General features: G+C 41.9%; 4 protein-coding genes across 6 annotated transcripts; 2 read left to right on the top strand and 2 right to left on the bottom strand.

The window, feature by feature from the left end:
• Window positions 1-62,299: 62,299 nt before the first annotated feature.
• On the top strand, window positions 62,300-98,016 carry cmss1 (cms1 ribosomal small subunit homolog). Of its 2 annotated transcripts, none has more exons than XM_076746562.1 (10): window positions 62,300-62,424; window positions 95,605-95,741; window positions 96,291-96,362; window positions 96,470-96,605; window positions 96,703-96,762; window positions 96,838-96,940; window positions 97,036-97,096; window positions 97,179-97,266; window positions 97,352-97,440; window positions 97,675-98,016. In XM_076746562.1, exons 1-10 carry the CDS (start codon window positions 62,376-62,378, stop codon window positions 97,756-97,758), a joined length of 879 nt encoding a protein of 292 aa, XP_076602677.1. In that variant the 5' UTR covers window positions 62,300-62,375; the 3' UTR covers window positions 97,759-98,016. The 2 variants fall into 2 exon arrangements, with proteins under 2 accessions (XP_076602677.1, XP_076602676.1); XM_076746561.1 differs by lacking the exon at window positions 62,300-62,424 and adding an exon at window positions 69,026-69,128 and having other exon boundaries at window positions 97,675-97,895.
• LOC143330213 (filamin A-interacting protein 1-like) lies at window positions 66,321-69,019 on the bottom strand. The gene has a single exon (XM_076746557.1). The coding sequence runs from the start codon at window positions 68,927-68,929 to the stop codon at window positions 66,698-66,700; it is 2,232 nt and encodes a 743-aa protein (XP_076602672.1). The 5' UTR covers window positions 68,930-69,019; the 3' UTR covers window positions 66,321-66,697.
• A 470-nt stretch (window positions 98,017-98,486) lies between the features above and the next one.
• Window positions 98,487-102,253, top strand: tmem30c (transmembrane protein 30C). Its single transcript, XM_076746560.1, has 7 exons — window positions 98,487-98,805; window positions 99,062-99,178; window positions 99,479-99,586; window positions 100,067-100,157; window positions 100,238-100,384; window positions 100,485-100,697; window positions 100,895-102,253. Exons 1-7 carry the CDS (start codon window positions 98,608-98,610, stop codon window positions 101,080-101,082), a joined length of 1,062 nt encoding a protein of 353 aa, XP_076602675.1. The 5' UTR covers window positions 98,487-98,607; the 3' UTR covers window positions 101,083-102,253.
• On the bottom strand, window positions 102,237-119,259 carry dcbld2 (discoidin, CUB and LCCL domain containing 2). Of its 2 annotated transcripts, none has more exons than XM_076746559.1 (15): window positions 118,920-119,259; window positions 116,685-116,909; window positions 115,207-115,344; window positions 109,798-109,849; window positions 109,615-109,687; window positions 107,038-107,171; window positions 106,870-106,910; window positions 106,348-106,563; window positions 106,007-106,131; window positions 105,303-105,450; window positions 105,043-105,204; window positions 104,855-104,948; window positions 104,715-104,764; window positions 104,490-104,624; window positions 102,237-104,270 (listed from the first exon to the last, which is right to left on the bottom strand). In XM_076746559.1, exons 1-15 carry the CDS (start codon window positions 119,020-119,022, stop codon window positions 103,852-103,854), a joined length of 2,115 nt encoding a protein of 704 aa, XP_076602674.1. In that variant the 5' UTR covers window positions 119,023-119,259; the 3' UTR covers window positions 102,237-103,851. The 2 variants fall into 2 exon arrangements, with proteins under 2 accessions (XP_076602674.1, XP_076602673.1); XM_076746558.1 differs by having other exon boundaries at window positions 105,043-105,182; window positions 105,293-105,450; window positions 118,920-119,256.
• Window positions 119,260-121,896: the final 2,637 nt, after the last annotated feature.

Below are 121,896 nucleotides of genomic sequence, written 5' to 3' on the forward strand. Positions count from 1 at the left end.
CTGAAATCTGCATGAAGCTATCTTTAACAAAGACACTGTCTCCCAAGTAAATTCACAGCAGTGAGCATATGAATGTATTACAGCCAACATGTTAGCAAATCTCAGCTTAATGAAACAGAATGCAATCATTTGCAAACAAACTGTGTTTACCGACAGCAGTTCTACAAACTGTTCCTGACTCCATGTAGCAATATCCTTTATTCAATCATGTGTTCACAAAGCGGTGAACCTCGCTCCATCATTGCTCGTGACCGACTGAGCCTTTCAAGGATGACCCTTTCATACCCAATCATGATCAAGTCCCTTCCATTATCAGGGGAGTTGGGAGCATCAACAAGGCTGACATCTTATCGTTACTTCCAGACACCCAGAAGCTGCTCACATCAGTGTGAAGGACAGTGAGGCCCTCTCAGGCCAACTAACCACGTCAATGCACAAATTAAACATTCTTTCATATCCATAAATTTCTCCCACAAAAATGGAAGTTTCCTGCAAAACTAGCTGTATCGGTCATTTTGAGCGATGTCATATAATTTCTAGATTGAACATTTTGACAGTGAAAGTTTTTATTGAGACAGAAACAATGCCAACAATCAATTTCAAAGATGGATCTTCAGTAGAAGAGGTAAATAACAGTTTTCATGATGTATGACCAAAACCAAAACACCCATGTGACTGAGTAATAGCATCCCCTCATGTTTCTGAAGATGATTTACTCAATTAATTGTGAAGGAATCCTGCATGTGGAGTAGTCACTGTCAAGCATCCAAAAGTGTTTAAAGTCACTTCACATCTCCTTGGAGGCTGTTGTTCATTAAAATAATAGCTCAAAACTCAAACAGCCTATTTATCAGAGACCGCGGTGGATGGCAGTATGGACAAATTGAGGTGTAATTATAGCGTTGGGTTGCAAGAGACTTTTCATCATCACAGAAAGCCCTTCTTGCAAATTATTCAGGGAGGAGAGGTGGAGAGAGGTTTCACTTGCTGATGCCAGGAAAACAAGCGCTGAGCTTTTTCGGCATCAAAACTCTGTGGAGTGGGAGCCATTTGTAAACAGGGTCCCGGGAGACGGTCATATTTGGAAAGAGAGGGAGAGCAAGAATCACGGGACGAGTGATGAACATGTAAGCATCAGATAAGCATCCTGAATGACCACACTGGAGACATCGTCCTTCGAGAAACCCTGCTGGCTTGTAATCATGCCTCACCTTCATAGTTTGTTTGCAAGGTTAATCTATGATATAGGACTTTTCAGGCTGTCTTGTCTCTTGTCTCACACTTGGCTGTTTAAAGCTGCACTAAGTGATATCTTAATGTTGTCAATGGATCAGATTAAAGCATGTACTGTTCAAGGGGGTCACTTGTCGAAACTCTGCAGCTCCTCTCAAATCTACAGAGCATTTTAGCATCTTTCAACTCTTTGTTTTAGCTTTGTGACCTGCAACTTTAATGTTTTGGTTCAGTCTCACCACTCTCCTCATTTCCAGCTTCAAGACGCAGTTCTTTGTTTTTTTTTTCAGTTCTAATAAACCCACTGTACACCTGTCCAGCACCAAATGGCAAACAGACAAGGTTAGCAACTAGCCGGTGAACACGGTGGAGCATTTAGCAGCTAAAGAGACAGATATTTCCATCAGAAGTGTTGTGCATGGCTGTGCTTAAACATGAACATACTCATGTTTTTGGTCAGCGGTTGCTACTCCTGAACGTGAGTGTGACAGTGCAAGACAGGCTCACACTGTGTTTTACAGAATCTGGCATGCATGAAGGATGATCACAAGAGATCACTGACAAAGGATAAAACTAAAAGCTGCAAAACAGCATTTTGTAAAGAACCACTTACTTGTGTTTAAGTAGACAGACTTGTACCTTTTTGAATACACTGTAGGAGATCTGCAGCCTATTTGAAAATACAATTGGAAGAAACTGACGTGAACTAGTTCATTTCAACCTGTGTGAACCAAACTTTGAGCTAGCTCTTGCAGGTGTGGACTTGCACAGCACCATTGGAGGAGACCAAAAATGGAGCTAAAAGAGCTTACATTATTCTGGCTTGCTAACATGTTTACTACAACATGTTTATACGATGATAATATGTCAGTGTTGTGTTTATATATTGTTCCCCAATTAAAAAGAAAAAAATCAATTAAGGCTGTTTTAATCCTGAAATACCAGGAAACACTAGTATCACGTAGTGATACCCAATGTCATACCTAATGCAGCAAATAATACCAAATAAATCCTACTTTTATGAAGTCCATCATATTGTGTTTGTTGACGCTGTGCAAGTATTGATTTAACTCTGCAGTAATAATTGGAGGAGGTAGTGTGTGTTTTTATTGCATTAGATTGCATTATATTGAATGGTGTTTACAGTTTTTGTTTTTGTTTATAATTATTACCTTGACCAGTAGTTTTAATTATTTTCTGCAAAGATGTGGTCTTGAATCCTGCATTTTTATGCATGAAGAAACCTTGGTTGTAGAACAGGAAATCAGCTCTATTTTTCACACTTAATGTATCCTCATTGCAATTTGGCTTTTCTGAAGCATAAAAAATAGGATACAGTAGAAACAGGGGCCTATATATTTTCTGAGATCTCCATATTTAGGCTGCAGCTATTCTCTAAAGGGAAGGGAGATGTAGGTGAGGGAGAACATCTTAAGAACAGGACAACAAACTAGGAGTTGGTTAAGTGTGAGTATTCATGCATGCCTGTGCATGTTGTACTCGCATGTTGTGTGGGTTTAGCTTTGTGTTCGCAGGCCTGTGTTGGGTGAAGGAATCTTGAGAACAAGAGCTTATGAAGTTTCACAAAAAGAGATGAATACAAATAGAAACACTGGGTGGAGGAGTGGAGACAGGGGTTGTTAGATAGAGAGAGAGAGCCTTTGTGTCCCTGAGGATTACAGAAGATACAGACCTGAATAACTCACAGAGACCCTATAGAGCTTTAATTATTGATTACCGATGAGCTTTCACTGCCAAAGCCAACATGTGCTCCATGAAGAATCAGCTGAGAGGATGTTATAAAGCAATGGATCTGAAGCACAGTACCAAGAAATTCAAAGACCAAACCTGTTCCTGAAAACTTTTCTACGGAACCAGATCTGAAGAGACGCAGAACACTGAACTCTTACAGCAAACCTCCATGTAATCCACAAAGGGAAGCTGTGAAAAAGAGGCTGTGGATAGTACAGTATCACTGCTCGGGTCGGTTTGGCTGCAATAAGCATTTTCCTCAGGGATGGATTACAGTTTGCTGCCACAGTAGAGTGGAGGGTGAACTGATATAGTGGTTGGATTCCAAAGCACTACTAGTTCTGGAGCAAAATATAGTAATACGGTGGACTGTATAAAACATGAAGCCTCAGCCATAAGTTTCTGAACAGTCATTGTGAAGCTTAGTGACAGTGGTTGTGGCTGTCGCCATCTTGGCGGTGCCTGACTGTGCTAAACTCCCAGCTAATCCAAAATAGACAAAGAGGTGGAGCATGGGTGGAGCTGAGGAAGGGCAAATGAAGCCTGGTTGCTGATTACTAGCTAGTTGTCACTCCGAGCAAACATGTCCATAATTATGCATAATTTTAAGCCTTAATTTAAACAAGTGAGTTACATCTCCTGTACTGTAATATGGGGGTCTATGGGAACTGACTCCCTTTTGAAGCCAAACTCAAGAGGCCATTTGAGGAACTGCAGCTTTTAGCACGTCGCCATTGGCTTCAAGGATTTTCTGATGCTGGTTTCTGTTGAGACACTGGTGACTGTCTCTCAGTCCTGCCTCTCATTAGTCTACTGGTTCTGTCACACTGCATCGTGGTGGATGATTACTAACACTTAATTTCATTTGTCTAACTGGAAGCTAATTCTCACGTGTTGCAGATGGAGGCTGAAAGGCATCGCAGTGACCCCAAGGTAACTCAACCTCTCCGTTTTATTCTGTGCTCAAGTTTAACTCAGCCCCACTGACTTCATTTCACACTTCATCTCCCTTCCAGCCACATCCACTCACACATGCGAACACATCACACACATGCACAGTCTCACACACACACACAAACATTCACATTGACATGGACTCATGCACACAGGCGAGTCCAGTTGCAGACATTTCCAGAGAATGTTTAAATCACAAACAATCAACCTACACAAATTAGGCTGCCACGCATGGGAGAGTAAAGCTTGATGTGTGCATTATTACATTAAACAGCTGTGAGTGTATTTTCCTTGCTGATGTTTTCGTCTTAGACAAGGATTGTTTTGCATTTTTCTTTTTCAATTGAAATGAAACAGTAACCGCTGGACAAGTGATATTTCATCTGCTTCAGTTCATGGTGTACAAGGGAAATTCATGACACAATGTCAAACGTAGATTCATTTGGCGTGGTGGTTTAAAATGAGTGAAATCTACAAATTGGGAAACCCATAATGCTCTGTAAATCCCATCCCATCTGCTAGAGAGCTCAGAGTAGCAGCCACTTGGACTCTGTCTCTGTGTCCTCATGATGCTGAGTGGCCTCACAACACAGTGCTCATGTTCAGCCTGACCTCAGCATGGCCAAATCAGACTAGATGGCACTTTACAGCATGGAGCCACTCAGAGCCTGGCCCGGGACATAAAAAACACTGAGTGGGAGTACAGGAACTGAGTGCACAGCTATAAGCAGGTTCCACAGTTATAATGGTCTGTATTAATGTGTGCTAATGTCTCTTCATTGACATGCCTGACAATGCCTCTTATGTTATATTACACGCGAGGCACTGAACATGAAAATGTCATTACTGTGAAAAAATCTAATAAGAGATTGATCAATAATTTATTAATTATAGTAAGTAGGGTCATTACATTTGTGTATCTTATTACATAACTCAACTTAAGACCATGCATATCTGAAGTTGAAACATAAATTAAAAACTAACATCTAAAAAGTTGGCTGGCCGTGTGGCCTTCAGGTACTTATTAACCCCTCTAAACTCACCCATTCTCAGCATATCAGTCATTCCAATCTTAAATTGTGTAGCAGTTTTTCCAAACATCTCCAAAGACACCACACACGTCAGACCGAATTTTGGAAAATTGTGTCTAAAATGATGGATCTTGAATGTTTCCATTGGAGACAGCGATGCAGCCATCAACCACATGGAGTCTCAAGTTTGAATCCTTCACTCAGTGTAAACATCACACAGCTTCATTGAAGATCTGGAACAAGAACGTACAGAACACACAGAGTATGTGACACTGTCAAACAATGTGAAGTGATTCTTTTCCTCCTTAAAGCCATTTAAATGTACTCTGACAGGTTTCTGACCACTAGTAGTGCTGTGGAGTAATATGTTTATGAGAGGGGCCTCATATTGTTTCTATCGTGTGACAAGTACGCCCATGCATGGCAAGCACAACTTAGATCCTGTTGTTGGTTTGATGGCAAAGACAGATTAACATTTGGTGGTGGTAATGGACTAACAATGTGCCAACAAGGTCTGTGAATAAGATTGTTTGCCCATAAACATGGATGTACACAATGCATAATTTAGAATATTTAAAAAAACAACTTTACAAATGTTTTTTAGAAAGGAAGTAGACCCCAAGGACACATACACACAATGTGTTTTTGTAATAAAAAAAGAAATAAAATTGTTTGTTAATAAGAAAATTCCACAGGGCACCTTTAAAATAATAGTTTGACATCTTGGGAGTTGCACTTATTTGCTTTCATTCTGGAGTGAGATGTGAAGACTGATACAACTCTCCCATCAGCACAACACTAAGAGCCAAAAGCTTGGAGCTTAAGACTCCAAACATGCGGGAAACAACTAGTATGGCTCTGCCAAAAGGTCAAAACTACACCTAAACACACACATCCAAAGCCCAACAATTAACATGATCTCTACATACAAAGAAAATTGATTTTAAGGGGCCTTATGTGCCGTAATTACATATATCTTGGTGAACAAGAGTCTTGTTATCGCACTGAGGTTGCCAGGCAACTGATATACTGGGCAATGAATGAACTGATGATCATCTAAAGCCACAAATTGTTGTTTTTACACCACAGTTTCTTCCTGTTTTGAACATTTGAACTCGTCTAATGCTCAGGAAGAAAAAGCAAATAAGCATATTTCCCAAATAAAACAAACTGCTCCTAGAAGGGGAAATAAAAAGCAGAAACTGTCTGTTGAGGAATTAAGTCGACTCTTAACTGCATGTTCTCAGTGTTATGACTCAGCAAATTTTCTGACAATGGAAAGGAAGGTCCTCCTGGTGATGACTAATCGCTGAAAGCACACTGAAGATTAGCCAGGTGAAGTGATTATGCATCACAGGTACAGAGTTCAGCACAAAGGCTCATACTGTCGACCTCTAAGTCTGCTCATGGTTTAAGGGTGGTGAGGCGAGCTTTAGAGGGAGTCATATGGTGCCTGCGGTGTGTGTCCTTCAGGCAGTTTGTGTGTGTTTGTGTGTGTGTGTGTGTGTGTGTGTGTATATATGTGTGTGTGACACCATCTGTGGCCTGGTCAACCGCCCAGAGTTCTTCTGCCAATGGCTCCCTTAGAGGAAGATAGTTTGGGGGCATGTTGAGACTCATTGTTGATCCCCCGCGCAACACACACACAAACACGCACACACACGCAGGCACACAGATCATATAAAGGTATTTTAATGCATTTTGGAGAGCCGCATTCATGCACACATCATCAGCGTGCATGCTTTTCAAATCAATGTGCGCAATGAGAGTCTGCGAGCCGCTTCTGTGACGCAAGCTTCTGAAGGCGGAGCTGTTTAAGAAGATCATGTTAACATCTCATTTTTCTATTTCACGTTTACCTTCCATTTTTCTTCCACTCCTCTGCCCTCTCTCTGTTACATGCCACCAAGTCCTAAAGCAAGACGGAAGTGTCGGAGTTTCGCCCAACTGTTCTCTGAGATCAAAAAGATGAATATGAGCTTTTAAAGGGGCTCAGTCCCTTCAATCCCATTTCAGTGATACAGTTTTCCTGACAGCTTTGAGGCTGAGGAAGTGTTCTGCTGAGGAACAGGCACTGAAATCGCTCTAATGCTGTGTCGGCTCGTAAATAGCAAAGAGCTATAAATGTATCTTTTTACTGTCGGGGGGGGGGGGGGGGGCATTTACAGTTTTTCATTATGGATGTTAGAGAGAGCACAGATATCATAGTGTTATGATGTGGCTGAGGTTTTGAAAATGAGAGAAGTCCCTGCCTTGTGTGGAGTCTGCTACAGTATGGTAATGGCCATCTGTTGGTAGTGCAGCAGTGCAGTAAACTACCTCTGATAGTCCGACAAGATGAGACACGCACACACTAATGCACACAAACCTAAAGCTTCACACACGCAAACCTAAATCTTCAAACACAGTCTACAAGGATGACCTCGCTGTGGTCGCAGCCGTGCGAGTGTGTGTTTGTGCGTGTTTCCATGGCTTGTCTATAACGCTCTGGGGTGAGTCAGACAGGGGACAGATGAGGATTGAGCTTCAGCGGGAGGATGAGGAGGCTTGTGAATTCACATTATTGACACTGTAAACACCAGGTACTGCAAGTCAGGCCTGCACAGGACACCCTGCCTCTTTGAAATGATGTCAATGCTTTTACCAATTTGCAACAACATGTATGTTTTGAATCAAACTTCATGCTGGTGCAGTTATGTCTTTAGTCACGCTCTACGGATGGAACTATCGGCGTCTCGGTCAATTTGTTGGTTGGTTGCTCCACCGCTTTGGTGCAGGCTGACATATCTGAGCAGCTATAAAATGCCTTGCCATTAAATTTTGTACGGAGGTGCGGTTCCAAAAAAGATCAAACCCACTGACTCTGGTGCTCTCCCGACTTTTTAAGGGAGCACCAAAGGGCTGCTAACTCTGAACAGATCATGTGACCGATGATAATGTGACTTTAAACAGCCAATGAAAACACAATCATTAAAAAAAAACAGGAATGTACCACATTTTACTTAATATATGTCAGTAAAATTATGGATTTTTCTCCTTTTTTAAAATTTTTTCTCAAATGCTGCATACAAACGTAACTTTACATGATGTTAAATCACGTTTACTTTATTTTGCGTCACCAATGTGTAGGGACCACTGCATTACAAACTGTTTCATCAGATGCCGCCTGTGATATTCATGGATGCAGTGTACAGTATGTACAGAGTACTACTCGTATATACAGTATGTGAGCATAAAAGCGAAAGGCAGGGATAAAAAGAAGGGCAAACTCCTGCGTCAGCTGATCCAAAACACTCGAGGTCAATTGGAAGCCTCTCACATCTCTATCTGTAGCCGCCGATGGGAGGGACGGGTGCTGGCTTTGTTCTGATTCTCTTCTTCAGCTTTTGTACCGTGAAGTCCGTATAGACAGATTCCTATTATTACCCCTTTGATGGAGCGTGGCACTTGCCAGAATGCTGTGAAAGGTTTTGCCTCACAGTGTGATGTGACACGCATGTCGTGGGATGAGATGACAGAAAAGAAAAAAAAAAGAAAACGCTGTGCATGCAGGTACAAACAGGCACACAACTTGTATCCAAGCAACAAGTACACATTCAGAGATACACACAAATATGTCACAGATGAAAAAATGTCAAGCTGGGTTCAAATAAGTTCTCAGTTAAGGTTAGGAATACTCATGGTAATACCCCATGTAAGGTAGAGGAGTAAAATACCATCATAGCTGCTGTTGAAGTTATGAAGTTAGGCTACTGTCTGTTTCCTGGTATGTATGTTGTCCTCTTATAATATATATATATAGATTAATATTAGCTACATTTTTTTCCTTTGGCAAATTAGGGTGTGAACACATCAGTGACGTATCTTCTCCTTTTGAGTTGATATGGCAAACGTGTTCGCAAAAAGTCGCTTATTTGCACGTGCAGCAGTAACAGAGCAACAATATCATTAGTTTGGAGTCGAGGTTCTGTCCAATATTCACTGTCTTCTAGTTCTGTTTTTGGTCTCTACCAACTCCTGAGAGAAATATCCAGTGTCACTGATGTGAAGAGCTGGAAAGCCCTCAAGGTTCCAGGCATAGTGATGATTCTCTGTAGGTTCATCACTATCAGCGCCCCCTTTCACATTATTACATTATCATTTGATACATTGGTATTCTAAAAATCTTGATTAATGTTTTGCCGGTGCAGAGGTGCAGCACGAGGATCGAGGCAGCTGTTTACACTGAAATCTGTATTTCTATTTGTATGGCTCTTTTTGACTCGCTGTGTCATTACAGACATTACCCGAGGAAAGCGTGTTGTAATTCTTACATACACAAACAGAGGCCGAGGGGTTAAAGTTGCATTTTATAGTTGATATTATCCAGTTGATATTACTAAGCATATCTGGAGCATTTTCAAACTTCACTTTCTGCACTTATGCAGTTTCTGAGGATGAGTGGCTCCTCTCATATTAAATGCCACCAGATGACTGCTTCCACAGGCTAAAAACCTCTCAGTGAACTTGTGTTGTTACACTCTGTTCCCCATACAATACTGTTTGCCTCATTCACAAAGTGTCTATAACAACAACACGCTCAGTCAACTCCTCATGGCTCAATTGCTTCTAAGCACATTAAAACTGAACAAGAGTGAGAGAAACAGGAAATGTGGGCAAAAAGTAAAAAGACAAGTCCACCAGGGCAGCAGAAGAAATGGAAACAAGTGTGAGTCTAATTTCCCATGGTGCACTACTTCACCGTGCTGAGCTGGTTGTGGTGTTGACTGATGAAGCCAGGCGCTGGATTACCTGTGATGGCTTTTTCACCAAGGTCCTGAACACACCTCTGAGTCACATACACACATGCATGCACACACACGTGCGCACACACACACATACAAACATACAGACAGACACACGAGACCTGTCAACCCTCCTGTTTTTCCCAGGGTTCTCTTGTATTTTTCCCTTCTCTCCTGCTGTCCCCCAGTTTAAATATTTTCCAGTAAATCTGCTGTATTTTCGTGGTCCCTTGTCTGAATGTAAAGAGAATGAAGACAGTGGAGAGGGTGGTGGGACAGCCGAGTGCAGGGCGGCAGAAAATTTCCTGTATTTTCAAATCCCATTGATGGCAGGTATGACACACAGACACACACGCAGGCAGGCAGGCAGGCGCACACACACACACACACCATCTTTTTCTATTATATGTCCACTACATCCCAGTTTCCTATTACCTATTACTGAGCTCCTCTTCTCCACTCAGCCTCCTGCTCTTATGCACAGACTTCCCTATTTAAAGCTGGAACTTTGTCACGTTTCTCTACCGAGAGCGTATCATGATGGTCCTATTGGTAAATTTACCCATTAAGCGACAAGAACATTAACGTCAAAGTCATCCATGTGCGTTTAGATCACCCTCTGAGTAATGTGAAAATGATTGTGGTTGTATGGTGTGTGCGTTACCGCTAAGCCACTGGACACAGAAATGTACAATTACCTGCAGATTCAAAACATTATAAAATGAACTCCACAGAACTGAATTAGTCACGTTTAGTGTTGATGGCCTGTGATTGTAGCTGCATAGAGTTTCTCATGAAATTTGATTATTTTTGTCATGTATGAAATGAAACTTTTCCAGTCTTCCAAAAAAAAAAAATCCCCCCACATATAATAACACAGTAAGGTCCAATTAGTAAATCTACCGAACATGATGCTGAAGGGACAGTTACAACCATCACTGCTGCCTGATAATTAATAATTCTAGGCCTTGATGATCAACTCTTAAGATTTAAATACACATTGTTACAAACAGTTAACAGGAACGCATGAATGATTTTAGGGTCTGTGTTCTCATCACTTTTGTAATCTGGCCAACACCCAATTTTCACTGTAGACATTTTGACTTATCAAAGCAGGAAAAGCACAGGTAGAATTAACAATGTTAGTCACCTACTATAACTACAGATTCTTTGAGTATAAACATAGTGCTCTAAGAACTGTTTCTGTTGGGTCTACTCATGCGTGCATGTACATTTGTGAAGATTTTCTTTGCCGCCACTGTACACTGTACTGTCCATTTCCACTATATAACACCATCAAGACCTCAGCTCTGCTACCAAAAGCCAGTATTTTCTTCTGCCAATGCAGTAGGAGCAGGGGGTCTAAGTCTTAGCGGGCTACGCCTGTACTCGTAGAGTTATGATATGTCTGTTTCGTATAGGTGTCTCCATCTGCTATGAGCTGTCAAGATTGGGTTAAGGGCAAAGCTGATGGAGTCAGTGGCCACTGCGACACCAAGGTCCACAAGCAGATAACATGAACCATTTCACAACCCTGTAAACGCGAAGGGTAATAAGGCAGGGAGGCACCGGCTGTGCCATCCTACACACCATGTTAGCCCTGTGCGGAAAAAAGGGGCCAAGTAATATTACACTCTGTTCACTCAGTACTGCAGCTGCAGAAGGGTGGGACGTTGATTACGTACCATAATAGTCCCCATGCAGCCCACTCATCTGAGATGATGAGATTAGAGGCGCACTGTTTGGCATGTGTGTAAAAGCGGCAGATCTGACAACACATCATTTGCCGTCTAGCACATTTAAAACTGAAATAAAGGACACACTGCACAGATAGAAACGGAGGATGAGGATAAGGCTCTTGTGGAGTGGGCCTGGACATGAAGTTGCTCCGCTCTTGTCCTCTCTGATATAGAGGCAGGGTGGTGAGACTGACAGTGCACATACTGAAGCTCACTCATTGTCTTAACTCATGTCAGGGCTGGGAGGAACCCTGTTTGTGAATAAAACTCCTCATTACGTCTCGAGGCAGGACACGGGAGACCGCCTTCTTCCCCAGAAGCTCATGACATGATCGTTTCTGAGACACGGAGAAATGTGGGGCGGGAGACTGGCAAACTGGAGCATGTACCCTCTTGAAATTAACCTTGACATCCATGTATTCATGGGTAGCAGGCTTTGCCACGCTGAGCAGTGGTCTGTAAGTGGGTCTGCACACACGTCTGTGGACTGTCTGCTGGCATCATTTGCAGCCGGCTCATAGCCTTCTTCGCCGTTTAGCCCCATGTGACATCCATATGATATCTAAGCACAGCCTTAATCACCACTAACTCACCCTGAAGAGTGGCAGGTGGGCTATAATTCTTAACTGAATACCCCTTGTCTCATTGCTCCCTTCCCAAGCATGTAGGAGAATCTACAGAGGCCCGTTTGTCCATCGTGGGCTACTGTAGAAACAGAAGATTCTCATTCTAAGGTAACAAAAACAAAATGATTCATATTTTCAGATGATTATACACTAATGAAAACATACATGAGTATTTTAATCTATTTCTGCCAATAGAGCTGCTAAAGCTCACACACTGGTCCTTTAAAGATTTTCCATTAATGTATCTTCTGGTGTCTGCTTCTTACAAAACAAGACAGATGGTCATTCATCTCAGCAAAAGAAAAACATGAACTAAGATGATATTAGAAGTGCACAGACAAACTGTATGAATCTGACAGCATATTTGGGGATAAGCAGACAAAGGAAGACCTGAAATAAATTGGAGGTGTCCTTTCAGCGAGCACAAGTCCTCTCATAGTAAATATTTCCGACTTCTCTCAGCTCTGACAAGTGCAATTATGCATACATAATGACTGGTGTTATGCAACTAAATGGGTTACTGGTACATTAATAATTTGTATTTGATACTCAGCCATCACCCTCTGAGTTTTCATTTTTGCCTTTGTTTCAGTCTCATCTCGCAACTTCTCGCAGACTGTTGTTTGTCACATTGTCATGGTATTGTGTCATGGCAGACAGATTGTGGCCAGTTAAAAAGGCTTTGAGCATCATTTATCAGGAACTGGTTCTGAGTTGGATGTTTTGATAAGGAGCTTTTTTCTTTTTTATTTGAATGATCAATCCCTTAAAAGAATACTTTGACATTTTGGGAAATGTGCTTACTTGCTTTCTTGCCAAGAGGTGGATGAGGAGATCAATACCACTTTCACTTTGTCACTGTTTTGCTTAACATAAACACTGCAAACAGCAACAAACTTCACCTTTAAAGCTCGCTAATTAAAATGTTATCCATCTTTTGTTTAAAGTGTAAAAATGACAAATTTTAAGGGCTTATGATGGGACTATTTACTGACCATGTGCACTGACTTCATGGAGTCTTAGCATTGAGACAAGACTCTCACTTGTCTTGTCATCAGGAGTTTGGAAATGACAAGGGTGTTTACTGAGAACCGTGATTGGGATAACATCCTCCCCTTATTACTACAGAGGAGCATGACAAGGACAGTGTGTGTGTGTGTGTGTGTCATACATGTTCCGATATGCAAGACATGAAAATGACTGACAACTGCTGAAAACTAGATTAAAATATCTAAAATTAACCTTAATCAATGCACAAAATGGGACTCAATGTGCATTTTTGTCAAAAGACTGAGACTGAAAATAGTGTCAAAATTAGCATCAGTCGAAGCACCAGAGTGGTATCAATCCTCTCATCCAAATCTCTGCATTAAAGCAAATCAGTTCATTTCCCAAAACGCTGAACTATTCCTTCAAAGAGAACTTCAGACCTGCTCCACTTGCTTGTACTTTGTGGGTTATGTACACATGTAGACGGTTATGCAGGTAGACACCAAATGTCTGCGTGCATTTGTGTGTGTGTTTGTCTCTCTATTTGGCCACTAATGAGATGTCCAACTGTGGCAGCCATCTTTAAAAGGTGCTTCCTTTATCATGTAGATGAGAGGGAGACTAAAAATACATGTGTCAGCGAGACAGTTGAGGAAACTGCACACACACACACGCACACACACACACACACACACACAGACACATCGCTTCAACTAGATTTTGATTGTGTGATGTGGGCAAACAGGAGCTGCCCCTCTCCCTTCGCAGTATGTAATTAGCAGTGCCATCTGTATGTATGAGACTCAGAGGTGAGGACAGCACAGGAGGAGCACGCCTTTCCATCCTCATTTACACTCAAATCATTACTACAGCCTATTCATCGCCTTTTTTCATGCTCTTTTCCCTGGAAAATGCTCTCCCAGATTAAGCCATCAACTCCAAACTGCTTTATTTCCTCTGCAGTGGCAGTGCCACCTCTCTGTCCTCTTTGTGTGGGATTCAACCTCTCAAACGTCAATTCACAGCTGCCGTTGCTTCACTGTGCCACATTCTTCGCTCCTCAGCCACTCAGCCCCATCCATCACATTTTCATGCGTCCGCTGATTTCACATCTTTCCCCGTCTGAGTCCTGTTGTCTGTCATTCTGTCTCTCTCTATCTGTCTTTTGGTGTCTCTGTTACTCTCCGTCTGTGCCTCCCTCTCTTTGGGCTCCAGGCAGAAGTGTTGGACTCTCAGAGGAGAAGTACAGGTTTAAATGACGGGCTTGTTAACGGGGTCACTGATAATTCCGCTAATTAGCTGCCATATCACCTTGAGCTGTGGTCCCAGCAGCTACATGAGAGAGAGAGACAGTGAATGAGCGAGAGCAAGAGGAAGAAGAACAGAAACAAACCCTCCGATTCTGGAAGCACCTAAAAATAAGCAAGCACCAGTCACCTCATCTAGCTTTTAAAAACAGGAGCAGACATCTCATAAAAGTCAGGAAAGACGAATAAAACATTCAGCACTGTAAGTCATTATATCATTAACCATAATTTCAAGTTTAGCAAAATGTTAATTGTGTCTGTAATGAGAAAATTGCCAGCGATGTTTCCTTTGAAAGTTGTCCCTGAGAATGTAATGAATCAATTTAATCACCTGTTAAAAATAGCCCAAAAAAGCGGATTGTAATTTGCTTAAAAAGTCAAATTAGTGTTACTTTCAAAAACGTTCCACCCATATTTCACTTTCTGTAATAGATTTTAATGCTGCACTGAATACCAACACCCAATCCCGCACCAGGCTGCTAATAATATTGATATAGTTATTTGTGTGTGAGCGCTGACAATTAGCATGGGTCGCTAAAAAAACCGATGGAGCTTGTCTTTTGCCGGAGGGCAAAATCATCACGTAATTAACCTGTTAAAAATCAATACACAGCAGACTGTATGCAAAATGAGAGGCCATGTCCCTTATTAGCAGCAGATTTCAAAGTGGATCCTTTTGTTGTGCTATTGGCTGCTCGGGGAGTCACCAGACCTCCTATTGGTCCCAGCTACTTGTTAATGAGCCTCAGATGTCCACTTCACTCAGTGGGATTATCGTGGTGTTTAATATTGATATCAGCTGTACTAATTACCACCTATTAATTATGGAATAAATAATTGAAAGCAAAAACTATACTCGAGTTAGTGTAATTAAAGAAGACTAATTAATGCATTAATTGATTTTATGTTAATTTAATTTTCCATGAAATGAAAAGAATCTTGGGAGGATGACACAGAGTGGAGCACAGGCCCTTGGACAAGGTCGATATGATTTGGCACGATCAGAAATATTCCGCGGAACGGCAGCACAGTGCAACTTTGCACTAACGACGCAGGGAAAAGTTACAGAGTGCGGTTTGATTAAAGAGTGATGAAGAAGTTCATGTCAGCCACGGCTGCTCTAAAGACACACTCATGTGGATACTCAACAAGCATACTAGTTTTTTAGTTTTGCCTTGTACTTCTTCCTAATTGGGGAGCATGCTAAAACCGGATGCAGGAACGAGTGGAATGGAGGCATATATCTGAGGGCTAGATGAGCCTTTGTTCTAGAGAGAGAGAGAGAGAGGAGATGAAAAACCATCTTCGTCTGGGATCTGGGTCAGAGCTCTGTGTTGCGGCGCTCAGTGTCTCTCTGTGCTGCTCACTGTACCGACTGTATCTTTCTCTGGGTAGGCTACGAGCCGAAATTACCTGGCAAAGCATCACATGGATCAAGTACCCACATACTCACAGTCTACTGTAACACACAAACAGCAATCAGTGTTAAAATACTCTCTCACACACTCACATGCGCACACGCTCAGCCCCGGTCATGAAATGTTGCGCTACGGAGCCGATGAGGCGAGAAGCCACATCAGGTTAGCAGGCCAGCTGAGGCAGACTGTTCCTGCTGTGAAAATCTAACCCCCCCCCCCACCCCCACCACCACCAACTTGCCTGATCTGTTTCCCCTAAAACACCACAAGAGGGATTGTCAGAGTCAGCAGCAACACTGATTTCTTCTCTCCCACAAGTTTCACCTCCCAACCAGACTCAGCCTCTCGAGGCATCAGAATGAATGAGCTCTATTAGATTAGCAGCACGGTGAGCTAGCCAAACCCCCCTCTCCAAACTGCGTTGTGGTTTCACATTAGGGTGAAGCGTGTCTTCGTACGACTTTGCCTTTGCAGGTCACTGCCCCCGTATTTGCGGGCGCGGGACTAAAACGCACACACGCTTAATTCACTGACATATGCTGGCACATAAACACATGCAAACACTCCAGACACATACACAAAAGCAGCCGCTGCGGTATAATAGAAGCAACAGAGGCGTTTGATTGGCATTAGCCTGGCGACTGTAGATCTAATTTTCTCGGCTTGCTGGAGAGGAACAGCAATGGAGAATGCAGCAAATCAGCCTGTCAGTCAAAGTGGCAACCTGCCCCTGCTCGGGCGCCGTTAGTGAGCGTTCTCCGCTGCAGAGCTACAGCGGGAAAAACAGCAGCACAACAGGTACATCAGACGTGTTGTTCAAGCAGAAAGGATTAATCCCCAAGTCGTTATCGCTAATATATTGTTATAATTGAGCCAATCACATGCAGCAATTATAATGACTTCAGGAAGACAGCAATATTTGGTGAATAGGAACAAACAAGCAGGCGTTTATTCTTTCCATTTCAACACGCAGGCATTCAGTTTGTCTGGGCTCCACTCCTCTGTGTAAAATGGAATAAATAAAGGACATTACCAGACGTGTTTGAAGATATGAAATTATACCATTTTGAATAAAAGTTTGTGTCTTTCATGTTTTTTTTTCCAGAGAAACAAAACAAAATATAATATTAAATACATGCTGAAATAAAATGACATCTTCTCCCTCACTGATGAACACACCAACGTGCTTCAGTTGAAGAGCTTGACTCAGACTGGAGCAGAGAAACTTTGCTCCTGCAGCAGATGAACGTGAAAACAGCCTTCCAGCGTCGAGCTCTGCACATGCATCGTTCTGCACAGCGAAGCTCAAGCATCCATGTTATTAACCTGACTGTTGCTGTAAATAGCAACAATGTGTTTTTCTGGTTTTCCCTGTGGCAGGAGGTTATCATAGGGCTTTAAGTTCGAATGGATTGTGGGTTAAGATTGCCAATTGAATCTTAATCTAACAGAACCTTCAGGGGGTTAAACAAGGTGTATCAGATCAATTTAGCTGCTTATAGAGGAGGACTTAGCAAGGAAGAGGTGACGCTGTTGGGCCTGAAGCAGTCAGAATAAGATCTCGGTGTTAGGCGTCTGCTATATCTGTACGTCGCTGGCGGGAAGGAGGTAGGTGTCATATACGCTGTTATCAGTCGGACTGCTCCTCGTATCTCTGATATCTTTGTTTTATCATGGGTATAAAAAAAATGGCCCGAGGGCAAGAATGGCCGTCTAACTGCCTTCTTCTTTTCCCCTCGTTCTCGTTTCCTTTCTCTCCTCCGGGTTGTCACAGTGAAGAGGCAAAAAAAAAAGAAAGCCACTCCACAGCGACAGCCCACACAGATTCTAATCTTTTCTCATTTTTCTGGTCCTGTTTAAAGAGCCTTTGTCACAGGTGACCACAGGTGAAGGACATCAGCTTCTCCGCTCTATCTCGCCTTGTTCTTTTTCTTCTTCTCTTTTATTAACCGATGAAAAGGTGAGGATGGGCTCTGCGGCGGTCTGGGTTGTAGAAGAAGACCCCGCGGTGGCTTTAAAAATCTCATTTAAAATCTAATTTTGTGTTGTCAGCTTTAGGAGGAGCCAAAATAACTCAAGACTTTATTCACAACAAAAGCAATACAAGGGCATCTCTTTAGGTCTGAATCGTGGGTGCTGAGCTGAGGCCCACAGGAAAGGCAACGCATGGGTGGAGGTGAGCAGGACCGATTGAAGGTGAATGAACATCTGGTGGGACTTGGACTGATGCAAATACTTTGCCTAAACAAACCTCTCTCTCTCCTTTGTGTTTTACTGTAGCTTGTGGCTGAAAGTAGCATTTCCCTTTGCACGTGCAGACATCTCTTTGACTTCTGCTTTCATTAACCTCTCAGTGTGCTCCACTGGAGAGAGGGGGAATGTGCTACAATAATATCCCGGTGACGACACGTGGGTCAGGACCCCTCTGATCCTGAGAGGGGAGAATATCTCATTAAGAGAGGAAGCCTCTGGGACACTAAAGCAATTTGGCTTGCCCTCTGTTCTCAGGAACCAATTAAAACATTAGCCTAAACTATCGCCGTGCTCACAGATGTTGATACGCAGCCATGACAGTTGTGTGCAAAACACTGAAAAGTTAGAGCTGCATCAGTGGCTCCCAAGGCTAAAATAGTAATCACAGAAGGTGACGAATAGGCTGCATAACGTGAATTAAAACAGAGAGGAAATGAGAAATGTGCTGTAGTTACACGACATATGTGACGTTTAAACGGCTTGCGTGTCCATGCGGTGCGTATATTCTTGTACCAGAGCCTCAGAGGTGGAATCTTTTCAGGGCTTTTTTATGAGCGTGAATCCGGCGAATAGACCTCGATTAAGACTCTAAAAGTTGCTCCCTCACCACTTTCTCCTACTCCATTTTCCATCCCACGATTTGATTCCAGTCTATTAAACTGTGCTTCCAGGCCAGCTGCAAAAGTCTCAACAGCTTCATTCTGTGCTAATGAAGCGCAGCCTGTCCATAACCAAATCTCAGCCTATGAAATTTGGGGATAACGCTGGTCTGTGTGGAGACAGGTCGTCAATCTTCCCCCTCAATCTCTAACTCAATTCAGCAATTACATGCAAATAATCCACAGATTCCAATCGCTCTGACACATTACTTGGGGAGAAAGAAGAAAGTTCAAATGGGGATCATCCACAGATTAAGATCTTCCAAATGATCAAAAAAATTAAAGTGGAACAGCCGAATTGATAAAAGCATATTTTATCTGTCAGCCATTTCTTTTTCATTTCTGCTTGAATTTTTCTGGATTCCAAATATTTACTTTGTCCTCTTCCATTTTTCTCATTCGTGACACTAAATTCTAATATTAACTGTGCTTCATGGCCAAGAATTAGAAAAAAAGTGTGAACAGAAAGTCTTTTGACATAATCTCTCCAGTCACGGCAAAGAAAGATCAGATGCTCATCATTACCAGATGTCTCTAAAAGCGTGATCACTCACGAATCGTCCTCTCGGGGTGATTATGCATCGCTGCTGTGCCTTTCACAAGCTATAATCAGAGGTGAATGTGCGTTTCCATTGAAAATGATGAGGGAATGCAGGGTCCTTGACTCAACTACTCAACCACATGAACGTTCTTTTCTTATGTCAAAACAATATTTACAACCGTTCAAAAAACTGCTGACAGAGTGAAAACATTTAAGCATCACCTCTGACCACGGGTTCCCTCCCAGTTGCTATGATTGACGGGAGATGAATGCAGATATGCTGAGTCCACAGGGCACGTCCCTGAACGATGTCACTGTGAGGTCATGTGATGACAGTCTAGAGTAGTGGGTCGTCACCCCGTGACCCCTGAGCTGAATAAACAGAGGAGATTCAGAACGAAGCCCTGCAACTCGCTGGACTGGATGACAGACAGAGGCTGGAGCCGCTGGGTTGTCCTTACACTCATGACTGGCCATGAGAGCAGCAAAATAAGCGCACTCCACTGTTACTGAACATTAAACACTTCATCAAACACACAACTGCAGCCAAAAGGCTACAGAGTTGAGCTACTTCTCAGTTTTTATCAGCGTAGTGCATTATTTGCAAATAGATGATGCCCCATTATCCATGCAGTTAAAGGCTGATCATCGCTCTGGAGGTCAGTGGTCCAATCACCCTCGACCTCATGGGAGAGTGTTAGTTGGACGCAGGCCAGTGCTTAGAGATGGGCTGGCATTTCACCCGTAGCACCTAACATCATTGCCAAAAGCATGCCGTAGTCCAAGGCCCTTAACAGCTACAGATCAGTGCTCCAGACACAGTGGTTTTTGGCTGACCCAGAGTCCTGTGACCCCGCGGAGGAAGATATGGAGCCAGTGCCTGCAAGTGTGTGTGTGTGTGTGTGTGTGTGTGTTGGATGTGTGCATTTGTCTGTCTTAGAGGGGCTAAGTGGTGGTAAAAACAAAATTTCTCACTCCAAAAGTAGGATCTGATTTTCCATCTAAATTCATTTTACATACAAAAATCAGTTGTTTTACCACAAAATGTAAGCATATACAATAACTATTCTTTCAGGGGAAAAAACAGTATTAAACAAGACTAAAACTCTACAGTCATGCTAGCAGCTAGCTAGCAGTGGTGCATTGAGCTAAATGCTAATATCAGCATGCTAACATGCTCACAATGAAAATGTTTGCATGCTGATGTATAGAAAGTATCATGTTTACCGTGTTAACCATCTCAGTTTAGCATGTTAGCATGCTAACATTTGCTAATTAGCTAACCATGAATACGTGTACCAAATGTCATCCAGTTCTTGTTTTATGGTTGTTAAAAAATTAAAAATGAACGCACATTTGCACACATTTAAAATGATCTTAGTTTGCTTTTTAGTAATTTTGATTGCTCAGTGACTTCCATGCAGAGAAAATGGCTCTCAACGTGAAAGACAACAGTAAAAACACGATTGATCTTAATCAGGATATCTGTTGTGTAACGGATACAGGCACACGTGACAACACACACATGCAGAGTGAAAAAAACCCCACACAAACATACATATTCACAGACCCTGAGACACTCACACACACACACACACACACACACACACACAAACACGCATGCACGCACACACACACACAATACGATCCCTCTTGGCAATCTATGACCCAAATCCTCCATGAACCCCTCCCTCTTGGCTCCTCCAATTCTGTTTTCTCTCAGTCTGTCTTTCTGGCAAGGGATTGGGACCTCATACATACACGTACGACTTTTTTTTTTTTCCCAGTCAGTTTCAATTTTACATGAACAGAGACACAAGCACACACGTCTCTCAACAAACAATGAACATTTTCTACACCTCTCCGAGGAGAAATCTCTATTGTTGCAACTGAGAGAGTGTCTGAGTTTCCGCATGTAAGAAAGATCTGTGCTTGAGCTGCGAAGAAAACACAGCACCGTCCTTCCTTAAGGCCCTGATTGATCCTAATAGTATTAGATAAAGACTGTTCTTACCTGACCTCCAGTCAGTCAGTAATGTGATTCCTCTGAGTCAACGGCTACGTCCCCATGCGAACAAAGAACAGGTGTCCAGGAGGGAGAGAGGCTGCTGGGGCTATAGAGGGTTAAATGCTGGCTCTGACCCCCACTGATCACCCTGCTGAGTCTATAATGCCACCCACAGACCGAGGGCACGGGGAGACACACATGGCTCGGGATTGAGAATATAAACTAGGCGAGACTTCTCTGGGTTGCAGGGAAAACGGAGGGAAAGGATTTCAAAGAGAGTCCTCTAAGAGTTGCCATATGCTCAATAAGCCCTTTAACGCCTGCACTCTTTACCATAAGCCGTCACTTGGATGATAGTCACAGAATGAACAGACACCTCTATCCGTCAATACCTTCCTCCTTTTGACCGCTTTGAGTGCCTGCACAGACTGTATATTTAATGCATCCTTAAGCATTTGAAAGCAAGATCCATTGCTTATTTTTTCTATTTGAAATGAAAATGCTTGCTCGCTCTGTTGAGTATGTACCCGTGGTAGAGGAAGCACTGTCAGTAAAACTACCATTAAAACAATGCAAAAATAATACAAGTAAAACTCCTACATTCAAAATCTCCCTCAAGTAAAAGCACAAAACTATTATAAGCGCACAGAAGCATCAAAGGCAAAAGAAGCGGATCTGCAGAAAAGTGACTCCTGTGACTATTATTTAGGACACTATTAGATTATTAACAGTGATACAGCTGCTGTCGCTGGTCGAGATGGAGCTTGTTTTATCTAGCTTGTATACAGTTAGCCTAGGGGTCAGGCCCCCTCCAAAGGATAAAGCAGTGGGGCGGTGAGATGATTAATGAGGGTAAAAAGAACAAAAATCAAAGTTCTGCTGCAGGAATTCATATTCATTTTTTGGACTTTTCTCTCATTTTTGCTGTTTTGTGGCACACTGGATAATTCAACCGGTTATTTGCATAAGACTTTCTGAGACGTTTAGAGGCCAAACTACATTTTGTTACGAGCCAAAAACCTTGGGAACTGGTTTCTTTTTTCACAATGCATTTCATCAACTCCTCAGATCTTTGTTGTAAAAGCTTAGTACTTTACATAAGCAGCAAATACAGCTGTCAAAACTGTAAATTCAGTGGTGTAAAAAAGCCGATATTTCCCTCTGAAATGCAACAGAGTAGAACTATAAAGTCACACAAAATAAGTAAAGTACAGTACATATGCGCCATCACTGGTATATGTACTGTACTATGTGTGCCTGCTCCAGACTCCACACAGCAAAAAGGTCACACAGGCATGTGACGGCCGGACCAGCCGCATGGCTCTAATCAGCTGCTCTGCCTCTCTGGAAATGACACCATTACATTGCAACTCTCTGATGAAGTAAGGAGTGCGGAGATAATACACTCTTGCACACTATTGCGGGGTTACTAATATCCACTCTGGACTGGCAGTGATGAATGAGATTCCTGGGATATGTGGAGGAGTATTGAGCGCGAGGTAAGAGAGTAAAGGATGCAGAGAATGGAAGAAGGCAGTTGGGTGATTAAGCAAAGGTTGCATGAATGGCCCCTCTGATAGTTGTTTCAAACGCGTATTGTTTCACTGGCGCTCTACAGTGTTTGAATGTGGGGTCTTATTATTCTCATGGCAGATATCCAGACACTCCAGGAGAGGGAGGGTATTCTTATGCAGACATTGTTTCAGCAGGCAATCTTTTCATGCTTTGCTCTACTATTAAGTTTTCTTTGTGGTTTAAACAAAGCTGTTTTTTTCTTTTTTCTTTTTTTTTTTTATCCACTCAGTGGCAATCAATATTTTATAACTCGTGTGATTTAAACTCATGAAACCCTGCACAGGCTAGACTACTGAGAGTGGAAACACCTTGGTTTTGTGTTATGATTAAGGCCGCAAAGTGATATGGTGCAACATAAACAGATCAATTATTTGCACGACAATCCAGTGGTGGAGAGTAACTAAGCTCATTTATTCTAATGTGGCATTCAAGTACAATATTGGACTTGATACTCCACTGCTTTTGTTTGACAGGTTACAGATATATAAGTTTTATACAGACATACGAGAAGCTTCTGCCCCACTGAAGAGACGAGAAATGGCAGCAAACGAAAACTTCAGGTCTGTGTAGAGACGGTGACGTTCCTCAAATTAATTCACAAAACAAAGAGTAGTGTTATATTTCCAACATGTTTTCCACTGACTGGCATCAAGACTTATATCATGTTGATGATCTGATGGTTTAAAGGGCCAAAACTGAAGAATTTCATCCACTAAAAATTGATATCAATTGTTTTTGTTGACATTTAGAAGGTTTATTTTTGATATTTGAAGTACTTCCACTTGTTCCACTTGTAATAGAATATGTTTACATTGCTGTTTTGGCACGTTTACTTCAGTAAAGGATCTGAGGACGTCTTGCACCACCGCCTCCAGCCTGGTTTAAGCAGTTTAAGGAACTCATCAGTGATGAAGGCAGACAAGGCAGAGCAGGAGGGAAGAGGAGCAGGAAGAAGTGAGCAGACACCTCACTCACTGTGCGTCCTCACTTAACATTACACCTTCATTACGTTGCAAGCATCACCTGCTATCCTCTACACAAAACACTCGCTATCACATACAAAGGGCTGCAACTGGTGATTCTCTACATTACTGACACAACTCTTTTTTCAATGAGTCATTCAGTCAATAACATGTCAAAATCAAAAGCTCCCAGTGACCATGGTGACTCTCCTGATTGCTTGTTTCCATTTACAGTCATAAAAAAATACTCAAAGCAGCACAATTCACATTTTGGAAGTTTCAATCAAGGATTGTTTAACATTTTTGCTTGATGAATGATTTCTTCCCTATCAAAACTGTTTTCCTTTCAGCTGCACAATAAAACACCTTATTGTTCATTTCAAACAGTACACAGCTGGTTTTCATTGAGGCTCTGCGAGAGATAAATCAAAGTACCTTCCGAATACCTTCAGCGAGTGAGTAATACACAGTACAGTAGGATGGTAAATTAAAGGAATTTGTCTTTCAAGGCCCAAATGTCAGTGCATTACAAAGACGACAGAACATGGCGTGTGAAGTGCTGCATATTTCAGACTTGTGCCTGGCACACTTCCGACTGTTTAAAGTAACGCTCTTCTCAATTTGACCTCATGGCTATTCTAAGGATGCGAGAGCACCTTCTCAGATCTATAAATGGGTGTCTCATAATGAGTATGATGACACCAAGCAGAAATACTCTTCCGTTTCATCAGGGAACTCACACAATCTGATATATTCTATTCTTCTGTGGCAGATCCACTATAGGAATGCCCTTTGTTCAAAAGGACTGTTAAATCACCTTTGGAAAAACTCCGAAATTGGCGTGGGAAAGTCAGCCTCTGAGCAGTCCGTGGCAGACAAATAGATTTCTAAAGCCACGTTACTCCGATATGTTACATCTTTCAGATTCGGAGGATGTTGCATCATCCTTGGTTTCACGGTTGAAGAGACAGGTCCTGTGTGTGTACCTGAATGCCACCTGGCAATGCTCTGTAGTTGAACATGACCTGTAACCTCACTGGAGGGAGAAAGGCCAAGACCCCTATGGGGGAAAGAAGCTGTATTTTGTTGTCTGATGCACGATGACAGTGGTGTGAGAAGTATTCAGATGATACAACAATGTAAAGGTCCTGCACTCAAAGTGCTGAGAAGTAAAAGTACAGAAAAGTGGCATTTTTGGTTTTCGATTAATCTGCTCATCATTCCCTTGATCAATCGGTGAATTCTTTGATGTGAAAAAGCCTCCTCTGTGATTTACAATGAATAACATTTAAAACAAATATATTTTAAAATGACTTAAAAAAGGCTCACCTACAGAGATTCAGCATTCACTGCAAAGCCCCCCAGGATCCTGTGCCAATTATGAAAAGAATAAGCAACAGTTATTGATGGACTTTGCTTTGGTGCATGAGCATCAGAGAGTGTTTTATTTTCAATACTTCAGCCTGTGCGTGGAGGGAGGTTACGATGATTAATATTGCCTCTGCATGAGCCTGAGTGATGGAGCTTGGGAAACAGAGAGACAAGGACAGGACATGAATGCTCCACTGCACGTCGGCCCTGGTTAACCCTGCAGCCACACAGGTTGTGACAGAGAGCGAATATAAATGGGCTAACCGGCCCTTCCAGTGCATTGTTGTGCAGGTTTTCCTCTTCTTCTGTCAGACACTGTATGTTGCACCAGAGCTGATATGCGCGTATATTGAAGGGGTTTTGATGGTTCATTTATAGAGTACACAAAGCAGCATCCACAGTTTTAAAGCACATAAAAAACTGAATGGCATTGAGAAAGTGAAGAGGAGGAGTTTTTTTTTTTTTTTTTTTTTAGGATAAACAATGACACTGCAGGATCTGCTTTGGCTTTCTCCTCTGTAGACACAGCATCACCTTATTGCTGCCACCCACAGTTACACCACCACTTCAATAAATCACTGCACTGGTAACACTAATAATGAAAACATAGCCACATGCAGTGGGAAAGTCACTGAATACATTTATTGAGGTATAAAGTTCAGTTTTACAGTATTTTTATGGATTCAGGTGAAAAAAACAACAAACAAATTCTGATTAAAATTAGCTTCACCTTTATCATCTGCAACATTAAAATGATCTTTACACACTTCATCAAGTATAATCTAGTAATTTAAGCACATTTTGATGCTAATATTCACGAATGACTACTGGCCACAGGCAGAAAATAGTGACATCTGATAAGGGATAGACAATATTTTCAATACAAATTTGAGTGTTTGACTGTCATGGAAATATCCCTACTTCTGTTTTTTTTCCCACTAAACCCCCCCCCCCCCCCCCCGCCTGCCACCAATCTAAACAAAAATATGTCCAGTAACCTTCTTCACTGAGCTTAAACTACTCCCATTGCAAGTGCAAATAAAGCACACCAAAGCATTCAGTCAGAAATCTGATGTTTTCATCAATAAATTACAAAACAAATGAACTGCAATTAATTATTTATTAATTATTAACTGTAGCTGCTGTTGGCACTCATTGCTACGCCATTCGACTATCTGCGAACAAAGTGTAAAACAAGCGCATGCTACATGAAAGCGAATCAAGGAGAATGTTAAACACTACCGACGAGCACCACATTTTTTGCGGTATTTCTGCATTATTGATTTTTTTTAATGACTACTATTTATATTTTCGACTGTCCTCAATGGAACAATGGGGAATGCAAAGAAAAAAAATGCTAATCCTACACATCGTGACTTGAGGGTTAATAAAGCTGAAGAGTGATTAACAAAGTTTTTGAAAATCAGGGTGTCATTGTTTTCATTATAAAGTAGTTTAATACTTATTATTCGGTGCTCTAACTGTGTTTGTGTACACGTTTATCACGTGCCTTACATGTATTTGTGGTACTGTGTATTTTGTTTCAAACTGGATTGTGCTTTCTACCTTTAAACCTGCAATAAGCTGATTTTTTGGCCACTTGGGGGCAGCAGAAACAAGTTGTGAACAGGGCACTGACATATCATCACCTTTTAAACTGATATAGCAACTCTCTTTCAGCACTGTTTTTGGTCTTCACCACCTCCTGAGGGATAATCTGACTCTTTAGCAGATAAAAGCTTCACTACATTCACCAGCTAGTCCCTAACTTTGTCTGTCTTTGGTGCTGGTCATGTACAGTCGGTTTTTAGAGCTTTTTATTTGAAAAAAGCTGCCTGCTGCAGCCAGAAATTACACTATGAGAGCAGTGAATGTGAACCAAAACAGTACAGTTGTGGGCAGGACAGCTAAACAATGAACTCTAAGAATAAGAGGCACAAAAGAGGTACTGCTTATTATAGTGTGAAAGAGGTATGAAGCTCTGTAAAGCTGAGGAGATCTGCAGATTTGGGTGATAAAACCCTGCAGGGTCATCTATGAGTGACCTTCTCTACATTGTCACATTGTCTTCACATTGTCAATTCATGTATTGTTCTCACAAAAATATCAACTATACCCACTTTAAGTTCCTAACAAAGACAGAATATCCAGAACTATTGATGTCAACAACATGAAAATAGACACAGGGAGACAGGACACAAGGTGGAATATCTTTCAGCAGACAATGAAGTGCATGCAGGTCTGCTCATATGTCACATGTCATCTGCTCCTGCACGCCTCCATCATCCAGCCTTCACGCATCTGTCTTTCTCTCAAACTCTTCTGCTTAATGCATTCTCCTCTTCGTTCGACATTCCTCCCTCAGTGTCTCTCCATCTCTCATGTTGCAGTCGTTTGTTTCTGGCTGTCTTTGATCATGAGCTGAGGAGGACAGTAATCTACTGGAAGCCAAGTGTTTATATCTAGGACAGCTGAGAATTGGGTCACACGTGATTTCTGCTGCCCTAGGCCCGCATGGGCGCTACTTCAAACTTTCCCGATAGTCTCTCTCTACTGTGCCCAAGTTTGTCAACAATGATTCGGCAGAATGGATGCAAGTGTGCAGCCAAGTGTCAAGGTGAGACCATGATAAAAGACAGATGTCCTGCATAATACTCTGTACTTTAATGCTATTTAAATCAATAGATTGGCGGCAGGCCAACTTCAAAGGAGATTACAGTGATTTACAGAGTAATTGCACCTTGAAATTATGCTAAAACCCTCTCTCTTAGTATATTCAAAAGATGCAACAGAAGAGTGAGGGAGCTACAAAGTGTGTGACACTGGGGGTCAAGGGACACTCGCTGAGTGATCGCTGCTCAGTGTGGCATGGATAGCAATGTGCATGACCATGGGGCTGGTAGTCACAGCTACCATGACTACCACTGAAAAGACAGGGAGCTTTGAAAACCACTTGAAGCACATTTATGGCCCTTTTAGTGAGTCACTGTGTGGGTACCTGTGATGTAGCTCTGTATCTCTCAGTACATAGCCATAGCCGCAATGCTTATCACAGCTAACATTAGTATTTGTCAGCCCTAATAATCTTGTTAAGCTTTGAACACAGCACAGTTATCAGTGTGCCCATGTGTTGTGTTTACTGCCACTGCAGAGGAATAAATCTCATTCATGTGAGATGTCATCTCTCCATTGGCACTTGTGAAGGCTTGCCAACAATAACAGCAGCTACGTATGACAGGCACAAACCGGGGCCACGATCGGCCATTGTTCTGTTATTTACACTCAGGCCTGCAGCTGCTACCACAGCCGAGGGTCATCGTACAATATGGACCCCGGAGTCTCGCCTCTCCATATCCAAGCACACACATATACTTATTTATGAGCAGCTTTTACTGACAATGTTGTTGGAATGCGCTGACTTTTCCCATGGTGCCACCATGAGATTGACATTTGTGCTTTTCAGTGAAATGTCTCAACAGCTTTTCGATGGACTACCGTGAAATTTGCTTCAGATATCCCCGTCTCCTCAGGGTGAATTGTAGTAACTTATGTTACCCCTTTATTTTTCATCTAGCAGCACCATCAATGCAAATTTACTTCTCCCCATACTTCAGTTTACCTGCAATACGAGAAGAAATTCCCATCAGCCTCAGCTGTACTTGCCATGTTATGTTAAATGTAAACTACGATGCTCGACATCTGCCTGTTAGCAATGTCACTGTGAGTCACGTGAGCATGCTGATGTTAGCATTTAGCTCAAAGTACTGCTGAACCTAAGTACGGCCTCACAAAGCTGCTTGCATGCTGTAGACTCTTAAACACACACTTCACAGTGTCAAACACCTTTCAAGTGGGCCAGTTTGATGCTGTATAGTTGCCTCGCTCACACTTGACAATTTGCCTTTTCAAAGTAACCAGAAAATACTCCAAAATATTCAAAAAAAAGAAACGTATTGCTGAGTCTCATCAAAGACCACACTGAAGAGTTGCCATTACCTTGTTTTGTCATATTTATGTAATAAAACAGTGCTTTGAAATTTGCCTGCAGACACAAAGCAGCAGGGTGCCAAGCTGGCGTCTTTGAAAAGGTAACACCGCTGCTGATCAGTAATGCGCACAGACACGGGGAGGCTCGGATGGAGTAAAATTTGGGACTTTTGTAAACCAAAGTTAAAATGTCATAATAAAATGTTTCCGTCTGTGCGGTTACACATTATACTGCTCTTTGCTCACTCCATCAGACAGACCACCGACGGAGAGCAGCGCGATGGCCGGGCCGACGGCACGGCGATGTCAGAGAGGACCGAGGCACGTGTGCTCCCGCAGATGTGCCGGTAATTATGGGGGAATGAATAGTGATGTTTTAAGAGGAGATCAGGGGCAATTACAGTGATTTAAAGCAATGGAGCCAGGCCCTGAACACACACCTTCTAATTACCAGGCAAGATCTCAGATCTCACAGCGGGCACGGCAGATTTGGCATGTTTGCATAATCAAACAAAGGCTTCTGTATGATGTTTATCTTTCAATATTTAAAGGTCTTGATTCTGCTCGTGCTTGATAGTGCATTTGCTCTGTGATGTGTTTGCTTCTGCTGCTGTTGTTGTCGCCGCTAATGACTTTGAAGGAGCTTGGTGATATATTTAGCTGCTAATCAGACAAAATTAATCTAAAGTCGTTTGGAAGTTTTGTTGCCTTCAAATAGCTCATGGGAATGCGTTAGATCGGAGTGTGTGTGAGTGGGTATCCACAAGAGGCCAAAACAGGGATATAATTTCATTTGATTGCCACACTCATCAAGCCCAAATGAAGATTAATGAACACATGATGGAGGATTGAAAATAATAATATTCCCGTTGTCTTTAGGCCTCTAATTTGTTTGAGAACATGCTGTCACGCTACAGAGAGCTTATTGGCATTTGCTAATGGACTGCTCATTGTAATGGAGATGAGGAGGGGGCCATCTGCATTCACTGGTAAGGCCACGAGCTATAAAGAGTAAGAATAGAAAGCGGTGTGGCAGTGTATGTGCTTTATATGTGATATCTGAGGCAACTGTGTTGAAGAGAAACTTAAACATAAGAGTGTGTGTGAGCAGGAATGAATTAGTGCATGAGGACGGGGGTGGCCAATTCCCTAAATAACTTGTTCATTGATCGCAGCAAGTAGATGCAGTATTGATAGTGTTGTTCGCCCAAAGGACCCAGATCCACTAATAATTAATTGCGATAGAATAAGGAGGCAGGGCATCTACACTGCATTGCAGCTCTACACAGCACGATGGAGATACAGTATATAATATGTTCAACCCTAAACTGTAAATACATGTTGAGAGAGTAATGCTGCCCGGTTTGATCAGCAGAATGAGGAGATGTTTTGAAGAGGTGTCTCGGCCATGTAGCAAAATGTTCTGACTGATTATGTCTGGAAAATGTTGTACAATATCTGCCAGGAGCATTTAAAGCATGATAAAGCTTTTCTATGACTGTATTCCCTGGAAGAAGAAAAAAAAAAAAACCACTCCCACTGTTGGCAACAGGCAGAAAACAGGCAAAGCAGGAGGCACACTGGTAGAATACAGTACAAAATGGACTTCACTGCATCAAAGCGGTGTGAGCTGTGTGCATTAGAGGGTGACACAGGAGTGGATTTTCACTCCTGTTCCATCCCAATCCCATGACAGAGTAAAAAGAAATTCCCATCCAATCCCAATCCTCCTCCGGTGCAGAGACTTTGATTTGATCTTCTCTCCATCACATAACACCACTGAGGCCTGGTGTCCAAACCAACAATAAAGTCCATTTTTATGGGCAGACTGTGCAGCCAGCGCACACCAGCGATTATCAATTATGAATACACAACAGCCTCACTCGAATTTACCAGAGAAGAGACAAAATTCAGACAATTCAACACAAATGACCACCAGTAAAAAAAAAAAAGAGGCTATGGACACCGCGGCGGGTGTAACAAGCAGCGTTAGGATGCAGAAATAAAATCATTTCAACAGCAGAATAAAACATCAGCCCAGCAGACCACACAGAGACGCAAGAACAATATGAAGTCCTCAGCAGCTGCAGCCACAGACACGCACATTAAAGCAAAGAGCTGCAGCTTTTACACGCGCGCGCGCGCGCGCGCGCGCACACACACACACACACACACACACACACACACACACACACACACTCCTGGTGTGGTGACCACTATGACCACTCACCTGTCCGAACGTCAGTGTCTGGGCCGCGTGCACCGCCGAGGCCTCAACAAGCTGCTCTTGGTTCAGCTTCTTTCCTTGACCATCCTCAGTTCATATCATACCCAGTGCTCTCAGTGTCTGTCCCACTGTAACCAGTCCCTTGAGCCTCTCTGTCCCACCAGTGGAGGATGCACGTGACTATTTTAGCATTTAGCCGAACCCAGCATTCACCTGCTAGACGTAACATCTTGGGTGCGTTTGATTTGTGTCACTTAGCGTGTTTGCGGGGTGGTGCATTAAATGTGATTTATTAAAAGTTACGGGCGACCTTTATTCACTTGCTATGATACAATAACGACTTGCGAGCATGGTGTTCAGTTTAAACGTTTTATGTTTATTCATATTAGAACTGGATATTTATACATAAAAAAACGACCTGGACTATTGTTATTATCGTTCCCATCCCGCCCGCTCCTGGTCACTTTTTGTTCTCCTGTTCCGTCTCAGTCACGTGATGTGTCTGAGCGTCAGGCGCGACATCACTTGATCATCATTTAAGACATTTTTCATGGAAAAAAAAAACATTTCATGTTTCCAGCTGGACCAATGTGACAATTTGTTGTTTTTCTTTTTAATAACTCTAATAATTGACATCTATTTTTAATACGTTTCTCATGTTGGTTAGAAAAAACAAACATTGTGCAGGAGTCACTTTGGGCTCTGAGTAATTGTGACGACATTTCTCACTATTTTCTGAATTTTAACAAACTTAACAATCAAATAACAAGAAAATATCAATGATATAATCCATGATGAAAATAATCATTACTTATGCAAAATAGTTAAAAATCAGCTCCACCTCAACCATCTCCAACAGTAAAATCCTGTTATTACATGAATGTCAAGACGGTACAAAAACAAGACACACAACTTTAACGGCTGAAAAACATCCTACTGTAAAGCTTCATCTTCATCTTCATCAGTCATATTCATAATATGAAGATTCGGCTTCCATAGTCTCAAGCCTCCGGACGTGTTCCACAGCAGCGTGTACAGCTTGCTTGTTCTGCACCCACACAGAGTGATAGGTGATCTATACTGTAGATAGAGAGCACGCTGGAACAGAATATCCACTTCAGCATGACATCCCTGATATTCACTTCTCTTTGCGTGCATGTGCGTGTGTGTTTGTGTGGAGACACAGCACATAACGACTGAGTATACTAATCAGTCAATGCTGCTGGAGCAAGTACCTCACTATGCTCTATCTACAATGCATGTGTATTCATTAGATGGAAATCTCCAGCGTTTACTAATGCTGTCCCTCCTTAGACAAATCACTGCCCTATTCAAGAGGGCTAATCTAGCACCCTGAAGTCAGCCACAGAGGTAAAGTTCTGTATGGCAGGCCACAATCATTGTCTCCCTCCTCTCATCTATTAAGAGCGAGTGACGTTCAGTGTTTGTAAGCGGCACAACTCAATATCCCCATGCTTGTGCATATGAGTTATTAATAACAGAGTGCTCTCGATGCTCGAGCTCTCCGCTCTCGCCGGCTGACACTGCAATGTCTTATTCCAAGCAGCGTTGTCCAAATTGAAAGCACGGAGATGCCTGAGGTTTATGAGTTCTGTCGCAGTCAGGGTTAGGAAATCACGTCCAACACGCAGCTCAGATGAAATGTGTGATTCGAAAGGAAGGAGACGACATCCCTGTTATTTCCTGAGTCATCAAGGATCCACTCTAATACCCTCTGTCTGTCCTTCATCTCATCTCTCCTTTCACTTCTTCTCTCCTTTCACTCCCACTGTGTGTTTAAAAATTTAAGCCTAACCCAATTGCTTTTTTATTAACTTTTCAGCATAAAGTAAGTTGGGAACGTAGCGTGCAGAGCCTACAGTATGTTGTGTGAGTGGAGCGCCGTACAGTACAGCGTCTAGCAGTTATTTTCATCCCATCCATGCCAAAGGTTCGCACAGGTGGGCTTACTCATACGCACATTCACATTTATGCACAAACAGCAAGAATTATGCTGCTACCTTACCCATCGCTGGGGGATAATGTGTGGGTGGAACCTCTGGGCAATTTCTGATCCCTCACACCACCCGAGACAGAGAGAGAAAGAAAAACAAGAGCGAGACAGTGAAAAGGGAGGTGTGTGTGTGTGTGTGTGTGTGGGTGCCTGTGTGTAAGAGAGAAGAAGGTTATGGGAAAAAAAATGTCAGCCACTCACATCTTGCATGACCTTTGGAAATGCAGCTCAGTTATAATGTAGACTCACTGCCTATAGAACAGAATAACATTAATTAAACCTTGTAGAAGTCTATTTTTGAGTTCAGGATTGTGGAGGAGATGGAGAGGAGGATCTTTGAGGAGACAGAGATCATGTCAGTGCAACAGGAGTAGCCATGGATTTACAACAGGAAAATTAGACGTGTGCGAAACAATGTTAGGACACAGAGCGGTGAGACAAAAGAGATATTGTTAGGAGGGTTTGACACGGTGTTTGGCATCACAATGGTGGTTTAAAGTCTAAGAATGAATCCTTTTCATCTCTATTTGACATTTGGATTGACGTGATCTCCAGTCTTATTTGCCAGGGTGCTGATTCCTCAAACACTGACATGGCGTAGCACAACAAAAGGAGAGCTCCTCATCTCAGTTGCTGCAGTTCAATCAGCCAACTCACATGAAACACATTTATTGTATGAATAAAAAGTGTGGGCCGGGCAGCACTCCGCAACAAAGCGCCGAACACTGCAGAGAATACACTGTCCATGCTGTGAATTCATGTTTTAAAAAAATTCACCTAATGTGCAGCAGCAAGATGATACGTGGTACATTTAACATACTGGAGCAGGCAATCAGTGCCAGCAGTGATGAGCTCCAGATGACAATCAGAACGTGGATTAGAGCTTAGATGTGCAATGCATGCAGCTAGAAATTGAAAAATAGAGTACAGTGAAGCAACTATCGTAAAAAAACTTATTGCTTGGTGTTGAAAAACATACTTTTCGAACGCTGTGCACAGTGTGATGAGAGGATTTGAAGGTGACTATCTATCCTCTGTGTGGCTGAAGTCTTGCTGATGTCCTCATGAGGCCAATATTGCAGGGAAATCATTATGTGTGCAAGACAACAGTCGTGTTTTCATTAATGAGGCCGTGAATTACTCTGCTAGTGAGCCAACTGAGAACCAGTGTTGTGCAACATACTTGAAAAACATTGTCAATTACTCATTACTTATTAGTTGTTGATTATTTCACAGCAGAAGTAATTAGTTAACCGTCACATTATTTTCCATAACTCAGCCAAGCACTGTCAAAGGTGACCTCCAAAGCTTCCACGCGCGCACATCTTCAGTATATTTAACATCTAAAGAAAGAGAAACAAAGACATTGTGGTGTAACAAGCAGTCTGCCTACAGTTTGGAGATATTTACGAACTGACTACAGCAAACTCCAGTGACAGCACACAGCACTCCTGAAGCCCTGTCTTCAGACTGAAGCTGCAGTGTTCACATGCCCTCCAACTCTGAACGAGAGTTTGTCTGCTCTCAAGCTTCACTGAGAAAGTCCATGTCATTTTAATTATGTAGCCTCTGGGTTTCTGCATGCATTCTGCATTGCTATATACCTCTATATCCTTCGTAATTGTGACATATGATTACATTCATCAACTGAGTTCTTCTCCCTATTGTCACATATTGCACCATTGTCTTAATCCCTGTGCAGTACTCCATGTGCATATCTTCACGTCTTAAACACCACCTCCCGTGGTTTGAGCCCAAAGAGGAAATCGCTGCATGCCCTGATTTATATTTCATCTTTCAGGAACAAAACTGAGTCACAGTTGAAAATGTGTGATGAGCCACCGTCAGTGAACCAACACACATTTCCTAACCATGAGCTACTGCTTCACACCATCACATTTAATGTTTCTGCAGACGTTCGCGCCTCAGCACTGGTGATGTGTGATCAACCTGAGGACAGAACAACAGCATACATCAAAGCTACTAGCTTTGTCAGTAACAAGATATTGATTTGGGCCTTTGCCCAATGGAATGATGATATGTCTCTGCTTAGTTTGGCCACCTGACAAGATTTTTTTTTTTTTTTTTTTGGTTTACTCCACTCTTGCACTCTCTCTTTAGTCCAATCCATGCTAGACATCCCGTCTGTCATCTCTCATCCATTTCAGAGTGACTCTTCCGGTGTGAAGGGGGACCCAAGAGAGTGGCAGGGGCATCTGAGACATGGCATGGAGATAAGGGTTATAATGTTCAACAGACAGCGTCTGTCTCCAAACCCCTCGGCCAGATGGCCACTGTCTGCCAGGGAGATGGCCAGTCCCCCAGATTCACACGAGCGAAATCACACACACGTGAACACACTTTGAAAAAATATGCCACAAAAATATAATGCTACTGTTTAAATGTGTTAACCATAAAGAGGTGTGCATAAAGTACAAATACTGTATTGTTTCAAAGTCTACAGATTGGAGTTGCCATGTCTGCCAAAGGTAATGAAAGGCCAATGCAATGTTAAGGCCATATGTGTTTTCTGTGGCACATATGTGGTTTTGTTGTCCATCTCACCGTTGGCAAACACTGGCTGTAACATGGCAGCCGTGGAGCACCAGGCCAGGAAACTGTGAAACTGAGTCGGTGTTTGATGATATTTGCCCAAGACCCCCTTCTTTTCCAGGGGGGAGATCTAACCTTCTTAAGCTCCCCAGATCCACACACAGATGGACTCATCTTTCCTCCACCTCCCTCTCTCTCACTATGCTCCCAGGCGGAGCCATTCATCCTGCCCCAGGGAACATATGTGCTGCTTCTAGGAGGAAGTGCAAAATCTCAAACAAGGGCCAACTTTGAGATCTAGCATATTTATTGTTTTGCTGGACCGTCTGGTTTGATGGACAGGCTTGGATGCAATGCCTACTGGTCACAGTCTGTTTCCCTGTTCCTCCTCTCCAGCCACATTTCTGTTTTCCTAGGCCCTTCAGTGTTATTCTCCACTTATCCACCAGATACCTTCAGACTTTCTCTCCTTTCATCACCTGACTGCCCCAGCCAACCACACACCTGTTCTCACTTTCCTCATCTGCCCTGCAGTTGCCTGGACTTCCCCATCCACCTCCTCATCTGCATCTCATTTCATCATCAGCCATTCACCATATACACTGATGTACTTCCTTCCAGATTGCTGCTACCTTGCACCCACCACCCATGACATCTATGTAACATTGGTCTTCTGTGGTGCCACACTTAAAGTATATGCACAATCTAGCACCTCAAACTAAAGAATTCAGCTGCTTTCTAGACAACTTAACAAGAGAATTTATGAGCTCCAACTAGAAAAAGTACAATGCAATGCCACTCAAGTTTGAGTTCCCACTTGTAAACTCATCCATCTACCCTGACCTCTGGAAGAAACAGTTGTCTGACATCACACAACAATGGCAGAAACCATGGAAAAGCACATTGTAAATAGTAAACACAGAGAAAAGACTATGAACGGCTATGGCACTGTCTGAAAGCAGATGAGACAACGCTGTTCAGCCTCGGTGAACATCGTGCAAGTTGTTGGCCATTTCAGTTTGCTGCTGGAAGCCAATTACCTCATGCAATATTCCTTTCACTTTTACAACAGCTGAGGATGATTGAATGCAATTTTCATCCAGGTAATGGGCTATTGAATGCACCCACCTCTGCCACTCTGTAACCAGCTTGTCTTTTAATTTTTCTAAAGAATAAAGAGTGGAATATGTAAGATTACTGTCAGGTATTTGCAAAGGTAATGCAGTGTCAGTGACATTGTGCCTTGTTCTTTCTCCAGAAAATTTCCTAATGCAGCTAAAATAGATGGTCTTATGTCAAGAATTTCATAACCCTCAATAAACTATGATGGGTTTTTTTCGTCTTCACTCCAGCAGCAGCAGTAATATTATATTCAATCTGCAGTTTGTAAACCAACAGAGTAAGTGCTGATCATATTACCACGTTAATTCTATGGCCAATAATTATATTCAGTTAGTAAGAAATACTGGCAGACAACCAAGGAAATCAATGGATAACAGGATGTCAGTCAGTCAGTGTCCATCAATTGAGAGGCAGAAAAATCAGACACTTCAGCATCACTGTTAAATGTCCCACATTTGTACATAAATACATTACATTTGTTCCATTAAAGTGAGTAGTTTCATTATAATCCAGTAAGGTAAGTGTAAATATCCAACAAGCTTTTACACAACCATTTCTTTAACCAACCATCTTAATTTTGATCATTCATGAGCAGGACAAGTTTTGGAATTCAAGGCAAATCTTGGACTTTCAGACCAGGTGACCCATCATGGTCATTCTGAACAGGGCAGTCTGGCTCCTGTTTCTGGGATTCATGACAGTCTGCAAATTTGTTTCACTAAAAGTGAAAATGTGAAAAGTGTGTCATTAACGAACTGCTGAGAGTTTTACAGCAATAAAGAGATTTTCAAAACTCTGCAGTTGCCTTCTGTGAAAATGAAGCGCAGCCCTCCCTTCCAACCAATCAGGGGAAAGAATATCCTGAAAAATGAGTCAGAACTAAAATTCTTGCTGAACCTTGATTTCACCGATTTCATCGAACTGTAACTACGTGCTTCTGAGCTATAGCCTCAAAGTGGCTTTTAAGAAGTTCTATTGTGGTATAGAAAAAGAATTGACTTGGCCAAGTCTTACATGGATAAATGTGAATTTCTGTTGCATTTTATTGCAACAGCTATTCACTTGGTAATCACAGTGGAATTCATGTTTCTATAGAGCTTACGCAACAGCAATTGTACTGATCTTCACAAATATGACATTGAAAGCATTTTCAAACTCTGAAAAGCCACAGAAATGATGACTCTTGACATTATTCTTTAAATCTCATAGGTAATGATGTTAATGCAAATTAACAAACAGAGTATTAACAGACTCCAACAGGTTTTCTTCTTTTCAGGATAATTGCAGGTGTTAGTGTGTGTGTGTGTGTGTGTGTGTGTGTGGGTGTGTGTGTGTGTGTCTGTGTGTGTGTGGGTATGGGTGTGTATGTGACAGCAGCAGGGAAGAAGGACCTGCGGTGTCTTTCCTTGGCGCTGCGCTGTCACTGAAGCAGCTGCCCAGTGCTGTCAGACTGTCCTGCATGGGGTGGGACATGTTCTCCATCAGGGATCATCAACCATCATCCCCCTTTTTCCCACCACCTCCACCGGGTCAAGGGTGCATCCCAGAACATTGCTAGCCTTCTTAACCAGTCCGTTAAGTCTCTTCCTGACAGCAGTCGAGATGCCACAGAAGATGGCAGCAACCGCCACAAAGTCACAAAAAAGGTCCTCAGTAGTGCCTGCTGCTCTCCAAAAGACCAGAGTCCTCTCAGCAGGTACAGTCTGCTCTGTCCTTTCTTTTATAGTGCATTTGCATTGTTAGTGCAGTCCAGTTTCCTTTATCAAGATAAAAGCAGACATCAGAATATACATAAACCTTAATGTCCATGTTGCTGATAAATATTGTTTATTATTCAGTGATAATCAGGTTCTTGTAGGATTCCATGATCTCAGTGTCCATTCCCTGGATGTTCACTGGTGTAGAAGAAGAGTGTTTGCACCTGTCAAGCTCTACATATATACACATCTATCTATCTATACACACACACACACACACACACACATATAAATGTATATATAACCTTGATGATATCTAGGTATAAGTTTATTGTAGGTATATGGTGGTTTCAGATATGTGACTAATGTTCTGAATCGTGAGATATCTGCAAATTTACAAAGAAGATGGGGGGGGGGGGGGCAAGTTTAAAAAAATAAAACTAAACTAGATGAAAATGTCTTTCAAATTAATGTAATGTAATGTAATAAGAACAGCCCAGCATCTGATTTCAGATCACTGCTGCCACAATAAAAAAAATACCAGAAACCAAAGGTAATTAATTTGCTTTCATTGTTCTGCAGTGTTGCTGTGTGTCAGAGATGCTTGAAGGAAAACTTCACATTGTGTTTAGGTATTAGGTGCAGGATTGGTAGATTAGTAACAAGACAAACACTGAGTCTGAACCAGGGGTGGGCCTGGGGTGAGCACAGATCATACAAGTCATCATGGTTCATGACTGAGTGTGATACTAAGAGGGAGCATGGAAAATTACCACACAGCAAATTAACTCGGTAGAGTGTGATTAAAAATAATTTTGTGAAACTAATTTGCACTTACTGTAGCATTAAATTAAGGTTGCGTTGGAACAGTTGGTTCAATTTTCAGAGGACCATCAGGACTTTTGAAAATTTAATGAGGATCTAAATTGCCTCTTTCTCTCCCGTCCACATCATGTATTTGTGACAACCCAGCGCTGTGTCTATCTGTTAAAGACCAAAAAGCTGTAGAGCAACACACACGAGCGCAGGTGGATCTGGTAGATAATTTAGGAAATACTTCATGTTCATAGCTGCTGGTTTTAGTGGCCCTAATTCTGTCTGAAACATCAGGTTTTCCTTCCAAATTTGGACCGCCAGTAGGACAGCGGACCAAAATATGTGGGGATCAAGATGAGTGCATCTGATGGAAATAACTGAATAAAAGTCAGTAAAAATGCTACAATGTCACTCTGCTCTTGTGATGTCAAGAGGCAGAGGTCACAGGACAGTGAAGGGTTAAACGGGTGACCTTTAAACTCTTGGCTCCGGTTACAACCACAGAGGGCAAGGATAATTTATATCCTAATGTCAGTTTGTTTAGAAATTAAATCACTGCATCGTCCATCCCACTCTGGAATTAAAGGGGACTAAAAATCAGATCAAATGTAATAGTCAGCATGGATATGCATGCAGGATGCCATGAAAAATGGCGCTTGGCAGTTTAGACTTTAGAGTGACTGAGACTGAATTCTCAGTCAAGTTTTTTGGGGGTGAAACACTGTAACTGACGTTCAGTTTTGGTGTTCAACCAGTGAGCCAGGCACTTATTGTGTATGCGTGCTACCTTTCCCACATGTGGCTGACACAGAGATTGGCCTACTTGAAAGGAGGAGAGCGGATCTTTATGAGTTCCTCATGATAAAGCAGGGAGACATTAGGGTGACGGGTGTTCTAACCCGTCCTCCTCATTGTCACTGTGTGGAAGAGAAATGTTTGAAGATGACAGCAGAGAGAGCAAGCAGAATATAATCATCCTTTACTGCTGCATGGCCTCCATCCAGCGGAGCGGCTCTCTTCTTGTCCTCTGTAGACATCCGTGGTCTGTCTGACATGACAGAATAAGAGGCCATGACTGACTTTGATTTGTTAGAGGTGACATAGGTGCCCGTCTGCTAGCCTGGGTACTGCCTCAGTCCATAAATACAGAAGTGCAAAGAATTCACCAGTCATTATACCCCCTGGTGGAGGCTTGATATAGCCTAGTTCAGACCTCTGAATCGTCACCCACGTCTCATTTTTGTGCAGCTATTCAAATAGGACTGTCTGTCTGTAGCCAATTGATGTCTGTTTTCATTGGTTGGAAAATGCTTGACCAAGCTCAGCAGGAAGCAAAGAAAGGGGACTTCATCCACCTATATAGTATGGAAAATTCAATATTGATGCAAAAATGGTGACAAACTTGGATGAGATTAACTCACATGTACAAGCTGTTGTGAGTCGATATTAACAAATTTTAAAGCGTCAAATATCTTTCGTCAATGTGAAATTTTTTTTTGGCAGTTTGGGGGCAGAAAAACAAAGGTGTGAACAATGTAATAGTACATTACCACCTTTAAAGTTGATACTGCACACATATTTGGCTCTATGTTACATACTCTACACTGAGTAACACTGGCATTCATTCATGCATTCATTGTGAGAGTGAACCCGAGACACTTTAAATTCTGTAGAGCAAAGGGGGATCAGATGATAATCTGTTGGTCCGTTACTACAGACTTCCATATAAAAGTTGTCATTTGATCTGATGTTAATACAAAAATATTGATTATAGCAGACTTTAACCACATCAACTGCTACCACCGACATACTTCTGGGTATTTGGTTCCTGTTTTACATTAAAATTTTACCTCATGTTTCACATTTTTCTGTACTTCCTGTATTTTCCCTCCCGTGTGATCGTCCAGTTGTTCACCTGTGCCTCATTAGTTTTCGATCCCCAGTGTATTTAGCTCTGTGTGTTCCCCTCAGTCTTGGCCAGCTCATCTTTGTACATTTTCTGTCATTGTGAATGTTTCCCCAGTGATGCTGTGATTTTGGACTTCGCTTTGTTTTCCCTGGACTTTGCTGTGTTTTACCATTGTTGGACCACTGCTCCCTTTGTTTGGATTCAGGGCATTAAGATCCAAAGCCTTCCACATGACAAAAGTTGATTAATTTTTTTAATGTGTTCCAGAATATGGAACCTAAACAGTAGCATTTTTAGGTGAAAGATGTCAAATAGTCCAAGGTGAGAGCAGAAAAATCCATGATTTACAAGACTGATCTCAGTTCAGTGCTTTGTCCTCTGTTAGTAATAGCTGAAAATCTTGCAGCAGGATCAGAAAGAGCTGATCCCAGTTCTGCGGTTGTGGGTAACCTTGTACCTACAGTGAGTGAGCCACAGGAGGGCATGTTTCTGCCTCAGGCTGGACACCTGTAGTTGAAAAGGCTGTCTTAAAGCGATGGATATGAAAGGCCTGAGCCTCGATGAAAAAGTGTATAAGTAACTGTGTCAGAGGGAGCAGACTGCAAGGAGGGAAGGTGAATTTTCAGCATTTTTTTGTGGAGTTTGCATAGTTCACCTGATACCAGACAGGCAGTTCATGCTATACCATATTTTGTGAATGTTCAAGGACAAACTTTCTTTCTTTGATATATCAGATTTTGAAAAATATACAACCTTGTCTTGACAGTCTGTGTTTATTGGTCAACATTTCTGCATATTATGTCACTGATGTTGCACAAATGTGAGTACCCTTGTTTTTGACCTGTTATGGTAACATTGTGATGTATTAAATGATGTTAAGTCTAATTTAGTTAGTGTAGTGAAAGGAACTGGTCACAATTAAAAATTAGGCAGAGCAAAATCCTCTCAGATATACAGTACTTTCCTCTAAGGCTGGGAATGCGAAGGCCATGTAAAAACTGCGTTCATGTCAAGGAGACTGAATGAGACTGCTTCGACAAAAATAGAATCTAGTCAATTTTTGCCACAATACAGTGCAACATAAATCATCCAGCAACACGAGTTGGCCAATTAAATGCGTGCTTCCACCTTGTAATCATCAAGAAGTTGTAGGCTACAGTATAAAATGATTGCTGCCAGTTGTAAAATCCTGATAAGCCTTATTATATTATAAAATTCTGACCAAATAATTCACTAACATCTTTTGTGTCCTTTATGAATCTTTGAAAGAACATTAGCTATTTATTGTAGAAATGAATGAACTTTTCATTCGAAAGCATTTTAATGTCACCCCATAAGGAAAAGTAGCACAAATTATTTTGCAGTATATAGTGCTTATAGCCAAAGTACTTTACAGTTTGCCTCTTATTCACCCATTCACACACCAATGGCAGCGAGCTACCATACAAGGTATGGGCCTAACCATCAGGAACAACTCTGGATTTGCAAATTTCAACATTTGGACAGGAGGAACTGGGCATTAAGCCGCTAACACTGCAATTAGTGGGTGATCCACTCTACCTGCTGAGCCCTATACGATAAGGAAAACACAAAACAGTGTTCTGTTGTTCTTTTTTCATCAGTTTGGTTTTGAAAGCTACCACCTTTTGTTTACTGCATCCAGGGTCATCATGGCCACAGGAAGTCCTGTGAGACAAACTGTGGTCACTCCCCAGGCCTCAGAGCTACAGGCCAGGCTGATCTCAGCTTGTACTCCTTCTCTCCTCTGTGACTAAGTCTCTTCCACCCAAAGTTAATTTTTAATGACACACTTTGTTATGTGGGTCCATAGGGGGCCCTTAGTGGCTGTGCTTTAATAAAGAGAGTCTCACTGCTTACTCCCTTCTGAGAAGACTTCATTAAAACTGGTGACAGAAAAAAAAAAAAAAAGGTCTTTGAAGTCCCAGATTTGAGCCTATCTAAACTTTATATTTCTCTGTCCATCTGTCTGTCTGGTGTTTTATGAGTTTATTTTCATTTTTACGTCAATGGTCGCAATAAACAAATAAGATATATTGAAGGACAGATGATGTGACCCTCCAAGGGCCACTTCATAACTGTAGTGGAGTGAGTGTGTGTGTTATGTGGGTCCATGGAGGGTTGGGATATAGAGACACGGTACACATACACCATCATTCTTCATCAATAATCCTTCATCGACATTTTATGATATCCACTTCATCAGACCCACCATCTATGTGTCTCAGTGATCAAATCAGTACAAGCTGATCTGTGTAGAAAAGGTTTGCTATACTATGATAAAAATTCACCAATAGACCTCTGATGGATTGCTGAAAAGAATAGAAATTTGAGATATCACCACTTTTTTCACTTGTCAAAATACTTAGATGCTTTATTAAGTCAATTCTTTATATATTTACCAATATATAATCCCTATTTTTAGGCAAAGGGTTTTTGATACTACCAATAATGCTGCAGCTCTCAGCCACATTCAGCTCATTGTCATTTATGGGTTTCACAAAGATCTGTAGTCTGGTTTTAGTTTGAGGCCAGTCTTAGTTTGATCCAGCTAATTTTACATTTGTATAAAAATAGACTGATTAATTTGGTTACCAAGCCCCTCAGTGCCATTTGAGAATGTGTTTCCATGGTGACAATTAATAACACCTGACAAAGAAGAAAACATGGAGTTTTGAAGTGAGCACTGATGAAGGGTAAGAGCTGCTCTGCACTCCAGTAAACTAGAGTCTGCAAATGTTGGCAATCACCTCTTTTCAGCATATGAAAGCATGTGTGAATTTGGAAGATGTTCGATCTCTGAATTGGTTATGGCTCGGGCTATAATAAAACCACAGTACTAACATATCACCATTAGTTTGCAGCCATCAAGTGTGGTTTTGGATAATTTGCATGTGAAAAGACAACTAGCCATCTATTCAGATGGACTGGACTGAAAATCGGATACTACAAAATATACTGGACATATTTCCTGGCAGAAATTACCAAATTGTAAAATCCTTTTTGAATATTACGGTGTTATTGCTCAGGTTTACAACTGAAGTGCTTCTCTACACTATAACCCATCTTAAGCTGCCAATAAAATCCATCAGAACTGTTTACCGAACGGTTGAATGCCTTCAGGAAGCCCCTCTACACCCACACCTTTCTGACATCAGGTAAGATGGGCTGCGTCTGACCATTTCTTTCTGAATGATCCGACATTCACATCCACTTCACACTGTGATTGACTTGATGTGTGGAGGTGGTAAGACAACATGTTGTTCAACCTTTAGCCTATATGGAAGTCTTCTTAATGCTATACAGGTTTCCATTGTGTTGGTTGGCACCTAAATGACGCAAACTCCAGGTTTACTACTTTTTATATTTAGATGTGAGATCTTTTAATTCCACCTTAGTGTGTATGATGACTGTCTCTAGAGAAGCTAACCACTCTATGACTATAGTTGAGACTGTCAATAGCACATTACGTGAACACTGAATGATTTCAGACGCAGGCTGAGTGAACCCTCTAGGACCTGTAGAAAGTCCATTGTGTGCTGCTATGGAAACAAGTGGCCTTCAGTTTCGGTGAGGATTGGACAGAGGGGGTGAGGCGTCATCACTGTTTTAAATGAAGTGGATGGGCAAAGTGCCAAATGAAAGACAAACTGGCCTCAGCATCACAGCCACCGCCGACCAGTCTGACTGTGTTTATCCGCCGGCACAAAACCCTGTCTGACACCTTTTTCCTCCGAGTCAGTGTAATCTACTGTTAAACTACCGGTGCTGAATGTAGTTGGATCATATAAACTGTAGATAAAATAAGATTCATCTCCAGCTCGGTAGCTCACAATATTAGATACAGGTTGCAGTACCTGTTCTAATGATGTAGAGAGAACTTTGAAGTTGAGTGGAGCTGCTGGTAATTGTTCTCTATTGCTGTGAAGACTTGTACTTCTGTTCCCTGCCAAAATGAACACCTGGCTCTTGGCTTGTTGCCATAATAACCAAAAGGGGGGGAAAAAAAAGACTGCAGCTGTGCTATAGTTGTATTTAGCCCGTAAATTAATAAATATCTTCTGAAGGCTACAACTGCCTTTAATTGCTCAAATTGATTAGACAGTTTATCGGATATGTCTCCTTCCTCTTCTCCCATCTGTGAAAAGATATAATTTTCTTTTCCCACACTTCTCCATCGAGAAAATGATTACAGAACCGAGTGATGAGAAAACTAAATGAATGCTATCAGTAAGCTGAGGGAGAAACTGCCATTATTTCAGGATCGGACAACCGAGTGGTCTGAGTGAACGACAGTACATGAGACTAGTTAATGTTGGTAAGAAGGTTGCACGTTGGAGCATTCCTCATTATACCCTTGCCTTTGGTAGACTCTTTATAATCTCATGTAAATCTCGTGCATGGCTAACAAGGGAGGCACAGTGTAATTACAACAGTGTAAAAACAACAGAGGTTATTTTAGGTGGTGATTAGAGAACCATGCCATATTTCTACAATGGTTGGAGACACGGTGCATACCATTTGTGTGTTGTGCATATACACATCTGTGTCTGCAGAGACTTACAAAAAAATCATGCTTTTGGTAGAGAGATCACAGACAGACGGGCAGAGAGAATTTTACTGGTGGAGTCTGTGAAGCTGCTGTACTTCAGCGGGAAAATATCAAACACGGAAATTCCAGCCAATGCAGGGAATGACAGATTCTTCTGTAGTATCTTCTACGCTCCACAGCGGGAATTCTACACGATGTTTTCGTGGTGTACATCTTTCTGCCCGCTGGACGCACATGCCTAAGAACAATTTCCAGTCCACTTTTGAGCCTCATTTTAAGAAAAAAATATTTAAGTAATTTCACAATGATTTTCCAGTTAGGAGCTCCTCAAAGGATGAAGTCTCACTTTCTAAGAACCTTTTAACAAAGGCAAAAACATGGATGCATTTATGCAGTCATGCTAAATAATTTATTTCATAGATATCATGCATAAGGCTTTTTGATTTTTAATTATTGATCTGATAGAAGGTCGCCCTGCTGGTGCAGCTCATTGATTAATATGTGAGTATTTTGTAGCAGATAGGATCAGTAGTGGGTAATGACTTAACAGGGGGACATCTGACTGATACGTGCAGTGGCAGTGTTCTCTGTGCTCTCCGTTTGTTTCATGTGATTTTGCACTCCCTCCCCGCAGGAGGGGAAGAGCTGATTGCAGTGTTCTCCCTGTCTTTTTCAATAAGCCCAGCACTGTCGACTCCTCTTCGACTCAAACTCACGTGTGGAGTGACTGTCAAACCGCCAAGGCCCATTCACTCCAGCACACACCACATCAAAACTCCCCGTGCTCTGTCTGCACCACAGCTCCTCCCCAGCTCACTCTCGGCTCACAGTCACGTTCTGCAGCTTTGAACTTGAATTCAGCTCACCTCCAGTCTCTACCCCACAGTCCCTTTCCACTCCCCTATCCCCACTCTCCTCCCAAGCTTATAACCTGCCCCCCTCCCCCTCCCTCCCTACAGCTCCACTCGGGGCTACATGATAACACACTTTGGAGGGAACCGCTTTCCCCCAGAGCAGCCCGAACTGTGAGCATATTCGCTCCATCATAACAGCACTGTAGCAAAACTGCTGTCACGCTGAGTTTGCCATGCTAATGTGGCTCTAGGCGCCACAACCCTTTCCTTAAACTGGTACTGTGATGGAGGTGTTTGGAGTGTTTCATGGGTGCTGGAGGGAAGGGGGGTTGTTTGGAGAGGTTAAATAGCACAATGCATGGCTTCCGGGGCACGACTGTGAATGTATGGAGGACTGGGTGGAGAGAAGCTATGAAGATAGTTCACATCAAGGGAGCAGTTGCTCTTATAGCTGAGAGCAGTTTAATTCCCAGCAAGATAAACACTGCTGGATGAATGGCAAAATGTAAGAACACTTGAGCTAACTCCTCCTACTCTGCCCCATCTACTTCATGAGAGGGGTGTGAGAAGAGGCTTCAAAGGGCTCAATTGACACCTAGCAATGCTTTGAACTGTGCCCTTGGACTGTCATACGGAAAGACAGACGATCCCTTTAATCACCCACTTACAAACATCATGTATAAAGACAGATGTACTCAGATAGTACCAATATGTACACACGTACACACGCACACACACATATGGCCACACGCACACACACACACACACACACACACACACACACACACATAAGGCTTTCATCACTTCTGGGGACATTACATAGACTTATATTCATTTCCTGGAGACTTACCCTAACCATAGCCACTACTTGCCTAACCCTTACCCTAACCTTAACCCAAGACGTACATACACACACACATACACACGTCCTCTGCTGCTGCTACAGTGAGGGACTGATGGGATTAACAAGGATCTTACCTTCCTCCAAATGAGCAATAACTTCCTACTGGCAACATGTTGCACTCGTCGGCAAAATCATTGCAACACCAAGGAGGGCTATCAGCCAATTACCATTACCACATTTTCCAGGTTACAGGCTCCCATTTATTGAAAGGCACATGTGGGACACATGAAACTGATTCCTCATGTGTCTATTTGCTTCACCTTTGATGTTTCATAAAATTCAGAGATGGCCCTGTATGTGTCTAATGGACGGTAGCAGCTGTGTTCAGAGAAGGTAACAAAATCTGCTTGCCAGCATCTCTCAAGCTTACTCATAAACATGTTATATCTCATTTGTTTAACTATGCCTATTTCTTGCAGTAACTTCCCGGAGGTTCCGCTGGTTGCCTTGCTACCTTGCGATGATGACAAGACCCCAGGAATTCATGTACCCATTTCTAAGAAATGCATATAATATTTAATATAATCAACTGAAAAACCACACATTTTTGCACTTTCTGTTTGTTCATTTTGTTTCCTGGAGTGTCAGCCACCACTCTTAGAACCCCTTACACAAATCCCATAATTTCATAAAATAATTGCCCATCTTGTCCTAATCATTTCTCATTCCTCTCTTTCTATGGCTGCTCACAAACCTTTTTACCCTACCACTGCATTTCTCTGGTGTTATCTCAATACATTTAACCAATCAGTTAAACTTTCTGAAGCCACACCCAAACCAATCGCATAGTTTGATTTCAATCAGCAGAGACTGATTGAAAAAAGGGCTTAAAGCATAATTAAATCAATTTATTTGACAAGTGCAACCAGTTCTCATTTCAATCTGGTCAGATACCGACAACGTTTTGTCACGCCCCTCAGCATCTCTAACAGACAAACAAGCTACCATTTAGGGTTTTTATCAGACAACTGTCAGAAAGCCTTTCTAATATATGGTTAAAACAGTCTCAGTTACATTTAAGTTTAGGTTAGGTTTAGGCACCAAAACTACTTGGTCTAGTTCAGAAAAAGATCATGGTTCAGGTTGTAGGAATATGTCCCAATGCGGTCTACACATGAGTGGTGGTGAAAGAACAACAGCTGAAGATCTGGATGGATGTGATGAGCTCTGTGGAAGGACCCACTGGAGAGCTGCTCCTGATCAACACTGGTGACTGGTGTCGCATTAATGTGACAGCTGACGGCAGCAGAACAAGGAGCAGGTTTAAGGTTTGACAGCAACAAGATGATTGGCTCACTGAGAATACAGCAAAATGTGATTGGCTGAAGTGAAAAGTCTGCACCTTCAGTCAGCTGATTGATTTGGAAAGTGGGAAAGGAAAAGAATAAAATCCAAATCATTTGAGTATGAAGATATTAGAGTTTTTATTAAGTTTCTACAAAACTTATATGTTAAAAACACTTTCAGTGTATTTCAGTGGGCCACTTTGTTCCTCCTCCTCAGCAACTTCAGAGGCCTCAACCTCCTCAAATCTTCAATTTCATCTGCTCACCCACATCAGCTCTTCTGCATCATCACTCAGCTACTGAAACTTTTGATCCAGACCTAGTGTTTAAGCCAATAGTCTTTTTCTGCAAATAATTAGATTTACATCCTTGGTTGATCTCCTCTTGCTGAACTGTAGATCTGTGTTCTTATATTTTTCGCTCTGGGACCGAGTTTATTGTGTCTTTCTTCTGTCTGTGTGTTGACATGTTGAGATTCTTGCTTCTCACGGTTTGCGTGATGTACTGTACAAGTAAAACCAGAAGCAGGTCAGGAGTGAAATCAACCATCAGGTTGTTGGTGTGATGGAAAATAGATAATTGCTAATTCATGTTGCTGATGAATAAGTGATTGGCTGCAGTGCTGGGGGCCAGGCTTAAAGGCACGGGGCATATGGGGAATGAGGAGGGGCACAGATGCTCCTCGGGGCCAGAGGGCTGAGGCAAACTTAAGAGGGACATAGAGAGGGGAGAGGAGACACTAGGGCAAGCATGAGAGAGGAAGATAAAATATGAGGCAAAGGCAGAGAGAAAAGAGAGACATGCTTACCCTGCCTCAAAAGCCAATTCTGGTCCCATGGTGAAGAACTAACCCCCTAACTCAGCCCCCAAACCCAGCATCTGAAGTGCCAGTTCACCGCAGGGGCCTGAAGAGACGCCGTGTTAAGTAGTCTGCCTCTGAGCACCAGGTCCTGTCCTACTCTGACCTCCAACAAAAGCAAACAGCTCAAAGAGAACAACTTCTGCACGCCTGTAAGTGACACGACACACTGGCCTCATCGGAGTGAAACAGAGAAACTACAAAAAAAAAAATATGGACAGTGCAGATATTTCATCTACCCCTTTAAAATGCCTTAAAAAAGATCAGTGTTCATAATCACACACATGCAGCAGGCATGCCCACACACTCACACATATGCGCACACACACACACACACACACACACACACACACACACACAAATGTACACATTCTGCAGAGCAACCCCTGGAGCATTGAGAGGATCTCAGCTCCATCTACTGGTGGCATTGTGAATAAGCTGCTCCAGTGTGGCTGAGGGGAAATAAACACCAACTCAGTTCCCTGAAATCTTTTTCTCCACCGTCTTTGCCAAGCCTCCCCTTCTTTTTGCACCTCCTTACAGCCAAGAAACTAATCTGACATGATTAGTTACAGTTTGCCAGTGCAGCAGTACGGTATCTTTTATCATCCATAAAGACCTCCTTTTAAACCAAAGGAGGCGGAAGGTATTTTCAGGTTAGATATGATCCAAAATTTGATATTAGTCATTTTTCATGGTGGTGCCTGTTCAGGAAAAACATGACTGAATAAAGTGAATTCCCCCCAGTATGAGTCAGAGCAGTCAGCTTAGACCTGCAATAACTAACTTTTTTTGTGTGTGTGAGCACAGCACGACATAATAGCCATTGACCTCTTAAGGTGAAATGGCAAACATGTTAAAAAGTCACTTATTATTCATACAGCAGTTATGGAGCAATATTATCATTCATTTGGAGTCATGTTTGTGTCCTTCTGATGAATGTAAGTCCAATAATCGCTCTCTTTTAGCTCTGTTTTTGGTCTCTACCAGTTCCTGTGGGGAAAGTCTGCAAAATGCTCCACTATGTTCTCCAGCTAGTCTCTAACCAAGCCTGTCTACTGTTTGGTGCTGAGCAGGTAGTGTACAGTGGGTTATTAGAGCTTTTTCTCTGAAAACAGGTAAATGCTGGGGCCAAAAATGATGCGCAGTGAGTGAACCAAAACAGTAAGTCTGAGGGACCACAGAGCTAAACAATGAGCTGAAGCTTGTTGCAAAGCTCTGTAAAGCCCAGGGAGCGGCATGTTCAGGTGATAATTATCTGTAGGTTCATCACTACGAGTGACCCCCTTGCAGATTGTCTAATTGTTTTCACATTGTTATTTTTCACTTTGTTATTATAAACACAGCTATTATAGCTGCTTTAAGTTCTGATTTCCTACATTTTAGAGGGTACTAAATGCTGCGTATCGCATGACTTCTTTTCTCAACATCAGTGTTAATTGTTCAGTTCTTTCTCTACGATTTCTAGTGAGGAATGGCAATTGTTAATGTCCCTCATCATCCAGTGGGGTTTGTCGCGTTTACTTAAAGGGGCATTCCAATGATTTGGGATTGCAGATTCTATATCCTGATCTTCAGTATATGTCAAGCCTCAAAAACATTGGATTCTACATTTCCCATCATCTTTCATTAGAGCCTCCCTGCCTGGTTAATAGGGAGCTAAAGTAAAACCAGAACCTCTGCGTTCTTTTCCAGAAGTGAGACAACATAATTCAAAACAGCCATTTTTAGCAATGCTAACAAAGATGATGCCTACAGATGAATAAATATGGACAAAACCAAGCCACGGTGACATAATGACATTTTATGGAAGCTACTGTCTTTTGTATGTTCACAAAGCACAACTTTCAACTTTGTTAAAATCACTGGGCTTTCAGCTTATAAGAGTGGACGTCCTAGAATATATTAAAGTGCAGGGACATACTTGATTCTTTCACACAGACAAGAGGCCAGCCCAGATGTGACATCATGACTTTGGCTCTCTGTACTCTTTTATACTTTACAGTCCCAGTTTGCAACCCAGGCTTTCTAATAAAAAATGTGCAGTCTTGAAGGTAACCCTGATGACATCATCACGGATTTTATTTTCAATGGCAAAATAGTACTCTCTGTGATAAGCAAATTGAATTTGATCTTAAAATTGGCATAGTGCCCCTTTAATATGAATAAACAGATCAGTCAGAAGAAGACATGGACATCACCGTGTATTCTGTGGGATCGAGTCAATCATCTCCTGTGGTTAGGATAATTAGTGGTTTGATCCCAGAACGCATTGATGATAGTAGAGAACAGGTTATTAAAGCAGATCTTCAACTGGTATCTGAGGTTATATAAAATAATTATTGGCTTGTGGGAGCTTAATGTTGTAAATGCAAGTCAGACAAAATAGAGCTGCAGTCAATGAGGGAGGCTTGAAGCTAGTATCTCAATTATTTTGACAACACTATGTAGATGTAGCACCATTTCTAGTTAGATTCTGCTGGCAGTGTGCTTTTCCTATTCTTATCACTGCTGACAGCAGAACGGCAGAATAATATAATCTATTGTGTAGCTACTTGTAAAATGCCCCTCCCGACAGCGAGAGCTTGTGGGCCATTTCCTCTGATTAAGTTTTTAGTTGATGTGGAAAAAATATTGCATGACACTGAACATTTCAATGCAGTGGTTTCAGATAACATTCACGGAATATTTACACAGGTAAAGTGGGGACAAGATAGCTGTCTCTCTGAATCAGCATAGCAGTCTGCATATGTGTGCATGCGTTAAGGTTCTTCCATCATCCCACAATTACAGACAAATACATCACTTTGTTATCAATGGAAGCAGCTGCTCAAGGACTGATTGTAAAATGGTAATATGCCGCAAGGACCTGCAGACAACAATGACAAGACAAATCTTCCTCGTAGGAACATCTTTTTAGAAACCACAGCGTGGTCCCTCACAGTCACTATCTCCACCTAGATCAGAAAATGTATTGCTGCTGTACAAAGAGTAAAGCAGCACACCGCTCCTCTTTATTCTACGTGATGTACAGAGCAACAAAACAACACGCTCTAATAATGCTGTCCGTGCAAGACGTTTGTTTTTGTCGAGGAACTTAGAACATTTGTGCGCATATGAGAGTCGGTCTTCTCCTGCTCTGATGAAGAGAACATGATGCACTGGTGGAGGAGAGATTTCCTTGATAATGTCGCACTCCAGCATCACACACAAGCATACACACACCGTTACAGAGGGAGGAAGTGAGGGGCTAATAGCTTCTCTGAGGATGAGATCCAACCTAATTTGCACCATGCAAATTCCCTGTGGTGACTGCACCTACAAGACAACCATATTAATGTTCAGCATGCGTCTGTGATCTCGTGGAAAAATTAACAGTTTAATGCACGTTGCTCTCAGGAACAGAAAGAGGCTTCAGTGTGTGTATAAAGAGAGAGAAATGAAAATGAAAAAGCAAAGGAGAGGGATGTGATTCAGTGTTACTAATCTCTTTGATATCCACACTGTGACGTTCTGTCCCAGGCAGCGAAACGCCCGTATTATTCTTTTCGTCTTTTATTTACTACCTGCGGGACATCCTCACTTACCCTCTTGCTGCTTTGCTCCGAGTCAAACTCCATCTCCCTCCTCCCTCTCTCTCTCTCCCTCTGCTCCTCTCTTGCATTCTCCTCATTCTTTCATTCCCCGTCTTATCATCCCCGTGTGTGTTATCTCACTTAGCTCATGCATTCGTGAGTGATGACTTATTTACATAAAGTATATGGTGCTGGATTCAGGGTGGGGTGAAGAGGTAGCCTTGAGAGCACTGGCTTGTAAGATTTTCATGATTATGATAACCAGTAATTATACATTGATGAAGTAATGTCCTTTTGAGAAATGAACTATGAGGATATTTTTAGTTTATGACTAATAAATGGGTTGCTGCCACTACATTATGTCAGGAAAACTTGTTTAATATTTATTGTACTTTCTATATTTTATTATATCTTAAGGTTAGTGATTAAACATAAAATGCTTTGTTTTCTATGCAAGCTGAAGGAGTCATAAGCTGTGGGTTTAAAATGTGCATTGTAAAATCATTAGTTACTCATTATTTACAGATGTATAATCTAAAAATGAATGTAAGCTTTTAACCAATTTACCATTTTTTAAAAATCAGTTTCTTGTTTGGGGTGTGTTGCAGAGGCTCAGTTTGCTTTTTATTCAAATATATCAGAGTCTCACAGGTTAGTTAAATATCTCCCCTCATTTCAGGTATACAGAAATATTCGATTGCATTTACCTGTCATAATCTTATGCTGCTGAAACTTTAATGTCATGCTGTTTTCAGTCCAGACTTTGAGGTAAAAGACGGCTTTCAACCACAGTGCAAATCCAGCTTCTGGGGAAATAAATCATCTTGAACCACAACAGATTTACCACTGCGCACCACGCTATAGATGTGATAGATATAGATCTGAGACAAGGATATCTTCTGGCTATGTTGCTATTGACTAGAAAAAGTTGTCAAGTGAAAACATTCAGCGTTTTATATCATTTTGCACAGTGACAGCAGTGTGGATATTGCTGACTGGAATATTAAAGCTATTTTGTTTGCCTTGCAGTCCAGTTATCCACCAAGTGGTCAACAGTACACAGGAGTACACAGAAACGCAGGCACATGAACATTTCTTCCAATGAACTGGGAGAACTTTTGTTTACAGCTTATAGTCGTCTGCTTTTTTCAATAAAATGAAAAAGATATTTTGAACATTTCACACTGACAAGTTTTAGAAATAAGACTTTACTGATGCTCAGAAAACAGTGTCACCACAGTGTTTATTTAGTAACTTTTCTGAAGCATTTGCTCACATCGCATCATCTTAATGAGCAGATGTAGTTGGATCAAACTTGTGGAATTGTAGATATCCAAATTGACATTTTTCTGAGCACCTTTCATCCCTGTTGGCTAAAAGCATCTGAGGTTCACTGTTGACCTTGGAAAGAGCAGCTGAGAAAACACCTGAGAGGTGTTTCATAAAGCTGGATTACCATCTTATTTCAGTAAATCAGTATTATTTTGGGAAAATTCTGATTCATAAAGGAGCCTTGAATAGCCTGACCTACGTTACCATGGAAACTTATCTAGCCCCGTCTCACCAAGGTTAGTTTCAGGCTTAGCTTCACCGCAGGCTGAACCGGCGTTGCAATCAATCTGCCAGAGTGAAACAAAGTGTTTCTCCAAGGTTCCTCCCTGCAGGTTCCTCTTTATTGCTGCTGGTGTACAAAGCGTACAAACTTCCACTTTATTTCTTCGTGTTTTCTGGAAAATGCCAATTATTCCATTTTCTTTCTTTAAAATAAATGACATGGCTGGTGTTCTATTGGGTAATTCAAAGTTATTAAATGTCTTGTTGATGATCTTATGCATCTTTTCAGCACACATGATACAAAGAAATTCCGATTTTTCTCACACTGGGACTTGAACCCTGAAGGATACGATCACAATCAGAACAAACTGAGCTGACACTGGAGTTCATCTCTGTTTGAGTCGAGCCCCGGCTTTGCAGCTGGTCTACAGCACAACTTTTGTCAAAAGTTCTATTTTGCTCCATTAGCTGCAGCAGTTCTGTTCATGTCTGCAACGATATTTCATTCACAGTGTTATACATTTAATATGAGCTTGTCTGTGGCCGTGAACTTTTCTGTTTTCTTCGCTTTGAACTGATGTGATCAATGCGTGATGCTTTGAGTCTGTGTGTCAAAGTAGTTGTTGAGCCAGGCTTGATAGACCAGTTTGATCAGCTCATTCAGGACAGACTTTTCAGAATACGCCATGAAACAGTCCTCACAAGCTCTTATGGACAAAGAAGGTTAATATTGAAGAGGACATGTGATGCTGAAAGCTTATTCTTTGTGATGACCCAGCTTTCCATCTATTTGTTAAAAATATCAATATAAAATAACACCAGCCCACCATTGACAAACGCAGTATGTCCAGTCTATGCTGCTAGAATTCACAACAGAGGACGTGAACAGAGGTCTGTAACAATGGAGTGAATCAGATGTGTGTAAATGTCAACTCTCTGCTGTTGACAAACAGTCGATAACGGCAGACATTTGAGGAATTTGGTCTTGTCAAGGCCTAAGTTTAATTCAATAATATTCACACTAAATTCATGAGCAATTGCTATTGATGGCTACTGACAGCCTGACCATTGGCTTGCACAGAGTCTTCTGTACATTTGTTGTTTCTGAAGCACATCAAGTTTTTTCCTTTTTGGTCAGCGTGTTCTCAGTACAATTTGTTAGTTTGTTGTATTTGATTTGATAGTAAGTGTGTGTGTATCAGTCTCAGTAGAGTACATTTTGTCTACTTCTAATTGTCACAATAGAAAAAAATACACAAATGCCTCTTTATTAAGGTTGTATTGAGCAAACACTTAAATAACTGAAGACTGAACAAAGTCCATGGGATTGATTGCAAAGTGATATTTGATTAAATTCCTCGGACATAGTTATTGATAAGGACGATTACTCTTTGTTTTGTTATCATGGGGGTTTTGGTTGAAGCTGGTTACAATTTCTTCAATGTTAACATATGAATATATAAATAAAATATTAGTTAAGGTGTTATAAATTGCAATGGAATAAGTGTTGCATGTAATAACAAAACTTCACTCTGCAAGTCTGAAATAATATTTTGGTGCAGGTCTCAGATTTTCAGAGTTGAGAATAAGATTATAGTTTTTCTGTCAGATTTGAGCCAAATAACCAACAACGTAGTAGCCAATATAGCAGTACACAGAAGTCTCATCTCATGTTGGCAACAGCACAGGTGTTTATTCGTTTTCCAACTGTCCTGGCCTTCCTGTGCTGGGTCACATAACACCACAGCACCAGCAAGGTCCTATCTGACAGGTGCATTACCCAGAAATCCCCTCTCACCTTGTTTTGTGCCTCGGTGTCTCTTTGGTGATGTGCGTGTGGAGGCAAAAATATGTATGTGTCGCTAAGCTCCCAGCTGCGTGGGTGGCCTCCAGCCCTTTAACGCTGTCACTTCTGCAGCTAACAACAATCACTCCAGTCACTTACCATAATTAGAGATGTCATGTCACTCTGCCCACACTGCTGGATCTCTGCTGTCTGTAGCATCAATAAGCTGTGTCTATACATTCAGAGGTCTCACACGGGGGAATTATATTCTGTCCCATCAGCTGGAAAGAAGAGGATATGACAAAGAAGACAAATTTGGCATTAAAATGTTTCATCTCTTGCGAAGATTACGATGATAACAAATGTGCACAGGAGCCGATGACAGCATTGTTAATTATCCTCTGCTTTTCATTGTGTAGAAAAGCTTTGTTCCGGATACACTGATACCCAACATTTAAAATTACAATTTGGCACTTTGCTATCGCTCATGTCAGCTCACACAATACTTGTAAGTGTTACTGCGGTAGTTGGATCAGTGTAGGACTTAAAGTGTGTGTTTGCATTTAGGGCTATAGCAACCACTGAGGGCATCAAGGTGACATCCTCTGTAATATCTGTGGTGAATGACTTGAATAAAGGGATGTTATACTTGATTTCTGTTGGCTCATCAACTTTCTTCTGGGGAAATTATTTTAATTACACTCGATTTATTTTGTCATAGACATCAAGAGATTACTCCACATAAGTCATGTTGCAGTCCTATGGAATAACACTGTCAGACTCACAATGGGCTATTTTTTATTTATTTATTTATTTATTTTTTTAAAAAGCATCAAAATTGATGCAGCAGAATCAGAGACCTACCGTCAGTGGTTCAGCCAGTCATGTGACATTGCTTGAGGTTCATTTATCTGCTCTCCCTGGAGCCACAAAATGCTTTATTCTACTTTTTTCACATATTTGGTTGTATTCCACAAGACTGACATTGATGTTTAAAATCGGTGGAGTTCCCCTTTAATCTCAAACAGAAGAGGAGAGGAGAAACCTTGCACCAGGCTTAGCGATTAACTACTTAAAATATGCAGTCCCTGGCAGATAAACCTCATCACCTCAGTGTTTCCCGGCCAAGGCCCTGCTTGTACTTGTTCATATCAGCATTGCATCACCGTGGTTTCACAATGGAAAGGAGTTGAACTCTGTTGAAGTTAACATTACTGACCCTTCTGTGTTTTGAAAAGCTGCCACATCCTTTGAAGATTCAATCGGACAACACGTCATCACGTAACCTCTCGCCTGTCGTTTCTTCTCGAGCACACTTTGCAGTGTGCGACCTTGAAACTTCCATCAGGTGCAGCCTGACCCATGTGGTTAGACAGTTGGTGAGGTTGACAGTAACTGGGACCTTTGCCATAACGATGTCTTCTCTGAGAGACCTTCTGTCTTACCTCCACCACCCCAACACATCTACAAGAAGGCACTCACTTGTTAATCTCCTCTGTGGACACATTTTGCCACATGACCACAAGCTGATGCTGACAGACACAAAGGTCTACCATCAAATAGAACTGTATACTGTATTCTGTATATTGACATTGCAGTATTTGACAGACATTGCAGTAAATCTATACAATGTGTGTTCCTGTATATTGTGTTTTGAATATTTTTTTGGTATTACCTTGAAAAACAAAAAACATGACAGAAAGCAACAGCAACAAATTAATATTTTCCTCGTGTTTAGAATGCAGCGCATCTCCAAGCAGGTCAGGCTCAGCCAGATGCTCATGAATACAGTTGTAACTTGGAGGCCTGCATGGGAAGTTATGTGCGGTGAAGTTTTGGAAAGCTCAAGGTCACTTCCTGTTTATTTGCACTTGGCCACATACTTGCTGTCAAGCCACTGACTACCTTGCTGACCCCCGTTGTAGCTGTGGCATATCAACAGGACAGTTACTGTATTTCATTTTACATTCATTTGAATCATCATTTTTTGTTTTTCAGCCCTCATTAAAAGTGAGAGGGTTATAACTTATGTACTTTATTCTCCTTGGACTGTCATCAGACAAGTATAGACAAGGTTACCACACAATTAGCCAGGCAATAGAAGTATTTAGTGTCATCTAACTAATCATTTAACCCTCAGAGACCTTCATGTAGCCGCCTCTGTCCCTCAATAACTGAAATCTGGAAAGCCTGAATGCTGTTCAAGGTGGTAAAAGCAAAAGAACAAAAAAAAAAGAAAAATGATGGTATGTTCTTCAGTGAGTAAAACAAAGGATGAAAATAGAAAGAGTCACTGGCCAGACCTTAGGTAAAGAAGACAAGGTGTACTTTTGCTTTTATTTCAGTCTTTGTGGAAGTGTAGTAATTAGCACTGAACTTTTCCAAAGCCATAATTAGTCTGTGTCCGTCCTCGCCCGCTTTATCCTCCCTGTCGTTCTCCATGCTCAGCAGTATGTATAAACTCAGTAAAAAGAGGAGAATGGCAACCAAAAATAACACATCTTCTTGTGATCATTAAGATGAGAAAGTGAGGGAACAGCTGCTTACAACAAAATAAACACATTAACACCAATGCTCCGCAGTGTGCAATCACAGAGGCCCAAAGAGACAGCTGTCCGCCTTTAATTACAATGACGTTCATCTTCTCTTTCAGCATTCTCACAACTTTCTAGACATCTTTGTTTTTATTTAGATCTCTCTGCATCCTTTTTTTCTTTCCTGTGCTGCAACAGCATGACTCAAACACGGATGTAATACTTTCATGCTAATAGGAAGGATTTTTACATAATATTTAAAGAAGTACGAAGCTCAGTGTAGATCAGCTCAGGCAATTTGTTCAGAAATAATGTAAAGATTAAATGAATCGGTTGATATGTTGGGAAATATACTCAATATGTTTCTTGCCAAGAGTTAGATGAGAAGATTGATGTCACTCTCAGGGCTGTCCATTACATCTGAAGCTGGAGCCAGCAACTAATTAGCTTAGCTTAGCATAAGACTGGAAAGGGGGCAACAGCTAGCCTGGCCCTGTCCAAAGGTGACAAAATCCACCTCATGTTGCCTCAAAACTCACTAATTTGCACGTTTTATGTTGCTAATTGAAAACAGACTTGAAGAATTCCTAAATAAGTTAAATATTTTCTATATTTTATTCTCCATCAGCAAATACACACCTCACTATCTCTACAACAACCTGTTCCTCAAAAGATCCCATGAGGGTCATTTCCATCTTATCTCAAGACCTCTTCTTCATGTTCAAAGACGCTGGACTGAGATCCTTTTATGAGGATTTTCAGATAGCAAACCCCACTGTGCAGTTTACCCCTTTTAAAGAGCACTTTCTCTTTTACATACAGGTTGGCTGAAAAAGCAGATTTTAAAGTTTCACAAGTTTCCCTGGGGTCTCGAGAGAAGGATTGTTTTTTTTTTGCAGAGCATATTGTTCCTAGTGAAAATGCAGCCAAACGATGAACAGAGAGAATGACAAATGAGGAAGAGGCCTGTGTTTTACAGGAATGATGCTTAATTACATACAAAGCTGCCATTTAGAGTCCATTGTCCTGCCTCAGTGTTGGCAGACCTCAGCACAATGTGTTGACTGCATCCTTCCTTTCTCTGTCTTGATTTGTTTTTCTTCCCCCATTTTGAGGGTTACACCGCATAACCATTCTGAACCCTTTATAATTTCCCCAGTAATCAGTCTGTTCTTTTTTCGTGGCAAAGCTTTAATCAAACATCTCATAGCCTCTACCAGCCAGAAATGTGTTATTCCGACAGAAACACAAAAAAGCATGCAATTACTCCCAGAGGACCTGTCCCTCCCCTCCGCTACAGCTGCAGAAAAGAGGGCACTATTCCAAACACGTCCTCCTCCTTTCTCTTCTCTTTCCTTTCTTCTGTGTGTTGGAAAATAACATCACCCAGCCCAAACCATAATGACAGAAGATGCAAATATGTGTTTTGTAATGTAAACTATGTAGAAACACTTAGTAGAACAATAGGTTATGGCTCTCCTCCTCTATGGAAACACCACCTTATGATAAATAATGAGGGTTTATAATGTAATTGCAGATGCCATTTGAAAAAAGGTTTACTTCTCAGATCCTTTGTTAGGTACAGAGAACAGATGTAACTGAAGCAAAAGCATGTGCCTATATTGTTGTGGTGATGAAGGTGATGGTGAGGGGGGCTTACACACATGCAAAACTAAAATGATTACCTCGATCTACCAATTTAAGACTACTGATTCAATGACACAGTTACACCTACAGCCACCTATAGTAACTATAACACAGCATGTAATAAACAATTTTAGGGCAATGGCAAAAAAGAAACGCATGTGATGGTGCTGCATCAGAATGTCCTTTAAGATAAAACATGTCCTCGTTGCCTACAAAATCAAATACAATGTGCAAACACAGCAGAGCTTCCCTCTGACCCAGACAGTAAAACAACAATGAAGATGGAAAGCTCCTTGCTTGCAAACAGTGGAAAATGTAAACTTCTTGTGTTCACAAAAACAAAAGCAGATCGAACAGAAGACAAACTTATATAGAGGCAGACGTTGCATTTATAGCTTATTGCTCTCAGTGCCTGCAAGGGAGCACTGTGCTGAGGCATTGCCTGGTGTTAGTTATTTTACTGGCACTATATGCTCTGTGTGAGCTGTTGTTGATTTGTGCATCTAAGCCTCAGTAAATCTTTTGACTTTTTGCAATCATGTGGCTGTACCTTAGGCAGATGATAGACAGATTATCTTAAGGTACCCAGTCAACAGTAAAAGTATTCTATTTTTGCAGTATGGACATCTTTTGGCAGAGAATATGCAGACTGCTCACAGAGTATACAGTTTTCCTTTTGCTATTAAAGAATACAGACAGATTTTTCCAAGCCACTATCTAAGAACATTGACATTACAGGAGAATTTGTGGTTATTTTGCTTGCTTATCTCATGATGAAGACAAAAAAAAAAAAAAAAGGCCTGCAGCATTGTATGTATGTAAGCCAGAGCCATATTCTGGTTTTATTTGAACAGTTTTTGTTGTTATTGTAGTTATTTCGGTGAAAGGGTTAAAGTTTATCTGGCATTTGTTTATTTAAGAAATATTAGCTCGATTCGGTCAATGTCATTTAGGGTAAAAGCCTGAAATGCAAAAGAGAAAGATTTTAAAAAAGACACGTCAGAGAGAGTAGAAACTTCCTCAGGCCAAACAAACAGTGGGTAACATATCGCAAAATTAAGTTATGTTTTCATGAAGTCGTGTATGTCCCAACCCCTCACAGATCTAGCATAACTAGTGTTTACGAGATGCTGCACAAGAGCAGGTCTCATTTTGTCTTCTGCAGGTTTCGTTTTAAGCGTTTCTCACTGCGTTTTTTAAACGTGCTGCCTTTGAACGCACCCCTCGCGTGCTCTCTCAGCGGTAGATTCGGATTGGACAGAAGACCGGTTGAGGAAAATGGGAGACGACTTGGGTGACGAGTGGTGGACTCACGAGGGTAATTCAGGTATCTTACTTAACTGTATGATCTTTGTTTTTTAGTGTTTCTGATACCTGTGGTCCGGAGGGTTTGTGTATCCTGACACTGAAACTCTTATCGGTAGTCGCTGACGCCAGGTCTTTTGGTTGTAGCTAACTGTAAGCTAACGTTAGCTAGGCAGCAATGGTCAGTGAGTTGCTTTAGCTACATTCGGTTAGCCGCTAACGTCAGTTGTCATAGTGTAAAACACAAGTTACCACGAAGTTTCTCTATAGCTTACCTCTGATTTGTACGACCAGGGAAAGTTAGCATTGGTAGCACGAGTTTTTAGGAGCAGAAGGCGTGTAAACACGTGTGTGTGTGTGTGTGTGTGTGTGTGTGTGTGTGTGAGAAGGAGAGAGTGTGTCTGTGAGTCATCAGAGAAAGTATTTATGTTAGTTGTTGCCCTGTACTTTCCCTTGAACCCTTCAATTTAGTTCTCTGCTACACTTTCTGCATTCATTCTGCTATGCCCATCTTCGTTTATAACATTATGCATAAACAGCAAGTTCCCTGCGGCTATTCCTTCCATGGCTTCATGCATTCTGCATACCAATAGAGGGCAGTCATGTCCTTCAAGGATTATTGACCTGATTGCTTTGGACAGCGAAGTGTTGCTGTGTTGCCGAGCAGAATGAGATTAAAGTGTATTTTCAGGAGGTATTAAACTGAAACGTTTATATTTAGCTTATTCAGACTTTACGTGAGACATTCCCTCTCTGTCCTCTTCTTTCTCTGTCTCTCAAATACACACAAACACATGCATAACAATACACACAAATCTCAGTACTTGTTTATGCAGAAGGGTAAAGTGATACAAGTTCACACATTCTGGTTAATACAATATGTCTTGCAATCATTGGATTTGTCCTTAGTGGCCCCAACCACACTAAGCTACATGTATAATAATATTACGACCTCTGTATATTTTGCTCTGTTGACTTTCAGCCAAACTGCACTGTAGAATCTTTTACTGTCCCTTACAAACTCTCAGTTTTAATGGTAGTTAGATATGGTAGTGTTTGTCCCATGGATGACAAAAGTACCCACATTACCTGATGAAACAAGCTGTTCAACTTTACAAGTGAGCATTAGAATTAAATCAACACATTTTTGATGAGTGTCTGGCATTACTTTCTTTACATACAAGAGAACAACTCAATTGTAACATTTCCTTTAATGTTGTTTAATCGTGTATTTTTGCTACAGATGTTTATTTTTTTACATGCACTGAGTCAGTTGCTTGTGTGACAAAAATGATTGATAGATGTGTATTTCCTTATTCAACTGGGCATTTATTAGTGCTTGTTCAGGATTTTTTTTTTTTTTTTTTTCAATTTTTTCCTGATACTCCATCTACATCTGCATTACAATCACAAATCTTTAATATATTTTGCATATTTTTTCTATGACATCTTTTTGGGCTGCAGTGCTAAACGTGTTTACTACTAAACAGGCCTGTTGGGCCTTTTCAGAGTCACCCGATGTTCACTCTTGATGATTTATTCACTTTTTTGTGAAGCAATTGTTGTCATAGTGTTATACTTTTGAAAGTGGAACATATACCACCAGCCTGGTATAGATGCTTTAGCCACACTATGGTGTAATGAACTGTGATCACACACACTTCCACTGTATTAATGTTTTGACTCCCATATTTGTTTAATTTAGCCCATTTGTGGAAAAAAAAAAAGTCCTATAACAGCTCCATCCTGAGCTCCAGCTAGTTGTGTTGCACTGTTCACCATGCTGAGGAAATCTGAAAGAAAATGTATGCAACTCTTTGTTTTTCTTGGTTGGCTCCTTTACCCTGACTGACATCCATTCCTTACTCGCATTGTATCGCAGACATGCTTGACAGAGAAGGTTGTGTAGCTGACTGAAAACTGACAAGACAGAAAAGGAGAGTTAAAGTCTGATAAGGCCTTGGACTGACATTGAAGTCTTAGAAATGAGCAGGAGATTCATGAGTAGCATTGTGACTTTTATGCTGATGTGTTTTGTTGTGTCTTGAGTGCTTAACACTCACACTCATGGCAAAGACTCTTGGTCGGCCTCTGTCACGCAACAGGCTGCCCCCAACTGTCATCAAATGCCTCATCTGATTTTCACCTTGCCAGTCGGTGAGATCACTGGGGTTAGGGGTTAATGTTTCTCCATATTTGTTGTCATATACCTGCTATGTTGGCTCTCCACCAGCCTCTCCTACCACAGGAAGTTATATGCTGTCCCCCAATACTGCCAGCTAGTATCGTGTGTATTTTATGTAGATGACTCAATTCATCACAACTTTGGCAACTATATAGACTTTATTAAAGCTATGTGTCTTAAGCCATTTAATTCAGCCACCATATATAGCCATATATAGTTGTGCTGACCTTAAAAACAAATAAACCAGAATGCTGTGATTAAGTTTTTATGGTGATCTAGTATCCAAATTATTTAAAGGAGCTGGCTGACCTCAATGCAGATAATAATCACGTCAGTTTATTTATAGGACTCATTTAAAAACAACAAATGTTAACCAAAGTAGCTTACAGTGACATGAGATTATTTGATTATTATAACCAAATAAAAATGCAGGTATAATTAAGAGGATATACGTTAATGAATAAAGGCCTAAAATAAACAATTCTGGGTGATTATTTAAAATATTAAATTATTGATAACTTAGTTCTGTTGTTTATCTTTCAGAAGGCCCCCACATATTACAGAAGTCATCACTTTGCCTTATGGGTGTGTGTCATTGTGGAAGTTGGATACACTGAGATGATATCTTTCTCTGAAATAAATTCATTATACTGCTCCTCATTTGTGTGCTGACATTCAGTGATGCAAACTCATATTACTGTTTCAAAAATGATTAGTTACACGTTTTGATTTTCCATTATATTTGGCAACTAACCCTCTTACCTTTTAATATGCTCCATAGGTCTTCCTCCCCTGTATGACTTACAGAGCAGTTTTAGCAATAGAAAGCTATTTTCTGTTTCAAACAAACATGTATTTGTGTGTGATCACTATTGAAGTGACACTGAGACCACTGACCAGTTTAGACTTCAGTATACAAAGAAAACAGGAAATTCATGAAGTAAGCAAATCAACCCAGCTGTTGACTGACTTTATGACTACTGCAAGAAAGTTTGAATCATTTATCTAGTCATTGGAAACATTGGGTTTAGCTGGCAGGAGATAATGTGCTGAATTCTTTGTCTGCTATGGGATTGACCAGCAATACATTGCCAGTTTGCTCACATAGTGCCTTGAAAGGGGTTATCAATTTTTATTTTGTATTTATTTTATATAGTAAATGAGGAAAAGCTGAGGAAATGTGTAAACAGATTATGCAAAAGTTGAAGAGGGATTTAATTGTTTATCAGTTGTCAGTTTCAAATGTTTTAAGACTCTGATAATTACAATTTTAAATTTATAATTTGTACTCAAGGTAGCAGAGGCTTTTACCAGTCTATCCACCATAAGATCTGAACAGCCCTACAAGCGCTGGGTGTTCCGAAGTTTATTGTGTCAGAAAAAAATGAGCTGAGTTTTCCAGTGAATATTTGAAGGAGGTTTCACACTTACAGCGTTGTGAGGAATTTTACTGTGGTTAAGATAGTGGGTGACTCAACTGGAATCAAACTCAGTAAACGTAAATATTTCCTATCACAGTACTTAGTTTCCTCGCTTCACTTCACTTTGTGGCAAAAAATTTGCTAATTAACAGATAAGAATCTGCCAGTATTCTTTACTTGTTTGATGTGTTATGCTGTCAGTGTGGGGTTGGCCTCGGTCTTTTTCTGATTTCAGCTGTTTTGCATTTAAATTGGCTAGCAACCTTTTGGCTGTGTTGATGTCAAACCCCTCTCACAAGTATTCAAGGTGAGTCAATAAAAACAACACAACACTTTTAATGAACAGCAAAACACATTAAAAAAAAAACCAAAAATTACATAAAGCACTCCACACATTTGGTTGCAATGATGTCTCTCTTAGATCTCATATAGTCACGAGACAGACATATCATACATTCAATAAAGGATTGTTGAAGTCAGTAAGTCTAGAGACAGACTAACTAGAACAATAGGATTTGTAAAGGTTCTTCTAGGACAAATACCACAAAGCATTTATTTGATAATTGTTACAAAAACCAACAAGCTGGGTTCTCAGTAGAGGAAGTATTTTGTTTTAGTTGTCTAGTTCATTACTATGACTGAGAACATAATACTGAATGTTCAGAATATATTTATATATATTTTTTCACCTAATCACAAAGGCCACTTACTGTAATATTTGAGGAATGTGAAGCTGATGAGGTAGCAGGGGATATAGTGATGCTACTTGTAATCTTGCCAACACCTTTGACATGACAGCCATTTGCGAGCACTTGAGTCCTTTGCTCATGTCGGAGATAGTATGGTCCAACAGGCTGTGGGACACTATGGGTCGCACCATTCAGAGACTGGACATATGGGCTCCCCAGATGGATATGGATCTTGTTATCCTCTCTGGTGATGATACTGGAACTTGTGTCGGTGCTGTTGGACTTCTGATGTTGCCAGTTGTTCTGCTGCTCGGGAGTCTTGCAGAAGATGGCCTGATTGGAAACCTCTTTTGGCTCTGGAGAACAGGTCCTGACTGTTACGATCTGAATGGGGGAGTTGCTGTGGTCAGGTGTCACAGAGCGTGATGAATTTGGACTTAACACCCGAGAGGTGGGTGTTCCGTTAAGCACGGAGACAGTACGGTCAGGGCTTGAAGGGGAGGGTTTAGTATTAACTGCAGAGTTCTGGATAATGGTAATTCTCTGCTTAGGTGAGGCTCCACTTGAGGGAATGACAGCAGTGCTGGTGTAGGATGTAGCTGTGTCTCCAGTGGGGCTGCTAATCTCGAGTGTGGCTGTGTTGAGTATATGGTGTGGTGTTACTTTGATGTGCAAGGGCTGCCCTGGTGTGTGTGTTAGCATCATCACCTCTCCGTTAACCTTTTGGTGCATATCTATGCCATTGGCTGAATGGCTGTTGTATTGGCATACGTTATTATTTGCACTGTTCAAGCTGTTAAGGTTGTTGACAAGAGAGCTTCTTCTGTTTATGACTTGTGCGTTGTGGTTTTCTTCCTCATCCTCATATTCTCCATCTATTTTCTGGCTGTAGTCAGGAGACAGGTTACCCTTTTCCTCAGTTTGAACCTCTTTGGTGGTCTGATAAAGGTCTGAAAAGTGTTGTCTCCTTGCACCAGGTGTAAAATTATTGATTTGTCTACACCGGTCCAGCTCACTACTCAGTTCCGTCATCTCTCTGGCCAGCTCTCTGTTCCTGGCTTCCTGCTGGGTCAGTTTTCTCTGCAGCATGGAGTGATCAGTCTGAACTCTGCAGATGGACTCCTCGGTTCCGATCAGCTTCTGGAGTTTCTCCTTCAGAGTATCTACCTCTCTGCCTAATAGCCTGGACTTAACCTGTTCCTTCTGAAGACGACAAAGGAGAACGTGTTCCTGGTTGACCTCCTGCTTCTCTGCCTGATCATACCTTGAAAGCTCCCTCTTTGCCACCTCCAGCTCCTCTGTTAGAGCCTGGGACCGCTTCTCCTCATCCTTAAACCTCTTTTCCAAGGACTCATAGTCCTCTTCTATCTTCATCAGTTCTCCCTCCAACATCTCCTTGTCTTGTAGAGTCTTTCGCAGCCTATCTAGCTCCTTGGTCAATTCTTTGACTTTGTTGTCCTCTGTTTGGCAGTGATGGTTAGGGTTGTTTGCAAAAGAACTGTGTGTGTACTTGTCTTCTTTTTCTTTTCTGTTTTCCAAGACCTGTAACCTATTCTTCATTGTGATTATTTTACTCTGTAGCTCTCTGTTCCTCTCCACCTCTGTTTGTAGTCTATCTTGGAGCTCATCTTTTTCCTTTGCCATGCTCTTAATCCTTTCCTCTAAATCTGCCTTAGACTTCAGTGTCTGCTGCCTCTCGTCTCTCAGTCTTTCTGTCACTGTTGCCAAATTGCTTTGCTCATTACTTATGCCGTCCTTCCTTTTGAGTTTTTCCTCAGCTTGTCGGAGCCTCTCGGCCATGGTCTTCCTGTCCTCTACCAAAGCCACAGTCAATGACCTAAGCTTGGTCAGATCCTGTCTAATCACCGCTTCACTCTTTTCCAGTTTACCTTCAGTGGCCTCATGTTCTCTCACCCTAGCTTTCAGAGTGTCAAGCTCACCAGACAACATCTTGCTAACCTCTCTCTCTCGCTCCAAGCTGCTCTTTAGAATACTACAGTCCTGTTTGCTCTTACCTAATGCCTCCTCTATCCGGTCCAACTCACTAATTCTGCCATTAAGTTTATCCACCTCAACTCTCAAGCTACGGCAGTGGCTGGTTTCCCGTGCTATTCTGCGGTCCAGATCTCGACACTGGTCCCACATGCGTAGCAGCTCCTCGTCCTTTCCCTCCATTTCCACAACCCTTCTCCTCAGTACCTCAACCTCTGACAGCAGACTCGGGGCTGTCATGGTGTTCTGGCTTTGGTTGACAATGGAAACTTGTTTGTGGTGCTCAGCCTTTTTTGCACTTTGGTAAGCAGCACTGACCTCCTGCTTGATGTGGTCAGTGAGAGCTGTCAGTTCTTTGACACGATGCGTCTCTTCCTGCAGCAGCTCGCCCAGATGCTGTTGCTCCTTTACAACCAGCAGTGCAAAAGCCTTCAGCTTGGTGAGCTCATCCTTTAGAGTTGATACTTCTCTTTCACTTTTCTTCTCCTTTATCTCCTGGTATTCTCTCTCCTTTACAATCAGGAGCTTGAGCCTGTAGAGAAAAACACATGATACTAATGTCAAACAGGATGTTGTGGATTGATTTTATTGTGTAACTGACTCTTATTTCAGCCTCCAAGGCCACTTTTTTATGTTTATACTTAACCTCTTGGCCACAGCTTTTAAACATCAATAATAGTTGTGTATTCCCAGCATAAACATATTTCATTTTCACAAGAATTTGAATCACAATTTCCTCCCTATTCAAACCTAAACAGAAGCTAGGAATATTTTCTTTTCTCTTTTGTACATGTCTCTCTGTGTATATGTGTCTAATTTGTGTGTGAGTGCCTACCTGTAAACCTTAAAACATGTAGATAGGCCCATGTATTCCATGTTGTTGTGCACTTCTCTCCAGGCAACATACGTTCTGTAGGATGTTTTGACTATCATGGCAGATGGTCCCTTGGCAGGGAGAGTTTGTTAATTAAGAAGTTCCTCTACCCTTGAGTACCCTCAGAACTGCACCCAATCACCCTCCTTCTGTGCACATAGAATGCTACCCCTTTTCCAGCTACGAGAGGGAGGAATTCCCCCTGGTTCCATAAGTAATTACAGACGGACTGCGTTTACCAAGTGCTGTCACTCCTCACATTTCCCCAAATGTGTACCAGCAATGTAGAAATGCATTTAATGCACATTGTACAATTTGTGTCATTTGTCGTTCCAAGTAGGCACGCTTCAAAGTGATCTCTCAATAGTTGATTTTTACTATATAGAATCAATAGTCCAGAATGCTGACAGTTAGGTCTACTTGCATTTATGTTCAAAGTCGACATATCATGTTTGTCATTTCACAACATATTAATATAATGCTTTCTAATGTGTCCATGTTGAAAACATTCTCAATGTTTTCGTTTTCTCTTTTTTCACCTTTAATAAGTAGAATGTGGAGAATTGCTATTGATTAGGGCACTTGATGTTAAATGTTAATGCATTGTGTTAAAGGTAAAGGTTGTATGTGTCTGTGTGTGTGTGTGTGTGTGTGTGTGTGTGTATGTGTAGTCTGTACTTTCTCTATTAACATACATATTGCTACAGTTATAATGTGTGTGGGTGGTTAAACTCACAAAAAGTTCATTTACCCTACCAACTCAATTTTCCAAATGGAAATTATGGCTGGTCTGGAAATTGAACATTGTAAATCATATATTGCTGAAATACATAGATTAAGAAACTACACTACATAGCCTCAGAAAAAAGCAAAAAGCTGGTAAAACTGGTAACGTAAAAATTAAATGCTACACATTTGAGTTTAAAAGCTTCAGAGTGAAACTTAATTTACTGTCTTTTCTCAATGTACTGCTTAGACACTCGTTTAAGTTCACACTTTTGCTATTTGATATCAACTTGGCCTTGTAAGGCAATCTCTCTATTAAACCTATGCTGACTGGCCTGTACTTACTTTGTCCGTAACCTCGTCTTGCAGTTAAAAAAGACGCTTTTAAGTGACGCACGTTTCTAAATGCACATTATATCTGTCTGCTGTTCACAATTTTCACTGTTCCTACCTGTACTGTGTTGTTGGCCTCTGTCCTTTAAAATCCTCAGAGAATAAATTGTCTCTACTCTTTCACCTCTGCCTTTCCCGGAGATCCCAGTGATGTGGACATTCCATCCGGAAAACCAAACATTATGAGAAGTGCTCTGCACACTGACTCTCACTCACGCTCAGTGGCGCCCATTACATCATCAGCAAGTCCTTATATGGGACTGTACAGGCCCTACTGCTGTGTGTGTGTGTGTGTGTGTGTGTGTGTGTGTGTGTGTGTGTGTGTGTGTGTGTGTGTGTGAGCGAGTGAGTGAGTGAGTGAGTGAGTGAGACAGACACTGTGTGTGTGTGTGTGTGTGTGTGTGTGTGTGTGTGTGTGTGTGTGTGTGTTGTTACTGGAGTTCGGCCCATTCCAGATGAGGTAATTGTGTAGCCATGCCAAAGAGGCTAATGGGAAGGACAGAATGTGTGCATGTGTGTGCATGTGTGCATGCATGCATGTGCAAAGAAAACTTAAGCTTCAATCACAATTCAAACTAGAAAGGCTAATACTCTCAGTTTGCAGGATTAGCCTCAGCAAACATGTTACCCATGCAATGTAACTGCTGGGCCTAACTTGGCATGTCCTAGGATCTGTATCTGTGTGTGTGTGTGTGTGTGTGTGTGTGTGTGTGTGTGTGTGTGTGTGTGCGTGCCCATGTGTTTTAAGAGGGTAGACATGTTTTGTGTGTTGTAGCTGCTTTGCCTGGGGCCTGATAACCTGACTGTGAGATGACATCATCAGTTCATTGGCCCTCAATTACATCCATATGCCTCTCTTGCTCTCTCTCTGCCCCCTAGGCTGCTTGTCTATCTTTTTCTGTCATTTTGTTCCTCACCTTACCTTCTTGCTTTTAGGTCCCCATTGCCTTTTTTTTTTCTCTTGCCGTCATCAATTTCTTCTGTATCCCTGTGTTCTCTTATGGTATTACTCAAGTCAAATCTATGTGCTCAGTGGAGCAGGGAGGGATGACAGATTATACTCTCATTATTCTCACGGCTAGTCTCGTCTGTCACAACAAGAATGACAAAAATCATAATGGAAAAATAAATTATATTTTTCCTGGCTCGATGATAGTACTATTCCAGGTGAGAAAACAAACATGCAGGTCTTATGTGTATGATGCATGTTCCCTTCCAGGAACACTTACTAGCACTATGCCTCCCAGCTTTCACTGGGGAAATATACCTCTGGTGGTATTTCTTTCTGTCATGCAAATCCATCTAGTCTCCATTTAAAGGAGAACTGTTTCCCCTGTGTCATGTTGTCATCACACAAGAATTTACAGCCTAAAAGACGCACTTAAAGGTACAGTGTGTAAGATATGGCAAGAATTAAGTTTAAAATGGTCAAAAAATGAACTAACATTATCAACAGAATGTGAAAAAGTAAGAGTTCTGATACTATGTCAATGATATCTGTGTATTGTATTGCAGAGATGAAGTTAGCATGCTAACCAGTTGGCCCTGGCATGTCCTGTCATATAGTACCACTTTGTACCTCAAGTTGATTTTTCGATAGTATAGCCCCACATAGCCTCAGCTGAGAGATGTATGTGATTTTGCTACAAGTGCTCTTAGCTTTCTTAGCCAAATAAACAAAATAAACTGTAACATTTTCCGTCTTGATTAATGTCAAGAAAGGAAATATTCTCACACCTATTTTCCTTATTAAACAGAAGAATACAACCGTACACATTCTGAATTCAGTTTTCTCGATTTTATTGAACTAAGACAAGCTTAATTACCAAGGTAACTCATTAGAAAACATGCTTCATTCGAACACGACAAAAAACAAAATAAGCAAAACTTTGATTCTCCAAGTTCAGTGTGGAAAATAATTTGGTTCCGCACACTGCTGATGCCCAACCTTTCTGTCTCTCCTCTCCTGCCTTATGGCTTTCCCGTACCCCTCTTCTGCATCTTCAGCATCCCTGCAGAGTTCTGCTTGGAGCTGCTGTAAATCACGTTTGCACTATTTTCCCTGTCATCAGACTAGCCTCCTTAGGTCTCAGAGGCTGTGTTCTGTCCTGATTTGGCCGTGTTTACTGGGTGGCTGCCGAGCCTGGTTCCCTTGCATGCGGTTTAAACATCAGCAATCCCCTGGTGCTCCAAGCTCTTGGTCAAATAATAATGCCACTAGCTGCATGGCTAACTGAGCTAACTAGCAAATGACAGGTAGTAGCTACAGCCAAAGATAGTTGTAGCAAAGAGTATAGTGAGCAGCAGTTAGCAGTTATTCTGGTGATATGGTACCCCCTATTTGGGGTAACTTTTGACAGGTGGTCAATTCTTACATGTCATACTTTCAAACCTTTCTCAAGCAGTTTCATACCAAGCATGAAAACCATGTATATTGTTCAGATCCTTAAAGAAATCAAAAACTTGTGCAACAGTACTGTATGTTTGTGCAGCAAAAAGACAGACCCTAATAGCTGCTGTGGACTTCTTATGCTAAACTCTTTGTACACAGCCAGAGGAGGAGGAAGAAGCCCACTGTTTAGAAATGTGCAAGCAATCTTTCCATGCTTATTGAAAGTTTCTGTCGGCTCCAGATTCAACAACTCTGTACTGACACATTTTATTGGAGGAGAATACTTTCTAAGCATTTTAAACATATCAATACTTATTTCTTGATCAGGTGTCACTTTGACACCTTTGGTTTTATAAAAGGACTTTATATATCAGTTTGGTGTGCCAACAGTGGAGTCAAAAGTAGAGAGTAGGTCTGCAGTATACCCCAAACTGTGGTGTTGTCTTAACACGTAAATTCTTCCCTTAAAGGACTATACGGCCTTGATATATAGTTACTCGCTACGACAGTTATGTAACTCAGTGATGTAATGTGTGTATCTCTGCCTTGTTGGCATTCTCTTTAATCCCTTAATTGGTCAATTACAATGGTGACTGCCTGTTTCAAAGTCAGAGATCACTGTCGTTGGTATAACATTTCATCTTGACTTGTTTTTGGTTTCTAGTGCCGATTACCTGATGTTGAATGCACTTAGCTGTTATTTACAGTAAGCAGTCTTGGGCAAATTACTGTCAAAATGTAATATATACTACTAGATACTGCCATTTTGAAGAAATAAGATAATTTGCTATAGTACTGTCTCAGCCTCAGTGGTCTCTGTGACAATGCTAGCTTCTTATGTGATTGGCTTTTGCAGGGATTTTGCTAACAAGCTTTATCAGTTTTTCCTACTTGTGTGTCTCACACCACAGATACGCTCTCATTTTAATCTACGCAGCTGTCTGCACTGGCTCATTGCAGGCTCACATTTCAACTGTGGCCCTCAGGTGTAACAATGACCTGTAGTGTTTATTTATGCTTTCATTTTTTGGACAATATGCTCCTAAATATTAGGTTGATGTCCAGCATAAAGGCACTGAATAAACACACACACACACACACACACACACCTGTACCTTTTTAGCTGAACGCTGGAGCTATAGCAATCGCCCACATTTCCCATCATGCTCTGTTGGACTGAGTAGTTTATGTTGCTTTACTGTTAATTTTTCAGGTTAGCTTGTTAGCCGCTAACTTGCTCATAGCTGAAAGCTGTAGTGCCCCGCTGGACAATATGTAAAGTCAAGCTGAGACTAATAAGACCATTCTGACTCGCACATACATTTATCTGCATTTACACACAGTTGGCCCTGACAAAACATGACAGTGTGTATGTATGACACTGAATCTCCCATGTTGTACAGTGATCTGATGAAGCTTGTGTATCATTAGGTGTTCCTGCACCCACCAGACCCCTCACAGTATGAGAAACCATGAAATGAGGAGTTATTGTTGTGCTTCAGCCAATCATGTGGTCTGTGTATCCACAGGACACATGGTAGATGATCACTGTGACCTGTGCGCTCCATTAGCAGCTGACAAACCTCAATATATGAAACCTTTTATCCCCAATGTAAGACATGATCTGGACAGTTATGTTTTTGCTATTTTGTGCGTTATATACAATCCTGATTCCAAAAAAACTCAGGGCACTGTGTGAAACATGAAATAGGATGTGATTATTTGCTTTTGCTTTTTTGATATGTACTATATTTACTATTTGGTAAGTTGTGAGCAAGTAACACAAGACATCTCTTGTTTTCACAAACTTTATAACGGTGTTGATACTTTGGTTACTGAGAAGATTTTCAAATACATAGTATTTGGTTTAGAAGTGGTTACTGATGTGATATTCACAGTAGCAGCTAAACTTAATTACAGTCTTCAAACAAATAAAGAAATGAAGAAGGGCCAGGTGGAGTTGTATTTATTTCAGATTAATTTTGCAGGTGAACCACATTTCTAGTTGATTTTATTTGTGCTGTAAGTGAATGGAAACTGTTTAAATCCTTTCCAAACCAGCCACAGTATTATCAGCAGTGGCACTCTGCTCTTAATGGATATTCTACAAAATGCTATAGAACAATATACAGATCATATAGGAAATAATCCATGAAAATCTGTGATGCAGGTAATTTGAGTAAATAATAGTGATCCCACATTCTTAGTTAACACTCCACTAACTGTGTTATATATTGAGAGAGACTATTTGTTTCAGGTTACAAAACATTAGGAAATGGATCTTTCCAGTCTAAACCCCAATCACTTGCAAAATGATTATTGGCTGTGGGCGTCGGTAGTTAGCTGCAGATCACATGAGGGTGTGGTCAATAAATCCGCCCTCGTAGTTATTCTGCTTTGAAAGACTTTTGTCAGATAAGGTCTCAGTAAGATGAGACGTTTCTCTGGTTGGGGAATGTGAGAGAGAAATCCGCTTCATTCCTCGTATTTCCTATCCACAGACCAACTCCCAGACCAGAGTTCATAAGGTCCCGTTGGCATTGCATTGCCTGCCCTCAATTACAAGCATGATCCGATCCCTCAAAGGCATTTCCAAGAAAACCCTCAAACATTGCCAAAATGTAATATGCCCCATATACGAGAGGAGCACTCTGTTGTCATTGCTCCTATTTTCATTCAGGGGTGTAATTTAGAGATATTGATTTATTTCTTTTTTTTCCTTTTATAGGTTCTGCCTTTGACAAATCCTCCAGTTGTACTTAGCACTGCTGTATGGGGTCATAGAAAAGGCATATTGAAAATGCAAAAAGAAAGCAGCTGTTCAGACACTCTGTCCCAGCATTCTTCTCTTCATTTATCAGCATGTTTAATAAAATTGAAGGAATGACTAAACTGACCTCATATGCTTGGTTATAACTAATAAATGGGCCCAACAGCTTGCAATCAGAACAACGGTTCTGCTCTGAAGTGATGCTCTGCCACTGCCAGACTCCTATGGTAATTTATACACATCTTCTTCTGACACATTATTGGCTGAGCCAGCAGATGGTGGATTTGAGTGTGAGGGATGGACAGAACAGCTGTGGGTTTCCGCAACGGCACAGCCAAGTTTACTTTATCCTTTTCCTTTGAGCAAAGTCTACAAAACGTTTCCTCCACCACGATTAACCAGAGAGGGGTTTTTTTGTTTGTTTCTTTCATTGACTGCTTGTTAGCCATGCTAGCAATGTACTTATAGGCAAATCAATGTGACCACGATATCTCAGCAGTTATTTGATGGACTTGTATGAATTATTGTGCCACCATTCATGGTCCCCAGATGAGAAATCCTACTGACTTTTATGGTAGCTTGACTTTTTCTCTAGCACCACCAGCAGGTTGATGTCTCTACCACTGTTGGATCAGTTGCCATAAACTTTTGTGCATTCATTCATGGTCATAAAAGATAAATTGTCATGATGATGATGGTCCCCTGACTTTTCCTCTAGCCCTCCATGAGCCTGATTTTATGGTCTTGAGTGAAGTTTTAATTTGACCAATACTTGGTTTATGACTACTATGACAAGACTAATGACATTCTACTTTGTGCTGTTTAACAAATGTCCACATGCTAAGACACAAAACTGAGATGATGAACATAACATTATATGTACTTTGGATCAGCATGTCAGTATGTTAAGTTTAGCATTTAACCCAAAGCACTGCTATGCTTAAGCGTAGCCTCATAGAGCTGCTGACATGGCCGTGGACTCTTAGTCTTTTTAAACAATTTTTGTAAATGATCTGCATTCCTTTTCTATATCTGTAGCACTTGATGTATTGATGAGAAGGCCACATGTGTGAGAGTGAAATCATGATGGAGTTTAAAAGTGTAGAATGGAGCCTGTGAAAAGTTTGTGATTCAGAGCTAGATGAGAGCATGAATGTCTTTTGTGTGTTCAACATGTGTGTGTGGTTAATGCTGAGATGCTGCCAGCTCAGCGACAGACCATAGGAAACACACACACACACAGACTTAGAGCATGTTCTGATAGCTGAGGTTGGAACAACCAGATTGCTGCATTGTGATGTGCAGATGTAATCATCCTTTGACACGCAACAGGGATCATACTATGGCATAAAGTGATTATATGCCGTGACTGGAATTTACCGTATAGTTCACAGTGAAACAGGTCATCTGTTCTGCACATTGCACCTTGTGGAGCTACTTTCTCAGGAAAATGAAAAAGAGAGTGGGGTGGTGATTTTAACCCAGGCTGAGTGGTTCTCTTGGCTCAAAGCATATGCTTTGAAAAGAAACGGGGAGGGAGATTGAAAGATAGTTGAAGAGGATTTGGAGTTGGAGTGGAAATTCTTTCAGTTAAATATTTAGGCTACTACAGAGCAAGATGTAAGAAGGACAGAATGGAGAGAGAGATGAAAGGGACAGGCATATCGCCATGTGCCCTGTGTTGTTTACCCTGTGGATAAATGCAAGCATTGACAGCTCAAACCTATTTGCGCACATCTCAAAGAAGCTGAAGTGTAGTTGGAAAGACAAAGAAGAGGACAAATTTAAATGTGCACAGACAAAAGAGCGTTGCTGTGTGAATTGATTGTGAATGTGCTGTCAGGAGCAGGCCAGTTATTGGGTTTTAAGGAATAAGAGTAGAGCTTCAACTATTACTTTCAGTATTGAATAATCTGTCGGTTAATTAAGCCCAAGGCTAGGGCCAAGACAAAGAAAAGCAGCAAATGTTCAAAGTTGAGAGGTCAAGGCTAGGTAATGTTTAGCTTTTTTGCAGTAAAAATAACTAAATTAATTAATTGATTAACAAAATAGCAGTAGAGTAATGTTCTGATGATCTACTAATCGTCTAATTGCCTCAGCCCTAGATAAGAGGTCATCAAGGGAAAGATGAGAAAAGGATAAAAGTTGAGTTACGTGAAGTGACGTTAGTCTGAGACAACAAACACCTGTTGACAGCCCAGACAGTGCAACGACACAATTTCATCATGCTGTCAGCCCGTACTTCAGTTTATGTGAGAAGTGTTATTTTATTTTATTTTTTTTTTGAAGACTCATGTTCTGAAAAGGAATTCATAAAGAAGGGAAGGCACAGAGAGGAAAATCCTCAGTGTTCAAGCAGTCAGAAATGTTTGAGCCACACAGGGTTCACACTGCACCACAGACATGCTGTCTACTCATGTATTAATCATCATTAGGCCAAGATGAACCACAAAGCCTTTATGTGTGCATGTTTAAGGGTTCCACATTGTATTTGAATAGACAGAATTCTAGTAAACTTAATCACTCCACTGGCATGACTATTTTTGGTCTTTAATTGCGTGTGTGCCTGTGGTGGATCAGTAAAGCGTTTTCATTTTGGCACACAGATGCAGACAAGTAGTCTCCTCCCAAGGCTGCAAGCCCAGTGCGGGGCCAGTCTCTACACAGCTAGATTACAGAGTGGACTCGGATGGTACATGAGCCGAGACAACCAGGAACTTCAACACAACTGCCCCGTTGTGGGCCTCAAATTGCATAGGAGAACCAGTGACCACTGTCATGTTAGACCTAGCTATACCCATAGGCCACATCTAAATATGCTCTCTATTTGGGAAGGGAATCTTTCTACCCACTAGCAAACCCTCAGCACATTTGCTTGATTTTGTAGAAGGATTCATCCTGTTCTGCGTGGTACTGTTGAATTGGGCAGTAGGGTGCCAATTTAGACCGTACATGTAATTGCATGCGACTGCATGTTTATGTGTTTACAAGGGAGAGTGAACAGAGCCAGGCTGGCCGCAAGGTCTAACCAAGTCCAGGATGTAATGGACTGTGTCTGAGTGGAGTAACTCTAAGTACAGTCTTGAGGTCACATACGCTGGGGTGGTAGAAATGCAGCAGCCAAGAGCGCCTTTGCTCTTTCACTCAGCCATGAAGAGCATTACAGGCCAACATGGACTAAAAGAATCTAAGCCTGCACAAGTGCACATCACAGAGCTCAGATCTGGCTTGTTCTGGTGTGCCGAAATACTTTAATCCCTTAGCCTCTTCTACAGTAGCTGTAAATCCTCATCTATTTACATCAAGAGGGATTCTGAAAGGCATGGCTATTTCTACAAGTCTAGCTTCAACACAGGCTACCATTTCAGTGGTAACTCTAAAATATCAATGTTTTCTTTTGTTAGACATTCATCTGAACCTCTAGGGTTTGGTGCACCAACCTCTCTCTGTCCTGCTCCAGCAGAGTGGTAAGGCAGTTGCTCTTATGGGTAAAAGCCCTGTGGCTCTTCTCTTGCTCCTCTAGTCTGAGTAGGGTGCCACTGTGAGACCGGGACACCTCCAGGAGCTGCTCCAGCATCTGTTTAGATGAGCGTTTCTGGGTCTCCACCATGTGGTTCAGCTGAGAGAAAAGGGGAAAGCAACACAGGGGGCTGTGAAGAGGAAGATGACAGTGTACCTTGACTAGTGGAAGGGTCTCCAAGTGTGAGGGAATGCTTACATAGTATGTAAATTTGGCAGGTGAAGCTTTTGTTGCTGCATAAGCCCAATGCTGGAATAATTACAATTATTCCACCCAAGTTACAATATGAAGCATTTTCCCACTTAACCCCTTAATGGAATTTTATTGGAGCAATTTACTGGTTACTTTACTGGTTAATTTACTGGTTAGGATAACCTGCAGATGAAATCTTAAAAAAAAAAAAACATCCCTTCAGATTTATAGTCATTGCATGAGAATAAATCCAGCACATGCATAGTGAATAAAAACAATAACAAATTTGTGCAATAACACAGCTGCATTAATGCTCTTATGTCAGACAGTAATACATTCACCTCGTTAACTTTGATTATCCGCTCCATATGGTGTCTAGTTTCTTACTATTGGCTCTTGGTACCTCAGCAATTGGTTTTTTGTACACATCCTGCAGGTGGTACTGCTGGGCCTGGAGGGAGTCTCTCTGCAGGGCACGCAGCACCTTCTCCGGTCCACTGAAACCATAGTGGGCCCCCAGTAGAGCTGAATCTGTCTTCTCCGATTTCAACACAACAATTACCTCATCTCTGGCCTAGTGGGACAAACATTGCAGGAGAACGCTGGGTTTAATTTCAGTATCTTATGAGAGCTGTAGTTATAGTCACAGTGCAATTGTGACTTTAGTTTGGGGACTTTTGAGTTTAGCTACAGGATGAATGCAGCATGTGAACAAATAATCCTACCTGTAGCTCTCCCTCCATAATACTAAGCAGAAACAACAAGTCATCACGGGACAAGTCTTCTCTTGTACATCGCCTCCCCCGCCTTTCTCTCTTGTCTCTATGAGTAGTGATTTTTGGGGGCTGGATGGGGTGGAAGAGAGTCTGTGAGTTGTGTTTCCTTAGATCATCTTGATTCCAAGAAAGCACTATGCTGCTTTTACCAAGGGGGTGCATGGCTTTAAGTCCACCTAGGAGGAACTGGAGAATGAGAAATGATTGGCAGCTGAACATAAGCGTAAAGAGAAATATGAGCTTCTATCAAAGAGATGAAAAAGTAACTACATTAAAAATTTCTCCTAGCTCCCTCCAAGCTGATTTAGCAATACAGCTTTGCAGTGCGTGTGCGTGAGACAGCCGCTTGTTTGTGTGTGAAGTGAATTGATGGCACATAGCTGTTCTACTTGGTTGCAGTGTAGCATGTGATTTAAAGTCAAGTCTCCGCTGCATAGAGTCCATATATCCAACACCAGTTCCCACAATTCCAAAGGAATTCATTAAATTGAGGAGACATCCTCACAACAAACACTTTGACAGTGACTAGAACCACATTCATGGTCCGGTTGTAAAAGTTTTTCTGTAGTACCTGCGTTGTATCTGAGCCATCAGCTCAGAGAGGCTGAGGCTCTCCTGTGTGTGTGTGTGTATGTGTATGTGTGTGTAGCTGTGGTAGAGTGTCAATAAATAGTCATATCCCTGCTGTTTATCATGGAGCTTCAAGAGAAAGAATGCAGTTTGGTGGTACTTCTACAGCAATTAAAAACACAAGTCTGAAAGTCTGAAAAATACTAAGTAGAGAGTCAGTAAAAATAGAATAAACTCCTGTGAACAATGAGTCTTAATCAGCATATATTTGAAAATGAGAACGGTTTCACAGATTCCCACTCAAGGCTGGAGGCTGGCAGAGGTTGGCCGCCCACCTCTGATTAGAGGGCATTAACATTATTTTTTATATGGATTTCATGATGTAATAAGTCTGAACCTGGTGACTCTATGGCAGCATTGGCCCTTCATAGTTCAGCAAGCTTTTTAACAGTGGATGGCGTGTTGAACCATTTTCAACTCATGAAATGCAGATTTTTATGAACTTGGCAACACCAGCATTGATGTGCTTCATCACAGAACAGTCATATGATTTAGTTTGTTGCTCAGGAAACACCTTTACATGTGCAATACCTCTTTAAACAAGGTCAGATATTGTGTTGTAGCAGCACAAGTGGTTATAGTGTGATTTAAATTAGTGACCGATTTATGCAGATTATATAAGCCTTTATGGGCTAATCCAAAGTCAGAAGGCCTCTTGTCATAACAGTTAGTGTTACTGAAATGGATAGGCCTGCGTCTGGCATTACTTTGTGTGAGGCTTATGTCATCTCATAGTCTTACTCTTAGCACATTCACAGCAATCACTGTCAGTATGGCAGACAAAAGGACTAAAGGTTGCCAGAAAGTAGGACCTTGATTACTGACCACATCAGAGTGAGATGTGTACGTGGGTGTAATGTGTGTTATTGAGGAAAATCACATCAAGTGTTGGCTGGCCAGATTTCTATGACTTGGTGTTCTCATCTCATTTAGAGACCAAAAGCAAGAAGGTTCATATTAGTGAAAGATGATGTAATCTCCCCGCTCTTCAGCTCTGCTGCTTCAGTCCAAGCTCTCACAGTGGCTGGGAACGCCTATTCCCTAGTTGGTGGTCAAGTTTCTTTAGATAAGTTACTAAAGGCCCTTGTTTTTCACATCTTGCGGAAACTGCAGAAAGCAATTAGGTGAAATATTAAGAAATGTCTAAATGTCTGTATATGTTTTAAGACCTCCTCAGACCTTTTTACTGGTGCTATTAGTAACTCTGTTACTGAACAGGAAAGCAGTCAGTCAGACTCTCTCTCTCTCTCTCTCTCTCTCTCTCTCTCTCTCTCTCTCTCTCTCTCTCTCTCTCTCTCTCCCTCCCCCCCTTCTCTTTCTTCTTCATTTTTCTTAGTCGTTCTTTCTCTTACACAAGTGCACACACACACACACACACACACACACATACACGCAGACAGGCGGAGCATCTGCTTGTCGTCACCAAGGCCTGAGAGCAACCTTGAGTCTCTCTAAACAAGATGAACAATTGTGCATGAGGGACAAACATTGAGCAAGAAAAACACCAAACAGAAAGCCCTTTAGCTGGTTGAAAATGTAGCGAATAACACCTTCAGATATTGAATCCTTGTGAAAGGGTAAGCTTACTTAATAGATGGAGTCTGCATAGAAGTATTTGCTATTGGCCTCTTTGTGAAAGAGTGACTGATCTCAACCCCCCTCCCTTCCTTTTGATACCCTCTCTGTATCAATCAGGAAGACAGATGAAGCTGTCTTAGCTGTTCCCGAATTCCTTTGCTCCACTTGTTATCAGCAACGGGAAGGGATGATGGAAGCTCTTAAAACAATTGCTGTGGAGTTTTCATTGGATCAGTTTTAATCAAGAGTTATTGTGCTCAGGAATCTGGCCAACTGAAGTTGAAATAAAGATATATATATTCACAAAACCTCACAACATACCGGACCATTTTCTTTGTTCAGAGGCCCAGATTCAAAGAAAGAAAATGGTCAAGGTTTTGGACTGAAGAGAGCCTTCGTCTGTCCGCTTACATAGGTTTAGCTCAGGGTATGCCAAGATGACGAAATGCAATGGAGCTGTGGTGGCCTTGGGCCTGTTTTCCTTAGGCATGAGTGTATGTGCTGTAAATATATATATATTTCTTTCTCTGCTCATCATATGGTGCTTGGCTTCACTACTCCCATTACTGAGTAGTGAAGCCAAGACACATCCCTCTGTGTCCTTGCCCTTCAATTGGTGATGGAGTCTGAACATGACATGAGTCAGACTGGTCTTTCTTTTGTGTGGTCACAGCGTCTAGACCAGCACATGCATACTGATGTCTAAACGCACTGCCACACGATGCCAGACATGTGAAAATACCTCTGAACTTAAGTTCTGGCTCAGAGCCAGAGTCTGCCTTAATAATGGTTGCCAGGGTTGCCCCACAGAGGACTGTCCGCTGGCAGGCAGGTTGGCAGTCGTACATGTGGCTTGGCCGCCTTTGTTTATTTATCTGAACACAATCCAGGGGCAGCATGCCTGCATCCCTCCTGCCTGCCCTTGTCTGCTCAAAAGGGCACCGGCTGCCCTCAGGATAAACCATTACCTCTACCAAAAAATAATCCCCCCCAATCAAAACCGGTGTTGTTGTTAAAGTAAAGTGAGGTGAAATATGGTCATGGCTTTTCAAACCAGCTCCTTAGACTCTGTAAACTCTGAAGTACGTTTTATTTTTTTATTTAATCTCAGGCTTTTGTTTTAGAGTAATTATTTAATTATCTTTTAAAGGTGCAAAATGTAAGAATCTTCATTAAAATTGTTCAAAATTAGATACAATGAACTCGAATTATCAACAGATTGTAATTGTACCTCAAGAGACAGTTATCTGACAGTGTAGCCTCCCCCTCCATAGTTACAGCTTGGAGATGTGTGCGAGCAACACATTTGCTCAGTTTCACAACCTCTCTTAGCTTTTATCATGTAAGTAAAAATACAAAGGCACACTTTCTGAATTCAAGTGTCTCTTTTTTACTGGACTAGTTAACTCATCATAAAACACACTTCCTTCATTCTCAACAGAAACAAAATAAAGCTCACCAAAACCTTGGAGGTCGGAGTGTTGGATGTGAAAATGTTCTTCATAGGGTCCCTATAAAGTCATTTTGAATTTTTTCCAGATTATATTAATTTTTTTTTTTTTTCCGGAGTCAGTGTTTTCCAATTACATTTTTCTGAATTTTACTGTCTTTTACAACAGCATTTAAACTCATGATGGCTCATGATGATTTCAGCAAACCACCATATGCAGCTCAGGCACAGACCTTGACAGAGGCTACACACACATCCAGCCAACACTCTTCTTGTTTACAGTGCTGGACCAGAAATGGACATTGCTTTTTAAATTTTCCATCAGAATAGACCTGATTTTTTGGAAATTGCAGACAGATTTTGCCAATTTCTGCAGTATTCCACATTTTACAGTTGATTTGTTTGTTATTGGCAAATTCATAGAAATCACAGGGCCCTATGTTCACCTCCCTCACTTGCTTTTTTACTTGAAGAGGAGGAGGATATGAAATGGTATCCAAACACACCCCAGCTAATATGATATTGCTCTTCTAGCTAGAGAGAGGTGAATAATGAACAATTGGCGCAAGGATGCTGGATTAGAACTTGGAAAATATATTTTTCATTTTAAGTCAAGTCAGTTTTATTTCTGTAGCCCAATATCACAAATCATAAATTTACTTCAAGGAACTTTACAGTCTGTACATCATACAGCATCCTCATTTCTTAGGCCTTTGATTCAGATGGGGAAAAACTTTCCCCACAAAAACTTTAACGGGGAAATAAATCGAAGAAACCTCAGGGAGAGCTGCAGAGGAGGGATCTCTCTCACGGGACGGGCAGACATGCAATAGATGTCTTGTGCACAGAACATACGGACATAGCAGAGTTACAATATGCAAACTCAGGATGACAAAATTATAGACAGATTGTTAACACTGAAACAATTGGATTCGGGAAGACGTCAAGCAATTTCACTTTCTTAAAGCTGCATTACTCTACTAAACATACTGAGCAGTATGGTGGAAGGAAAAGGAGAGGGAAAGATGAGCACAGTATTTCCCCTGAGTGTCCCCCCCGCCCCCCTTTAACAAGCAAACAACCTGGGCTGTGGCCTCCAGGTAATTTAAGTTTGAGACCCCAGCTCTAGCTATTCATTCTCCATGAGCAGCTCATATCCACTTTATATCCACCTGCCATGGGAGGCTGATTCACTCTCTGCCCTAGAGTCCTTTATTCATCTCCAGTTTCCAGGGTCAAGTTGGCACAGCATTCTGTAATATGCATTTTGTATGGCTGATGTATGTTTTGGCACGAGACCAGTACTGCAGGCAAGATTGGTACCAGTATTGTAACAGAGAAAATGATTCAGTTAGCAAGCCAGCCAGAGAGCACGGGAGATGCTGAGCAGCATATAAATTTATTTTGTCACCAGAAATGCTGCTGATGTACTTTATGAGTGTGGTTAGGCTGCACTTATTGCTAAATGCTTCATATACTGATGACTTTAGCATAAAGAGAGCATTAGATGACAATCAACCACCTTCACGTAGCTGTTATAATAACTCTCTCTAATGACATTTGCTGCACTGTTCTAAATGTTAGACTATTGAATTTTCATGACCAGGTAATTTACCATAGTATAGAGCATATTTATCATCTTGACTAAGTGTGGACTCAGTATCTTGCCTTAGTGGAGGTATCAGAATCAGTACTGGGGGAGAGAAATGGCTTCTGCATACCTGATTCTTATGATAACCCCATTTAGTTTTACCATGATTCTTTCATTCTTGTGGATGCGCTCAAAAGATTTTATACCACCCACCTATCTTTGACTCTTACTTATTTTTTACGGGAAGGTTGAACTGACAATTTTGTCATGTCCACGCGTATGAAGTTATGTCAGCAGAGAAGGATTTAGAAACTACAGAATGCTTTCGGAAACATTTCAGCCTTTTTGCAACAGTGCATTTGTTAACTGTAGCAACTATGATTTATGCAGTTATTTTCTGCCTTAAATATCCTTTCCTTTCATTATTTGGGTGTGTTTTGTTTAATGTGCCTGACAGAAGGTGTTATATTTGACTATGACTCCCATTCCCCTTTTATTGCCATTGATAAGTTTTAAGTGCCAGATGTGGCTGTTTTCCTGCCGTCTGTGCTGCTTAAAGCGCTCAAGGCTTTCAAGACTACTGAATGCTGGGTTTAGGGTTGATGATAAACACAAAGTACAAACATTCTCTTATGATAAGATTCATTCGAAAAGTTCATTTGTGATCTGAACATTTGGTTCATCTTGATCTGACACTAGATGTACCATCTTGATAAATGTTGTTTTTTTTAAGCTTCTTTCCAAATCGATCTGTTTCGTTACTTGTTTTGTGTGGCTTAATTCTCGCTGTGGTGAGGTCTATAAATCACATGGTAACCACAATTGTGGAAACCAAAACACCGACCCCTTTGCGGTCGGTGATGTAATGAGATACGCTCTACATTGTTGTGTTATGATGTAAGGTTTGTCCCGTTGAAGTTACTGTAGTTGACCAAACCTTCCTGACAGGAGGACTGTTTTGAATAACTATGTGAAATTCTACCATTTACTGTTACTGTGCTTTCGGGTGCGCTGATATTTGTGATTTTGGACAAGCATACTCTTGCTACATGAATACATTTAACCTCTGTCTTCACTCTGATACTGGATGCTGGATTCCACATGTATTACATCAGAGGCTTGTGCTGGTGATAGATAGAGAACGAAACACGAAGCAGTGTTACATATATCATTCATGTATTACTTGCTGCTTGGGAATTTAGAAAAGAGCAAGAGAGGAATGGATGCAAAGTATAATAGGAAGAGTAGTTCAGAAGTTATTTAAGCTTAAGTTTGGCAGCCTAAATAAGTTAGCAGTGTCCACATTACGTAAGTTGCAATGTGATGTCAAGGCAATGTAGGAAATGGTTTCCTCATTTGGTTCTTGCAAAAGCTTAAAAGCTTTGAGGTCTTTACATTACCTCACTTCTCTGATTAGCATCTCCTGTGCAACATCATTAGGAGCTCCTGTCACACGCTGCCAACCAAGATTGGCTTGACTGACAACACCTGAATGTCAGTGTCCCTATACGTGTTAGGGGACTATACCACATTAAGACTCTGAATGATGAAAAGAACAGACCAGAAAATGAAGTCTGTCACTGAAAAAGGTCAATTTAGGTGAACCCTTTCTATGATTTAGCCCCTCGTCTCAGACTTAATTCCTGAGAGGCAGACACAAGACCTTTGGTTTAACTGTAAGAGAGAGGGGAGGATGAGCTGCGACATGACACACACCTACACATATCCAGAGACATTAGATAGATATGCAGAAATTCAAGGTCTGTCCTACTTTGTAATCATGTGAAACAGTTGCTGGAGGAATTAAATTGGGGCCCTGCAAGTTATGCACTGTCCTTGGAATATTAAACTCAGTTTTAAGGTGAACTTAAGGTCACTTAGATCTACCTGGCTCAAATCAAAACCTACATACTGTTGAACACCTGTTTCTCATAAAGTTGATTACTGTGTAAGTGTTCTTGGCCAAGATAAAACATACTACATGAAGTAGAGAGCTTTAGGTGTGCAGTGTTTTAGAGCAAGAAAAGCATTTGATTTACTGATCCAGATTTTATGAGTTAGTAAGGTGTGAGTCTGTGTGTGTATGTGTGAGGGTGTAGTACACCACGCCTGTCACAAGAGATTTACAGGATGGAAAATGTGGAAGATATGGTTGCAAAAATTGGTGATCGGTGCTGGTCCAACTTTGCATCCAAAACTCCCCCTGCTGGTGATAAAGCAGCCCTGCACTTTATTATGTCTAAGCTGATGAGCCAAATAACAGCTACACCTACCAGCCCTCATTTGTAGGTGTAGTTTGTAATTCTGTGTTGTTGTTTTTTTGTCTTTATTACAACTTCACTTAACAAGTGTAAAAAAAATGTATTGTTAACAAGCCCCTCAGTTGTCATCACAGCAACCAGCATGGCAACAAGTAACTGAACACAAAGTCTAAATATGAGGGCATAGGACTGAATGGGTTGAACAGCAAAGTGTTGGAAGCCAATGGATTTGTAACCAGACTGGTATTCCATTATGCACTATAGCCTGCTTGTTAATTTTTTGGGTGCAGCCTAAAGTCCCCATGGATTTAACAATAACACATGCTCAAATTGTGGCTTTAGAGAGGAAGCTGCTGGCCTCCAAAACCAATAACTGCTACACACACGCACTCACCCAGCCACACCACTCCCAAGATCAGGCAAGAGTACATGTCTTCAGATGAATTATTGATTGTTTAAACAAGCGCTGTATTGATTTCATGGAGAGCATCATATTGCTTTTATGGGCTCACACAACAGAAATATCATGCAGTATCTTTGGGGGTAGGGGTGTCCATCCTGTATATAATGGGATGTGTTTGCACTGCAGGGGGATTAAAGGTAGAATTGATTTGTCTTATCCCTCTGTACAGGCTAAAGTGTTATCTTTAATCAGACTAATAGAGTGAACTGTGATGGTAATTAAGAGCTTTTCTCAGGGCATGGCCAACACAGTTTTAAGCAATTATGTAGGCCCAGTGCCAGTTTACACAAGTGTGCACATCACCCCTAAAATCTAATAACCGAAACTGAGTGCTATTTGTCTGAAACTGTAACAATCAACCGGTTCCTGGAACCAGTCGATTTATCCCCATTACATCCAGTCAGCGCCATTGACCATCCACTAAAACCAGTAACCTCTATTGATCACCCATTAAAGATGATCAGGCAGCCCCATTTCCCTGCATCTCAGCCCTCTCCCTAGCCACTGACTTTCATTGATCTATGGTTATCTGAGTTGTAAGCTCATTGCCCCGTGTGTGTCTGAAAGCATACTCTGTTCCTCATGCTGACTCCACCATCTGGAGTGACTGGTATGGAGGATACTGGGGGGGTTACGCTGAGCGGACCCTGAAGATATTGACCTTCTCACAGGTCAACGTCTGCTCTCCTCAGGCAGCACTTTAAACTTATTGACACAAGGGTTCGGTGCACATCTTCCAGCATTTTGCAGCTGAATCAGGTGCTTCTCAGTTTGAGAACAGCTAAATTTAGAGTTAGCTTGGTTTCCACATGACGGTTTTATTTATCTGGAATGCGTTGAATTAGCCCCTCGTCTTTGTCACAACCTCCATTCATTCACCATCCTTCTATTCTTGGTTAATATATTCATCTGACGGTTCCTTTCTTTACTTCAACGGGGAGTAAGATTTGCTAGAGTCCCTGATTGTCATTTATATAGCAGTTTAAATGGAGTCTATTGATTTTTACTTTGCCTGAGGTATTGCATTTGTCAGTGATCTGTGAATGCAGAATTATGCAGGAAGTAGTACAAAGTACTGAAGAAAGATTATCTTGTCCTTTCACTTAGCTACTACAATACCTGTGCAATCCACTGCTATTGTACAATTTAAAGAGGGGTGACAAAGTAGAACCCTGCATAAGTGAGTGGAGAAACATAGTAAATGCCTATGATTCTGTTGGTGTACCACATTATAAGTCATTCACCAGGTCACCAGATCTTAACCCAATAAACACCAGGGAGAATTTAGACCAAATAACACTTTTCACCATTGTCATCATATTAAATGAGGGAAGATCTTTTGGAAAATGGTGTTTATTCCTCCAATAAAGTTCTAAGACTTGTATAATCTGTAGCAAGGAGCACTGCAGCTGTGGTGCTGTGCAATGGCCCAATACTGAGACATTTTTATTTTGTTTTTCCCTTTAATTTGTCAGATTTGTTGGGATGTTTTACGCCAGCAGTGATATGCAGTCAGTGTGGATCCACATTAGAGCCACAATTACTTTGTGTCTCAATTCAAGCCCTTATTATTGATAGGGAGGCACATCGTCCTCACCACATTAGAGGTGCACTTTGTGTGTGATCAGTCGGTGATATGCGCCACTCACCATGGATTTTTCAGAGCCTTTAATAAATCAGCTACTAATTACAGACAGATTGCATGTACAGATTGGGTGACTTAAGATAAATCAGGCCCCCGGGCCCCTGTAAATACAGAGCTTCCCTAGTAAATGTTGTTTCGACAGCATTTACAAAGGTGGAGGAAACCACAGCTAATTTTCAGTCTCGTAGACAATTATAGATACACCAGTCAGCAGCATTATTAGGGTTGTACATGATGGGACCATTTACTGTTTAAATGACCAGTTCACCCAAATCAGCCAAAAAGTATTTTTGACTTGGACTAAATAATAGAAAAACCTTTCAATATACCTAAACTGAGTACTATGTTTTTCATGAAGAGGGATATATTTCATGGCTGTTAGCTGTTCTAGCTACTTATATGATAAACTTGCAACTGAGAGTATCTTTCTTTGTACTTCGGTGATCTAACCCTTTACCAGTGTTTCCCACCAATTAAAGAGACTGTGGCGGCCCTCCACAGTCTCGTTTGGGCCCGCCACAGTCTCGTCCCCCCCCCCCCCCCCGCTTTCCACCCTCCTCCCCACCTAAAAAATAATAATAATAACCAGATCCGTCAGTCAGCCGATTACACAGCTGTAGCCTACTCTACTCTATAGCCCGCGAGCGAGAGAGCGCGCGTGAACACACACGCACGCGCCAACAGGTCGCGTTCATAGACGGTCCTACTGTCTGCTGCATTTGGCGCGATCCGGCGACACCGCATCCATACAGTCGATGATCCATACATGACAGCAGGCCGGGACGGCATTTCAAGATTGTGTGACTTTGCTTGGTTTACGCTTCTGCGTCGCGGCGACGGCGTACCTACGGCGTACACCCTACGCCGTTACTGAGCATTCATAGTTCTGCGTCGAGGGAACGCGTTGCTCCGCAATTCACCGCCAAGCCGCTAGGGGGGTGTTGCTGTGTCATTGTATGGTTTCGGGGGGCTCTTGCTGCCGCGAAGAGGAATTGTAGAGGTGGTCGTACTTGCGTACCTCCTTGATAATTCTTTCTTCGGCTTGGTCCAGTTTTTCTTGTAGCTCTCACCACAGAAACTTTGAAAATGGCGGTGTTGTTGTGCTGCGACCATAGGGCTGCGACTGAACCGAAAATTACGTTCTGAACGGACCAATCACAGTCCTCGAAGTTCACGTCAATACGCGTCGACGCGTAGGATTTTTTGGAGGTGCGCGTCAGGCTACGGCGTAGGGTCTGCGTCGGGGTCTGCGTCGACGGCGTAGGTACGGCGTCGCCGCGACGCAGAAGCGTAAACCACTAGCGTAAAACTTCTCTTTTGGGCAGGTATCAAGTTCGATAACGGAGCAGTGTCGGCCATGTTGCTGATCTCATTGCACCAGTCAACTTCTAACGTACCAAACAGAGTCTAACTTTCCACTATCCCTGGTGCTGATTTCCCGGTAGCTAGCTACTTGTCCGCTATTTCTCTCTCTCATCCCTCTGTCGTTTGTGCTCTCTCTCTACGCGTTTATAAAAATTAACATGAAATTAATTATTTAATATCTCTCGTCGGCGAGAAAGAAAAAGAAAAGAAAAAGAAAAGAGGGATCCGACAGCACTGAGTCAGTGACTCTGCCACAGCCTTATCGGTGAAGAGGGGTGAGGTTATGGCTTAAAAGCTGTAGCGAAGCCGGCGGGGGGGCAGAGGGTGCGGCTGCCCCGGGCCCACGGTTATGAGGGGGCCCATCGCAAGGCTGATGCCGAAAAAACAAAAAGGGAAAGTCGGTCTCTTACTGCTGTATTTGTAAAGATATAAGTGTAAAAAAAAAAAAAAAAAAAACGGGGAGAAAACAGTCTGAATCAGAGCGTTTCTGAAGATTAAGAGGACATGCCACCTCTCTTGCACTGTCTGGCGATCTCTCTCTCTCTCTCTCTCTCTCTCTCTCTCTCTCTCTCGTATGTTCTTAAGGATGATACCAACCTGTTATGTTCATATACAGCAATTTATATTACATTCAGTGGTCTCAAAATGCCCTAAAGAGATACATCAGGCTTGAAAACGTACACACACACCCAACCCCGAGGGTCAGAGACCCTCCCACCACAGTCTCCTAAAATCCTGTGGGAAACACTGCTTTACTATGCATGTATTTGTAGTGTCCTCTCCACAGTCACATCAGGAGGAAATGTTATTGCAGTACTGTCCCACAAGGGCAAACCATTATCCCTCTCGACACCATACAACCCCTATGATCTTACGTCGTTGACACACATCCCAACACCAATATATGTGTTGTGTCCTTTGTACTGAGTGAGTAGAAGCACCCTGGAGTTGATGAATTATCCAGATAGCCCATTCCCTGCATAACACCAAATCAAATGCACGCTGAATCAGCAACTCATCACGCCTAGAGTGTTGCTGAATGGCTCCTGGGCCAGTGTGTTAGGCTTGTCCTTGTGCCATTGGTGAGATTAGAAATGTGTTCTAGGTTTAACACCATCAGCAGATCCTCCTCATCTGAGGGTTTCGTTAACTTCTGAACCCACAGCCTTATTGTATTGTAGAGTATTTCACAGCTCATGGAGTGCAAAACAGCAATGTCAGGTGATTGCCTTTTTTGTTGCCATCTCAAGCACATAGATTGTTTCTGTAGACGGTGCAAATCACATTAGAAAGATGAACAAATTGCAAGCTTTGTTCTCACAAGCTAGGCATTTTACCTTGCTGCTTTTAAGGAAATGAAGCCAAATTATACTTCCAGTTCCTGTAAAATATTTATGAATTAGTTGCAATTATCTCACGCTCAAAGCTGCATCCATGATGATCTTTATATCTTTAGGACAGATACTGTAGACGAGTACCATGTTAATACAAAGCACCCTTCCTCTTTGGTGAACGCAAACAACCTAAAACCAGAAAAAAAATACACTTACCTGCTGCTTGACCACTCACTGGTCATATATAGACCTGGACTTCACTTTAATTGTGATCCATTTATCTCTAATATCTTTGCATGAAGTCCTCCTCACCTCTGTATTTAGTCTTCCTTCTTGCTCTTGTCCTCTGTTCCCTGGTCTTTGGCACCTGTGTATCCTCACTTTCCTTCCAACAGTCCAACATGAGAGTGAGAGAGTGGAGAATGGTAGCTTTGACCCATCAATAGTGGGGGTGGTCTTTCAACAGACGGACTGTATGCCTGGACAGATGACTGTAACAAATGAGGATGAAGATCTTGGAGAGAGGAAGTAGTAGAAGGGGTGTGGTTATGGAATAATAAGAAGAAAAAGACCAGATGTCCCTCATGTGTCCATCCATCCATTGCATTGTTTTTGTTTGTTTTTTTTCTTTTTTATGGTCCTTGACTTTAATGACCCCAAGCAAGAGATGTAGAGAAAAAATAACCAACAGTGACAGAAGGGTGTGATGATACATTGAAAGATTGGGTGATTACAGTAAAATGGGAAATTAGAGGACAACACAGAAAATGTGGAGTCAGGTGGTGTCCCCTTTTTGGAGTGCTCTTTGTCTGTAGCAGCAACCCACTGTGCTAGGTTGAAAACATTTGTTTTTAGTTTTTTAAGTGTTAAGTGCTTCATTATAATACATGCATGGAAATCACACCACATGCATATGAACAGAATTTGGAGAACCGACTTATTCCCACTCAGGAATGTTAATGCGTGGCTACCCCCTCTGCTAGCCTTGTACCACATCCTTTAAACAGCCTAAATTAGCTACTTTTGCAGTCTTATGTATTTAGAGTGGTTTGTTTAAAAGTAATTTAAAAGACATTTACATTGCAGCCAATGGTTTTCCATATTTTACATCCTGAGAGGTTTACTGACACTTTGGACACCAGGTGGGATATTGTTGCTTCATGAAATGTGTATAACAGCATATCTTAGATGTAGAGGTATGAATTCACGCTTAGCTGCATATTTCTTAAGGAGAAGCAGCCTTTTTCATCTTTATACTTTAGGCATTGAGAACGTTTACTTTCCAAGAAGAGGTGGTAAGTTAGATATTTATATCTAATTTAGATTTAGATTCTTTGTAGCCCTTATGTTTAGATTGTTCTCTATAAGATAAGATAAGATAAGATAAACTTTATTTATCCCACAATGGGGGGAAATTCACATCACAACAGCAACAAGACAGAGTGCAAGAAGTCAGAGGACAAGAAGACAAGAAAAATATTGCACAAGGGTTATATACTCTATGGTAATTTACAATATATACAATACGTACACACTTATTTATTTATACGTACTACTCATTTAATTATTAAGACAACTGAACATTTTTGGACACCATAGTCTTTATGGTGTGTCTGTTGTATCGCACTTCCTCCTCTCTTTAAAAGACATCATCACTGGCAGAAATTCCTGGTATCTCTGACTTGAAATGACAACTTTGAGGTTTTTCCAACTTGGTTCTTTCAATTTTGTTAAAGCTTAAAAAGACAATTCAACACTAAGTCTCTTGAGGTAGAAAACTGTTGTTGCATTGCTCTTTATGGCTTGAGACCATTGTATAACAATTAGTGGACAGAGCCACCGTGACATCTAAATGGCACTATAATGTACAAAATGAACACCATGCTGTATTGAAGAAGACTTGAAACTAGTGTTTGAGACCATAAACTCATTAGGAAACTGTTTACTGAAGTAATAAATCAAGTGAGAAGTAGGGTCATTTTCTCATAAGCTTACACACAGTCAGACTTCTTTTTGCAACCAGCAGATTTCCACATTGGCTTCACTTTCAGACCCGGAAGCTCCTCTGGCCACACTCCCAATGAGTGAGGTCACAGCAGTTGTTTTCCGTTGGTGGTTAATGATATAACCTGGTTTGTTGCTAGAGGTTTTGGCTAGAAGCACAACATGCTTCAAATTTCAACCGATACAGCGACACACATACAGATTTCTCTGAAATCTGATCAGTGTTAGGTAGTCAGACACCACAGCAGACTTTAGTTCCTGCAGATACTTGTGATAAAACTGATCCTTGTCCACTTAATAAAGACTAAAGGCGTTGTCGCCTGTCTGTTGTTTGATATCGAAGCTCCATAGGGACAACTACAAAGCAGAAGTGTTGTTGTTTGAAAAGTGCACGTTCAGGAAGGACACTGCAGTGAAACCCACAGATTTATTGCCAAGTTCACTCCAGCATCTGTTTTTAAAGCTAAAGTATTGAACAAGCATGCATATATACGCCAGAGGGTCTGAGCATGACCTCATAGCATGACATGAGAGGTATGCACCAAGATGTGGTAGCAACAGAGAGGCTAAATATAACCAGATGCGTGCATTGAGGTCTGCTGCATTGTTGTTATCTCAGTGAAAGTTTGTGTATTCCTACTTTTCACCAGTGACTGAAATGTGCTGCCTGCAGTCTCACACCTGATGAGCAACCTAGACAGAGGAATAATGTGCAAACGCCAAGCCTCTGGTGCAGGGGCCAGACTATGGAAACAGATTCTAAGTCCATATGCTTGTATCCGTGGGGAGTGTGTCTGTTTCTAAGACACATCCTGATTTAGGCGACGTGAAATGTGTTCTCAGCTCTGTGTTGCCTCTTAATAGTTTCGTTTATATGCACAACTCCCGTCTGCAAGTTAACCCATGAAACCAGAACTGTAATGAGGAAATCTCTCCCTCTTTTCTCTCCAGATCCATCTGAGGAAGAGGATGAGACGCAAGAGAAGCAGCCAACAGAAAAACCAAGCACACAGACAAAACCAGAGAAGAGGAAGAGGTTAAAAGAGAAAACGGTGCAGGCCAAGAAGAAGAAGAAAAAGAGCGAACAGGTATTTAATGTTATGGCCTTCAGAGGGTTTTTACAGTACATAATTAGAAAGCTGTTTTCTTCCACCACACTGTGGAAATTGCCAGGATATTATTCTGTTAGATTAGATAGATATCAGGGAATGCATCAAATTAACAAGAAAATCTGCCTGTAACGTGAAGTTATTTTCAGGCAGACATGTCAAACGTTCTCTGGTATCAGTGTCACCAGTGTGAGGGTTTGCTGCTTTTTCCTCTTTTAAATCATTTGTAAATAGAATATCTTTGACGTTCAGACGGTTGCTGTGATAAAACAAGGCAGTTGTAGACTGTATGTAGATCTATTGATATGATCATAGCATTTGGATTGATTTTGAATGAGGTTTAATACAGTGCATGGTACACAGATTTGATCTACTTCATTATGATAGAATGGCTATACTGTTTTGCCCCTGAGGGTTATTCAGAATTCATTTCTCCAGTTTATAATTTAAAATGCATTCAAAACACTGGTTAATACATAGACAAGCACTTTACCTGAGCTGTGTGTTCTGCATGTATCTTTCTCACAGAAAGAGTGTATTATTCCCCAGAAGAAAGAGACTGAGGATGAGAAGTCCACTAAACTCAAAAAGAAGAGGAAGGTTAGTGCGGTGACACCTGCTGTTGCAAAGAGGAATAAGTCTCTGTTTTTTGTCTGTCAATATTAATTCTACATCCTACACTCTCACATCTATATTTTGTTTCCCAGAAGAAGAAGACGATCACAGATGTCTTGTCCTCTTCTGAGCCAAAACCAGGCTGTCCGGCAGACTTGCAGAACCTGGTTACGCAGTACTTTTCAGACAAGCGCTCTGTGATCGAGCAGGAGGAGCTGAAACTGCTGGGTGAGTCAGGGCAAGTTCCCTTTAACTCGGAAGTCCAGTCAATGTCTGCTGATCTGTTGTTTCACCAAGGTCACCTCTGCCCTCCCGCATCTTCCAGACTCCTGCTTCCTGTCCAGTAATGACTTGACGCACACCCTGTCCTCGTATCTGAAACAGGGTGAGTGGTGTTCCAAACTAAAATCCTCTATCCACTGTTTTCTTTTGAGCACACCTTTATTTCCTCTTGTCCTAGTGTGTCCCAAGTGGGCCAAGCTTCAAAAGCAGCATACAGAAAATAGCTCTGTGGTCCTGCTCATCGTCTGTAGCTCTGCTCTCCGAACCATTGAGCTCATCAAGTGAGTGACGCACCAGCGGTCTTTGGTGAATTTCCAACGTTACAGCTTTTCAGATATATTTCATGAGTGCTGTTTGTTTTGTTGTTGTCCCACAGGCAGCTGACAGCTTTCAAGGGTGGAGCCAAAGCAATAAAACTGTTTGCAAAACATATCAAGGTACATGAGATGACAGTTAAGATTTCCACCATGAAGCACAATGATTGTGCTGCAACGACTAGCTTTCTCTGTCTCTGTACAGATTGAGGAGCAGGTGAAGCAGCTGCAGAAGGGCGTCACCCACATAGGAGTGGGCACACCTGGCAGGATCAATGCTCTTATTGAGAAAGGTCAGCGTGGGTATGATGGTCCTCCTGTTTAACTTCAAAGCATTTGAGTTGCAGTCATTGTATGAAAACTCTTCATTTTGTTCAGAGGGTTTGAACCTGCGGCCGTTGAGACACCTGGTGCTGGACTGGAACTGGAGGGACCAGAAGCTCCGAAGGATGGTGGACATTCCTGAGGTGAGCTACTGCCCCCTGCTGGGCTGAAAAGATAATGAAATCATGTCAATGAGGGAGGAGGGGTGGATGTAACTAAAGAATTTGTAATGATTATTTAACTTTTTGTCCAAATATCAGACAGATTATTAATCAAAGCAGAGTATTTTTGCTGTATGTGCCTTAAAATCTTTTTTTTTCCAGCAACTCTACCTTTCTATGTTATATATCATGCAGTGTGTTACGTGTCTATTTCAGGTCAAACTGGATTTTATGAAGCTGCTGGAGAGTGGTGTCCTGAAAGCTTGCAAAGAAGACAAAGTCAAAATTGGCCTTTTTTAACTGTGCATTGTAAAGTGTGCTGTGTGTTGATAACCCACACGACGCCTCGATGTTTAAAGCTCCACTCTGATGTTCCTCACAACACGCTGAAGGGGCCTCATCCTGTTTGTTTTCCCTTTGTGTCAGTGTGAAATCTGTGCTGCGCTTTTACTATTTTCAGAGGCCTCGTCAAATGCGCGCCGTTGTTTGTTCACTCTTGACGTCCAGTGCGATGTCCCAGTGTGATGGATTGAATAAACGGACTCCGAATGAAACCAGCATCCTTCTGTTTGTTTAGTCCGACCTTGGGAAGTCCCTCCCACTGAGAATGTGAGGTCATGAGTTTACTTGCCCACCAGGAAGTCCCATTTATCATAACATCCTTTTGATAAAGCATTTTAAAGCAGCATGAAGGGGACACAGGACGAGCAGATTAGCTCCCACAGCAAATTCGCATCAAACTATAAAGTAGCCTTCTGTGTCATTTTGATGTGAAGTCACAGAAACCTGTGGTTGTCTCGTAGGAAGGAAGCAGAAAGAAGGACAAAGAAAGAAAAGAAAAAAATGGAAGTAACAGAAAACAGAAAGAGGTAGTTAGGTAAAGGATTGTGGTTAATAAGTAACAGGCCACAACGGTCTCCCCCGCCCTGCAAAGCCTGCTGGGAAAATCTCTTGGCAAGTAGACGTGTGTGTGTGTGTGTGTGTGTGTGTGTGTGTGTGTGTGTGTGTGTGTGTGTGTGTGTGTGAGAGAGAGAGAGATAACGCTGAAATAAAGAACAGGAAGAGACGATAGAGCAGCACCTTCTCTGACACTTCTTGCCTCTGAAACTGTCCAAGTTCCTCTTCCCTCCCTAACTGAAGGTACCTCTAATGGGCAAAGAGAAGGCCAAGTCTGGGCCCTTGGCTCGGAGGCCAGACAACTCCGCTTTCAAACAGCAGAGACTGCCTGCCTGGTCTCCCATGCTAACGGCTAACACTGTGCTGCCGTTCTTCTACTTGCTGGCTTTGATATGCATGCTGCTGGGAGTGTGGCTGCTCATCACAGTACAGGGCACAAAGGAAATAAAGGTAAGTGTGTTTCTGGAAATTACTTCCTTATTTAGTAATTTTTTGTTTTGTTTTTGATCTGTGGAAATATTGTAGTAAAAAGCACAGAGTGTATGTGTGAGAGAGACAGGAAGAGACCGAATGCCCTTGTGTGCAATAAAAAAAGGGAGTGACAAACGGCAGAAAGATCCAAGGTTATGGTTTTGAGTCTGGTAAACAGGAACAGTTCATACGCAATTTACTGTGCTCTTTAATGAACTCTCTCCTGTCTTCTCAGATGGACTACACAACGGCTGGAACATGTGACAGATGCTATGATAAGCGTAAAGATGCGAGCAAAGCAGCTCAAACGTGCAGCTGCACGGTGGTGTTGTCTATTACCGAAGCACTGAAGGTAACAATCACCAGTTTCACAGCAGTGTGACCATTTACCAGAGACTGAAATGGTACACGCATGCTTGACAGCTCAGAAAAAGCTTGTAAGTGGCCGTTGAGTAAAGATTGTTTTGTCAGACTGCTTTATTCCAAAACTGTCACACACAACATCCAACAAGCCCAATATCCAGTGCTTTGAGTTCTTAGCCATGCTGTAAGTGTAAAGTCAGTCAAAGTCAGAATTCAGGCCAGCTCGTCTCAGCATTTCTGCTTGTACACCGACTGCATGTTGATGACTTGCACCCTGCTGCTGTTCCAGGGAGATGTCTTTTTCTACTATGGCCTCCAAAACTTCCATCAGAACCTCCGCAGATACATGGACTCCAGAGATGATGCACAGATGGTTGGCAGGAAGAAAAACTTAAAGGTAGCTCCGCAATATTTTATATTACTTAATCACAATAATGTTGCCAGGAGACTTTATTTACACATTTTTGTCCCCAGAGAGCAACTTAGAAATCGAAATGGTAAACTGCTCTGCTCACCTTTTTGTTGCAGTGGTGGATGAAGTTATCTGATCTTTTACTTAAGTTAAAGTAGCAATACTACGATGTAAAAATGCTCTTTCACAAGTAAATCCTGCATTCAAAATCTTAAGTAAGAATGTGCAAGTAGCAGCAAAATATACTTAAAATATCAAAAGTAAAAGTAGTATTCATGCAGCAAAGTGGCCCCTCAGCGTTAGACTCTTAATGTTGTTTAATTATTACAGATTAATTACTGCGTACACAGCATTTTAATGCTGTAGCTAGTGGAGCTAATTTCAATAGTTTTACACACTGTTGGGTGGTAATAATGATAATTATAATCTTGCTGAGTTTCTCCATGAACGTTGCCTCCTGAGCAGAGCCCCAGCTCATACTGCCAGCCGTTCACACACAACCAAGACGGAGTCCCCATCGCCCCCTGTGGTGCTGTGGCCAACAGTATATTCAATGGTAAGAACCGCTCACATCACACGTCCTCAGTCACCATGTCCACCCTCCACCTTCCTCTTAACTCCCATCTGTTCTCTCAGACTCCTTCACTCTGACTTATCACGGCTCTGGCAGTTCTTCACGTCCGGTCCCTCTGCTACGGGGGGGCATCACCTGGTACACGGACAAAAATATCAAGTTCCGCAACCCAAAGACGGAGAACTTGACACTGGCTCAAGTGTTTGAAGGTAACCCCAATGAAATACGGAATCAGCATTTCATTTTTTAATCAGTGCTCCAGTACTGCAGATATCATTCATCGTGTCTGGATTTGTGATTACCACATAGGCACAGCGCCGCCTCCGTACTGGCAGAAGCCTGTGTATGACCTAGATCTCATTGACCCGTCCAACAACGGCTTCATCAACGATGACCTGATCGTGTGGATGAGAGAGGCAGCCTTCCCCAACTTCAAGAAGCTGTATGGGGTTTTATATCGATCTAGCGAGCCCTTCATTGACGGTCTGCCAGCTGGGAATTACAGTATTGACATATCCTACAGTATCCTTTCACTGCTGTGTCTCTCACGGGGACCTCGGTGTGGGTTAAAGTAGGTTGCATATGTCCCATTGTGTGCATGTGTTTCCTTCATCTTATCTGCAGTGGACAGGGACTATTTTAAGACTACAGGCCGACTGTTTTCCATTGAGCCTCTCTTCATGATCACCTAATTTTAGCCTTGACCGCTGCCTTTCCAGACTTCCCTGTGCAGTACTTCCGAGGCAAAAAGGAAATCATTCTGACCACGCTTACCTGGTTCGGAGGTCAGAACCATTTCCTGCCCATCGCTTACCTGGTAACCAGCAGCCTGATCCTACTGATTGCCATCATCCTCACTGTGGTCTGGTGGAAGTTTGGGAAGGATGGGAAAAATATGGAGGAATGAAGGGTAAGAGGTGCACTGGGATGGTGAGAGACAAGCAGCTGAAACGTGATAATTGTCGAGCTGCTCAGGAGCCGTTTCAAAGAGACGTCTAAAATGACAAGAATGTTGATGCGAGTGAATGAAACTAAGGAGAAGGGATGGAAAATAATTTTCATTTGGTGCAATATCACAGCAGCATGTGTTGGAAAACCAAAGAAGAATTCGGTTTGACATCTGTAAAATTACTTTCAGCATAATGACTCACGTGTTCGCGCTGTCATTGTGATGAAGATGCTCTGATGGGGGTGTTGGCACAGGCTTCAAGCTTTCTTTACATGTTGATTTGATTTGATGAGCTTTTGCATTTTTTAATACACATCATTTTGTTGGTGCACTGTTAATATTTATTAATATAATTGCAATATACTTAATCATTAGATTATTTCAGTAACAATTTTTAAAAATCCAGTCTCTGTGGTTTTAAGGCTACGTTAACGTCTCAGTAAATCCCAAGCAGAGAAACTACACAAGGCAGTCAGTGTTGTTTCAGTGTCCGTGGTGTCATATGTAACCATAGATGGTAAAAATTAAAACAAAGACTAAAAGTCTACAGCAATGCTGACAGCTACAGGCACTACCCTGTCTGTACTGCTTTCAACTGCATGCTAACACAATGCTAACATCCTTATACTCAGCAGGTAAAATGTTCACCACCTTAGTTTAGCACATTAGCATGCTAACATTTGCTAATTAGCACCCTGTTGCGAATATGACCGGTTTGCAGGCATGTGGTGGCAAATTGAAATTTGGACAAAGGCACTTAGGCAAACGCCAAAATGATTTCAGTTCATCCTGAGGGGCACATCTATCTGTACAAACATCTGAATCCTTCCAATTGAGTATTTCAGTCTGGACCAAAGTGGTGGACCGACTGACTAAAAGGTAATATTATCACCCCATGCTAGCTGCCTAGCTAAAAATCCAACTGATTTATGAGCAAGAAAAAGATGCTAAATTCCCAAACTTGAATTACCTGTACTTGAAGTGGAATTATGAAATCTGCAAATGTCAGTCAGCTGCAGGTATGTGTAGGAACAAAGTGATCATTTGTACTGTCTCTGTTATGGTGTCATATTTTGTAGTTTTGATGACAGTTGAAGATTGTAATAAAAGACTTTCTTTTAAAACTCTTTATTTCTCTATATACAATCAGTGAGAGCCACATGAACACAATCCCTCAGTGACCAGGGAGCACCAAAACTCTGTGTAAGTCGCCTTGGTTATCGAGCATAATCAAAGCATGATTGGTGGCACACCTGTGCGAAAAACACCATCCCCCCCAGGTGAGGTTGCTGTTCTGTAATGTTATAAAGCAGCTTGTTCCATTTTTCTCCATCTGCACTCCTGTCACAGAGCGTTTGGTCAGATTAGTACCACAGGTGGACAGGAGAGGAATGCAGTCTACTGGTGCTACAGACAATGACTGAACACATCCTACTACAAGTATAAGCTGTATCAAACCGGTCCAACGAGGAAGAAACAAAAAAAAAAGAAAAAAAAAAACAAAACACGACTGAAATGTCGAAACAGCTTACAACACATACAGATGTTGATGCACAAAGATAGATCTGAGGAAGTCACACTTGAATACATTAGGACAGATCAAACTCCCATTTCAGCACGAGACAATCACCACGATGCACAAATAAAATCAAAAAGTTCAGGACAAACACACAGGAAACTCTATGAAATGATCAGCTGTAACAGATTCACCCATCTACCTCTTTTTTTCTGTACCTTTTTGCTAGACATCAACTAACTAGGACTTTAAAAACTGCTTTTTTCCCTACGTTAAGACTGCTTTAATGTTTATGTAATGTCATTTGGCTGAACTTGCACTGTTGGCACAATCGTGAGAGTTGGTTCTGTTGTGAATTAACATTGCATGAACACAGAGAAAGGCAACATTTGGTCTGACAAAAAGTATTTTCTCTTTGGGGAGTTCACTGGATGGATCCACTGATCGGCCGCAACAGTGCAACCACCAATTCTTTCATGTGTACTCAGTGAGGGTAGTGGTGGGCTTTTTTTTTTTTTTTTTAAATCAGAGTTTCTCCTTATCAGCAGGATGTGAAATAAAAATAAATATCAGTAAATCATCTGAGAGTTTTAACAGGTTTGCAGTAATGGAATTACTAGAACTATACACAATTTCAAGTCATGCTTTTAAACAAAGTAAGACAAAACGTACCAGTTTCTCTAGACGGAAGGGATTCTTTGACCTTGGAGGTGGGGTACTTAATGCAACATGCAATTAATTCAGTAAGAGAACCCTTAGATCTTCAGAGTGGAACCCATCAGGGACGTTTCAGCTGAACCTGGTTCAGTATGTAACAGAATAATAATGAAATAATGGAAATCACAGTTTCACAGAATGAAAGAACTACTAAGGATCACAGAACAGGGACAAAGTCTTTATCAAATAGTAGTCAGCTTTCTCCTTTTCATCCATCCATCCCCGCCTCTCACACCTGGCACGAACACATTCATCGTTGTGGTTTCAGTGATAGGACTGTAATGGCACTACACACGCAGATTGTGGCCATGCAGAAACATTTAGGCAATACAGACATCTCCAGATGAATCTAAGGCTAAGGTAGTGTTCATTCAAGACTCGAGCCCCGGCTCTCGGGCTCGCACGTTCACACCTCCTCCGTTAACACCCGCTCCATCTTTGTCTGTTGGGTTGGCAGTGAGGGGCAGGTTAAGGCCATGTGCATCCAGACTCATTCAGCTCTGTCCTGTTGGCTTCTGAGTGTTACTCTGAGGTACCTGATAGGTCAGATCCTCAGTGGGCGTGACCTGTCCAGTGGTGTTCTTGGGCGTATCATACGCCGACCTCCCTGAATGGCTACTGTCCGTCCGTGTGAGCAGGGAGGTCGGCCCAGCACCCATGAAACTGCACACCGTGGAGGCCTGGTTCAAAGAGGAACCCCCTGATGGGTGGCAACCCATGTCAACCACAATGGGTGTGGCATATTCAGACCCCGAAGCTGGCAGGGGTTCTGCATAGGCGTGGTACACATCTGGTGAGATGGGAGCATCGTACAGGTCAGGATCTGAGTATCCTGGGTCGGGCCCCTCATCTGGTTTAAAGGTTGACCGGGCGCCTAGTGTTGTCACACCACTCACCAGGGGCTGAGCGTATTCTGCAAAGACAGCGTGTCATGGGTTATTAATAACCAATATAACAGTTTATAGGTCTGTCTGCAACAGGGATGTGACATTACAAAAAAGAAATACTTGATTGGCAGCTTGTTGGTGCTTGTATTGTTCTATTAAAAAGAAGAATTGCAGCAATAAAGGAGAAGAAGACCACAAGCCAGTGTAAAGCAGTAAGCGCACTCGGTCACTTCAACAGTATTTACCCGCAGGTTCAGCATGTAGTCTGGGCACAGCCCCTCTCCCCGTTAGCCGGCCCACCTCACTGCTGCTGTACCGAACTGAATCCTCCGTCTCCACCATCTTGGAGGGCAACAGCTGCTTCATGCTTTTCCACCAGTCTGCAGCAGAAGCACATGGAAATGTCAGTTCCACCGGCAAACTCTCACGACAACACATGCACACGTATGTGCTGAAGAGAGATGGCATACCTGTGCGATCCCAGTGAGGGAGGTCATACGTTCCTTCAGAGCTCTTTTTCCTATGAGGACAAATAAGTACAGTTATGAAGGGCTCAACTAAAGTTTTCAAAGGGGTTTTTCTTGGCGTGATAATGAGAATACATACGTACTTATTCCTCCAGTGCCAAGCACAAACCACAATCACGATGAGGGCAGTCAGAACCATGACCAACACAGGCACCAGAACTGCTGCCAGCGCCACATCTAAGAGCAAAAACACGACAACACACACCAGATGATAAACGTCTCACTTGAGGATCAAATAACTTTTGTATTTAAATCAAAAAATCTGACGCACCTTTGCCGGTGTGAGGAGGCATCGTCGTGTTTCGGATGTCTGGGGTGTGTGTGGTTTGGCCGAGGTGAGGTGGGCGTTTTGTACCAGCAGGAGGGGGAGAAAGCCGAGTGGGGGGTAACATCCTCGGCCTCGCCTCTGTCCTCGGCTCTGTCCTCCTCCTCGCTGTAAAAATTAATAAACGAGGAGGAAATTTAGAACTTAGCTGGAACACAGAATTCTCTTTTTATTCGTTTATCTACAAACCAGCCACCTCCACCCACCTGCAGGGATTTGGCAGCCAAGCAGCTCCAACTTGAGCGCGATTCTCTGGTGCCATAGGGTCGGATTTATCCTCACAAAGCGGGCTTCAATTGGAGGAATGAAATTATTCCTCACCTCATACAGGTAGTTGATGTTGCCTTGAAAAACCTGCGACAAAATGAGAAGAAACTCTCATTTGTGCCAAAGATTGAAAATCCAACTCGAGCCCAGCAGTAGTAGCTTGGAAGGGAAAAAAGTTAAGCACAGCAATTCTTGTTTCAGACTGTGAACAAATGCATTAGAAGCCATAAGCTGATTATTTTCCAACTTGGCAAGCTAATAACTACTCCCCCCCCACACACACACACACACACACACACACACACACAATAAGAGCCTGAGAATCCCAGCAGAGAGCAGCTCGTAGACAGCAGTTCCAGTCTAACAACCAGCCACTAAATCCATATCCATTCATTATTAATGCCCAAGTGCCCTGACTTGTCTACCACAGCACTTAACTCAAACCACTGACTGCCCTCACTTCCTGCCATAAACATCTCTTAGTCAATACCAGTTGCTATGGAAACAGTCCAAGTATATGTCCCTGCAGCCTTCTAAAGTGACATTTTTGTCCATTTGCACTAATTTGAAGGGAAAAAAAACATGGAGGCCAGTGATGTAATTGTCGAGCGAGCAGGGTTTATTGATTTGGTGCTTTCATTACCTTGTCTTGAGTAGAATTTGCTTCCCTGTAGATGTACCACTGCTGGCCATCGTTACTGTACAGGACCCGGTATGCTGAAACATAGTACTGGTATTCTCTCAGGGTAGAGCCGGTGGTGGTGATACCTAGATGAATGGACAGCAGAACCAAGAGGGTGATGCACAGATGGCTCTGATTAAAGTTTAAACACCACGAAGAGTCTCCAGCCATGCTTGTGGCTCTATGAGGCCACGCTTAAATACAGCCCTTAATGTCAGCATGCTAACATCCTCCTAATGCTAACCTGCCGATGCAGGTGTAATGTTTATCCTGTGTGTACATGAATGTATGCCACTGTGTACCTGTGACCCTCTTCTCCCTCTTGAGATCCACCTGCAGCCACTGCTGTTGGTCACTCTGCGAAGGTGCCCAGGGCGGCCCCGCCTTTTTAAGTCGTGCCCCTGATGGCGCCCACACACTCTGCTGCCCAATGATGTTGTTCCACTCCCACACAGAGGAAGCAGAGAGCTGAGTGTCCGCCACAACACCAGACTCTAAACCCAGCGTTCCATAGCAGCCTGTGAGAGACCGTCACCATCATTAATAACAACATCAAAATTTAATGTATACATTTCTCTACATGTTTGAGTATAATTCCTTTAGCTGCAATAGAGATTTCAAGGCAGGTGATAATCAAGCCTGAACAGTGAGCATGTGTGAAAACAGCAGGTAATTCACTCCAGATTTTGTGCCGCAGACCAATAAAAATTACAGACATGGCAAGATTTACACCGATTAAAATTACAGATGCTGACGCTAATAATTACATTTACAGGGCTCAAACTGTTACGGCCTCTGATGCCACAGAAACAAGAGAAACTCACCGTTGGTCTTGAAGGTGAAGAGACTGTTCGACAAAGTTCCTCTGAGGAGAGAAGAGGACAATTAGATGATCAAGACAAAAATCAGTACATGAAAAGTACACATATACCCAAAGCAGATGAGATATGGAGTGAGGTGTGTTTGGGTGCTGTTGTGCCTGAAGCTCTTACCCAGTGGAAGTGACATTGTTGGCCAGTGTGGCCTCATAGTGAGGAATGCCTTTGCTGCTGACCACCGAGATCCTCCCTCCCACAGCGTTGGACACCACACCTGCATGGACGGCTGCCACACACAGCGGAGAGGACTGCAGGATGAGAGGAAACAAAAGGTGAGGCGAAAAGAGACGCTTTCTGTTTCCATTACAACAAACCCAATTTCCACCACATCTGATGATTGTGTGGCTGGGTGATGTCTGATTGGATGTTAGAGTGAAGATGCACAGAGAACAGAGAGGGAGCTCACCAAAAAGCAGGATAGTCATCATCCAGGAAGTCACAGTTTAGACTCTCCTGGTTGTTTGTCTACATCAGTTTGTACTGTAAAAGCTTTGAAACAATTAGCAGAGAAAGTTAACTGGAGTGTCTCTTTATGTAAGCCCACACACTTCCTATCTCACCCTTTTTTTTTTAAGTGAGAAGGATGGCTGCACAACTTCACTTTAACATCAACATTACAAGAAATTCCCATCCCAAGTCCTAATATTGACACCAGTGCTTGTACATGCTGTAGCAGTCTGAAGGCTTGTGGGTGGATGTTGTAAATCAGGACTGCCTGACGGTCAGACTGGATTTTATACAGTTTATGCATTGATGTGATTAAATACAGAACCTTGATTTGTATTTAATGAGCTGGATTTGCCAAAACAAACATTCTTCTCTGGTGATGTTTAGAGCTTCATCAATAAATCATGTGGGCCAATGTATTGGCAGACATGAGCTTACTGCAGTTATATTGGTATCTGTGCACATGTTATATGTATTCGTCACATAGTTTGGCCACCAGAGAGCGCTGACAGTGTTAAATGTAAAAAAAAAAAAAAACGCAAATCTAAGGGATTCGTATCAAGATTGTTCTTTATCTTATGTTTTTTTTTAAAAAAAGCGGCCAGTAGGCAGTGATGCTTGGTTAATCTGTACCGCTGATATTGTACAGTTTTGGCACCGTTGCAAACCAGGACTGTTTGCAGGTAAGTCATCAGGAGCAGGCAGCGCTGTCTTAACCTTCAGACTGTGGCAGCTAAAGGCTGATGAATCAGCATGATGTCACTTCTCTGCAGAGAGGATACTCAGAGGCACTAATGGTAATGATTCACTGCCGGCGGCATTCCTGTCCAAACCTGCTGCCACATCACTGAGAAACGGACAAAACCAGATTACACTCTGGTCACGGGCTCCTTCCCATGAACAGCTGCTGGAGTGAGGTGGAATTTTATTACTGGAAAAGACCCACACTGGAATTCACAGCTGACAAGATTGTGGGAAAGCTTTGGTGACCCACAGAGTGACAAGCACATGAACACGTGTTCACACACACACACACACACACACACACACACACACATGCACATGTGCACTCACACACATATGCATGGCAGTCAAATGTTGCCACAAGCAATCAACACTTGCCCTGTGACTCTTAAACTTCCCAAAAGCACACACGCCACATCCTAAAGAGCGCCATCCCAAACCGCTAACACAAACACAAAGCAGCGCTCCAAACCGCTGCACCCTGCCTCCAACAGAGGAAACCACACTAACACACATGAAATCTCTCACACACACACACACACACACACACACACATATACACACACACACACACACACACACACGGATATATGAGAAGTGGGATGTGGAAATATGGAAATCGGCACATGGAGCACAGTAAGAAACAGATTTCAAAAAGAGAAAATGAGCTCCAGGGTCTGGTCTGGGTGGGGCAACTGATCTCTGTGTGACACACACTGAAGAATCCACATTACAGCTGAGTGAAACACACACACACACACACACACACACACACACACACACACACACACACAGAAACACCCCTAAAGCATAAGCATGAATGAATCACTTGCACATACAAAAAGAAACCCTAGGTATGCACACACAGAGTTTTCTCCAAGTCCTGCACTGACTCACGCTCCAGCTTTTTGTCTCCAGAACACACACTCGACACACAGCTCTGCTCAGCACCCTCTCACAGCTGGACTGGATTAAAGGGTTATTATTTTCGGCCAAACTATTATCTCACCTCCCTTTCACCCGCTGACCCTGCCCCTCCTCTGTTCCTGTGGGGCACCTCCCTCCCTGAAGCACACCCCGACACTCCTCCCAGTCCTCGCATCAGCCAGCAACACCCCTCCCTCCCTGCCTCAACAAACCCAGAGCGCCGAGCATGAGGTCACCAGCAAGAGACTCGGCGCCCATGACCTCACGCACGGCGGGGGTGCTGTGAGGTCATCAGTCCAGGACTTGCATACCATGGAGCAGGGGCCCGTTTACACAAGGAAGACAAAGAGGATCTCGCTGAATCAGACGGAAAAGACGTGCAGACAAGCGAGAGGCTGTGAAAACATGAGTAAGCAAAGGCCGATGGTCTGGTGGTTCCTGTGGGGTAACACTGAGGATGGTGACCAAGCGGCGGGACACCGGTGGGCCCCCGTGACTCACCTGAAAATGTGATGTGAGGACAGCAACAAAGAAAACACACTGCATGTATGTACATATACTGTCTGCACTCACCTCTCTGTATCCATTAGGTATGGTCCCAGAAATCTCCTCTGTAGAGGTCAAGCAGCCTGCTGGACAGTATTTACTAAGAAGAGAGAGAGAGACAGACACACACACACACAAACACACACACACAATGAGTATCAGACAGCTCCATCACTGCACACATGTCTACACAAAGCAAACGTTATTTACCTGAACTCTGCCTCAGGGAAATCAGTTCCTTTGTCCAGGCAGGTGATTAGATCTGCAGAAGGAAGACAAACAGTGTCAGAACTGGTTTCTCTGCGTGCTCCTGCTCAGCCGTCACCCGTCGCCTCTTTCTCTTTCTGTTTCTCTCTGCCCAGACGACCAACTCACCACCAACCCTTTCCCAGCAAATTCATCTGTTTAATTATCCAGTATTTTACGTGTTTAAAGCAATGAAGAGCAGTCATCAAAACTGTCCCGCAGGAGGACTTTACACCTGGCTTGATTCAAAGTAATCCTCCCAATCACAGCTGCAACAAACACTTTCATTATGGATTAATCTGATAACTGAAAAAATACCCAGCTCAAGGTGACATCGTGCAAAAACAGGCGATGTAAAACAGAGAAAAGCAGCAAATTCTTCCATTTGAGAGGCTGAAACTAGAGGACGTTTGGCCTTTTTCACCATTTTTGCTTGAAATATGTTTTAAATAGTTCATTGAATATCAAAAAAATGGTGGTTACTTTTCCGTCAATGGATAATTGACTAATCCTTTCAGCTCCGATTATTTTCTAGAGCTGAAATGATTAGTTGCAGTTGTCTCTCCACCTGTTAAATGCAGCATCTGAATGATATGTGGGGCGAGTTAAGCCCTAAATTGCTTTGGATTAGAACTACAATGATCAGTCAGTTAATGTCTTCAGGTTTTGGACTGACAAAACAAGACATTTGAAGACGTCACTTTGAGCTTTCAGAACTCGGGGGCATTTTTCACAGTTTCTGACATTCGATAGATTAAACAATTATTCAATTCACCGAAAAATTCGTGACAGACGAGCCGATAAAAAGTGCTGACTAATGTTCTGTCAACCGACTGATTGATTTCAGCTCAACTATGAAAACATCAAAGTCGTGCAGCACAAAAGCCTGTGTGTGTGTGTGTGTGTGTGTGTGTGTGTGTGTGTGTGTGTGTGTGTCAGGTTTCCTAATGACAGGAATGTTTCAGCGATGACGCACACCACATATGTCCAACAGGATGGTGTGGGCTGCTGGGAAGTCTATGTAAACCCGGTGGGGGCGGTCAGTCTCGCCGAGTCTTGACCACATTATCAAAAAGCTCCTTTATCTGGTGAACCGACGTGACTCAAACTGACAAATACCCCCAACAACCGCAAGTCGCCATGGTGACCGATTTACTTAGCTGTGCAAACTGTCCTCCCACGCTCATCTGCACGATCGGTTACATGACAGGAAAAACACGCACCAGTTCTGCTGATGCGCGGGGGGGGGGGGGGGGGGGGCTTGTTTGCCTTCCACTGTGACCTCTCAGACAGAGCTATTACTCTGCTGCACACACGCCTTCCTCTTCTTGTGGCTTCAATAATCTTCTTATCTGAAGTCGCTGAAAATGTTCCACATGCAAAGCAAAACCTCCTGACACGTTGCTAACAAAAGAAGAACAATGCACCAAGTTCAGACAGCAGGACGTCCTTCAGCGTCTCCTGGACTGCTGCATGCAACAGCAACAATATTCGCGGATCAGCTGATTTGTGTCTGTACCATCACTTATCACGCTGTCATGTGCGAAGGTTTTCTGGATTCCCTTGATGCAAAGGTCATCTGAGGTCATTTGTGTAAAGACGAGAGGACGCTGACACGTTGCAGACGTCGGGCTGACACACAGAAAACGTACAGTATCAAAACTTTTAGGAAAGTATGTGTGCTGTGGCTGTAGAGGGGTCTGTGGAGTCTGTGCAAATGATGCTCGTAGTGCGAAAACTATTAGTTGATTAATCGACTATTTATTAGTAGATCAACAGAAAATTAATTACCAGTAACTTTGAAAACTGAATATCCATTTCAGTGATTTATCAATAAAAAAAATACCAAAATTTACTTGTTCCAAGACTTTTCTCTGGTCCAAATCTTAGTCATATAAATATCTTTGGCTTTTGTACAAAACAATAAAATCTGAAGATGTCACCTTGGGCTCTGGGAAATTGTGATTTTCACTAATTATTGATATTATTTCAACTGACTAATTAATCCAAAAAAAGAATCAGTGGATCAATCGATAGTTAAAATAACGAGTTGCAGATTTCCTGCATGCAAAAGTCTTCTTGATTGTGGAGCTGTTGGCTGCCTGAAAGATGATCTAAGACGCGATGCAGCTTGTGAATAAACAAACTTGTTCATCATCATGTGTTTTGATTCAGGTCTGTTCTCTCTCTCTCTGTATCAGTAATGTTTGGACCACAAACACAGCAGGAAACATTTACTTACAAATACAGCCAGCCAAGCAACACTTTCTCTCAGGAATGTTTCAATCTATACAGTTCAAGCTCTTTAACAATGAATGTGAATATTTACTGACATACTGACACCAACATTTAAGTCATTCAAGGTTTGGATTTTTATTTTAGAGTGATATCCTAAATAGAATATAAACATTGCCAATGTAAGCTGTGTACCATCATTGGTAAACTGCTTTTTTTCTTTCTTTTTTTAAAGAATCCCTTCCTAAACACTGCATCACACAGAGACCTCCTAACTGCATCATGTGCTCCATTCCCTTGTCAACAGGTGGAAGTAAACACGAGCTTGGAAAGTGAAGTTGTGAGGCATCATGTGAAAATCGTTGTGGTCTGTGGAGGAAATTCTTCTTCAAACCATTGCTAGGACGGTGTGACAGATTCCTAATAACCTCTAAAGAAATGGCTTTTTGTCATCTGGAATTTTCTGTTTGAGGGCAAATTCTGCTGCTTGCTTTCGAATATTTGACAGAGCACACGGACTGACGGGGCTTTAAGTTGGGACTCTTGTTTACTTCCTGTTAAATCTCAGTTCACGTGGATGAAAAGTGAAGATGACAGAGAGTGAGTGCTGGTCAGATTATCCCTACGGTTGTCCCGTGGCTGTGGTTGCACCGCAAGAGGAAAATATTTTTAGACCGATCTGAAATGAGAGCAATCTCATAAAGAACGTAAAATTGGCTCGTTCAATGTTAAGTTATTAATCTGGCTTTATGTTCTGTGTGCAGAAGAGATGACAGGTTGAGATAATAAATGTTTCAGAAGGCGGAACGAGATGGGATCGTTACAAGGTCCGACATGGTGAGATTTTCATCATGACCTCTTAAAAGTGACCCGGGCAACGATTCAGACACAAGTCTAACATGTTAAATTACCATCAGATTAACGTCAACGAACACACTTCTTCAGTAATATAATATCCCATTAGAGAAGTGTCTCACAGGCAGGAAGCCTTATAATAAAACCACAAAATATTATTGCTTTCCATTTCTCTCAGTTACTCTCACTTCCTCTTGCTCCTGTTCTTTCCAAATGCCGTCTCTGACTCATCTCCAACATGAAGGTCAGTCCTCACTCTCCTCTGTCCCTCTCTGCTGTCTTTAAGCAGCCGCACTCCATTGAAAAAAAAGGTCCCAATTCACAGTTCGCATGGACCCGGAGGGCCGTAAAACTGCAATGTGACAAAACCCAGACTCAGACACACTGACTGCTGAGTACGGAAATGTTTTTGTACGGCTACAGTCTACACACATCTGCAGGTGCCCGTCTGTGCTCAGCACTGTCAGTTCTCACATTAAAAGGGGAAAAAAACAATCATTTGAGATGATGACCGATGCCCACGAGCATGACGACCGTGCACACTGCAGCTGGAATTCCAGAAATGGGACTGATCGGAATATAACATTCACAGCAGAGCAGCTCCTTATCTCCTCTGCGTGCTTAACTACACTCTCAACGCTGAGCAAACACCACACTGGAAACGGCATGTGGTGTACGATCATACGGCCTCCAGCAAAACTCCAGATAGAGTTCAACTCAAGACATCTTTAGCGGTTACTCTCCTGTTTTGTGAACTGCAGACTCTGTTTGCTTACTGGATAATGCAAAATGTACACAATCTTCCTTGATCCAATAATATACACTGGCCCCGACTTGCAAGCACAGCAACACTGGACAAAACACATTAGCAGAACAGACAATGCAATAACACTTTAGAAAACACATCATGTTGTGTTTGCTGAAATGTGGTTTAGAGACCCTCGGGGGGCCCAGAACTTAATCCAAAATGAACCAGTGGAAAACCTGCTTAAACCCAGCGTTCATGTTCAAAAAGATACCTCATCCAAAAAGGGACCTGAGGACAGTCAGACCCACTCCAAATTTATCCAAGAAGAATTAGAGCCTGTCCATAATGTCATCAGCCTGAACAGACCCAGACAGAGAGAATGCACAGCTCACACTCTGCATCTCACCTCAGAAAAACAAAAAAAACATTGTTAGCCACGGCTAACTGCAGTGGAGCTTTAAGGATGGACAGTCAGTGAATGCACCACTTTTTGTACAGACTACTGCTGACTGTGGTGATGATTAACTTCTCCTCTAGCACCACAGGCAGGATCAAAATATGACCTTGTCCAAGACTTTTGTTTTATGACCTACACCTGCAAAACTAATGACATTTCAGCCACAGTGGCACTCAAGAATATGTTAGCATGCTAACAAACTGAAGATCATAAACAGTACGCCAGCAGCATGTTACAGGAGCAAGCTGACATTAGCGTTCAGCTCAAAGCAGCCCTGTACCCACGTACAGCTGACTGCAAGGAGCAGAGTCCACTTGAATTCACTTACGTATTAGACACACAGCCCAGACACCCACAGCAATGGCGACAAACACAGTGTTTAAGAGCTGCTTTTGTCGCATTATCACATGATCTTGAGAATCCAGCTGTTTCACAAGGTGAGCTCCAACTGATCTGATCATGGGTTTTATGGAGCGTCGCACCTCAGGACACTGTAACACCACCGTACATGTCAGACACTTTAGCTCGTTCATGTAACTGAATGGCAAAGAGACAACTGTCAATTGCAATCTCATTTTCAAAATGTCATGTTTCAACTTGGAAAAAAGCATCTTAGCCTAAGATGAAACACAGTCTCAGGAATTTCAACAAATCATTTAGAGTATGAACCTTCTGAAAACCAAAAACTGCTGTTACAGACAAGACTGTGACTGAATGCAAAGCTGACGTACGGAGAGACATTACGTTTTCACACGACAGCAGTGATACACAGCACATTACCTGACCTGCGTACAAGCCTTCCCAGTACAATCTAATTAGCTCAGGTCAAAACTATGGAGGTGATGCAGACTGAAACAGCTGTGATAAGACTCACATTAGACTTTGACACACACGTACACACACAGAGAGTCTCCAAAGCAACTCTTACGCCACGGGCCAAAACAGTAATGTAACCAAGCTCGACACTGAGATGACTTCAATAAACATCATTCCAGTCTGCCCCCTCCCCGGTGCCCCCAGGCTGACGATGAGCAGATGAGACACAGACAGGTGTGTGTGTGAGGCGAGGGCGTGTTACCTGTGTGTTCAGTGGTGGAGTAGGACAGGTAGAATCCACGTCCACTGTGATGGGTCCCACTCATGAACTGGACAGTGACCTGGTTGCCAGTGGACTCGATCAGCTCGGTGACCTTCAGACCCAAACCGCAGTACTTCACTGTTAAACAGCGCAGGCAGCCACGGGACGAGACGAGACGCGGGGGGAACAGGACAAAGAGGTTCTGGTTAGCTCTGTTCAGTTTAACGCGTAGAACAACAACACACATGCACTATATTAGATATTAGTGCTACAACAACAATAGAAAATGTACAGACGGATGAATAAAGCAAAGAAAAATGATCAGTTCTTTTAAGTTTTTGCTAAAAAATCAACGCCCATTGTGAGTCAATGCTTTCTATTTACTGTACCCAGCAGCAGTGACAGTGTTTGCTCCAGGTCTGATGGTGCTGACTAAAGGTCCACAAAAAAGGATCGAACCTCCTGCAATCCACTGTCACGACTAACATTACTGCCAATGCAGGCAAAAGAAAATATGTGAGACTTTCGTTAATTAAATTGGAAGCTTTTTTTAATACCTCGTCAAACCTCCTCTTGAGGAAACCAAATTCAATATACATTTAAGAGCTGCAGATATCCTGGAGTGTACTTCTTAAGCCTCGAGCGTTTCAGAGAAATCATTGTGGGTCATATTCTATTCATTCAAATTACCTCAAGCAGACTCAGAGCGGAGTGAGATTTCACGCCTTGTCCTAGACTGGTTAAGAGGATCTTTTTAACGGCGCCATAAAAATCAAGACATGAGCCATTTAATTCCTCGTCCACAGTTTGTTTGTGTTGAACCATATATCTGTGGGTCCAATTTTTATTTAAATTTTCATCGCCGGCGACTCAGAAGTGTGCCGGTGGCACTCCGGCATGAGACCAACAGTGACTGTGAGCTTATCAAGTGACCGATGTCATTCCCTGTATTTACATGAACTGGAGTAAACTGGTATTGTATGTTGATTTCTTAAGGATCGTGTTAACAAATTCATCAGACAGTATGGCAGAAGATGGGTGAAAGCAAAGGTTCTTTTTCCAAAATACCTTCATTTTTTGCCATAAAAAAAATCCTAGGTGTCTGAAAATTCTACCGGCAACAACAAAAATCATTTACGTAACCTCAAAAACTGGAGAAGACATAAACACTGAGACTCAAAGTCTTCATCTCTTCAGGCTGCACAGTCATATATCTTTAATACAGCTTAAAATATTCCGGCCTTGGTTCACAAACATGGCTGTATGCAGGGTGGGTTTCACGGTAAACAGGTGACTGCAGCGCATGTTTATTCATTCTCCATTTTCCCGACATAACCAGGTTTCTTCGGCGCATGTAAACATAGAGAGTGAAGAATCTACAGAATGCATGAGATAAGCTGAGATTCAGAGGCGGTCGAACTGGGCTTTCTCCCACAGATCGGCTCAAGCTCTGTCTAGCATCAGCTCGTCACGCTCACCAATCTCGCTCCTCTGGGGTCCGATGCCGTTGTAGAGGCGGAGGTAGTTGACCCGGCAGTCGCTATCTTCTATGTCCAGCTCGGCAAAGCGAAAGTGGATCCTGCCGCCGCGGGGAACGCTGATCTCCCACTCACACACCGTGTTGTTGGGGTACGTCCCCGGGTACCCCAGAGAGGACAGAGTCCCGCTGCTGGGGCCAAGCACACTGGGGCCACAGCCATCACCTGCAGGACAACACAAACAGAGTTCAGTTTTTATTTTCAAGTTTCCTGTATTTCCACGATTGAAGGGGCTCCATCGAGCTCTGCCTACAAGCACACATACTTCATCTAGTACATTTATAAACGTCACACTAGTGACGCCAGTTTCGGTGTAATAAATCCAAGCGTTTCCTTCTTTTCATTCACACGGCTTTGTTTGTTTACATTTCTTTCTGCAGGTTAGTACAACAAGTGCGTGCTGCACACACGCTTCAGCTAACTTTTCCATCCGTTAAATGTACCATGTAAGCGATTTCTATGGCGACTGTAGATGAGGTGATAAGAGCTATTTGGCCCAACATCACAGGGTTGGTGGTTCAGCTCCTGTCCACAGTTTGCAGCGTCTTCAATCTATTTTGATAACTGATTACAGTCATTTCTGAAACAAAAATGCCAAATATTCCTTAGTTGCAGCTCCTCAAATGTTTGGAATTTCAGCCTTACTTTGTCATTTCATAGTAAACTGAATATAGAGTAACGGGACTGTTGGTCAAACGACACAAGACATTTGAAGATATCTGGATGTTTTATAGACCCATTAATCGAGAATATAACCAGCAGATTAATTGATGATATAAAAAATAGTTAGCTGCAGCCCTGCTTTGAATAACAGCATGTGCCAAATGAATGTAATGTGTTGTAATGAGGTTCAGGAGAGAAGCTGGCTTTGGGTTTTATAGACAATCAAAACTTTTGGCTGTTCTGACCAAAACATAAAATCCAAGGAGCAGATTGTGATTTTGTTTGCTTTTTTGGCAGTTCAAAACCACATCCTTAAAATTTAAGACAATTTAATGAATCTTGAAATCAATTCGAGCTCGGGCTCGTTTAAGTGGACAGGCGTGTTTGTGCGTCCTCGGAGCTGTCAGAGAGCAGAGGCGTCGTGTGTGTGTTGATGCTGTGGACTCATGGCTCTGAGATAACACTCAGCAGTCACGCTTCTGGGTGCTAAGTGGATGTTCTGGGGTTACGTAAGAGCCTCTCGGTGGACACTATCCAGATGAACAGGACAAAAACAAAGCCGCTTCCCTCACTCTGACTCACAAATACTGAACAACTGCATGTTATTCACAGAGTTCAGCTTGCCCTCCTGAAGCTGCCCCTCATGCTCGAAAACAAACCAGAACATCAACTTAATTCAATCAGAAATCAACCTCACTGTTTCACCATCTGCAGACTGAGATGATTGAAATGATCACACCACATCCCACCAGATAATGAAGGTGGAAAACTCAGTTATGGTCCATGTGAAATTTCCAATTATGACAAACTGTGTCCACGTGTTTACACTCATGCCCCCACTGCCACCCCACCCCCAATCTCCACCACCTGAGTCTGGCTGTAGGCTCTCAAAAACTACTAAAAATTCGCATTTGACGACAATATGGTGTAAAGTAAACCGACAACCATCAGAACATATTGATCTTTGCGTGACTGTAGTGGTGAGTTCACGGTTAATTCGAAATTGGGCTACCTGGGACCTGAAAAAAGGCCACAAGCTCCCAACTGTGCTGTTGTCCCGGACAGGGAACTTAAACCAGACTCCATTAACAAATCTAACGATTTAAAGGGAGCCAGCTTATCCAGAAACCTAAGTAAGTCAGCACAGCGTGAGTTAAAACTTTTAGCAAACCCTATAGAGCCACACGTTTATTCTGCGAGGAACGGGTCAACTAAGCGGCAGTTGTTCTTCTACAATCTCAGTTTTTTTAGAACCGGTCTACCCGGTTTAACTACACCCGTCTTTCACCAAACACACCAGGGCGGGCGGCGGCAGGCGGCGTAAACCAAGCGGAACTCCACGTACACACGGCCATGTAAGGTAGCTTTAAGTGTGGCGGACAATAACAATGTGCTTCCAGCTCAACTCCGAACATCCAAACACCCGTGTTCACAGTTTAAACCAGCATGGCCGCACGCCGCTGTGGTTCCACTCGGCTCCTCCAGTTGTCACCGCAGCTGTGTGGCACCAACCTTTCTGCGCTCGACAGCCTTCCGTGGTGAGAATGATGAGAATCGACAGGACGAGAACCCCGGCCCCTGTCGGTCCCCTGCCCACCATTACCGCTCTGCCCATAGCAGCCTGCAGTCTGAATGCATACTGCTCGCTTCTGGACCGGCTGCACCGCTTCAACCTGTACCGAGGGGAAACCGCAAACACTGATCTTCAGCTCCTCGACAGCGAGTCCGCGTGTGGTTTCCTCGCGAGGATGTCTTTTGCTTGCCGTTGAACAATCCAGTGATTTGCGACACTCTCACTATGGAGGTAAGTGTTCCACACACACATCCAGGCTGTGGAGCCACTTCCTCCACCGAGGCTCCTCCTCCTGGTCTGGAAATGGGTTACCCGAGTCCCCCAAGTGGTCTGATCCGGACCCGACGACACCCCCTTCAGAGCCACTCTGTGATGTTGCAGTGTTATTATAAAAAACAGTCAAAACTCAACTGCAACGACTGTAAACACATTAACAGTTTAGACAACAGAGACCGTGATGAGAATATACTTGTTGTCTGTTTCAACAGACAGTAGCTATAACATATGGAAACAAGACTGATTTTTAATACACTCATCATACAGCTGTAATACTGTGGGAACATACATGATGTACAATAAAGTCATAGAGGGCCTTCTAGAATAAAAGGGTTGCTTCAATCCAAAATGGTCTCATAACATGTTTGAATCCATTTCTTTTTGTTCATTTGCGAATTATTAGTTTCTTACTGTTGAGACAATATAACACATTTTTTTAATCATAATATAACCTTTTCTCAAAATATTTTGACTGTACACTCAATAGACAAACAGACTTAGATAGATAGATAGATAGATAGATAGATTACTGTCATAGAGGAGTGAAGAAACCAGAAAATATTCCCATTTAAGAAGCTAGAATCAGGGAATTTTGACCCTTTTTTAAATGAAAAAATACACAAACCCACGATTTGACTGTCAGAATAGTAGGCGATCTATTTAACAGCTGACAGCTGATCGATCAATCATTGCAGCTCTACATTAAGCACTTTCTGTGATTACCAAATAATTTACTAACAACGGAAAATACTCCATTACAAGTCAAGGTCCTGCACAGAGTACTTAAGCTTTAAAAATGAGAATGTGAGCATTGACTTTTTCACCAGACATTTTGATACGTTACTGTTAAAAAAAGGACAAGTGTCAATAATGAAATTTACGATGGCTGGATTCCATTTAGCTGCGTCCTGGTATTGTTCATGCTGCCTCACTGTCACACTGCACTGGTTTACTGGGACGCTTTAATCGAATGGAGCCATTGATGTTATTAGTACACAGACATGTCTCTGCATGTCTGCTGTGAAACATGGCCCGTTGTGTTGAGCAGTATTTTAATGTTGTAAGTGGTCCAAGTGCTTTTAGTGTTCAATATTAGATAAAAAAAAAGACATTATTCAATAAAAAGTAAATGAATAGATGAAGATAAAATGTCATGTAAGCATGAAATTATTCAATCATTCTTTCAAAACTCAGTTCATTATTCTGAAATGTTATTTAATCCTGTTTATTATCACAATAAGTGTCTTGCTGTTGGTCATTTTGCTTTAATTCCACCAGTTTTTATCTCAAAATGTCCTTATTCCAAAGTCTATTTTTACTTTAACTTTATTTTTCTCAGTTTTATTTTGTAACGTCATCACAAAGACAAACAGAGCAGGCTCAGTTGTGTGATTGACTGTCATCTTAAATGTGTTGCTGGATAGATTAAACTCATTTACTTCAAACACACATCATTTCCACACACACATTTCCTACCTGCAGCATGATCACCCCTTCACACAGTTCGTTCAGTTCACACTGTGTTCTCTTTTTCATTCTCTTTTCATACTGATATGTCTGTGCTCATTATGTATAAGATGAAATATGATAAAACCTTTTTATTCTGTCTTTCATTTCATTTATAAAGACAATGCACATTCATCAATATTTCTGTAAATGTTCCACTGTTTGCTCGCCAGCACATTTTCCAACCACAGACTTTTGGCAAGATGCTCTAAAACCAGCATATGTATACAAATATATGATAGACGTACATTGTATAATATAGCTATTTAGTGCACTATGGTTATTTTATTGTGTGCAGGTATAATGAGCACAACTTTTCCTTTGGGATTATTAAAATCTGATTTTATCTTATCTGAATACTTTGAGCTCAGAATAAGAATCTAATATAATCTCCAAAGTTGATTGTAAATCCAACCATGAGAAAATACAAAGGAGTAAAAGTAGTAAAAAGGTTTTCTTAATTATATCCCCTCCCCATAATGTTGACAATAAATGTATGAAGTCTTATAAAAGACACCTGTAGAAGTATAATGCTCATTGCTACTTTCCATCTGTGGAGAGTGACAGCAGTAAATGCAGCCTAACCATTGTGTTGTTGGTAATTCACTGAGAATTATGTAACCCAGAGGCTCCTGTGTGTTTCTGGAATGCAGCTATTTCATAAAGCACAATGATCTGTGTGAGCTAATTGAACCTTTACCTACCCACCCACCCTTTATTATTCCATTTATGTGTTGTCCTTTCAGCTGTGAACCCAATCTGGCACATGAGAATCTACGTGTTGGGATATTAAAAGGTCAATCCAGAGTTATTTCAGCACGACTGTACAGAAAGACGTTGACTGTGTCTGATTAACGACTGGGTGGCACACATCATACGCCCAGGCTTTAGCTGGACATTTCAGAATAGCCAAACAGCATTAATGGGAAGAAATATTCACTTATTGTTGTTCTCCAGCACACCCTCGCTTGGCAGCAAGCTTTGATGTGATGCAACTGTCAGAGTAACCAATAGTAACACGTAGCAACAAACACAGTTTTTAGCCTGTAGTCTGTGCGTAACGTGTCAGATGATTCAGAGATTTTCATTCTGGATGGATGGGCCAGTGTGTGTGTGTGTGTGTGTGTGTGTGTG

The sequence above is a fragment of the Chaetodon auriga genome, chromosome 13, assembly GCF_051107435.1.
Source record: "Chaetodon auriga isolate fChaAug3 chromosome 13, fChaAug3.hap1, whole genome shotgun sequence".
Lineage (NCBI taxonomy): Eukaryota > Metazoa > Chordata > Actinopteri > Chaetodontiformes > Chaetodontidae > Chaetodon > Chaetodon auriga.

What these genes read in the sequence shown, in the direction of transcription:
- LOC143330213 (XM_076746557.1), bottom strand. Translation starts at nt 68,929, where the DNA reads ATGACAGCCCCGAGTCTGCTGTCAGAGGTTGAGGTACTGAGGAGAAGG.
- cmss1 (XM_076746561.1), top strand. Translation starts at nt 69,053, where the DNA reads ATGCGTCTCTTCCTGCAGCAGCTCGCCCAGATGCTGTTGCTCCTTTAC. An exon ending in GTGCAAAAGCCTTCAGCTTG is followed by an intron (nt 69,129 to 95,604) that starts GTGAGCTCATCC and finishes TTTTCTCTCCAG; the next exon opens with ATCCATCTGAGGAAGAGGAT. An exon ending in GGATGGTGGACATTCCTGAG is followed by an intron (nt 97,441 to 97,674) that starts GTGAGCTACTGC and finishes TGTCTATTTCAG; the next exon opens with GTCAAACTGGATTTTATGAA.
- tmem30c (XM_076746560.1), top strand. Translation starts at nt 98,608, where the DNA reads ATGGGCAAAGAGAAGGCCAAGTCTGGGCCCTTGGCTCGGAGGCCAGAC. An exon ending in AGGGCACAAAGGAAATAAAG is followed by an intron (nt 98,806 to 99,061) that starts GTAAGTGTGTTT and finishes CTGTCTTCTCAG; the next exon opens with ATGGACTACACAACGGCTGG. An exon ending in CTATTACCGAAGCACTGAAG is followed by an intron (nt 99,179 to 99,478) that starts GTAACAATCACC and finishes CTGCTGTTCCAG; the next exon opens with GGAGATGTCTTTTTCTACTA.
- dcbld2 (XM_076746559.1), bottom strand. Translation starts at nt 119,022, where the DNA reads ATGGGCAGAGCGGTAATGGTGGGCAGGGGACCGACAGGGGCCGGGGTT. An exon ending in AGGCTGTCGAGCGCAGAAAG is followed by an intron (nt 116,910 to 118,919) that starts GTTGGTGCCACA and finishes GTTGTCCTGCAG; the next exon opens with GTGATGGCTGTGGCCCCAGT. An exon ending in ACCCCAGAGGAGCGAGATTG is followed by an intron (nt 115,345 to 116,684) that starts GTGAGCGTGACG and finishes GCTGTTTAACAG; the next exon opens with TGAAGTACTGCGGTTTGGGT.